The following is a 122,162-nucleotide window of genomic DNA, read 5'->3' on the forward strand; positions in this document are numbered from 1 at the left end:
CACAACAGAATCCCACAGTGTTTTGTGGCTAGACAGTTTAGACAGCCTCTCTTCACCTGCAGCATGAAGTTCAATTGCAATTTTCACCTAACAGCAGCAATTTAGAGGCGCGGTGCACCTCCAAACTGACACTGAAATGGAGGCAATTAACTCACAGTCCTGCTTATTTCACTGATACACAATATCAGTGTGGATACAGACAAATGAAACTGCCTGAAGATTTGATTTGCTCATAATGCTCCCCAATTCATTTACTATTGATGCATCAGGAACGGGTTCCAGTGTTTTACCCTGAGGTATAGTGCTATTTCCTTAAGTACCAGAGCGCACCTATGATACACGCATCCTTAAAATTTTGGCTAATTTTTGCTCATGTAACCACTATTTCTACAATGTAGAACTATAACTACCAAATGATCAAACCATTAGACCACTAGATCATTAACCAATTAGTTGGCTGTCAAAGTTAAAGCTGCTGCAACCAACTCTGGAGAAATATAGTTGATTGTTGAGTCCTATTTCCACGTCATCAAATATCAGTGTATTGGGTTGGTGGCTGGACCTGAAACACAGACCCAAATTATTTGTACTATGTTTCTCCAGAATTGCTTGTAGTGGCTTTAATTCACTACTACTTACGACTAAGTATACTATAATTGCTTAATTATTAAGTCATTCATCAAGCAGAAATGATAAGGAAAGATGCAAGTCACTGTTCTCTGTTGTACATCACTGTAATTTGAATTTCTTCGACTTTGGGACTGTTGGTCAGACAGAACAAGCTCTCAATAGAACTGTGTTGGCCATTTTCCATCATTTCCTGGCATTTTAAAGGTTAAAAGAAATATTTGCAGCTTCAGCTTTGTTATGAATTGTGTTTTGTCTTCGTCCATTCAAGTACAGCAATTAGCTGAATGGTCCTGTGACAGTCATGAAATGCTACACTCTACACGCTCCAAACAAGGAGGTTTCTTCTTTACAACCACCAAGAAAGGCCTTGTGCGGCAATGCTGAGCTCCGAGTCTGACCCAGGATGCAGGAGTTAAAAGGCTGACCTCTGTATGAACTCCAAATAAATAAAAGTGCAGCAGTTTACTGCTAATTTAACATCAAAGGGACATACAATCACAAAACAAGGGCGAGGAGACGAGAATCTCAATCAGAGGCATGCAAATAACCTTTGGCAAACCGAATGAACAACAGTGAGTTAGTGCTGTGCGCTCTCGACGCGGGAGATACTTTCCTGCAGCGTGTGCCTCTGAACTGTCATGGGAGCTGTCAATGACTTATCAGACCAATGATCATGGGGGCATTTTGAAAGAATCTGTGGCCATGCTTGGTTTAACACACATTACAAGGGAAGCACATGTACACACTCTTTGCCTCACATACATATACACACAGGCCCTGTATAAACTTTACAAAGAACAGAGTCAACTCTGTTCCACCTGTTGTGTACTTTAGAAACGCCCAGTGGATTAACCTATCTGCTCAAATCAGATAAAAACCATTTCCCGTTCCAAGTCCTCCATCAAAAACGTAAATAAAACTTTCTTCACCAGGATCCATAGCATCAGGAAGTGACCTAACATGCTAGCCTGCGAGGTGTTCTTCGCTTTCTGGCTTCAACCTTACACTCAAAGTATTTTTCTCACCGTGCTTGTGCAAGGGAACACCTCCACCTTTATTTGTATGGGAGCGGATTTAGCTCGAAGGCCTGCAATTACATCATCATTCAGTTTTGCAGCGCCGCATATCAGGGCCGGCATTACTCAGAGAGGCCTTTGAAGAGTTTGGCCCAGCCCTCACGCTCTCTCTTCTTCCCTCCTCCCCCCTCCACCACCCCCCCTACAGCACTGCCTTTGATGTTAGCGCGTGGAGCTGCGCCGAGCGTCGCGGCCTCCCAGGCCTCCCCGCCTCGCCTGATCCTATCTGCTCAGGCGGCACATTCATGTGGTTTACACCCGCAGCACGATTCCCCAGCAGCTATTCACCCGGCCCCGCAGGCCCCTCCCTGATCAGGGTCCAGGGGCTGGAGAGGGACGCAGCATGGACTGAGCTGCCGACAGGGGTCAAGGGGAAGGACAGGAGGAATTGTGGAGGCTTTATCAAAGCCCATGGCTACACTACGGAGCTTTTATTGGCATGGTATGTTAGTGAAGGCACTGTATTTGTAGAGCCATGAAAGTAAATGTTACACCTGAGTAGGGCTGAATAATATGATTAAAAATAAATAAATAAATCAAATTATATTGCAGTTATTTTGGGCCGCTATAAGAATATGACTTATGATTTACAGAAACAATCATTTTTGCATCACAATTTTAATTTTCAATGGTAAAAAAAAACAACTATGAAACCATGATGATGTTAATTTTGTTGGGATCTGTGCCAAACATGTTTTCTTCTATGTCAATAACAAGATTTGTAGGACAGGACATTTCTGCAGCACTACAATACTTAATTATAGTGCTGTTTTGTCACGTTTTTCCTTTATCAAAAAATTGCAGCTTCAATTGCACTTGGCCATTTTGGGATTTTGATAATATTTTGATTAATTGTGCAGCCTGATCCTTGGGGACTGCTCCCTAAGAGCTGGATCAGAACGCAGTGGTGAAGTTCTTACTTCTACCACTACAGAACTGAAGAAGCAGCAACTGCATTGCACAAAATGAGCTATCCTTCAAAAATAAATATTCAACTTTGAGAGAGTTCTCTTTTGGCAAAAACAGACAGCAAACATAAAATAGAAACCCTTGTGTCCCAAATATCATCAGTATACCCATGATACAGGGACGACATAAAAAGAAAGCCAATTTTTCATTTCAAAAATCTAGGGCGCATCTTTAGCAACAGGAAGAGGAGGAGGAGGTGGGAAGATGCAGTGATATATTTTCACTGTGGAGCTGGAAGACATGTAGCACTATGCCAGACAAAAAAAAAATGTGGAGATAACCCAGCTTGTTCTCATCTGACCAAGCAAGCCCAATCCATCATACCTCTGGCCCCATTGTGTTTTCAGCCTGGGTCTTCCTCATTACTGGAACAACTACTCGAGCCTCTAGAAACCAGTGTAGGATGGGAGGGTTAGGGGCAGAGATGAACATGGTGGGGTCGCCGTGTCTACCTGAAACTGATTTGTCCCCATCTGGCACCCCTGTATATGACCTCTGCCACGGTTGTGTTGGAATCCATTAAAGGAAACAAAAGGGGGGAAATGAAAAATGGCAGGGTTTCTGACAGAGGACCTGTCAGCAGAACCCTCACAACATTAAAGTGATGCATTAGGCTGAGAGTGATCATGTGCACAAAACCAGTAATGGCCTCTCTGAACAATAACCAGAGAAAATGCTACTACACTCTTTGAAATAAGGGTTCTTCCTGAAGTGCTGAAGTTCTACCCAGAACCATTTGCCTCTGAAGAACCCTTTGTTGAAGTAAGTGTTTGTCAAGGGTTGTTTATGAGACTAAGGTTTCCATTAAGAACTCTTTACATCCAAAGAACCCTTTTTGGGGGAAAAAAAGTGTTCTACAAAGCTTTCTGAAATCCTCTTTCATCAGGGGGTTGTCAAAGGTTCTTTGTACCATTATATAAAACAGTTCTCAGTAAAACCCCGTGGGTGGGTTCAAGGTAACAACAACAACCTGTAAAATGTCCACTTTGGTTCACAAGGAAAACCTGCTGTTTGTTGGTCCCAGCTGGGAGCCAATTTTTCAGATTCTGAGCCAGTTCATTTTTGGTGGAAATGCTCAGAGCGCTTTGGCATCCTAACAGAAACCAAAAAGGGTTCTCCTATGGGGACAAGCCAAAGAAGCCTTTACAGTTCTAGTTAACACCCTTATTTCTAAGAGTGTAGGTCTAAAACATATTAGAGGGCAGGATCTTCTTCCATTAAAAGTGACAATATGTTTTTAGGCATGCAAGACTGATAATTATATAATGATGTACACAAAAGAAAGAACTTTGAACCCTGTCTTCTTGAACTTGGTGGGACAGATCTTTGATAAGACCTCTCCTTTCATGAACATAGCAAGTACTAAGAGGACTGAGGGCACAGAGATCTAAGTGTATTAAGGAGGCAGGTGGAGTGCAGTTCTCAGAATGAAATAGACTCCCTGTGCAGCTACCTTCCTAGTCTATTGGCAAAAAGCATACAACAAAAGGGGAGGCTGGCGTTGTGGCCTTCCACGGTTAGTCAGCACATTCCTGGCTGACAACAAAGCATGCCTCTGCCTGGATGAGCCACTGTGAGCATTGTCATTTCATAACCCTCGACCCCTTAGCCTTTGTTTTGCAGACCCTCTGTGTCAGTGGATAAAAATATGGGCTGAGGGGATGGACTGGGCCTTTCAGCGCCGTTTCATCAAACACAGACAGGCACACCAGGGGCCAGTCGGAAAGCAAAAAGAACCCCACTCCGGACTCCTTTTCATGTTTGACTCGTTACAAATGTGTTTCAAAAATAACCCGAGTGAAGACAGGCGGTGTGAAAAATCACTTTTTCACCTGTCAAAGTGCAACATTCTCTTATGGTGCATTTCCCAGCACTCATCAGAGAAAAATCACAGCCTCGGGGCGAAGCTGAATTAACATTTCCTCATCACTAGAGTGTAACGCAGAGGACAAACTCAAGACGTTCATACAAATGGATGCGGACACATAATCAATAGCAGATCAGGAGATAGTGACATGGGGGAATAGGGTTCCCCTGGGGGAGGCCTGGATACTGGAGAGAAAGCAGCAGCGAGCACCAGCGCTGACTGCTAATCTCTCCTGGAGTGGAACATCAAAAGATCAGCTCAGCCACTCAGCCCAGAGGAAACTAACATAGCTACTGGGGCCACCAGTACCAACATGCACTTGTTCCAGGTGGAGCTGTGCAGTGAGTGGGAAAGAGAGAGAAGAAGACAGAGGAGAAAATGCAGGAGAGGAACAACAGGGGCTACTGGTTTGGGAGATAGTGTGGCCAATTAAAAGAAGTCTGGACAAGTATGATCCAACAGGTTTTAACCACGTTCACTTAACGATCACTGTCGGCAATTGGTGTGTTCAGTTTAATGCTAAAAATAGAAGTGTTTCTATTTTTAGGATTTCACATATCTATTGAGATTTTCATAAAATTAGTTGCTGAAAAATATAGGAAATGAGGGGAGAGGGGTGGGAAATGATGCACAAGAAAGTTCCAGGGATTGCTGTGTTGTGACTCATGGTCGGCGGCAGGGATAGGAATCGAGAACCGGTTCTGAATGGTCTGAATGAACCGCCTCTGAGCTTAGTGATTCCTTTTATCAATGCCGGCATGTTTTATTGAGAGTTGTGCATTGCAACACAATTACATCAAACTCATAATAACATTTGTATTGAGGCTAAAAGCTTCTATGAGTAAGCCAACTTTTTTCCACACCAAGAACGGATCAAGATGCATTAAGGGAAACCGAAACGATAATGGCAGTGGTATCAATAAAATCTCATCACTTCCCATCCCTAGCAGCGCCCTAAACCCCTAGGAAATTAAGTCTTAACAATTCATTAGTACACACTGGTTAAAAAAAACTGGTGAAACTCTCACTGGAAGTCATTCACATGCAGCATAGGACGCATGACAAATTCTGGCTGCATCAAAAAGAGCAGACTGATGGTGGGGGGTGAGTGTGTGTGTGGGAGGGGGGTGTTAAGCAAGAGAAAGAGAAAAACAGTTTAGTCTGTTCTATTCCGAAAAGGGGAGAAACGCAGCCTCAAATTACTTTGGCTGGGACATGAAAGTGAAACAGGGTGGCGGTTAAGAGACGATAGCACTTAAAATACAGCTGCGACCGCCAAGCCAATAAATGGAAAAAAGTAGGGAGCAGCACTTTTAACCTTTTAAACCAGCGTTTGTGTACTGCTACTGTTGCTTTGGCGCTGGGAGTGGCCCGGTCCCTGGCACCTCCCGTCTGGGACCGGCCCATTATGGCCTCTTGGGGTTTCCAGCCTGTGGTGAGAAAGCGCGCTGGATGCCTTAAACCACTAAAGCTCTCATTATAGTCTAAATGCAGCGCGACACAACTCTTGCCAGCTCCAAGGTAGGAGCTCCAGTATTTAGGCTCATCGTTGTCTTAGCTCAAAACCGCCACTTTCCCCCTGCACATCCAGGCAGAAAAAAAACTGCCACTTTCAAAGAACCACATCATGAAGTCTCCCAGCTGTAGTTACTGGCACTTTCATGTGCATGGAGATGGAGTTCAAAGGTGAAGCAGCTCATGGGTGTTGGGAAACTATAGCCTCTTCTTCCTGATGCTGGATTCAGGGGATGTCCCCTGTCTCTGTGTCCCTTCTGAGAGGAAGTAGGCAAAAGCCACATTATTCCCTCTGGTTCTGGCCGACGACACTGCGAGTTCCATCTGGTCCTCTCGGTGCCCCTGCCACGTCCCTGCCTCAGCTCCTCACTCACATGCTGACAGCACGGGCTGGCCCGCTGGAAATCAGAGGCAGATGTGCGCTCATGCAGTGCATCGCAGCTCATCTCGCTACAGGAAAGACGATTTGGCGTCAGGGAGACAATAGTGAATGATGAGCAGCAGATGGTGTTTCCCTTCGCATCAAATGCGTAATAATCAGGAGAGCTGCAAGTGCGCCGTCAACAATGATGGGAAAAATGTGGCGGCTAGCAGATCTGACTGAGCATCCTGCTCTGCAAAGCCATTCCAGAAATTAGATTACATCTGGAGGCAGAGCGCTTTCAGTGTCAACTGGCTTTGTCAACCCCTGTCAATCTAGGCATCAACTGGGTGACTCAATCGGGGGACAGTTTGGTCATGCCATCATTTCCCTGCTCAAAGGGATAGCTCTGATTATTCAAAGTGGAGTTACATGAGGTACTTATCAATAGTCAGAAGATGGTCAGCATGCTACCAGCTAGAAGAAGCAGAGAGAAGTACCAGCATGGAAGCTAAGCAAAAAATGTCTGGTCAGGGACAGCTAAAAGGTGTTTTAAACATTTAAAAAAGGTCCATCTAAGAAAAAAAAAAAAAAAAAAAAAAAAAAAATCAGTATCAGTTTAGGTGTGCACTACATTTAGAATATTCTGACCACTTACTTCACTGTCAGACAGCCTTTTCTGACGTGATGGGTTTACACTCACCAAAGCTGCACAATAACACAAACAAACCATTAGATCAGGGCAGTAGTAGACCAACACCTCCCCTGTTCCATGAGGTAGAATTTCTGATTTCATCCGTGGAGTTTGGTTGATTTGGAGAGAGCAATATTTGGCTAATACAACGGTGCTACACTTAAACTGACCTCTCTTAAGTGACTAAATAAGTTTTGCTGCAGAACCTGTCCAATTCAGTTCATTGCTTAGCTTTGTCCTAGTACTCCTCTCTGTTTCTAGAGATGGGGGTGTGTCGGTATCTACAGAAGATAATACACTGATGAGGGATAAGTCCCTCATAAAACCCCACATTAAATGATAACTATCCCTTTAATAGGCTCGACTTAAGTCAAAACTGCATCTAGTCTGTGGAAAGGTAAAGCAGGACAACCATAATTTTTAAGCACTGTAAAATATGAAGCCAAAGCATTGTGTGGTCTACATCCGAGTCCTCTAAATCAGGGTTTCTTTATTTAATCAATTTCCACAGAGTCCACAGCACTGCTGTTTTTTCATTCTGCCAGGCCATGTTCATTGTAGCAGTCTAATCAGGAAGCATTTAAATCTGGGACAAGAGGCGAAAGAATTAACTACCTGGCAGGACAGACAACCCGCAGCAGTCTTGTCGCCAAGAATCAGAGTTAAGAGCCACTGCTGTAAATACACTCTTAAAGGCATCTCAAGGAAATGCTGTTTGATGCACACACACACAGTCTCATGTCTTGACAGAGTGATTTAAGGAGACATTGATTACTTTACTATTACAGAGTTGAACTGTAGCAATCAGGGACCTGGCTTAGGAAGCCTGGGGTTTGGCACTGTGGCCAGATCTGCGTCATCATGCTTCCCCCCTTAGAGCAGAGCGAGAAGCAAATTAACTTAATTTATTATTTTTGGCCCCGGCAGCGTTTGCCACTTTTCGCACTCTTCAGCCAGAGCTGAGCGGGTGTTAGCTTTAGGGAATTAGCAAAGGCAAGTTGGGGAGAACATAAGCGGTGGTCGTGGTCGGGTCTTTGCTCAGGAACGTTGCCAAGGCCTCCCTTTCCCCTGTGTTTGAACCCATACCTGCTGAGGTCTGGCCATCAGTGTGCACACAAGGCAACGCAAACCCCTCAGGGCTCTGTTCAAACAGCAGAAGAGGACGAGAAGGCCCCATAAACCTCAGGCAGACCAAATCAAGAGCCCTATTCAGTGAACATAAGAAGTCTCGAACCTTGAAAGCAAAAAGTAGACAAGTGCAACGGTCGGAGAGGTCACTGCGGACAACTAAACGCACTACCTAAATATTTGTCTTCAAACCAATTCCAGTGTAAGACTATATCCATTACAACACCACAGCAATTTCCCAACACGTTGCTGCAATGTTATTTCACAAGTATAGAATTTGCAAGTGGGGAATTTGATACCAGTTTAAAATTATACTCTTCAGGTTGTATGGTTGTCATTCATTGTCAGTTTCATCTTTCATAAATCTTTCGTAGAATATATGCTGCAAGAAATTCAAGACAGTGCGCCGGGCTGGACAAACTGCCCCTCATTATAGCCTGACAAAATATAAGCTGCCTCTAAGTGGTCAGAAACTAGCAAAGAAAGCAAACCTAAATAGATGTGGTTTGCAATGTAAAGCTGAGGTCCGACATTTCTGTGTGGTTACGAGTGGCGCCAAATGGCCATCACTGTGCATAAACAGGGGCCATTTTTGTGCCGAGTATCCCCTACTTTGATCCCCACACATCATCTTTTTTTTCAAACTAAGAGTCTACATTTTTGGAGGAAAACAAGAATGCAAATGTGCACTAAAAAGATGCAGTGGAGCTGCTGATACGGACATTGTTACGGAGTTGTAAGGGATGAAGTAGGGATGCTGTTAAATGTGCATATCAACAGAAATACACACGTGCAAGTGAATCACTGTCGTGCTGCAGAAATTTTCCAACACAGCTGAAGTTTCTTGTGATGCAGCCCATCAGTCCACATGACACAACATGATGATGTACTTGATTAAATTCAAATATGTGTTTGCAGAAGTTAACCCCCCCTCAACTCTCGCTCTCCACAGGCTGCACTGTAACCTGGCCTCCCACCACAGACCAGTGATCTCACAGAGCTCAATGCTTTCTTCAGACTGAGGTCACACTTCAGCAGCTACTGGCAACAAATGAAAACAGATAACTCAAGCATCATCGCTGCTGTCGCTTGTGGGGTATTGTTTGTGCGCTGACAGCTTAGCTTTCATCCCCAGGTGATCCAATATTTATCAGAAAAACACTTCAGAGTGTGGACTTGTTAGCAACTATTAACACCAAATTAATCATCCAAATAGATCTGTTTTGGAATAGATCAGGGCTTTCCAAACTATTTCATGTCAAGGACCCCCACAATAGGTGCACATTAGACCACTTACTAGCAATTTGAGAGAATTTTGTCCCAAGGAATCCCTTTGAAGTATATATTTTTAGATTTTAGGTTTGAAGATAATTAAATCTGTGTAGTCAATCAATAATAGTCGCTCAGTTATAGCAAAAACTCTATTTCTTCCCATCCTATTTCAACTTTCAAAACTTTGATAAATGTTAAAATATTATATTCTCTTTCAACCCTCTCAATGAGCCATGTTGTTCCCAGCACTTCAGTTTAACATTCACTGGTATAAACAGCTCCGAATAAATTGATAACACTTCAAAGGGTGGATACAGGTCACACAAAAACTGCTGCACATTCAAGAGGCTTCCAAAGAGCTTTTGGTCCCTCATCACAAACACCAGTAACACAGTGGGGCATGTTAGAGGTCAGCAAATAAAACATGAAACATCAAATCTCTGGCACATGACTGGATCCCAAACTCTCAGCAGCCAAGCAGATTAAGGCAGAATTATAAAACTTCAAGTAAACACTTGGCTACAGACAAAGGCTTCATATTTTAGTGACTTCTACTCGATCAAAGTCGGGATGGTTGATCCAAGCATAACCAGCTCCAGCCAAGTGCACTTATCATGTGTTGGGGCCAGGAAATCAAATGTGTAACAAAGAGGCTTCTGCTGTGATTACTCAATTCTTTTTTATATGCATCTCAAAAAGCCTTAAACAGATACAAGTAAGCCTAAACCAAAAACATGCGATTTCAAAGGCAGCTTTGATAATTACTATAGCAACAGTGACACACATACGGGTTAGTTTACCTCAGAACTTATAAACATAAGTTCCTCTAACTTGAACACCTTTAACTTGAAATGATGAGTTTAATGAACTTACTGTACAGAGTTCAATCCACTCATTAAAACAAGCTTATAGAGAAACACAATTAGTATATAAGCAGACTTCACAGCATGCACTGTTTACAAGTAAAAACTCTCCTGACACCCTGAAGTAAACATATAATGCAAACTCGGTGTTTACAACTTGATTTGTACACTTTAAAATCATAGAGTCATACAGTCATAGTTGCTTGTTTTTGCAATAATGAAAACATTGCAAACTGATTTTTCAAACTGAGCAAATGTAAAAAGATATCAACTCCGTAACGTTCAGTGTGACTGAATGACTGTTGGTTCAACATAACATCTTAAGCTTATAGAACATGTTTTCTCAAGGACAACTGAACTAATATAAAGTTAACTAGAAAAAAAACGAGTCTTGAATCAGAACTCCAACTTGTCTTTTCAAATTAAGTCAATTTAAACCTTCAAGCCAGCCCGGATGCTAACTTTTTTAACAACAAACAAATAGTTTACAGTGTGATACTTTAATACTTCTTTGGAATCACATTCATCTTTTTTCTATCCAACAGTCACGCGTACTGACTTAAATTCAATGTATAGGGCTTGGAAATAAAACGTGGAACACTAGGCTTCTTCTATGATTACTCAGCTCTTCTTTAAATGCGTTTCAAAAGCTTTATAATAGTTACAAGTGCGTCCAAACCAAAAACATGCGACTTGAAAGGCAGCGTTGATGACGGCTACATAGTAACTGGCTACAGGCGGCGGGACGTGCGGGTTAGTTTACACACTGGTACGGAGGGTCAATAAAAACAAACATATCCCACTATTAAAACTTCACTTTTCGGACTTCAAAGCACATACTGGACTAAAACTCACCGCTGAAACGCGTAAGTGGTCAAACTAAGCACAAATAGCAGTCTCGTAGCCTTGCTGCCCCTGAGAAACGCGTTCAGCCAGGTCGGTAAAAGTTTGCAAACTTTTTGGAAGCGGCGGAGGATTTGTAACTTTTTAAGGAAACGGTTCCCAAACGTGCATGTCTCCGGATAACAACAATTAAGTGTAACGAGCTCTCAAGTGAGCTCCAGACATCAACAAAATAACCTGCAAGAGCATGTTTTCCCTGTGAATGAATTCCACAAGATAGGAGCCATCTTGTGACCGCATATGCTTGCAAGCTTAGTACCATCCTCACACTGCCTGCACACACACGCATTCATACACACGCCATACATACACAACTCTTGTCAACCCCCCTTCAGCCCCTGTGGAAAAAGTTTTAAGAAGGGCAGCTTGGTGAAATTACACCCCGTGCCCCGGCGCTGTTGCTCGGCGCTGCCGCTTGTCATCCCCCCCTCTCTCCTGGTAAGAAAAGACACTTTCCACGTACTTGAACGATCTCCCCCTCCGCGCTGATAGTGGCTCCTGCTTTGGAGAACCGTCCCTGCAAGCCAGTCGTGTAAGTAGTATAATCTCCATTGGGACTGGACTCGAACAGAACCACTTCCACAAAGGCAGTATCCTTGGCGAAAACGGTACCAAGAGAAGCGGCAACCACGAAGATCGCCAGGACCACCGAGTCGGGCACACGATCTGAGCCTCTCCTTGGTAAAATCATCATCTTGCCGGCTGGGTCTGCGCCGATCGGGACATAATTTCACACGGATTAATTAAATCGGGTGAAGGTAATTGAAATCAGGTCTACGCGCGCTGCGGGCGATGCGTCCAAAGAGTCTGAATTGTGCAATAAAAAGATGAGAGCCTGGGCTGAAGCGTGTTTATTTCACCACTGCAAGCCTTGTCAATTACATTGCCTGCAAACGCTCCCTCTCTCTTCTCCCTCCCTCCCTCTCTCTCCCTCTTTCTTTCTCACCCCCCTCCTCCTTCCCCTCTACAAAGCGGATCTCCTTTGATCTCCAAACACGTGATTTTTTTTTTTTTTTTTAGTTTTTTTTCTCTCTCTCCCAAAAGGGTTATATCCCCACCCACCAATCTTTCTGACCCTCTCCTCTACACTCCCCACTCTGAAGTGCCAGCACTCTGTTAAGGAGGCACCGCGGACCGAGCCGCTCAACAAAACCGGAGACTTATTGTTTGAAAACATGTTGAAGTTGCGCGTTAAAGTTTTAGTTAATTCAGTTTCTTGGGTTGATCGACGAGCAGAAGGCGTGTTTTCAGCCGGTGCTGCAGTCCCGGGCTGCCCGGTAGCGTTTTCCTGAGTTTGACACGTTTTTGGCTGTCGTACCACCTTAAAATAAACACTACCCTCCTCAGGACGCTTCAAACGGGCTAATTTTTCAATCTGATTCAGATTTGATCACCTACAGGTTACTAATGTAGTTACCTCTTTGCTTGAGTTTGACACATCTCATTATTACGTTTCTCATTTGTTTTTGCTCTTACAGTAATAATAAACTTTAGACTAACTAAAGTTTTCCAATAGCAAAATCAATGTTTATAACATTCCTAATTAAACAACAAGATGTTTCTCACGTTATAACTAGAAAAACTCATCATATTATAACATTAAACTTTTTATTATAACACTACTATTTATCTTGTTATGACATGAAAAGTTTTATCCTGTAATGTGATAACTTAGAATTTGCAGTAACATGTTACAATAATAAATGGCATGGTTTCTGTTTATGTGATAACAACACGTTATAACATTAAACTTTTCACGTTGCAACAAGATAAATAGTAAACTGTTAAAAAAACAAAAGTTTCTTGTGATAACGTGGTAAGTTTGTGTTGGAAATATCTTAGTATAACGTGAAAAATATTTTTCTCGTAAACAGGTATTACACTTTATATCAGGGGTTTCCAAACTTTTTCATCTCAAGGAGTCAATCTGTGATTTAATCAATGATTAAACTAAGTTACTATAAATTACAATCAATCAAAACAGCCAACTCTCTTTCTGCCCATGTTGATACAACTCCCAAAATATGTGTGATAAAAGTTAAAATAATATATTCCTCCTTTCACTGGGGACCCCCTATAACCCCTTCAAGGACCACATTTCAAAAAAATCACTGCAGTTAACAGTTTACTTAAGTTTGAGACATTCTTGGCTCTTTTAGCTTCATGATTTTTCAATCTGACTCAAATTTCATCACCCAGATTGCAGTGTAGTGCAAAGTTTGACCAAGTCTCTTCTCTTTGTTCTTTTTTTGTTCTAACACAAATAAGGAACTTAAATCAAAGTTTTAATGTGGAAATCAACTTGTACAAGTGTCCCTGCACAATACATTGATTTGCACTTTTACACCCCTTTGGAATCACTGTAGCGCCACACTCATCTATCTGTCTTTTCTCAGGTACAATGCACATTGATAACATCACTGTAAGAATGCCAGTGTTAACCAAAAGGCCAATTAAATCTATTTCTATAATTTTCAGTACTTGAGGAGATCTTTTTTGATCATCTTCTCGTCCAACACCATTTAGTCGTGAGTTGTTGTATTGCACATGAATTAAAGGCAGATCAATCGCACATATAATTGCCCACCAGTCTTTAGACAGATGGATCTCCAATTAACCATCTCCTTTCATCTTCAAAGTGGATGTCGTCATCAAGACAGGCCTGACAAGCTAATCATAGATCATTTCAAGCATTTTACAAACCTCTAAATGTTTCAATGTAATTTGACATAATTTCTATCTGCTGAAAGTCAAATTAGTAGCTGGATGGAAACGTTATAATTGTCGGGAGCGAGTTTGTGATTCATCATGCATTTATTGATAAACATCTGTTCTTCAGAATATTCAGGGATGTCCTGCATTTCTCTTTTAAAAATTGCTGCTGTTATTTACTGCAGAAGAAGACAATTATTTCCCAATCATTCTCTGTGCAGAATAAAGAGTCTATTGTGAAACTTCCATTCCTGGAGAACATCTTCTGCCTGGTGCCTTTTCTTTCAGCGTGTCAGACTGTTCATTATGTGCAAAGAAGCGCACTGTGTCTTGAAAAGGACACTGAAAGAATAGATAAACACACGCTATCTTTTCATTCCTACAAAAGAAGATGATTTGAATCTTTGTCTAGCTGAACAATTCATGAAAAGAGCTCACAGTACCATGCAAGTGATGATGGTACTGTATGCAATGTTCTGTCTTTAATGTAGCTTACAAGACTTAAAGGGATAGTTTGGATTATTTAAAGTGGGGTTATATGAGGTACTTCTCCATAGTCAGTGTATTACCTGCAGTAGACGGTGGTCGGTACGCCCCAGTTTGGAGAGGGAATAGGAATACTAGTGTAGGAAACTAGAAAATACATTTTAGCCACCGAAAAAAGGTCCACCCAAAAATCAGTTTCATTTTAAGTCTTTGCTATATTATATTATATAGTATATTTTCACCACTTCACCTTGCCATCAGACAGCTTTTCTGATGGGAATCTGCCATTACATAAGCCAAACATCGCTCTCTCCAAACCAGCAGAACTCCAAAGGCGAAACCAGTAATTTTACTTTGCAGGACACAGGAGTTGCTGGTCTAGTACAACCTCGATCTGTTTATTTCTTTGTGTTATTGTGTGATTTCAGGGAGCCCAAACTAACCCTTTAACACACCAAAGTCACACAATAACACAAACAAGCTAACAGATCAAGGCAGCAGTAGACCAGCAACTCATGTGTTCTGCAAGGTAAACTTACTGATTTCACCAGTGGAGTTTGGTTGGTTTGGAGAGAGCGATACTTGCTTTGTGCAGCAGCAGCTTCCCGTCAGAAGAGTCTGTCTGAGGCAAAGTAAAGGGGTGAAAATATTCTAAATATGGGGCGCCCCTGTAGCTCAGTTGGCAGAGCATGCGCCCCATGTACTGAGGCTGTCAAACCTCTGCAGCAGCCGCTGATTCAACTCCTGCCTGCGGCCCTTTAGCTGTGTGTCGTCCCCACTCTCTCTCTCTATCCCCTTTACTGTCATATGTTCAGCTGTCGCTATCAAAAATAAATGCAAAAATGATCCCCTCTCCTGAAAAAAACATTAAAAAGAAAAAATTCTAAATTTGGCGTATACTTAGACTGATAGGGATTTTTTTTAGGTGGACCAGTTTTAAGTTTCTATTATACCTTTTTTTTGCCGACCCTGTCCACAGCAGTACATTGCCTAGCTTCCACACTGGTGCCCCCCTCCACAGTGACTATCGACTGACTGAATAATCCAAACTAACCCTTTAATGCAGGTTACAAGACTTAAAGTTGAGTGTATAATGCCAAGTACAATCTCTCAGTTGAATTTAAAAACAGACTTTTCTCAAACTATTACAGTAATGCATTGTAATTGAATAATGCCACTTTGGAAAGTCCTGTTTCCAATAATTCCACCAGAGTGGCCTCTTGCAAAGAAAACACTTGAAGCTCTGCAATGAAGGGGCGAGCTCTGCACAGTGATAGATGTCCAAAAAACAAGGTCTCATCTTGCTGTCAGCTGTGTGGCAGTGTGATTATGAAAACCAACTGTGAGGACGTTTTAGGTCAAGAATGCAGACGCCTCTGGAAGAAAAGCGTGATGGTCAACATGTGTTCGGACTCAAAAAAGAGGGGGGTGGGCGGAAAACAATTCAAAGCCGAAACTTAAGAAGTTCTTCAGCGCCTCCAGCATGACAATAATTTACAGATCACATTGGACGTCACTCTGTTTTATGAAGCCTGATCCACTCCACATGTCCCGTATCTGCCTTGTGTCACACTTTCTGTTTCTCTCGCTCACACACACATGAAATACAGATACATTATGAATAAATCCATATGAGATGGGTTAATGCCCGCAGGCTTAATGATGAAATTAAATTAGATTTACGTTATCAGCTTACTAATGGACCACAAAATGCATTAGGGCAACAAGTTTTAGTGATCCAATTACTCGCTCTAGGTCCTGTCCCTCTTTTATTGCAAGCCTGCCCTCTGCTGGTTGCTGCAAGTTTTCAATGCATAGCAGAACTTAAACTCCACTTTTGTGGTTTTCTTTAACTTGCTTGAATTACATAGTTTACTTTCCAGATTATTTAAAGGTGACTTATTGGTGACCATTTGGCCCTTTTAAGTTTTTAAAAAGACATTACAATTACAAAAATATGGCCTGTTTTCTCACATCTCTCCTGACAAATTGTCTGCCCTTCCATCCATATATGTGGTTTTCACTCGACAGCAGCTGTGGATCCTCTCCTGACGCTCAGGCCTCTCTACTCCAGTGTCTAAACTCAGGCCACCCTGACAAGAATCAGCTGTCCATTTGTTTAGGGTCCAGAGAGTGCTGAGGATGACGATGACTTTGAGAGATGATGGTTGGCTCAGCTCTGTGCAGTAATGCGACATCTGTCCCAACAGACAGACGCAAGTTGTTCTTTTTCTAGTTTCTTTACTTTTCAAGTGATATTAAAATTCTGCACAGCTCCTCGGCTCTTTATCTCTTCTCTTTCAGTGAAATACTTCTCCTCTGACTCTGTCGTGTAAACCTTGCCAGAGCTGAAACAAACGATCTAATAATCTACTAGATAATCGTCAAAACAAACAAAAAATAAACCAAGTGGAAACTTTTGATAACGATTAAATGTTTGAGTCATTCTTTATGCTCCCAGCTATGTAATTATGAGGATATTTTGGACTGTGAGTTGGACAGATCATGCTTTCGACAGAGGTATGGACTCAAGTTACATATTTGATGATTTTAGACCTGATCAAAAATCAAAATAAGACTTGCAACTCTACTTGGGCTTTAACACCATTGACTCGTGACTTCACTTGAACTTGAAACTGCTTGATACCTCTAAGCCCAAAGATTACAAAGTATGTATTTATAGTTTTTCTCGTTTGCTTTGGCTCAATTCTCAAATGATAATTACAATTTTCAAAGCAGGCAGTTCAAATCTCTGAACAATTAGTATGTTGTTCACAACAGAGTGGAATTTCTCATTCATTCAAACAATTTGCACATGTTCAAAAGAGTAAGTATAATTGTCAGCAAATTTGCACAACTGCCACTTGCATATGGCTGCTGATCAAAACCACAGTGAAACTGTCAGACTCTTCACAACCACCAAAAATTCTTTCATCATTTGAGCCATCACATGTAAAATGATCCACTGAATTATCAAAACCTGTCAGACATGTATATTCAACAAATACCTACAGACAAATGACCTCCCAGTTGACAGTAATGAACTAGGAATCACCACCCCTGCATGTAATTAATTCTATGCATCCAACTTTTAACTATGAGGGGTTTCTTCTTGAGATTACACAATCCAAAGACATCAACTCATTTTTTGTATTTTCTGGCTTTTTTTTGTTTAACTAAACACTTACATTAATTCAAAAAAATGCTCAAATTAGTCAATAATCTTAAAAAAAAAAACTAGTTTACTCAATGTATTTGTAACAAACACTAGATTTAACCGGATTTTATCCAAGGATCAGTGGATATTAACTTTTAGGAGACAAATTAATCTTGTGAGAGGTTGTATCAAGCAGAGAATCTAATTTATGAGGACTGGGGTTTTCAGGGGAAATAAAAGTGGTGTTAGCTAATTTTCCGCTGCAGATCTAAATGTAATATTTCCTTTAATGGTTCTCTTGTTCTGCAAACATATCTGTGGTGCTGTTTACTGTGTCCAAGCCCTCACATCTGTCTATATGTCATTACCATATAACTGCACTGATACTTATTGTTTGTACAAATCCTCCTTCCAGCTGGTCACTGTGAATAAGACGTTGTCCTTAATTGACTTGCTTGGATACATAAATAAATAAATATGAAATAAACACAAGAACATGGGTTGCTAATAATACCCAAAGGGAACATTTGAATGTGTTTGATGAGTTCTTCAGTGCAGCACTATGCGTACCAAGCGAGCTCTCAGCCTCTGTGAATTGGCCTTTTGTTGGCATGGTGCTGACGTTATGTTTTAATGAAGAAAGGAGATGATGAGGAGGGGGGGCATTTACATTCATGGCTCCCAGAAGAGCGCATCACTGCAGCATATTATTACATAAAGCAATTAGGGGGCCCCACAGCCCCCATATTATGGGGGATGCTTTCCCCATGATGACACAGTACGGTGATGACTATTGACTCCAGCCGACTCAGAGTATGTTGCATGTTTGCAATGATGTCACTGCACAAACCCCAGTGGGAAACTCTCATGAAATGTTCTGCAATGAATTATAAGTTGAGAGGACAGAGGGGAAAAATAGCATGCAGCACTGAGGGAGGGATGCTGAAGAGTCCTTTAATAATAGTAATAAAAACTTTATTTATGGAGTGTCTTACAAACAAATTGCTCTCATGAAGATGTGACGTTAAAGAGGCTATAATCAATATTAATATTAATATAATAATGCATCAAATGGACAGTGTGAAAACCGCAGAAATGTGAAAAGGGTCACTTGTACAGAATTATCACTGCTGGCTGATGCTAACCGCTCTGGTCGCTGCAGGTGGCTGTTTTAAGCAAAAGAAAAAAAAAGGTTCAGTCGTTTAGTCAGAACCAGATATTTCCTTGGGAATATGGCTGAGACCAAACTCAACTTTAAGGACAGCGATTTATACTCTCCAAGTTGCCAGAAACAACCCCAAATTAATAATAATATTGCTGCCCCCGAGTGAACAAAAGAAAGCTGATGTAGATTTTAAGGAAAAGTCGGCACTTTTCATTTGGATGTCTAGTCAATGTTGATGAAAAATATGTTGAACTAAAGTAATAAATTCCTCAGGGTGTGCTATGCTGACAAAGACAGTTGAATTCTCCTGCTGCAAAATCTGTTGTTCTTCCTGCATCCAGTGATGTCACACTGACATAGTTGGTGTTAAGGAAGAACTACAGGCTATTTCATCTTGGATTTCTAGTCTCCACCTCAGTTGAGTATTTTTACACTATGTTCTGTCCAACAAAGTAGTTACAGGCTAACGTGATGCTACACAGCAACATGGGCGTGGGAGTCAAGTTTGTGAGCAATGCATCCTGGTACATGTAGGCACTGCTGCACGGCTTCGCAAGCAAAAGAGCTTAGCTTTCTTGGTCTATGCGGATTTATTTTTTTAATTGACTACATTTGCCACCAACACTGACTGGGTATCCACACAAAAAATGTTCCTTTAAAGTAAGACTATGTAACTCTTGCCCCCCTTCAGATGTTGACAAAAGTTCAAGCCCTGCCCACCCCACAATTATTATCAATCATTAACAATAACTGCAATTTCATCTGTAATAAAAAAAAAAAAAAAGGACAAAATAACCCTGCTACAGCCCTGTTTGGTCTGATATGACCAGTACCTTACTCAAACTTGATATTGATTTTGATATAGATATCATCATCTAACCTACATTTCTATATCAGTTTGCTGATGTTAGGGTTGTTTTTTCTCTACTCGTGCCTCTGTGACACAACATTGACACTCAGTAACTTTGCCTCATAATAATATCTTTAATAGAACTGACTACAAAATGGAGGGAAGTGACAGAAAATTCAATGTGTCATTAACCCGTAGGCACCACTGGTGGCCACAGTAGCTGCTCTTCAGGAAAATTTAAATAACCTCACTTAAAGCGAGAATTTACAACTTGAAAGAAGAAAACTGCCACCTTGTACAAATTCTGCACAACACTGTTCATCTAACAAATAAAAAGCTGAATTAAAAGCAATAAAATGCACTCTTGCTAAGTCTAATACATTCAGGAGCTCTGGCGCTACAGCCATACAATTACTATTTTATTTTATATTATTCTTACTTCTTCTATTGTTTTAACTCATGCATCTTATAACTTTTTATTGGTCAACTGTTGCTCTTTATTATTATGTTTTATTTTTTTAATTCACATGCTTTTTTTTACTTTTACTGGTCAGTTGGTGGTCTTTAAATATTTTATGTTTTTATTCCTTTATATTCAACTCACATGTATTATTTATTTGTTTGTTTTCATTGCATTATGTCTAATGTTATCTACTTACACCATCTACCGAGTGTTTATCGCTGCAATTTCTGTGGTTGCTCACACTCCTTGCAGCACATTGTGTTGTACTTAATATTAGCTTATGGTGGTTAATGTAAGATAACATTAGCTATATTAATAGCTGTATGCTTAGGAATACTAAGATGCAGTTGAAAACTCGTAAAAAGCAAGTAAGTGGACACTGAGTAATATCTTTTGTTTGGTCAAAATTTTACCAGGTATTATTGATAATAGTTCTCATCAACCAAAACTATAAACTTTACAGATTTTTGTTCCAAGAGTCTACAAACATTTGTCACATCTTCACTTTGTCAACATTTGTATCACTATCATTAAAAAATATACTCCTCCCATTTCACCGTGTAGAAGATAATCAAATCAAACAATCTGAAAATAAACAGAAAACACAAACGTGTCTTCTACTTCTCTCTATCTTTAAAGTTCATTTATCTGTCCTTTATAAAAGTAATTATATCTGACCAAAGCTTTGGTCAGCAATTATAATTACAGTATCAACTTTACAGTGGACAAACGATAACATCAATCACCTACTTTTTAAAAAGTGCTCTCCAATTTTCAAACAGCTCATAACTAAACGTTACAGGCTTTGAAGTCCTAACTATTCAGGGGCTGGGCCCTTTCCTGGTCGGACCGCCCCCTCGGATCTGGCTCGAGGGTGAAAGTCGACTTTGAAGTGCAGACTAGACCAGGGGGAGGTATTTCAATAGGCCTCTGGTTCAGTCGAGGGGTAAAGTTGCAGCCGTGAGAGGGGGAGGGAGAAAATGAGAGAGGAAAAAGGAGCGAGAGGAGAGAAAGATAGGAGGGCTGGAGTCTTTTGAAATGAGGCACCTGTACGTTTGAGGCTTGCAAGAACAGGTATGTTCCCAGGGGTTAGGGGCTTTGGAGAATTCAAAGTCATTTCAGTCAGCTCCAACACTCATAATCTGTTCTGAGAAGTGAGGAGGATAGGGGGGATATGATGTTGATACACTCACACAGGCGTGAACATGTTCTCAAAGGACTGTATGGATGGATGGAATCTGTGCTCACACATACACATGCACAAACACACACACACACACACACACACACACACACACACACACACACACACACACACCATAAAACAAAAATTTGGTGACTTACTTTGCTTCCCTCTGTGAAAAAAAAAACACATCTCTTACACCTGACTGGAGCTGAAAACTACTGAAAACTGTCGAAACAATATGTAGGTCACCTTTATTCTGAAAAAATGGAAACACAATATATCACCAAGAGAAAAAAAAACAGGGTTGGTGGCTGATGTCCTCATCACTGATCAAAGAGGAAAAGAGTGAGCAATGTTTGCCTCATGGCGACATGACGGGAAAGTGGATGAGGAAACAAGACTGGAAACAGGAGATAGATGACGACCCCTCAGGACAGTGTGTGTGTGTGTGTGTGTGTGTGTGTGTGTGTGTGTGTGTGTGTGTGTGTGTACATAGCAAGTATGTTTCTATGTTTGGTAATGTCTCCTCTGTGCTAAAGCAGCATTGGGCAAGATTTTTATCTAAATATAAGGTGACCAGATTTTCAGATTTGGGCACATTTTCAGGTCAGCTGTCAGTATGTCGTTAAAACGTCCAATGATAGTATCAGGCTTGGGGAGTAACAGACTACATGTAACAGGATACAAACAAGGTAACTGTAATACATTAACTAACATTAGCTACAAAGACCAACTGCTAATGTTAGCAACACAGGAATCCAGTTAGCTTGTTAACCCGTCAATACAACTAACTACCACTGACAAATATTTTGGGACTGTAGGTGTTGATGCTATTGACCAGGACGGTGTGTAACAAAGTACACTGACTCAGTTTTTTCTATCAGCAAGGCAGAGAGAATTATTACTCTCGCTCTGAGTTACCTTCAGCGCCAGTGAGATTTTTAGCCTCTCGAAGCCCATCGTCCTCTCACCAACCTTGTCACCACCAGCAGCTGTTTTCAATGAAAAAAAAAACATAATCTTGTTAAACCAAGTGTACGCTGCCCACGTACCATAAAAGAAGACAGAGCTTACAGATATCTGGTGAGCAAAGTGATGCATCTTGCAGCTAAAGAGCCGGATAATTGGTGGAGACCAAAACAGAGAGTAAAGACTTGTATCTGTCAGGAGGCCAGAACCACCACCACTACACTAATGTTAATGATGCTGAATACAGCAACTGTTTGTTAACCTCCTACCCATAACAAGTTTATCAGATATGTATTTAAAGTATGTTGTGTCAAAAAAATCTGTTCGTTTTCTTTCTTAGTATCTAAGAGTAAGTCTGATATTCCTCATTTCATAAGTACAATCATTTACAATGATGTTGAGTACACAACGATTTTAAGATACAGAATAAAAAACAAGATAAAAATAATAAAAGATACAAGGTAAAAGAAAACAATTTGAAACAAACACGAATAGTGTTCAAAAAGATACAACATACTAAAACAGTTGCAAACAGAGGCAGCATGGTTATTGGCTGGTAGTTGCAGTAAAGTTCACCTAAGGATACCAGAATATTGATTTTTCAGGGTGTTTTTGTAAAGATATGGTGGGGGCACAGAAACTAAATGCAGATCTTCCCAGGTCAGTAAAAATGCAGTGGACTTTTACAGAAAGTCATGTAACTGTGTTAGTTAGGACAAAACTAACAAAGATGAGATGTATGGTGGCAATAATATATAAGATGCAATGGTGAATATTATAACCGTCACCAGTAATAAACCTGAGAGGGAAATGATTAACAGCATCCAGGGGCTTATGAGTCGAGGCAAGGGCCTGCCTATAAATCACATCCACATAACCCATAATAGAGAAAAACAGCTGAAATAATCCTTTTTCCTGCAAAACACAGTTATATAAGAAACCAGTTGTTTGTCGTTCTATTGAATAACTTGAAAAGAGCATTATAAAGTTGATACACTCATACAAATATAACCTTTTTGTGTGTCTCTGATGTACAATTAACAATTTTATTTGGTCTTTTGTTTAGTATGAATGTAAGTATGTGTATTCATTTCTTTTAGCATTACCCATGTGTGAACAGATTGTAACATAGCTTTAAAAATAACACCTTCCCAGACTTTATTTCTGCCTGTGGGCAATGGACTTGGGACAGTTTTTCAGCAAAATTTAAGGATGTAATATTCAGTGCACTCCCAAGTGCCTTGCAACTCACAAACCTACTTATTACTTACAACTTACACTTATTTCCTGCTAATTTACATATTACAATATAACTTTATTCATTCATTAATTGTCTTACTTCTGAAACATGGTTCTTCCTTGTGCTTGGAAATGTACTTTGACACAACATTACAGAGTTGTTGCTGGCAATCAGTGTTGTTGTTGTTAGACTTTTGGTTCTTGGCAGCTTGTTTAAAATTAATCTGAAACTGTTTTCAGAGCAACAAATCTTGACATCCAAACCTGCAAAAGTGCAGGTGCTTTGACAGGCAGCTGGATCATGACCAAGATGTTCCAACGTTAGCTACAGGTGTCTCAGATTTATTATGACAGACTATTGATAGAATTATCAGAGGAGAACATGAAGGTTATTGAGAAATGACGATGATCTGTTGGTGTAATTATCACAATTAGATTGTCATAATGTTACATTGATAAGTTGAGCCAGTTGCTTCTGAAGAACCCTTTTTTGAGGAAAGGGTGTAGAGGGTTCTTTGTAAGACTTGGGATCCATTAAAAACCCTTTTCATCCAAAGAAGGAGACAGAGTTCTTCAAGGATTGTTGGAATAACTCAGCAAGGGTTCATCAAGGGTTCTTTGTACCATAATATAAATAGAGTTTTTGGTAGAACCCCCTGTGTGGGTTCTACATAAATCTCTTGAAATATAAAAAGGTTCTCGATAGAACCTCCGTGATGAGTTCATGTTAGCACTCTTAGTGAGGGTTTGTGGTGGAAGCATTACACAATAATCTTTGAGGAACCCTTTCATCAAGGGTTCTTTGTACCATAATATAAAACAGGTCTTTGTTGAACCCCCTGGGTGGGTTCTAGATAAAACCCTTGGAATATAAAAGGGTTCTCTGTAGAACCTCCTGAGTGGGTTCTAGATGGTAAAAGGGTAATTGTTAGAGTCCCCTGGATGAGTTCTAGATGTAACCGTGCAAATATAAAAAGTTTCTCAATAGAACAACCTGGATGGGTTCTTGTTAGCACCCTTAAAGGTGGAATGATTTTGGAGAGGTTTCTTGGTGGAACCGCTTCTCCATACGAGGGTTTTCCTATAGAACCTCTCATAGGTGGTTCTGGGTGAAAACCAACTGCAGGCGGTTCTAGATATAACTCTTTATGTTGGGTTCAAGGTAGGACACTCTGAAAGCGTTCTCTATAAAAGGTTCTACCAAGAACCAAAGAGGGTTTTCCTATGGGGACAAGCCAAAGAACCCTTCATAATTGTAGTTATTATCTTTATTTTTAAGGATGTACAGCATTAAAATATGAATTTGTCATTTAAACAACAAGACTTCAGCTCACTTTCCCACTAACTAGTTGTCTCTCGAGTCTCTCTAAGACTTTCACTCGCTCTTTCTCATTTTCACTCATCTCCTCTTGTCTCCGTCTCTCCTCACCCTCCTCCCCCACCCACCTCCCCATCACCCTCTCTGAAGGTTCAACATCTTCCGGAGCCTCTCATTCGACTGCAGGCACAGATCATCGCTCTGAGGTGGAAAACAATGCGTCAGAGCACTGAATCTCAAACATCTAAATCCCCAAATGAAAAGCTGCTCTGCACATCACACGTGCTGCTCTCAAAGAAGGGATCTTTGGTTTGCGTGAGAGGACATGCTGACAAAGTACAACACTTTGCCACATGTGCCACCCAGTGGTTGGGTGGCAGTAGAGATGTAAGGACAGGGGGGTTGGAGTGAGGGATGACTGGAAAACTGGTTGGGGGAAAATGTGAAATGTGGCTCACCATGACTGAAAACAGATCATCTTCCCTCCTGGGTCTCTTTGATGTCTGAGAGACTTATTTTGTTTTCTGCTGATTTTGTGGTAATGGGCGCACACAGTCAAAGACTCACACACACACACACACACACACACACAGTCAAAGACTCTCTCACACACACACACAAAACAGCGTAGGATTCAGTTGAAGGAGACATCAAAGGGACTTCAGTTCAAACTAGTAGCCGGTAGACACAAATTCAATTTCCCCTGAGAATCAGATCTTTGTATGAAGCACCAGCTCATTGACTCATTACTTTACTGTTATTTTCAACTCAGGCGTGGGCCAAACCTCTGAAGTCCTGCAAGACAAAGACTTGTTTTCATTCCCACGTCCGTGAACGGCATTAGTTGTGATGAAAACTTCATCCTCGACCAGCACTTAACAAAACCACAAGGTCTATTCAGTAGCTGTTCTGGAGCTTTTGATGGTATTTTACATGATCTTCTTCAGCAGACGGAGATTATCAGTTGCTCCAAACACCTTGTGTTGAAGTAGTCTGTGAGTTACATTTTCCTTCATAAGTCACAGACTACTTGAAATATACTACTCATCTTTTGGTTTAAGAAACATGCAAGAAGTGGAAGTGGACTAGTGGAAGCAATTGTAATAGTCACTGGGGACAATGGTAACACTGACAAAAATACATCATATTAACCCACTGTGTCTCAAATAAAAGCACACCTCAAAGTAATCACATTACTGCTGTAGTATCTATTAATTCTATTTTTTTTTAGTTTTTAACTGGTTATGAAATTGTCTCAATTTAATACTAATGACTCTATAATGACCTACATAAGTATATGAGACGATCCACCAGAGGATTGTCTGTTCCTGTATAGTCATTCCTGCCACCATGTCAGAATCTTCTTGAAATCAGATGAAACAGTCCTGTGTTTACATTTCACCAAGCATTTGGTGAAATTACACCATGAGTTGTGTTAGATAAACAAAAGTGAAGCTGCTGCTGTGGAGTCTTTTCCTATTTTAGTCTTGAAAGCAAATATAAATGGAGGATGAATGTAAAATGCTCTACTACACCATCTGGAGTTTTGCAGAGTGAAATATCTGAGGCACCTCACCTTTCTTTTGCAATTTCACTTAGGTTTAACAGCACAAGGAAACATTATATCACGTGTATTTTTAGTATATTAACATGATCTTTCTATGTACAACTGTGATAATACATGGAGACCTGGGATAACAGATTAGATACGTTGGATTAAGCTTGCTGGATGTGGAGAAGTTGTTCTTCAGTTCACCACAACGAGGCAGAAATGAGCTGTTGATCATTCGACAACATCTTAGTTTTACCAGTTTGAATGTGACATCAACTACTAACTTCAAAATCAGGTAACAGGTTTTCTGCAGGTTTCTAGAAGTTAAATTTAAGACTTTTTAAGACCTTTCAAAGACAGTTATGGCAATTATTACATGTGATGAATCATTAACATCATAATTCAATCATTTATACATGTCATAGATGAAATAATCATTTTTAATACTGATTAAAACACTTTCCAAACAAAAGGAACCGACAGAGAGAGAATGAAATATCAGGTTTTGTTTTTTGAGTGTAATTTGCCATTGCAAACACCAGAGGGCAGTAGGACACATGACTTCTGCATGGGCAGTACATGCCAGACTTTAATCAGACAGGAGCAGGATTAAGTCAAGTAAAGGTTCATGCCTCATAACACTCTTATTGTAGGCTGTTATGGTCCACACATATCTGACTTTGACTTGCATTAAAGGAAGAGGAAGTGACAGGCGTGAAGGAACATGCAGGTTTTGATGAACATGAGATTAACGTGATGTTTCATCATTTCGAGGTCAGATGTCTTCCTTCACTGGGTTGCATCAGATCAATGTTGCATCATTGTGCAGCCGATCAGATCTGTCCAAGTGAAGACCAATGTTGATTCAATAATATCACATTAAAAAGGCTCAACGAATGAGAGAGGGAGGGAGACAGAGGGCTACAGAGAGATTTAAGAGAGGAAGCAGGGTTAGCGAGAACAATGCAGTTAATTAGGGAAATAACGTATTATTTTCTGATCATTTCACGGCAATTATGTTCTAAAGCAGTGGCTCTCAACCTGGGGGTCAAGGCCCCATAAAATATTGTGGTAAGGAGTATAAAAAATAAGCAAATATAACAGTTAAAACTATAAACCAGAACAAAATGACCAACATAAACCAAAATGTTCTGAACAGACACAAACATTAAGATAAACTACTACTCAGTTCAACACTAGGCATGATGAGAAATAAGGGCAGAACAGCTTTTATTGAGGGTGTTTGTGAGAGTCAAAGTGTGCACGAACATGAGGTTAGACTGGACACAGCTCTCTCTGCAGCTCTCACAGATGGAGAGCAGAGGAGGGAGACAGTAGCTGATTTTTATCTCAACCAAAACCAAAAACTTGCATAGTGTGCATTTTAATTACATATATTAAGACACTACAGTCTTGACATGAATTGAGCACAACAGCATCAACTATTTATTACAAGGCTGCTTGACATTCTTGCCTTCCTGTATCTGGACATTACAGTGTTGTCTCTGGCAAATAGTGTTGTTGTTAGTCTGCCAGTACAGTGAGAGCAAATGTGGCCCATCAAAACAAAAAGAGCGCTATGTCAGCTCTCTGTACTAACAAAGCATGGCTTATCTGGGTGAACAAAGTGCTTGTAGAGACCCTAAGACAATTACAGAGAGGACGGACAACAGGAGCCGTTCCACTGGCTGGATTTAGGTTAATTTATACTGAAAGATCTATTTGGCTTGATTGTTTTATTTCCCATGATGTCTCTCAATTAAAGGCAGAAATGTCGTTTAGTGCAGAAACTGTATGATGGATGGATTAATTAAAGAAATTTGTGATGCATCAAAGACAAAGAGAATTTTTTTGATGCAACAGCGGGGAGATTTATGTGCTACTATGAGCCGTTAGTGTCTCTCTCATCTGTTTTACTGCTCACTTACACAGAAAATGCATGCAAAGTGGTGGATACCTTATCTGCACATTGGCTTACACATGAGTACACGCACGCACACACACACACACACACACACACACACACACACACACACACACACACACACACACACACACACACACACACACACACACACACACACACACACACAGATAAAGAACGACTGATTGTAGAGTAACTGGTGCACACATGTCACAGAGCTGAATTACTGAATGAGTTACTGCAGTATCAAGCTCCAGTGTTGTGGTGCAACAAGTCAGACACTGCAGCAAGTCAACAGTGCTGCTTTAGCAGGGCTACAAAGGTGTTCACGCCTACACACAGCCCTGCAATGTGGAAATCATACAGTACAACCCTTAGAAATAAAAGTTCCAAAAAGGTTCTTCCCAGAACCATTTGTTTCTGAAATTAAGGTTTCATTTTAAGACCCTTTTAATTTAAAGAACACTTTTTGAAAGAAAGAGCTCCTCAAGGATGTTCAAGTCCTTGAAAATCTCAAAAACAAAACTTTTGTCAAGCATTCGTGAAGGGCTCTTTATGCTATAATATATAACGGTTCTTGGAAGAACTATCTGCACCTTGGAATATAAAAAGGTTCTCAGTTCTCAGTGAAAAACTTCTTTCCCCTTGGTGAGAATATAAAAAGACTCTTGGTAGATCCCCACTTGGGTTCTAGCTAAAACCTTGGAAGAACCCCCCGCATGTGTTCTAGATAAAACCCTTGGAATATAAAAGGTTCCGGGTAGACCCCTGTGTGGAATCTAGATAAAACTCGGAATAGAAAAAGGGTCTTGGCAGAACACCCTGAGTGAGTTCTAGATAAAATATTTGAAATATAAAATGGTTTTTGGTTGAACCCCCTGGATGGGTTCTTGTTAGCTACGTAAGAAGGATTAGGAAGGGTTCTGGAAAGAACCACTAGAGATGATTCTGGGTTGAACCATTACACTATAGAAAGGTTTGCTGTAGCACCTCTCATGGGGGGTCTGGGTAAAACCTTTCACAGATGGTTCTAGGTATAATGCATGTGATATAATCTCTCTCTCTCTCTGAAAAGGTTCCAAGTAGAACATTTATAAAAGGTTCAACCAGGAGCCAATAAGTAAGGAACGAGCCGCAGAATCCTTTATGGTTCATGAGTGTGTAAATAATTCCTTGATGTGAACAAGGGGAGAGAAAAAAAAGCATCTTTCAACATTTACGATAATAAAAGCATGTAGCAAGCAGTGACATCACGATATGCAGAAATTGTCACCGGAGAAATAACAAAAAAGAAACACTGAGAAAAATGTGATGGAAGAAGATACAGAGGTCGAGGGTGTGGGAAGGCTCCAGGCCAAACAAACACCCCAGTGGATCGTGGGTAGATGGGGAGGAGGAGGTATAGGCAAACACATCGACCAGCCACCCCCTGCAGCTGGCTGCTGTCCCAGGGTGTGACCCCGCTAACCCCCCATTGTCCAGCCCAGCTCTGCCCTCTAACACCAGCGTTTACACCGGTGCCCGCCCCGGTGAGCACACACGGGCGTTACTGTTTACCCTGCATGCCATGCCTTCACTGTAGAAACCATGAAAAAAAAACAAGCCACGGTAGGTTGACAGCAGCCTCTAATTAAACTCGCACGAGTATTTTGTTTGTAATTACAACATGAGTGCTGGAGCCGAGACATGCTGCAATCTAATAATACTGTGTTTGTGTAAGGTTATAATTAAGAGAGAATTCTGTGGAGTGCAGTGTAAGATACCCAGTTGATGTTGCACCAACCGAGCCGCCAATATTATTATGTTTTATGCCAATATGCAAATATCTTTAATTTAGCTGTTTTCAAGCCAAAAAACAGACTGTCAGGACTTTATCCACAGAATATTTAAATAGAATTAATGTAGATTAACTATCCGTTAATTCAAAATTAATAAATTCCAAAAAAAAAAAATTAGAGTTACTAAATGGTCCTATGATTTCTGTCACCAAAGAGAGCTGATGGATCTCCCTCGGAGTACCATGAATTTGCAAAATACCAGTATTGATGATAACTAATGAAATATTGATATCATCTTAATAATAAACATATCATAATATCATCTAAATAATCCATAACCTCTTAAAAACTCTGTATACTCTTAAATCCTTTCTGTTTGCACTTTTGTACACTGATAGCATTATTATTATTTCTATTATTATTACTTGTAAATTCTTTCGGCCATGATAATCATGTAGTGAAAATCTGATATTGTAACAGCCCAGAGTCTTTAAGTGTCTCAATTTAATACTGATGCTTTTATATGACCCATATAAGCGGTCATGACCAACATTGGATATTTCTTTAAACCTGTTCTTGTTCATGAAATGAGCCTGTGTTTACATTTTCCCACCCCAAATCATGGAGAGCAGTTTTTTTAGCCAGTTAAAATGTTACATTTGTGGTAGAAACTCTACCAATTTCCAGAACAATCACAACATTAAAGTTACTTGTGATAGCTTTAGTTAAAAGAAAACTGCATTACGCAACATTTCCACATTAAAATGACTAAAACGCAAGACATATGTTATGTATTTTGTTGAGATTGTGTACGTACATGATCCCAAATGTTTCCAACAATCGTCAACACCAAAAAATCTGTAATTTATTCAAGGTGCAACAGTGCAATTCATGCTAGATTGTTGCTATAACTTCCAGGAAAACAGGGTACATCAGAGAGTTAGGAAGGGGGTCAGTGGACGTGACTGAACGTAACGTGAATAAAGGTAATGCTGCCTTCAAATGGGGTCACCTGTGTTTACGAGAAAAGTCCATGTGAACGCCCCTCTCATGTGGTATTCACAGCATTGTAAGTGGAAATTTTCTGAATGCTCTGACTTCACAAGTCACGTACACGACTTCCTATGTCATAATCACAAGGGAACGAGTTCCATTTGAAGGCTGCATATTATTATCTCGTCTATGAACATGATTTCTGAGTCATGTCAGATACATTTTCATCAGAAATGGTGGTTGTTTAACGATGAAGATAACAGCTCCCATGATCCCACACTGCTTCACAACATCATCAAACTACATCTTTTGTTAAATGTCAGAGAGACCCCTAGTTGCAGAATTTACATGTTGTGTGTTTAAAGAAAAGCCTAACCAAATGCATAAAAACACACAAATGAAATAACATTTAATTGCAGGTTTTAAAAGCTGCTTTTATAGCAGGGAAATACAGCATTAAGAAAATATTTAATGTCAACCAGTCATGTCATTTGGTGGTGACGTGATTCATTAAACCATTAAAAGTGTCATTATTAGAGGGCTGTTTGGACAGGTAAACATCATACTCACAGTATGATGTTCATTAAGATTTTATCATGTTGTGCACCTCATCCACAACATACTGAATTTATTATTTTTACAGCTAGTGCAGCAAATCTTAATTACCGTCCTCATGCCTTGAGGTTAAATCCCTCACAGGGTGAACTGCGAGAAAGTTAAATATAAAAATGATCAAATAAATATATTACAAGAGGGAAACTGCTGGCATAGCTTGAAACTTAATTAACTCAATAGTATTAAATTAATCCAGGCTTGTCAGACTTGGCAAAGAAAAGAGCACTGAGACAAACATAAAAGTTGCAGACAAATGGCATAACATAATGTACTGAGACAGAATAATGCGTCCTCCCACAGGGCGCAGGTTTAATCTGGAGGGTCTGGTTGCATCTTACATCACAATTATGTCACCATCTGGAAGAATTAACAAGATTTTTACGCTCTGAGATGTTCTTTCTTTTGATGCTCTTGGGATTGGCCCATTTTGAATTGTGGTTTTGAGGATCCACCCACCTTAATCACAGGCTCCAGGGATGATCCCCACTTCTACATAGCGAGCGTATCTGTGTTTGAGTGTTTGAGCGCGTGTGGGTGTGTGTGTCTAAGTACTGGTTGAGCCGAGTCTAGCAGCCAGAGCGAACTATACTTAGGTTTAGCTGTGCACACGGTTCCTCTCAGAGCCTCCAAGGAAGATTATCTGAATCCAGGATGTGTAAACAATGATTCAGTGCTGACACTGCAATGTTAGCTTGTCTCATGTTACAAAATATTACTTACTCTTAAAACACAATAATTAATCACTCCTGCCAACTTGACTGAACTGTGAGTAACTTTATCTCAGCAAAGAAATGACTGTGGCTTTTACTTCCGGCACCAAGCCTCCACTTAGGGGCTGGGTCCCCCATAGTGTTTTTTTTTTTCAGCTGAAAATGCCAGGCACTCTTCTGAAAATGGTTAGCTAGAAGTGTTTGAGAATGATTTGGAGGCGTGGCATCATCAAATGATATCTTTTGTTATTGTTTTAAAGTGTGAGACACCCCTAGTGGCAGAATGTACATATTATGCACTTAAGTACCTATTTAGTTTTAATATTGATATCATGACATCACCTCTTCTCCATTATTGTTGGTAAGCATGTAGGATGTGATGGTAGTTATTTATCTTGCCTCTCCTTCACTGTGATTGGATGGCTGGGTAAAAAAATGACAGTGATGAGTGCAACTTTTTATCCAAAGCTGAACATTTTTCAACCCTCTGTGACCAGAAAAAAAAGCACTGCCAGCTGCTGGCGTTTGCAGCATAGTATGAATACACTGTGCTTACATTGCAAACAATTGAGAAATACAGGAAAAACTCCTTGATGCCGCAGCCCCTTAAAGTTTGTCTCACTAACAGTAGCCATCATAAGTAACTGGTCACACTGGACCAAGAACGGCTCAGCCAGCAAAACCACAGTGTACTAAACTGAGGCAGGGTGACTTTCATTGTCAATGAATTCCACATTTCATTTGTAAGAGGAAGAATTTGTTTTTCTCTCTTTACTGTCGGTGTCAGTATATTTGGTGTCTGAAAGAATTTCTTATTTTAAAGCTCCTGAAAACTTGGGTTTCCGATATTCAGCTGTTTCTGTGAATTAATGGCAAAATAAGTTTTTAAGTTTTCCACTTAAAAACGAATTTACCCTCCTTTTTCAGGAATGCATGCATGTGGTTTAATCAGATTGATTTGGTCATCACACCGGGGCAGTATCATGCATAAATTTAATATGCATCACCAGCCTTTAATCAAGCTTTGCGCTATTGACTCCAATCATGTTGGGTTGAAGCATAAGACAAACGTCATTAAGAATGACAGACCAGCTGGAGTCCTCTTTGGAGAGAATTTTATAAGAGTTCGTATACTGGGCTATTTGTTGGATTTGAGCAGGATTTAACCAACAAGATATAACATGATAATTTGTAATCTTTAGAAATCCTGATCAGCGATTTTTTTTGTTACAGATGGACAGAGCCCAGCGAACTGTTTCCCCCTGCTGCTCTCACCGCTGAGGGACATAAAACACTCTGTGAATGTAGACACTTGTTGAAGATGTTGATATGGAACAGTTGCTCTAAATGAATAAGGAGTTTCAAGAAGCTCCAGGGCTCTCCTCAAGGCAAAATCTTGTCATTGCATGCGTGGTTCAAGGTCTAGTTCAAGTATTCTCCAAATGCACTCTACCTCTCCTGAGCCAATCAGGCAGCAAAGACCTTTTAAGTTAAAGAATGTCTTGAATTTCTTTGTCTCTCACTGTATTCAATTAGTGTTATTTGTGCTCACATTGTGTTGTTACACCCATGTAAGCATATCACGTATTAAGAGGATTTTCATTAAGCACTTACAGAGTATTAGGTTAATACACACTGTTCTATAGGTATATACAGTGATATGAGCTCACTGAGACATTTTACTATGACGCACTGTGGACTGAGCACGTGATTTGCATTTTAAATGTACAGAATTTGCAGAACAGAACCAATCATTTGACTGTTGGCTCCCATCCTGCACATTTTCTCACAGTTTGATTGATGACGGATACCCTCAGGACAGAATGTAGTGAGACGCAAGTATGACAGTGACACACAAAAGAAAGAAAGCCCCGCTGGCTATTTGACAGAAGGTTTTGAATTCTCCAGAGTTGTTACACCTCGATTTACATAACTTACTGTACATATGATATAACAAATATCAGTGGCAGTAGTGGAAAAAGTACTTAAGTAGCAATACCACAGTGTAGAAACACTTAATTACAAGTAAAAGCTATGCATTAAATATTCTACTTTAAGTAAAAGTATTGGCATAAAAATATGTACTAAAAGTAAAAGTTCATATGACATGAACATCATTTCCCCCCCTTATCAATAAAGTCTTATTTAATAATAATACATCATAATTTATCTGTTGATTACATTTGGTATTTTTTTTTATCTCAATTCAAAAGTAGTAACTTAAGCAGGTCTGTCCAAAGGGGGGCTCATGGCCCAAAGTTGGCCCGCTATAAGGTTAGATTTGGCCCAGCAGATGTTTCTAGAAAATAAATAAAATTTTAAAAATGCAATTTAAATATTTAATAATTATAATATTTATTTAATAATCGGCGGGCAGGGTGACACTTTGCACAGGAAGTTAGAGAACTTGGGATTCGAGTATCATTTTATCATTTTCATCTTAACAGTACAATACAACAGATGTTTGCTTTTGGCCCATGGCCCTCCACTGAGTTTCAGTTTTGGCCCTCCAAAAAAAGGAAGGAAAGCATTTGGAAGTTTGTTGTGGACATATAAAGTAGCAGAAAATGAAAATACTCAAGTAATATACAGTACCTATACATTGTACGATACAGTACTTGAGTAAATGTACGTTGTTACTTCCCACCACTGAGAGGAGGTCACTTCTCTGGTGGTAAATGTGACACTTGTCTCACCCTTGATGGGGGAGATCCCCGACTGAAGTCAAAAATAACCAACTGTGTTTCATCTTGAAGCAAGAGGGTAGGGTAGGGTAGGCTATCTGTCCCCGTTCTTTCTCTCGAGTGACATATAGAAACTTAAAAATGGGAAATGTTCATTGGGAAGTCCAGAGCCTCACCTATTTAAATATTTGTTTTAAGGCTTGTGGCAAATTAGTGTGAACTTTCATGCATGTGGCCACAGGAGTTTTTACGTATTTGCAACATGGCTGAAAAATAAAGGAGATCCTGTATTCAAATAGTTTCTTCCATACACTATGACACACACACACACACACACACCCCACCACCATAAAGAACTGCTCTTACTTTCTCAGATGTTGATTCTGTTGTGCTGGTAAACCTCCACAAACAGGCCGGTGTTTGTTCTAGCTGCTGTAGGGGCTAAAGGCTACAAGCTGTAAACAATAACGGCGGTCAGATCCTGCAAAAATGTGAATTCCTGTTTGAGGACAAATACGAGTTTCAGGAAGAGAGCGTACTTGTGAACTTGTTTCTTCTTAACAGTTTCTAACTGAGGCACGTTTACTTTATCTGAAACAATGGCTGGCAGTTTGTTGACAGAATGCTCAAAGCACCCTGAGAAGCTTTATTGTGACGGCATACATCTCTACACACAGTGTTGTAGTACAAAGTTTCATTATCAATGTTGTACGCTCTCATGTTTTTTCCACCTACGAGGCTCTCGCTTCAATACATGTGGTAAACCAAACAGCTCACCTCCTGTTTTGTTCAAAGTTTAGCCACTGTGTTTGTACTGAACTGATCTCTTCACCACATCCGGGTGTTTTTGTGTTATTCTACAGATCTACTCTTGTTGTTTTGTGTTAGTTGTAAGTCTTTTGTGGGACAAGCAAACCACAGCTTCATTTGAGATCCTTTAGACCTACTTTACGTGACTATTCGGTGTTATTGAAATCTGAACTGTTTTTTCAAATAATAATTTAAGTTTTCATTGGTTTGAAAGGCTCGGTACATGGCAAACATATATTATTTTCCGGGCATACAAGAATACAAGGGCTTACTCCAATACATAAATAAAATTAGCATATAAGTCTAGAAGGAAAGAGAAGAAGACAAACTAACAAACAAAAAACATGTCCTCATACATTACTCTACAGGGTCATATAACCACAGAGCAAGTTCATAATCATGTGGGCCTATCTTCCATTTTGATGCAAGTCCATAACCGGTTCCAAGGAGATGCTCCTTTCTCCTGACGGTTATTAGACACACAATAATAACAGAAAATGCACACTTGGATACATTTGGTATTTGCGACCGGTCCCCTAGAAAACAAAACATTGGACTTAAAGAGATTTCTGAACCGAACCAACTATTTAAAATATCTAATACGCTAATCCAGAGTTGTCTGACCACACTACATTCCCATATACAGTGCAGGAAAGTTTCTATTTCAGTTTTACATTTCCAACAGCTATTGTTATTTAAAAGCTTCATTCTGTAGAGTCACAACGGTGTATGATAATATCGATGCAGTATGTTATATTGTGAGAGCTTCCCCCTCACTTCTTAGATATATCTACCACATCCTGACACAATTTTAGACGATCTGTAACCATCAATTTCTTCCCAGAGGTTCCTTTGCCCAATCAATGTCACATTAAGACACATCACACAAGAGGGAGTTAGTTACTATCAGAAATTCACAGTGAAAACCTGTTTGTGACACTGTAACGCAATTCCTGTTGCTCTAATTTAAAGGTCTGTTGATCTTTAAATTATGCAAACCATTGTGCACCGATAATAACATGATGCTAATAATGCTACTGAAAATCATTTCTAAAATGTGTGAAAACCCCCTTCTGCAGAAAAAGAAATAAAAGGGTTCATCTGACAGACAAGAAACGTGCAAATACTTTCTCTAACATTCTGACAGGCTAGTCCTTTACAAGAAGTAGGAAATGAATATTTCAGGGAAAGCCATCGGAGTGGTAAAGCTTGTTTGATTTGTTTGTTTCGCTCTTTCAAGGAAGGAATGAGGATACTGTACTGTACAAGACAAAGAGCAATGATCAAATGATTCAAAGAAGCCAACTAACAGCATCTTAGAAAATTTGAACAAAGGTTGTTTTCATCAAATTTCAAGAACAGTAACTTTGCAGAAAAGTCCATTTTTCTTGTAGATGGGACTTGTTTGCTTATGCAGGTCATATAGAGGCACCAGTATAAAACTGAGACTGTTTTGAAACCAATTAAACACTCCCTGTAGTAGCTTTAACATCAACTTAATCTAAAACATCACTGTGACCTTCAGCCTTTATAACATAAAGTACTCAGTGCTGTTTGTTTTTACTGGATAGGAAGGTTGTAAATGCCACGCATAACTGGAATAGGAAACGATGGATCCAGGAAACTCCAAATCTGTGTCACAACTACATGATCAATACAGTGAAAGTACTTTGGGTTTATAGTGTATTGCTGTCTGCTGTGGACTGAGCAAGTCTGTGTGGGTAAAATCTGATGCAACCCCTGGAAACAGTGATCTTTGTCAACACCGAAATGCCAGTTTACTCGATCCAACTTTTTCAATGACACAAAATTGGACCTAATGGTTAATGTTTTGCTTCTTGCATTTTTCAACTATAAGATTAAGTTTATAAGTAGCCCACCCATCTTCACATGCTACTGTAATGAAATTAAGCTTAATACCAAGTCCAATCAATCCATATTATAAAAATGACCTCAATAGTTGAATGCCTTCATCTGTATTTTTTTCTTTTTAATTATTTTTGAATAGTTACTTTATGATTTACTCTGATTAAAGCTGCAGCAAGACGTTTTTAACTGGTTATGAAACTGTCTAAATTTAATACTGATACCTCTATATATAGATATACATTCTATTGTCTCTGTGTCTCTTATGTAATGTCTGTTCTTGATATATTATTTAAGTGTTACAAGTTTAATAATTGCCTTACAGTTTGTAAGCTTTTAAGTTCACAATAAATAATGTAAATATAAATGTAATATAGAACGATATAATGATAATACTTAAAGTTGTAAAGAAGTCTAGTCTGGCATAAGATGAAGGAAGAGAACAGAATAAGATGCCTGAAAGGAGATATTGTTGGCCTGAAACGCACATTCGCACAGTCTCTTGACGGGAAATAACACTTGCAAGGAACTCGAGGTAATTTTACTCTGCAAGCAGAGTGAAACTTAAAATGCAAATTGCATCAGCACAGCGACCAATCACAGGCCGTAAAGTGATTGCATCAGAGCCGCTGGGAGCCTATCAGCTTCCACCACGATAGTAGAAAAAGATCGCAGGCGCAGCCTCTGTAGTTCAACACTTGAGACTTACCGGAGACCGGGCGACCAGGGGAAACCTTAAGGTTTCTACCGAATTTAACGATAATACCCGGCTATTTCTGATTTCACGCAGCGCCAGTAGGATTTACCAACATGGTGGTGGTGGCAGCAGGGACCGGGGGAGCCCACAAAGTGCTCCTGATATCCGGGAAACAGAACGGCTCGTCCGGCGGCTCACAGGCAGGCTTCGGCCGGCCCATCTCTGTCGTTTTACCGTCAGCGGCCAGCCAGGCGTCGTCGGATTCAGACTCAAACTCCTCTGCGGGGCCGCCGATACGGAAAAGACAGAGGCTCACACACCTTAGTCCAGAGGAGAAAGCACTGCGAAGGTTAGTCTCACTGAAATATCACTTATGTACCATCATATCAGGGGGATTAAACCGTGTTATTAAAGCGCAAACCCGGCCATTGTTCAGGAGGGTACCAGGCGGACACACCCAAAGATATTGATCCATGTGTAGAACAATAGCGAAACGAATTAACGTTTAAATCACAGCTAAGAGGAACTGAGCTAATATTGCATCATGCTCTATTATAATCACGCCGTCTAAAAATGCTTAACGGAGCATTTAAACAATTTAAATGTCTTCACTGTATCACCTTCGGACTTTGAACCGGCTTGTCAAACTGCTATCAGAGTGATTGGACGGTCAGTGGACCCGCCCGGCTCAGAGAAGGACACCGATATCCTGCTATGCCACCGTGGCAGGCAGGAACATGGCCGGTGATTGCGCAGTACTGTGAACCCGTGTCATGTCATGCAGGGGCTTAGTCAGCACCAATGGAAAGAATGTGTTAAATATCTTTTTTTTTTTAAACCCCTTCTTCTGTGTTTTTTTTTTTCCAGGAAACTCAAGAACAGAGTCGCAGCTCAGACAGCCAGAGACAGGAAAAAGGCCAAAATGGGGGAGCTGGAACAGCAAGTCCTAGAGTTGGAGCTGGAGGTATTTTTTTTTTTCCTCTTCAGGCAGGGGTGTAGCTTGGAATGCAGGGTTCATCATACAAGGAGTTGCTATGATTAATGCCCATGACACCTTCGTCCATTTTCCTTATGTCATCAATATGTCATCTGACGTACAACTCAAACATTTTTTTTATCTTTACTTAGTATATTTGTAAATTAACCATTTCACACTATAATAATGACAGCCAAGTATAATTATATTAAATGCCCTGTACTACAAAAGTATAAGTGAATTAATTCTTCAAAAGAGTGGGAGGCTAATTAGCCCATTGATTATGTGTGTTAATGTAGACACTTTTGAAAACTTTTGAAACTCCTTAAATTAAACGTAACATGTCATGCACGGGAAATGTAAATGTCTTGGTACTTCACTTTTTTCCAAATCAAACTAGGATACATTATTTCCCTATTTGGTGCAGTTTCATTTCTAGTTGTGGTTTGTTTCACCCAGGATAATTCATGCATCACTTCCTAAGAAACGGTTGCAAGTTTCAAGTACAAACATCTGTTCGTTTTTCTTCCCGCAGAATCAGAAACTTCACATTGAAAACAGGCTGCTTCGGGAAAAGACGAGCGGCCTACTGACAGAAAATGAGGAACTGAGACAGAGACTTGGGTTGGACACCCTCGACTCAAAGGAGAAGGTGAGATTGTGATGCAGGCTGTGGCGAGGAATCGGAATGGCTTCGTCGTGCAGTGATTATCAGTCTTTTGAGTGGAGTAACTTAAATTCAACACTTTTTCGTTACAGGTTCAGGGTCTGTTGTCCAACGGGAATGAAGCAGGTTTGGGGATCGGGTCTTCTGAGTCCGCAGCACTCAGGCTATGTGTGCCTCCGCAGCAGGTGCAGGCCCAGCAGTCCCTAAATCTGAAGACTTCTCAATGGATACAGGCAATCCTGACACTACAGACAATGAGGTAAGTCTGACAAAGATGGAAAGACGTGTCTCTGTTTAAATCCTGTTTCTAAGAAAGCTCTGTAATAACACCCGAGTCGGGTCATGGGTTACTGGGCTAATCTCTTGTTCTCTCCCCCTCCTCACTAGTCTGATTTGCTGCTGGGCATTCTGGACATCCTTGACCCAGAGCTGTTCCTCAAGTCTTGTGAACAGGAGTGCCAGGAGCCGCAGGTGCAGCTGGTCGGAGGGGGGAACCCAGTACCTGCCGCCGCACTTGCGACTCTGGGGTCCCCATCAGTTAAGCTGGAGGCCCTTAATGAACTGATCCACTTTGACCACATCTACACCAAGCCCGTGGAGGAGGTGAGCAGCGGGCAGTGCAGCGACTTGGAGAGCGACGCAGAGGAGAAGATCGACGAGGCTAGCTTCCCCATCACCGAGGTGGTGGTCGAGGAGGAGACGGTCTGCATCAAAGACGAGCCGGAGGAAGTGGTCATCCCCAGCTGTAACAGCCACAGTCAGGTGGATGACTTTTTCTCTGGAACTTCCTCCCCTGCCCTCAGCGGTCTGGATAAGGAAGCCTGCCTGGCGGACACCTACAGTGACTCCGGATACGAAGGGTCCCCTTCCCCTTTCAGCGACATGTCCTCTCCCCTGTGCGCGGAGAGCTCCTGGGAGGACATGTTTGCTAACGAACTCTTCCCCCAGCTTATCAGTGTCTGAATCCATCCCCTAACGTATAACTTATAATATATCTATACACGTAAGAGCTAATGTGTAGTGTTCAGTAACAACAGTCAATGCAGCACATAATGCTTCATAGTAACATAGAACACCACTGAACCCGCTCGTATATATTGGCTAAAGTTAAGCTCATAATCTCCTTTTTATTACAGCAGGTCTGTACCACTGGTGATACTGCATTGACTTGTGGGAGATGGAGTTCATGCCGGCTTATTTTGGCATCATGTAATTAACTGCAGAGGATTTAAGATTGATTACAAATCTTTTCACTCGCTGTTCACGATGGAAACGTGGGTGGAATTCAGTATTTCTGTAAATTAATAGGGGGACGGGGACCGATCATTTAAATATTTTATTTATTTGTGTATTCTGCTTCGGAGTCATTGTATGTGCACATGTAAAAACGCTTTCTTCTAATTTGTCGACGCTCTCTATGTAGTCTAATTACTGCATTAAAAAAATTTTTTTGCATTGCATCTCATCTTTGTTTCAGTCATTGCAGCTGCTGACATAGAAGTGTACAGATTTAAGGAGGAGTTACTTTACAAGATGTAGGAATATTGAGGAGCAACGCTCATTTTTTTTAAATTAAAGGAATAGATTCTATCCATGAACTTTGCTTTAGACAAAGTTCATTGGCAATTGTTGGTCATTTATCAAGTCAAGTTGCCAAACATTTCCTTGTTCCAGCTTGTTCCCTTTACTGCTCCACATTCTTGTAAACCAAATATATGTGGATTTTAGACTGATGGTGGCACAGAACCAGCAATCGAAAGTGTCAAACTGACCCTTGGGAAGTTGAGATGGGTGTTTTCCACTACTTTATAGAAAACGTCAGTGGTTTCCAGCCTGGGTGGGACTGTCCAAGAAGTCCCAGGACAACTGTGGTGTCGCAACAAAACTTATTACACAAAATTATATTTATTCTGTATGACATTTACAAGAAAAATCAATTGGAAGCTGAACTGCAAATAACGTCACACTATGCCCATAACCTGTGATGAGAGACTGCAAGTACATATGGCTTCATGTAAAGGGGGTCACAAACCAAAAAAACAACTACTCAGAAACTAGTATTTGACATCTTAATCAACACTGAAAATAAATGATGGTTGCAGCTTGAGGTGTCACAATTTCAACATTAAATCAAAAATTGAACAAAATTGGCTTTCAATTTCAGTAATTGAAATCAAAGGCCGAATCCGCTATACTAACAGCATTTCTTTCCTTCCCCTGTCCAGCGCATGAAGAAATAAACAACACTTCAAAGACAACAGTAAATAAAACCAATAAATCAAGACTTGATATTCTAGAAATGGCACCGCTGTCAGGGCAAAAAAATCTTTTTTTTAAGAAAATCAAAACAAATTCTGGATCTGCAGAACCTATCCATAATGGAAACATATTCCCGCATGAAAACATCTTTCTGTCTGCACAGAGGTATCATTAAAAAAAACAAACACTGACTTGCGCAGTTTAGTGAAATGCCTCCTAAGAATCATGTGCTTGTAGCTTGTATTATCTTACAAATTAAATCACATCATCAGTGGAGTCAGTTTCACCTCCACACATGCTGGAGACATCAGGAGTGAGGGTTAATCAGGTTGCTGAATGTTGACTGAGCTCTTAGTTCAGTTTGTAGGGTCAAAGGTTAGAGTGTTAAAAAACATTTATCAAACTAACAAATGTTATTTATGCTATATTAAAATCTCTAACATGAGCAATCATCATGCATAACTTAATCATACTCTTGAATGACATTGTCAAAAATGTAATTTCACAGATCAATCCATAAAGTGTAATCTTTTCACAGTTACGGCTCCGACTCTCCTGTCCTCATCGATGAAATAATCTCACACATGTGCCGACTCAGTGTTTATACTCCCTATCTCTCATGTGGCAGTACGACCTTACTTTTCTGAGAAGGGGGCCTGCTTGTGTTACATAACACTTCTAATGTAACTGGGAGTTTCCTGGGAGTCTAACCTGAGACAGTTTTTAGTCTTTACTTCCCAGCAGAATTGGGTCAGTCGAAGTATTGTTGGTGTTTTAGCATGGCGTGAGGAGAATAGGGCGAGTGGGGAACACACCTTTCCCCTCAGGCCTCCAATCTAATCACAATGGGGTCTCATTCTGTATGTTAGGAGGAGACAGTTGCCCCTTTTAAGTTCCCGAGGCTGTGATTGCTCAGACCCACCCACCAAACAAAAGCCCCCTGGAGTCCCTGTTGTTGTATGAGCTGATTAGATCGTGTTTTGAGATGCAACATGATGTAACTGATCTTCACTCTTCAGGGCCTGGATGCCTGTTTCCATCAGTTTTCCCGATCACTGATTAAAAAGCTTTGTATCAGTGATGTCATCTATTTCGTTTCTTCTTGTAGGTGCGCACATCAGCGAGTTATCTGGAAGCGGTAGGAGGAGCAAAACAAAAATGTGCAGCTCAGCTATTTCATCATAATTTGATCTCCATTTTGTGTTCTTGTGGTGGGTCAAAGGAAACCACAGCAGCCTTTGACGTAACTTCGCTTCAGCTACCCCAAAAGAGTGTGGTGAGAAATTCACAGTTTCCTGCTTCGTAGGTAAAAACCACAGCAAAGACTGAATCAGCTGTACAGCTGTTGAGCTGAAACTGAGAAATATCTGCTGGAGCAGATCTTTCGATTTCAGGCTGTAGATTCTGGTTTATTTAAGGACAACTGACTCATTTCTGTTTCTACTTGGTGTATGTGTGCTACAGTTACGGTTTTAGTTTTTTTTTACCCATTTGTCAAAAGATATCTGGACCTTTAATCCTTATAGATACTCAACTGCCATTTGTCTTCTCCCCCTTCCAGTAACATCCTCTCAAAAGTGATTTCTGATAAAACAAAGTTCTTGCCAATATTCCTGAGCATATGCAGGTGCTATAACACAATCAAGATGTGAACTGTATCATCTGTGCACATCTTGCATCAGCTGGCATAAACTACAACTTGTTATTGGCCAAATTTGGCTCCTTTAACCAAGAAAAAATTCGAGCATGTTCACATTCAGCACATTCCAGGTGAGGTGAGGTGAGAACAGGAGCACTTGTCAATGCTCTCACAGCAGGGACGTGAGGACACGCAGATCCTTCAAACTCCATGTCTTTCAACAGAAGGATACACAGCTTCTCCTTTCCCGTTTCCTGTACTTAAATATGCTATGTGCTAGGCTCTTCTATACTGAAAAGAAAACCAAATTCTGAAGCTTGTTCAAAGATGTTGCTGCAAGACCTGTGAAAGTGACTTACATAGACACATCTTAAGTTAGCTAATGTTAGCAAAATGGTGGCAAACTAAAAAACTAAGCTACAATATCAATCTATCAATCCGCTAGTGTTTTACTAACTTTAGCTAGAGTTTTGCTAACATTAGCCAATTTAAGAGGTTATTATAGGTCGCTTTCACAGGAAATGTTGCCCAAAGTACCAAGCTTGCTTATCTGTTATTAGAGCACAGAGCAAAAAGGGGCAGGGCTTAGGAAGGGGCAATCTTTTGTGTAATTATTTGGCGACTGGCACCTGGAAACACTGACTTCTGTCATCAGTGTGCCTTGTTTTTTATCTGTGTGAACAGGGCTTGAATAATCCCAACATTTATTGGTCCTTTTCCTGCTGTTCTCAAAACTGACATATGAGATGTTTTGTGAGCTAAAGATTACATTTCTCCTTGATCATTGTTGGCTAAGACTTGATAAAGGCATGCTCCAGGTCAGTGTGTTCCTCTAAACAAGTATGAAACCAACCTGATTCTGGATGTCAAAGTTCAGGCTTAAATTAGAGCCAGTCTGTCGTGCTAATATGACACTGTCGTCACCTATGCATGGATTGGGATAAACCTTACTGCAGGCCTTGAGTTACTGCACTCAGCTGTATTATAAAGAGGATTGCTAAACCTACACTAGCAGCTGCCACTTCACTGTAAATACAGGTTTAACAGTAGGAACTTTCAAGCTCAAGACTAAACTGTAAATGTGTATGGAAAATGTACATTTCAGTGAAGAGCAACAGAGTAAATCTACTCAAACACCATACAGAAATACTGTACAGTATATAAAATATAGAAATAAGTGTTAAATTAGCTTAACTTGGCTTTACAGCAAGGATTCTGAGAAATAAACAAGCAAGCACCAGCTGATCAAACAAGGATTTAAAGGCAGAGTTAGTCAACTGTAAAGCAAACAAGAGGTCAAGGCAGCCAGAAGTGCATAACGTGGCTCATGTGACAGTTTTCTCATGTGAGAGGTAATGGTAATGGTGTTGCCAGTTGGGGGTGAGCTGGGGTCACACTCTGAGCAGCCGCCGAGCCTCAAAGGCTCAGTCACCTGACCCAAATGAGAGATGAAAATCGCTCAAACGACCCCCTTTTGGCCTTCTTTCTTTACTAAAAAGCTAATGAATGGCTGATTCCAAGCTGTGAAGGGGAGGGGGGCATAGCCTTGGCATTTAGGGCACTTTATGAATGATTCAGCCGGGGACAAATGAGTCATCGTTCCCGTCACTGCCAACAAACAACATCTGTCCATCTCTGTACGTGGACATGGAGGAACACGATTCCCCAGCATGTTTAAAAGGCAAACTGCCGAACTCAATCACCTGCTAATGTTTCAGAAAAAAAAGGCTTGGTAACCTTGTCTGTCTGCTTTGCAAGGTGTGTTTCTATTCTTATTTCTTCATGCCTGGCTTGTTTTTCCAGACTCCAGATGATCAATTAACAGGCACTAAATAACAATAAAAAAAAGCCATCAATCATCTTTCATCTGCATCATCCTGTTTGAGCTGTTCTTTTCCTTTGCAAGAAAAAGCAGCCAAAAGAAATACATCACCAACTTGACAATGCCGTCCTGTCAGGAACAAGTCAACCGTTTCTTGAACGTGTGTGCAAACAAGACGTTGCAGACGCATGCGGCCAGTGACGCACACATACCAGCATGCTCTCGCATACGGAAGCACGCTTCACTCTTGTGCTCACCCAAGGTAGCTCAGTCTCTGGCTGTGAGAGAGATCATTATCCTCAGTTACCAGTGGCAACAGAGGAAGGTCAGTCAAGTATGTTAATGCATGTCTGGTTTCACGGCACAGAGCCAAAGCCCAGTGAGGGAACAGTAAGGTTCCTTATGGGAGTTTAATGTGTTCCTGAAAGTCAGAGCCTCAAGGCATCAAGTTTCCACATCACACTTGTGTAAGCTGCCGTTTGGACTGCAAACAGCTCCAAACTAGTTGAGATGTTACAAACTCCTGCACATAGCCTGCATACATGTCTTGAGCTCAAAGGAAAGGGGACTTGAAATATTTATAAAGCTAACATTTCTGCACGATTACATTAGTTGTAATCATAATCATCACTTCAAAGTGGCAAAACTAAGTTCCCAAACAAGACTTTTGTTTTTTGCACTTGGGAATTATACATCATGTGTCCAAAGTATATTCAAGCGGCAGTGTGTAAAAATGGCTACTTGTTGAAGGTAACTCCAAACAAATAGGGGACAGCATGTCACCAAAGTAACCACTAACTCTAAATGTTAGATATTCTTATACAGATCGAACCCTCCGTCTGTACTCTACATTCAATTTATTCATATTTCTGCATGTTTTCTGTAAGCTTAAAATAAAACCAGATAAAATAGAGCAGTACCAATTGTAGTCATAGGGGCAGTATAACAATGTAGCCAATAGTTTAAGTGAGACACCACCAAAGGATACAACAAAGTTTTTAAAATATGAAAATGCTGGAAATTTTGTTTGTCGTTATTTTCAACCAAACTAGAGTTGGTGATTGCTGAACAGTGGAAAGACAAACTAAGATGTTTGGTTTTTTTTGACGAGTTTCATTTTGTTTCTTCAAGTTTAATGTGTGTTTTAGAAATAAACTCATCAAAATTTGGTAAGTGAGAGAACCTTGAATTCTGGAGCTGTAGATTTACTACACACAATAGTTGTAACAATATTTCCTTCCTTGGTATTTTGTGAGCTTATCCTGTTCATGTATTAGACTAAAAAAAGTTCAGAGAGCTTGTGAGACACAAAGTGGTATTACTAGACAGGACAGACTGGGGCTAGCTGGTGAGCATTAGTTGATAATGTTTGTTAATTTTTTAAATATTTTAAATTAAAATTCTTAAACATTGCATCTTGATGAATAGCCACACAGAAATCTTCATCTTACAAGACAGACTACATAACCATCTTTTGCTTTAAATAGTTACAACAACAACATATGTTTTGTAACAAAATCTAAGGTCAGGAAAGGGGGAAGAACGGAGGCCATGAGACATTTTGTACAATGAATGACGGCAGGCTAACCGAGGCTTCCTGGAGTGATATTTAATAGGCACAAGGTAATGCAAGCTGCGGATGAACTGGCGTTGCACATACACAAGGCTCTATTGCCATGGTTTCACTTCCTGTACTCGTGGCAGGTCTGCGAGAGGCAGCCTGTCTGCTGGAAGAAAACATTAATCACTTGGATTCCTCCTACACAGCGTGGCAGATTCTCCCTTTGAAGCTCTCTCAAAGGCAGCAAACCCACGTAACACAGATTCAGAGTGGATCAAGGGGATTTCAACTGCATCAAGAATATCTTTTGATATAATCTAAATGGCTTCTGCTCTCATAACCTTGACACAGCTTTGCATTTTACCAGATCTGCAATCTTATTCAAATTCTCAGGTCCTAACTTTCAAAGATAGTTTCCCTTCAGCAACTTTTTAGAGTAGGGCTGCAGTTACACCACAAAGAAGAACTTTCGGATGGCCTTTCACTGCTCGCTCAAACCAGACCCCTGAGGTTAAAGGCTCATGCGTCAGCCAGAAATTACAGAGTCTGCTTCAACATGATCACAGAGCACAGACAGACAGGCATGCACACACACATACGCAAGCCAAATACAGTAATTCCTTTATGGCAATTCATCTTCCATGATGTGTCTTCATCAGGACCACCTACGCTTAATAAACAATACACATCCCCTGGCTGTCACAACTTGTGTCTGATGTAATTTTGAACACCCCTGCAGTGACCAGGTGTAAGAGTCATAGATCAACAGAGCCATACTAAATCCATACTACACTACTACTACAGCCATACTAAAAACTATCTGAGAATGTACACAGGCACAGTGGTGTTTTAAGCTACAGTGCTAATGTTAGCATGCTAACATGCTCACAATGACAATGCTAACAAGCAGATGCTTAGCAAGTCTGTTTATCATGGAATGGTCAAAATCTTAGCTTAGTGCATGGATGTATTAAGGAGAACATGGATACGGCGTCAGTGCTATGCGGTAACCTTGCACGCTGAAAAATGACGCAGAAGAGCCACAAACTGCAGTTTCTCGACAGTTGACCCCTAGAGGTTGTATATTTTTACACTTCCAAGAAAAGCTATTTAAAAGTCTGTGATGTCATCTCAATGGAAAGTCTCTGAGCTGAGTGGGAACTTGTGAAAGTCAATTCGGAAGCTGGAAAACTTTTTTTTGTGTATATGCCAGGCGAGCAATTCTCATTGGAGTCAATAGGCACTATCTTTTTGTCTGGTATCCAGCAGTCCTTAATGCATCCATGGTTTAGTGTGCTAGCATGCTAACGTTTGCTTTCAGCGCCAAAGTACAACTGAAGGTGATGGGAATGTCATTGAAAATTTGACCTGACATTAATATTGAACAAAAAGTCATTAGGATCCACTTTGTGATAACCATGAATGTCCCTATGAATGTATGTAATCCATCTAGTAGGTGTTTAAATATTTCAGTCTGGACCAAGACTGATAGACAGTCGCAGAGCTACACTATTAGCGGAGTAAAGATCTAACAATATGTTTGTCTATGGGCAGAGAACATTCTCTGACCAAATCTCCAATAGTGTAATCAATCAATCAACTCACCACAATCAGAGCCACTGGGGTTTTACACAGGAACAACTAAAAGGATCCTTTTGCCTTAGTCATAAAATGAACTGTAAACAGAGATGCAGAAGTTCTATTTCTACAGCAAAAAGGAAACTGATTCAGAATACAGGGAACGACTACATTTACTTCATATTCCAAGAAAGATAATGAGTTAATGAGAAAAAAGCTTAGTGGACACACTGTTCAGTCATGGTCAGTTTAAATACCAACACTAGAGCTGGGTACTTTCACCCACAACAGGTGGTTTCCCTCAGTGTCCTCAGCTATAAAAGTTTCATATGTGTGTACTTTAAGCTAATGCTACACAGCTATTTTGGTCAGTAGTGACGACAGCCTTCAGCCCAGCTTGTGTGACAGTGTAACAAGTCACTCTGAACTTGGGCTTAATGACATTTGTCACAGCGACAGGAAACTCCCATGAATCACTAGTTTTTGTCCTGATCTCTGGACCTGTGGACACAATATTTGTGTAGACAAGCGTGTCCGTGACTTTGAGAACAGCGTAGGCACCCTTTAATTGTTTGAGCAGTGATAAGAGAGTGTCTACATGTGCAAAGAGTCCGCTGCGGGGTAAAATTATCAGCAGGACAAAGGGCTGAACAAGGGAACATGCAGGAGGAGGAAGACACAATAAAGGAACTGATAAAAGCGTGTCATGTTGCCATTACAGTTTTTACAGTTGATATTTCAGGAAGTCTGCTATCACATCACAGTCAGTGCAACTAAAATACAACATTCATGTCCTGTTTTGCAACAAGCAACAAGGATTACCTAGAGCAAACGATCATGTGAAGTTGTTTGAATGTGAAATTACAGGAGCACTACTGAAAAAGTACTGTATGACCTGAATTTCACAACCCCTAATGTGTCAGTTTAAGGTTGATTTCACTACAGCTCAGCTTTTTTACGTAATCATTTCAAGTTCCAGCTTTTAGGTTGCACAACGTTTTCTACTATGTAAACACTTCTTCTCTGTTCCTTTACATGCAGCCAAATTCACTTTCATAACTACAGAGGCATGGAGAGCCTGCTGCTGCTGGTAAACGGGAGAGTAAATATTGAATTTTCCTGCAGGCGGCTCAGCCAATGTGCTTTTGATAGGATGTGCTGGAAAGAACACAGAGTTTTAAGATCAGGAAACCTATATGACCTCATCTGAATCTGAATCCAGAAGAAGAAAACAGCGTGCTCTTTTTAATTAAACATATTTTATTGTATTTTATTGGAAACGATTTAAGCAGACGCCCTTACTTCTGTTACTGCTTGTAATGCTGGCAAGTTTAAGCCTGCTCAGAATTCATAGCTTTCACCAAAATGATACGTAGACAACCTCCTTTATATTCGATTGTTATATGCAGAATATGCACGTTCTGCCACTAATTAGACAAAAGTCATGAAGAAATGTAGGATGTTGGGAGTTTTTTTTTTCCATTTTTTTAAATAACCATCATTGCTGATGAAACTCTGGTATGACTCATGTTCAGGGACAAGGTAATATTTATGTTTTATTCATGTTATGTTTAATCACATTTGCAAACTTCCATCCTCACTTTCTAACAAATCTGACGTACGTACTTCAAGTATGACATGAACCATTACCTTGAATAAATTATGGATTTCTCTGGGTTTGACAATTGTTGGAAACTTTTGGGATCATGTAAGTACACAACTCAACAAAAGCTATAACACAGGTCAAGTGTTTTTACACATTTTAATGAAGAAATATCACGTATTAAAGCTTTAATTTCTAATCTTGTGTTGTTTTGTCTTTTTTCATTTCTTCCTTCCACATTTAATTTTTACTTCCTCTTTAATAGTAGTATTTTCTGTTACTTGCACTTCTTAAATTCATTTCTTCATTGTATTTTTCACTTCTTCACTTCTATTGTACTCTTCTCTACTTTTAGATTAAGATCCAAAAAACTAGGGGGCTTTACTGTTCGTTTCCCTGATTCTTCTCTGTCTACTTTTACAATCATGTCCACTTCTAAGACACTAATGCAAATACTATCACAATCAGAGAAAAACGTTTCAGATTCTTGACTCCACAGCAGCCAGACTTCAGACATACAGTCTGTCTGGGATGGACCACACCACAGTCACAGCCGCACTCTACTGTGCCACCAGCAGACCAGCTTTGCAACAGCAGCTGTTTTTTTTGACAAAATCCTCCCACACAGTGAACTCATTGTCTGCCCAGTGTTTGCCTACATCTTGCATCATTTATAATTGTTTTACCCTCAGCACATGAAATCTGATTATACCTGATAGTAAAGATGCACAAGCAGAAACAGAGGGGAGTCATTTCTAAATAATAAATACTGAATTTAGTATTGAACAGCTGTACATCCATACGGTTGGGGGGTCCAGTGTGTAAGATTTAGGGGGACCTACTGGCAGAATATGGCAGGAATGGAATATAATATTCATATGTAAGTTTTCATTAGTGTATAATAACCTGAAATTAGAATCGTTGTGTTATTGTTACCTTTGAATAAGCCGTTTGTGTCTACTGTGGGTGTGGGTCCTCTTCCATCCAGTTTGTAACCAAGATTTGTTAAAAAATTCAAACCAAACCTGAGATCACATCTGATCACATCACATGACCATCGAGCAGCTGTAGTTATATCCACTTTGAGGATAAAAACATACCAGATAACCAAATGGTGAGATTATAGTATGCAACTTTAAAGGAATATTATACAGGATTTTCCAAAAAACCTACTGCATACACTCATATAAACATAATCCCTCTAAATCATCACTTATGACCCACGAGAAGGGTGTGGTGGTGTCTGTATCTGCAGAGACCCCACCCTGTGCCTGTATTTTCTTACTTTCTCACTATTTTTCTGTGCTCAGGACGTTACTGGGCATCAACCTTTCAGCAGTGGTGTTTAGCCCCCAGCCAACACACCGTGCAGGTTGTGAGGTCAGAACTCTATAAAACTGAAGTCATCAGTGGTTACATGTCATTTTCTGCTCTCTGTCTGTGAGAGCTGCAGAAAGAGACACACACATACACCCACGTGGGCAGAGCAGACTGAGGATCACTTCAGCTGTATTCACACAAAATCTGGCGTTGCGCAGAGGCATCGGCTCGTTCATTCGTGTTTTAGAATGTAAAAACAATCAGAATATAATGTTTTATTTTGTCTCATTCACTGCTTTGTTCTCGCTAACACCACTCTGTCTAATTCATTCTCAGTGTTTCTCATCCTGTCTCTTGTTCTTTGAGTGTGGAGGAGGAAAGGCCCATGTCGAATGGTGCATTTACAAACAATTCTGGATATTGTACCTTTAAACCTTTGGCTACTAACTCGTAATCAAAACCTGTTTGTAATTAAACATCTGTTTTGGTACAGAAACATTGTCATTTTAACCACAGCTTCTATTTACAGCAGCAAGCTAATCCTCCCTGACTCTTTTTCAGCTGATATTATGCGCATAATTAGACCAGTTTAAATCCACTGACTTGCAGCTATATATATTATTAGCACTTTTGTTTGGTGTCTTCCATTTATTTTGGTCTAGACTTTACGCCCTGAGGCATAAGCTCTAAAACCTGAGTGTTAGGTTGAAATGAAAGAAAGCTTGTGTCCCTTCATGTTTTCCTCTGCTGCCCTGCACCCCACCATCCCCGCTGCCCAGGGCTAAGCCAGAGGTGTGGGGGTGGGCTGAGCTGAGCTCCCAGACTGTATGGCATTCCTGAAATGAGTGCTAGCTCAGTGCTGAACCCGTTCCCAAATCCCACCCCCTCCTCTTCCAGGCAAGAAACGTTTCCCTTTCACTCCACCACACACACACAGACTGAAGCAGAGTTGCCCTGCCCCATCTCACATGGAAATAAAAACAGTACATGTTATCATAAATAGATAAGGAGGACCAGAAGTTCCTACAAGTTCAACAGCAGCAGTTAAAATAACATAACAGAAAAGCTCTGCTTCTTTTAATCACACATGATATGTATTATTTGACAATTATTAGTTTTAATGTCTCAAAGGGGATTTCAACCACATCACGTTTAATCGCTCACAGTCACAAGACACAAAATCAATCAATCAATACTCGCTTTCAATTTCTCCAAAATGCTGATTGAGGCAATGATAAGTGAGGTTATCTTATCTTATGAACAGGCAGAGTTCAGCCTCTTTTATTTGTGACCCGATCAGAAGGTGAGGTGGGTTAAAGGTGGGCTGGGATCAACAACACAAGAGTGTCAAACAGCACATTGGAGCATCAGAATATGTGGTTGTTTTTCCATCATCACACTAGCTTGTTTATGTCTTTTGTGGCTCGTACTTTAGCAGTAAAACAGATATATTTCAAACAGGGGTCTGCTATACTTTCATGTAAATGTCTGTTATACTTCTCTCTACAGACAGTTGATTCAACCAAACCACCTCTGTTTCTGCAGAGATTGCTGGTCCAAACACCGAGTCAAGTACGTCTTTCCAGGAAAAATGCTCTCACAAACAGGAAGAGGTGGGATTTACTGTTTCACATTTGGCAACAAGTACTGTAATTTGTTTAGAATACATAACAGAGAGGAGACGTACAATGGGGTGTTTAGTGCAAAAATAAATCCACATTCAAAATTAGCCACAAAGCACTAAACAACTACAGGTTCTAGCACATTTTAACATGTAATGTTGTGAGTTATGAGACTTAAAGTGAAATGTGTTAGAAAAACAGAACTCTGGCATCCAGGAAGGCATTTGGTTGCTCTTTGTTACCACTGATGACAGATTCTATTGATAAAAGTGAAGAAATGAAAGGTATGCACCAGGACTACTTCCTACTTCCCCCTTATTGTCTTTGTGTTTATCACTACCTGTGCACATGTGTGACCACGTGCTTATTAGGGTAAAAACTCTTGCACCTTTAATCTAATTGTTCCTTTTCTTTGGGCACTTTTATTTAATAATAATGATTTCGTCTTCTAACTTTCAGTTGCTGAGTTTCTTCTTTTTTTTGTTACTAGGGAAACTCCTTTGCTGAAAGTCTAATTTACATATTTTCTGATAACTCAAAATGCCTTTGAGCAACCCTGACTGAACTAACTGGAGACATCTCTTGAACATCCACAATGAATTTTGTTCCAATTCAGTAAAGGGGGGGACAAATGGTGGAAGTCTGAGTGTGCAAAAGGTGCAGGCTTTGTGATGATGAACCCTTGTGCTGCCTTTAAATTTTGGCTTTCTGAGCTGCTTCCTTCTGTTGACCACAAGACGGTTTGAATCCGCAAATTGCAGCTTGTGGCTATGACTTCTCACTTACTGCTGCCTAGGTGATATGTCAAGTGACCAGAATGAAATGCAAAGGAAGTACGCCTACTTACCACCTTGACTCATCATTTTCCCCTCATTACTTTTAAGACTAATTTAGGCTATTTCAGCCTTGAGCTCACATTTAATATACGACCCTGATGTGCCTGTGTTCCCTTTACCTCCAGGTCTCAGTGAGTGTGGTTTACCTGGTGTTTGAGGGGCACGGTGACACTGTGGGGGCAGAGTGACCTTTGAACACAGCCAGTCATTGTACTCCTCCCTGGGCATGTGGACCACACGCTCTGTGGTAATCTGAAGAAGAAGAGACATGGAGGGACAGTTTAAATAAAGGCAGTTAGAAAGCGACAGATGGAAATGTATGTCAGTATCTCATATAGTCAAAAGTAAGAAATTAAACACAAAAATACAACTGAAACTTATGATCGGAGTCAACCAATTATTAGTCTGGCTGCTTATCGGCATAGACATTCAGCATTTTTACAGTCTCTGAATCTTTTTTTTAATCTCATTGCTAATAAAAGAAATTAATGGAAAACAGATACTATGGCTGTGATGCAGCCGCTTCCCTCTGTCTGTAGTCCACTCTGTATTTTTGCTCATTGTCCCACCCACAGCACTACCTGAATGTTAGGCTACTTTATGTACTATTGTATAGCTTGATCTATCATAATTTATAATATTTGTTCATAGTAGTTCATTTATGCTGCGTATTCACCTAAATCTGCAAACAAACTTTCTAAACTTATCAAATAAATGTAGCCTAGTGGAGTGAAAAGTACATTATTCACCTCCAAAATGTCTTGGCAGTACAGAGTAGCACATCATATCAGTCGATCTGTTGATGAAAATCATATTATTATCTATGTTGGCTTTGTAAATATAAACAAAGAATCCCCTGGGAGCCACACCAAATTATACGTTGGTGCCTCCAACCCTGGCTAAACTTTCCCCTAAAGACACTCACACAACAGCAATTCCAGACATCCCACACCCCGGCCCACCCTGATGTCCTCCTGCCGAGCCAGAAATGGAAACCAAGGCGAGTCGTCTGTGGTCTGTTTGATTCAGTTCAGAGCTGCAGAGAGGGACGCTGCCACAGGGAGAGAAAACGGCCAGTGACCGACCCTCCCCGCTGACCTTCTAAATCAGCGAGCCAACTTTACTGTCCTCCGGTGTCATTTATCAGGCCGCTTCCTGTCATTACACCTTCAGCTATCTGCTCTGGGGGTCTGAGAAGGATATATTGCCCCTCATTTTTGACCGGTAGGGGCGTGTTCAGAGGGTCTGGAGTCAGTTAGTCCTGGAGTGAGACTCATCCCTAATTGATGGTTTGCTGGGAATGACCAAGAGTTTACTGTCGGGCTTTAAGTCTGGGGGAAGATCAGAGGAGTTAAAGAAAACCCTGCTATCTCTCATTAGCACAGAGGCCCTGTGGAAATACATCATTAAAATATTTATGGTGGGAACAAACATGAGAGGTATAAATATGATGCTCAACTGCAAAAATATGCTATTACACTTTGTACAATTGCCTCCATTCAGATTTATATTGTTCCTAGCTCAGTGGAGAGGTTCTGTGTTTTTTACTAACTTGCCACAAATCTTGGAAATCAGCCCTGATGACCCAATCAGTAAACTTAGCTGGGTTTTATATCAGGCAGTGCTGTGCTGGCTGTATTTCTGGTGATGTGGAGACCCGCCAGTATACAAGTACATGTGCATCAAGCGCTGGAGGAAACATTAAAACATCCTCTCACAGCTCTACATAACGCATTCATAAACTCTGTGGGGAAATTTTGTCAACGCAGACACAGACATGGCCATTTTCAAAGGGGTCCCTTGACCTCTCACCTCAAGATATCTGAATGAAAATGGGTTTTATGGGAACCCAAGAGTCTCTTTAAAGAAATACAAATGTTATGTTAATCCCAAGCATTTTTGGGGCAGAAACCATGAAATTTCTTGAATACAGGCACCACAAAAGCAATTACGTATGAGGTGTTTTGTGTACCTGGATGGCCACACACAGCTCAGGCAGACCACGGCTCCAGACCCCCCACCACCTTCAGGAGGCGCTGAGGTTGAACCCTGAGCGTCTGCTGCTCTACAAAACCCCTCAGCTTCTCCAGCACCTGGCTCAACGCTCAGTCCCTGCACACCTCCTCTGGCAGGCTCCTCAGCAGAGCAGACAGCCTGGAAGAGAATGACACGAGTGTCAGGTCGACTGATAAAACCATCATATAACACATATGGTTTTTATTAGCTCTAATGTTAACGCATGTGTATACCACATGTGCATGCAGATGTCAGATGTGTCTGACCCCCACCACAATAAACTCCCTCATGCCCCCCTGATTCCACATTCTTCACAGATAATGTCTTCACCAGGCTGCATACCACATATTGTTGCTGTGCTTGTTTTTATTGCTCTTGTTTGGAGCCTCCGTCTCCTGGGACATGCGGGTCACATGATGAGGAAGGCCGAGGGGTTTGGTCATGTGACAGCCGGCTCGATACCTTTGGAGACCACTGTTCAGCTTCTCCCTGGATGGGAGAAGAAAACTGAAAAGTGAACGAAAGGAAAGGACTCATTATCTTACGCTCACTGCCTGACTCACTTACTACATGACTGTATTTGACTTGCATTTAAATGTGTGACTGATAAAAGAGAGCAAACATGGTTGTTAAGTTGCAGTACCGGTCTGAGGGATGTTAAAGATGTTTACCCTCAGAGTCAAAGTAAAGCAAAGAGAGTAAGAGAGAGTAAGTTCAACGTATCAACTGACACATGATTCAATTCTTCTGACACATTGATGTCAAAACATACAGAAGAATTTACAGGAATTTAAACACCATCAGCTCTGATAATTAATAAAGAAAGAAAGAATAACTGGTATAATCTATTGTAGCAGAACAAATTCTGACTGTTTCAATGAACCAGCCTGAGCTCCTAGAAAGAAATATTCCAGAAACTAAAGGGAATAACTTGATATTTTGAGAAGATAAGAGGGTACCTCTCTCTGAATGATAAATATGGAAACCTGTTAGCTTATCTTAGCTTAAACACTGGAAGCAGGGGAAAACAGACCCAGTTAAATTGGCTTGTATGAATTAAATACTCAGTATGTTAATTCTGCCACCAGGAGTCTCTCTCACATTAACATAGTGTATAATAACGTATATAATAGTAAAACATAACTTTTGAGAATCTATTCATCCCCTGAAGTTTAAACTTTTGAGAAAAAAGAGTTTTTGATTGTGAGCTGTGCAGCATTCACTTGCAGGTACTCATCCTGCTGATACACGAGTGACAGTTTGAGAAGTGTGAATTTGTGAGGACTAGATGTTTGCCAGACCTGGCTTCGAGCGCCAAGACATCAACGTAGCTCTGAGCCATCTCCTCAGCTCTTTCGTCAAAGGCAGCTTTCAGCTCCCGTGGCGTGCTGGCCTTGTTGTTTATCAGATGGTTGATGGCTAACGGGGCTTGGCAGGACAGCTGGAAGTGAGAAATATGAAGACAAATAATATTTTTTGCTGTGTTCATGTGATTATGCTATATAGTGTGTTTTTGTTTCAGCATTTGAAAAAAATCAGTCACAAGCACTAAGTGTCTAATAAGAAGATTCATTGTATTTTAAAACTTTCTTTGTCTCGATATTAAGGATTAATGTTTAGTGGTACTGTGTTAAAACTGAGGGACTGACTGTTACATTGGTCAGCCATTATGGATGTGAACATACTCAAATACATTTCAAGCTGAAAAATCATCACTTTAAAGGCATAGTATGCAGGATGTTACTTAAACGCAACATATAGAAAAATATCTAAAAAATAGTCCCTGTCAATCAGCCCTTGAGTTCCACTAGAAGTGTGTGTTGGTGTCAGGACTCTATAAAAATGTAGCAGCCAGGTTACACTGTTGTCTCTGTGTCTGTCCTCTGCTCTCTGTCTGTGAGAGCTGCAAAGAGAGACGCACACACAGGCAGAGCAGACTGAGGACACAGCTACAGGATGAGGGTTTGCTTTGACTGCGGGGTACGGAAGTACAGGGTGTTTATTTGTGCTTTAGAACATAACCGCTGTGAAACAATCAGGAAATAACATCTAATTTCTCAGACTCACTGCATTGTTCTTGCTTAACGCCACTCCCTCACTTCATTCAGCTCTCTCAAGTATTACTGTTGTCTCTCTCCCTCTCTAGTTTGTTGGGCCGGGGACGACTTTGAGTGGTGTGTTTACAAACAGCAACCGACAAACCTGCATACTTTTACCTATTTTTTAAAAATTTAACTACAGAAACAACACAACAAGCATCAAGACTCAAATATGGATTGCACTATATTTATGAACTATCTGTATATAGACAATAAAAACTGTCTTATCATCATTATTGAACATTATTGAATCTGTGCATTTTGAGCAAAACATTACAACAAAATCAATAAACCAGGTTTCCTGTAGGTTAATAAGTGATTGGGGTTATTTTTTTGTCCATATGAATTATGGGTGCGGCCGCAGTCGCACCTTTTGGGCCACAAACTCTTTGCGGCTTTAGAACTGGTTTGGTTGTCCGTCTTCTGGTGTGAAGTTTGTGTTTTGGACTCATGAGCTGCTGTCAAACTGGAACAGAGGACGGTTATAACAAGTAAAACTTGTTTATAGAACAGAAAGTTAAATTAGGGATAGGTCAAATGGGGTAAATGCGTCATGCCTATTAAAACTGAGCCGCGACTGGATATAACAGTACGTCACCTGAGATATTTCCGTCAGATACAAAATAAACTCTGGTTCCTGTTTCCCAAAAGCACCTCATGGCTAAAATAATCTCAATGAAACTGTAAGTCTACAGGCTGAGATCATATTAGCTTCGGCAAAATGGGGCCATTGTTTTGTTGCCTTTCAGGAAGAGTGGTTTAAACGAGGCCATTTGTTGTTGGTTTTCAGTTTAAAGGTAAGTTCTGCTACTAGTGGTCTCTCTCACATTACAGCAACAACAAAAGACAGTTTGATGACATTGTTAAATAGTGTGGGATCATAAGATTTTCTTATATTTTCTGATCTATTAAACATGACTCGGCCAAAGTCATGTTAAAGTTTTTTGCACATTATGTTTAGTCACATTCATTGGCTACCTCCCACTTTGCATTCGTGCTTTGTTGTGCTGTTTATTTTGATAATTTATTTTATTTATTATGTTATTTTTCTGTTGTATTTTATGTACATTTTCTGTGTATAATTGTTTATATCAAATTGGCTGCATGAAGACAACTTTATGGAATACAACTGAAATGCAAATATTTTGGGAGTGTTAAGCTTTAGCAGATCAACTATTCAAAGTAAAATGCTGACGCAAAACATGTTGACTCCTCCCTGAAAGGCATAATTCCTACAGGAGAGAAAAAAGAGAAAATAGTCCTGCTTTACATGCAATCAGTCAGTGAATGGTGGTAATCATGCTGCCAAACTTTAAACAGGCAAGGTAAATATCAGGTAATAGAAAGCACCGATGAAATGTCCCTGATAACAGTTTACAACATGCCCTTTTGTCCCCTCATCCATGATAAAGTTCCACTGACGCTCTACAGCAAATTCCTGACATAGTCTTTCAGATCACTGCCTTTGAAACTGTGAACGGGACAGAGGACGAATGAAGATGAGGGGGTCTAAAAATAGAAACACAAATTGAAGGGCTGTCACCACAGATGAGAAAAGTACAGGTTAAGCTGCCACTGTAGATTTCTTTTCCCAGCTCTTCTTCTCTATACACGATCACTCCTGGGTCACAGGAACATTGCCCCGGCCATGATAGCTTGGACTTTTGGACTTTACGCTACGCTGCTAGTGATCAAGGAAATAAAAGCCACTGCTACTGTTACAGTTATTGCAACTCCCTACATCATAATGCGAGTGCAATCCTGAGGAACAACAGCAGTCAGGGGTAGAATTAAAGGATTTATGACAGGAGACTGGTAATGACACTGGGTTATAATCTTTATGCCATGTTTATCTTACAGGCTGCAAGTCATGAGATGGGCAGCTGCTAAAATGTAGATCCTTGCAAGCTGAACTTGCCTGCTAAGATGCTGGTTTGTGGGCTCTCTTTTTTGACTTTCTGATTGAAATCTGAGACTTTGTGAAAACATAAGAGACAAGAAAAAGTTTACTGGACTTTTCCTCTGCACCACCTCTCCTTTTCTCTTGCATCAGTGCATTTTATTATAGATGTTACTCTCTCCAGCTCCAGTTTTATAATTGTTTGTGGATAGACAGATTTGCACAACTCAAGACATTATTACCTCCACCAAGGAGGGTTTATTTTTCGATACTATTTGTTTGTCTATTTGTCTGCAGCATTACGGAAAAAGTAGCGGCCTGATTTTCATGATACTTGGAGGAAAGGTGTAGCACAGAACTTTTAACTTCACAAGCACAAACAATAATATTGACTGTGAAGTTTATGCTTGCTGATATGCATATCGTAGTATTATGGACTGTTAGCCTTGGCGAAGGTCTGCGCTCTCTGAGTGTCCTTCTAGTTTTCCATGCAATGTGGAGTTGAAAGCAAAGTATGGCTTCTGGGCCAGGAGTGACATCAAGTCCAGTTTATATGCTATGATTCAGGATTTTTCCAATGTACTCCCTCCATACGTAGCATTTCTCTGTCATTCAAATGTAATCCCACACTCTTTAATGCAGCTGCAAGCTACTGCGTTTTACCCTGCATCAATAAACAAATCAATATAATATATTTGTCAATGTGTAACAGTAATGGGTGACCACTCAGGTGACCTAATTACCTGCTGTACCAAAGGTCAGTTCATAAAGTTGCTTTTGTTTTTATGCTGCTAGTTCCTTACCTGATGACTTTAGATGTGCTCAGATTCTTATTTCTATTAAAAGGAGATTTAAAACTTTTTTCTGTTGCCTTTTATAATAAAAATCGCATCCTTTGAATAATTTATGTGCCTTCCTGTGTGCTTGTTGTGATTGGCCGTTATTATTTTCTCTTCTTTTTTCTTTCCTTTACAATTTTAATCTAAAGCACCTTGAGTATCCTGCTATGTATGAAAATATGCTATATAAATAACACTTGCCTGACTTGATTTCATGTCCTGTGCCGTCACAAAGGGGTTCAAAGAAAAAATCTAAGAGGTAACAAGATAACAAATGAAAGAAAAAGGACAAAAAATATTCTTTTACACAAAATTAAGTAGATTTTTTTTCCTGAGTTGTCTATATGTTTCACATTTTTTATTATGAAATATTCAATACTTTCACCAATTTAGGCTTCAAAAAAACCTTCAAATGAAAAAAAACACAATTGTTCACAACTGTGACAAAGTTAAATAGACACTGCTTCATTTTTAAGGGATCATGAGCCAAAAAGTTTGGGAGCAGAGCTCATCCTAGAATAGTGATATGTAAGAAGTTTTAGAGATATAATTGTGCAAAAAATAGATCAGATCTTGCTCAAGTATTAGAGCAATGCATGTATTTCTACAAACTAAGACAAAGTGAAACTGTCTCACTGTCCATGCTGTTTTCATGTATAAGCTCATAGCTCCACCTGCTGCTCACATGTTGTTACTACACCATGAACTCAAATAAGAAAAGTTTGCCCTAATATGTAATCCCACTGAAGCAGTTTATACATAGATGTCACACACTGTGATGAAAGAAGAAATCTTCATGAAGCTTGCAGAGAGCATAAAGCATTCATTAAAATGTTAAATACCAGCCTAAATGATTCTACTTCTCTATGGGCTGTGACAAAATTAATCACAGTGTGGCAAATCAGGCAGATGAGGCGCTTATTAAAATGTATAGCACGATTTCTCACGAGGAACAGCTATAAAAACCTGCAGCCAAAACTGTAATAGCCAATAACTTTTGCAAATTGGCTGGCTTTAGATTGAATAAATAGAGTTCTCATTTTTAATTATCCCAAATGAATGCAGCGGATTAACTATCTGTACAGCTTAAAAAAAAATAGTGGGGGAGAAGCATTGAAATGCAAAGATAAACCTCCTAATTATTCAAAGTTTTACAATTCCTTTTTTCATCAAAGAGTTTGAAAAACTAGTTTTTTTTTCTCAAAGTAAAGAACTCCTCTTTTAACTTCATTTATGAGGCAAAACAATGTAGTGTGGGCAGAGCCGCACATCTCCAGTGGCCAATTTCTGGATTTGAGACATAACTCCGGGGATTAGCCTGAACAGCAGTTAATTGCTTTAAACCAATGACGCTGAATTAATCCTTTGATTTTTGGACTCTTTTTATGATTAGGGAGGGAGCGCTGGTGGGGGGGAGGAGGAGGCGAGAAAAAATGTGAGAAGAGAGTAATGGAGAGGAAAAGAGAAGAAACAACAACCTGACAATGACTCAGGCAGCGACAGCAAGCTGAACAGTCTTTCATCAGGAGGTAATGATATGAAACCTGTAATCTACAGGAGGCGGGGGTGGCGGGAGAGATCAGATGACTAATTATATCGTGCTCTGAAGCCTGACGCAGTGCACTCTGGGAAGCGGCGTGGGGCATAGGAGGGCACAGCCCTGGCACAAAGGCTCTGATCACCCAGCTGAGTGGTGTATCGAACAGACCCAACTCTTATTTTGGTTTCCATTTCAGACTCAGCAGGTGGTGGGTAAGTGTGAGTGCGTGTGTGTGTGTGCGTGTGTGTGTGTGTGTGTGTGTGTGTGCGTGTGTGTGTGTGTGTGTGTGTGAGTGTGTGTGAGAGTGTGTGTGTGTGTGTGTGGTTGGACAGGGAGTTGTTTTTTCTTTTTTTTGTAAAGCTGTCTCTATCCCTATCCGCAGGAATAAAGTGACTTTTTAAGGCTTTGTGATCATTAGTTCATGTCAAACAGCTGTTTCTATGACAACGGTGCTCAGTTTTCTGTGAGTGTGTGTGTTTCTGCGAACAATTCTTTTTCCATCTTCACAGTGAGGGTGTTTTTGTGAAGTGAGATTGTTTTGGCTGGTTCTTTTATTGCTTCAGGTCCAATTTGGATTCTTATTGGGCGGGTGTGGGGTTCTTTAAATGGAGGTCATGACATTGTGTTTTTTATGAAAAGTCGACTCTCGACTCTTGTTATATTTTCATAAACATTATAAGCCTCCTAATTATTTAAACAATCATGAACTCTATCTTAAATAGTGGACATAACTTAAGGGATTGAACAGTAAAGACAATATAAAAGTGCATTAAAGGGACAGTTCACTCCAAAATCGAACATGCAGATTTTTCAGACATATGAGAAAAAGCAATATCTGTTTCCAAAACTCATGGCCCATTTACTCAAGAGAATCCACAGACATTACCGTGAGCAATTTCATGTTGGACCTATTTCTTTCTACTGTACAATCTACCAGAATTACTTTCTAGTTTCTGGTGTTGAATTTTTCATAAAAAAAAACATTTGTTTGCTTTGAGCACCACAAGATGAGTGTTATTTAGTCCCAATATTTTCAAGAGAAGGCAGATATCTCTCTGGCCAATATCTCCAAAACTCAGCATCTCACACCAAAACAATTTACATGTATAAATAGCACTGAAGGTTAGAGGGAAAATGTGTATTTTGGTATTGGGGTGAACTGGGGTGAACCAATTTTTGGTACCCTTATGGCAAAACTTCAATCTTTCGGAAACATCGTATGTCACAACTTATGACCCTAAGAGCTTTCAGAAAACTTACATCAGTCAGTTTTTCTTATGATTATAATTTGCAGGAAGTGATTCTGGAAAAACATAGTTGATTGTTGAGTCTAATTTGCAAGTCGTCACATACTTATGTTTTGGGAATGAGACTCAACAATCTTATCTTACTGACCTGTAAATGGCCATAGTCTCCCACGACGGGCTAGATTTTCTAAAGTCTGAAAACAGAGCCAAGAGGAGGAGCAGAAGTCTAGTTGAAATACATTATGCTTAAAGGTTATTATGGAACTTTTGCCCAGTGACTCCACAAATAACCTGCCTACCCCCAGCTTTAATGGTCCAACAAATAAGGGTAAGGATCAGAATAAGAATTAGTCTGGTCTAAGCAGGATTAAGATTAGGCTTTTAGAGGTGAGGGTACAGGTTGGTCTTTGCATTTAGGTAATGAATATCATCCTTATGAGCTCAGAAGGACAAACATCGGCACGAATGTGCAGTTTTTGTGTCTTTTTTGTGGCTCATGACTCAGCAGCGTGACGGTTGTTGATGGGAGAGGGACAGGGTCGAGTCTGCGCCATGCATTCTAACATCAGGAAGGAGATGAGCGACTGCTACTGCATGTGGACCCCCCCCACCCCTGTTTACCATAAAGAAGTGACTCAAAGACCTCCATTTACATTTGGCATTGATATGTCTCATATTCAGACTCTGGACGTTAACATTTGTTGCCAATACGCAAACTAAAATCTGATTTCTGTCTTACATATCCTCCATTTATATGCATGTTTAGAGACTAATTTTGATAATTATGATATTCTTAAATAAGATCATACAATGTCAAATCATTCACTTCTTCTTATTTCAGAAATAACTGTGGCTTTTGACTCAACCTACGAAACTATTCCTTTGCAATTCTGACAGCTTACTCTCTAAAGGAGGTCTGTCTGTCTCCTCAGGTGTTCCTGGAGACCTGCAGTCCTCTTCAGCGCCTGGAACCAGAGAAGACACACTGCCGCTCACAGTGGTGGAGATGAGGGTCGTAAAGGAAGACTTCCTGTGGTTGCGGAGTCCAGCAGAGGAGCTGCGAGGGCGCCTGAGATGAGCTCTGTGAGACTTTTGGAGGGAGAAAAGGGAAGGAGATTGAAGGTAGTTCACAAGTGAACATTTTTTACCATCGGCAGTCTATAAAGCACAGTTTGTTTTAATATTGACAGGTTTCATTTATTGTTTTGGGAAACACAAAACCCCCACTGAATGACAGAAAGTGCTTCTTCTGGATACATATTGGATCGAATGAATAAAACAGCAGCAAAGTTTAAATAAGTCTGGGATCATTTCTGCTTTTACACTGAGGGTTCACTATATTAAAATACATATGAGTACATCTGTAGAAAGTTTTAGGTGTTGTAACTGACAGGTTTGTTTTGTTTTGTGTTTGGTTCTGTTTTCCCTCTTTTTGGAAAAGTTGACATTTCAATATTGATAACATACGACATTTAGTCACATGATAAAAAGAAATTTTAATAAAACCTTAAACTGCAAGTGAACATTCATAAAGGACATAATTTGTTTAGTTTATCCCCAACACACAGAATGCACACACACACGCAGGGTGGACAAACCAGTGTTTGTTGTGGTCACAAGTATAACAGATTTCAGACTTTCAACCCATAGAGGTCAGTGCAACAAAGCTTTTCTGCCATATAAGATTACTGTGGAGTTCATTCTTTAATCCTAACCTAACAATCCAGTCCTGTTCTTTAAACTGGCTCCTAATCGACATTTTAATGATAAATCCACCCTTCAATAATATAATAATGTAAGATCATTTTATGTTAAATTTATACTCTAGACTCATTACAGAAAAAAAATCCTAACTGCTTTTCCTAGCTCACTTAAGTTTCAAAGATAAGAAAAATTCTATCTTCCTATTACAGAAGCGCATCCTAAACTCATGGCTGTGTCCTCTCTCAGACATTATATCTCATCTTAATTTAAAAAATCCTAACCATAGCTGTAAACCTGATTCTCCAATTGTTACTGTTCCTGTCATGCCTGTATCTGTGTTTAGACTGTACCTGAGACTGCCTGGATCCTTGACAATGGCTGTCTCACTTCGCTTGTCACTGGCTAGCTAGTTTGCTATAATGGACAAGAAGGAGGCGTTAATTGTGATGTTTTTTTTTTCAATTATTGGCCCAGGATAAATATTTTAACGGACACAGCGCATTGATAAAATTCTAAATTAATCATCTTCGGCAGTCGATTTATACCCATTAACACATGATGAGGGGAGTTTTTCCAGCGATAATATTTCAGCGTTAATGGTGTTCCCCATCTTCATTGTCAGCGCCATACAGACAGTAACAGACAGTACCTATCAATAGTGGTGCTGCCATTTTTGCCAGTTATTTTAAATTTAGGACAGGGTCTGTGCCATTCTGACTTCAGTTCTGTAAATTCCTATCCCAAGAAAAGATGGTATTTCTTCCTAAAAGCAAGGAGGAAACATATTTCTGTAATAGCGAAAATCGTAAATGTCTTCCTAATTTGAGATCAGATAGGATTTCAGGCTTATGAAGTTTTTGTGGCTGAAGTAAGGTTGTTATTTCAATATTTTTCATGGCAGCCATATTGATATGAAATGGTAGGGTAAACTCAGTTGTTAGCAATGATATAATTTGGGTCTTGTTCCATTTAGTGTAGCAGCGCCTTTCAGTGAGCCAACATGTTTAGCTGAATGGAACTGAACCTTAATTAGTATCATTGAAAACACCTGTGTTTACACAACTATTTCATGTCAAAACGGCTGCTGTTAAAAAGATCTACTATATTTTTATGGACTGAATGTCAAATGAATTTAAAAAACTAAATAGTGCATTCTGGGGGTTTTTAAACATCTATGAGAATGGGCTACTTTCAGTCAAAAATATACTTTAATCATATGAGAACAGTATATCTACCCACACGAACATGAGTTAGGAAAGGCTTCCACACCCCTCATTCAAAACATAACATCTGTAATGGCTTTCTTATATTTTGACCTGCACAATGTAGTGTTACGTACCCATTTTAGGAGCTGCACGTCTCTATACTTCCTGTTAAAGTTATATTGACGTTAACTTTGCCAACAAACTAAAGTAATTTCTTCACTCTTCGCTGTCAGTTTGCTCCACATTGTTAATGGTATTTTATTTGGATAACTGATAGCAATGTTAACTAGCAAATGAGCATCACTAGTTTTTTTAGTACTGATACTAAACTGATACTTTTAAAATGGTACTAGTGCCTAAACAGGGCCGGACTGATACTTTAAATAATATAATCAAAAAACAATGCCCTACAACATTTAAGGGCTTTTTCCATGGCTAACTGAACTTGAAAATGAACAGTACAATATATTGGCTGTTAACAGCTTAAAGAATAGCCTACTTGTATCCCATGTGTTGCCAGATGCTTCCCCCCTTTGCATGCAATTGTTTTTAAACATCTGTTGCACATCCTGCTTGGTGTTGGGCTTTTTTCGAGTGAAATACAGCCATAATTTAGACAGTTAAGACTGTCCTTTTAACGATAGGCTACCTGCTGCCAGAACCTTGAATAGAGAACGCTGCTGTAATGTTAACTAGCGATGGCATGTACTGTGATGCTTCTGTTGCCTGTAATGTCTGTACCAGAAGGCAGCTATTTCAATAGAAAACTAAAGCATTTAAGGAACACCAAAATGAGGCAGTGAAATCTGTAATGCAATTTGGTCCAGTAGGTGCTGGTTGAACAGGTACCGGTGCCATATTAGCATCAGCTTTCAGTGCCCAACGCTAACAATCACCAACTCCGATTTGGTCGAAATAAGCTTGTAACAACTCACAGTTGTTAAAATATTACTGAAAGAGGAACGATAGGGAAGTCGGACATCAGAGAAGCAGCAGGGAGAAACAGTGTGCACAGCCCTCAGCCTAATTAATTCACATCTAACACAGTAAATTAATGGTTTATGTCAACTGAGCTAGACAAGACGTTTTTTGAGAGTTTCATTGTGTTGCTGATGTACTGTACATCACACTATTGTCAACGGATAATCTAATTGGCTGTATTGGCCTCTTTTCTCCGTGCATAACTGTTGAATGTCAGCACACGATGGAGGCTCCTGGTATTAGTTCTGAAGGACTGACCAAACCCTGGCAGTGACTACTAATGGTTTAGATCTGTGAAAATTTTGTCTTTGCATCAAGCTCCACTTTCGCCATGCGAGAAAATATCTCAGTGTGATGTCTAGCCATCTGCGTTTGGCCGGATATTCATAGGAAGTAAAAGTAAAGCAGGCCAATAAACAACCAAAAACAGCAGAAATGGTGAAAGATTCCTACAATAATAGCTGTTTTTAAATGAGGAGCCTAAAGGAGAAATAAGTGCAGAAATATGCAAACACACACAGACAACCTGACAGGCAGCAGCTTGGCACACACACACACACACACACACACACACACACACACACACACACACACACACACACACACACACACACACACAGGTAGACCCATCTCTCAAGTCAGGACGACATATGAGCAACAGAAAGGAGCCAGACACGTCTCACCCTCCCTCCCTCCCTCCTCTCTCCCCTCTATGCCCTTCCCTCTCTCCCGCCTGTCTGTCAGAGCAGACCAGGGCCTTAAGTGTGTGTGACGCTCCCATCAGCCTAATTATCAGGGTGGAAGGAAGCACAACACTTCAGCAACAGCAGCAACAGCTCTCCAAATGTCCTCTACTGCCACACACTGCCAGCCCCTGAGGAGTAAGTGTGTGTCTGTGTGTGTGTGTGTGTGTGAAGATGCTTTTTGCTTGAGTGTAATCATGCATGTTTGACTGTTTAAGTAAGCGCGCCTGTGTGCATCAAGATTTAAGGTGTAGAGTCTATTAAGTATAGTGCTCGAGCATGAGTGAGTAAATGCACCGACTTTTCCTTTTTCTTCTGTGTGTGTGTGTGTGTGTGTTTGTGTGTGTGCGAGTGCATGTGTGTGTGACTGTAGGTGTCACAGTGCAGGATTTCTCTCTTTCTGCAGAGCGTGGCAGGTAGAGGACTTTGAAGATAAGTTCTGGGCAAACTCCAACCGTCTGCTGAGATCAGAGTTTGTGCAGAACTCACGGGGACAGGTGGAGAAAATTAATACCTTGCGTGGCCAAAAGTGTGTCGATGCCTGAACATTACAACCATCTGTGATTGCTGAACATTTTATTCCACAACCATAAACATTAAAAGGATAGGATTTTTGCAGTGAGGATGCATGAGAGACTCATCAGTAGTCAGCGCGGTAGACAGCAGTCGACACGCCTCTAGTTTGGAGAAGCAAAGAGGAGTACCAGCATGGAAGCCAAGCAATGTAGAGCTGTGGACAGGATCAGCAGCAAAATGTATTTGGATTCATCCATGATTTATTTGGAGAAACATTTCTTTTTGGACTTCACTTTGCATTAACATGTTGAAACAGGAAAGGTCCTTCGCCAAATCTTTGCAATAAGGTTGGAGACACTTTGGGTTTGCAGCATCTCAGTGCACCGGTGAGCCGCTTAACAAATAACAGCCGGAAAAAATGTTTAAATGGAGTGTTTAAGTGGAGTGTATCCAAAATGTCTGAATCATGCTCAGGCCTAATGGAGTGTAACCTGTCAGCCAGCTGTATCAACTATGTATTTGTCAGCTGAAAAAAACAAACAATGTCAGCTTACAGGGCAAAACGCCACAGTGGCTTTCCTAGTCGACAAATAATGTCCAGCATGGACAGTAATGTTCACAATATAATTTGATTTTATTGAATAAAAATGTTCCATGACTTGTTTGCTGGTGATGTTTTTGCAGCAACAGTGCATCACTCCCTCTCTGTGAGTGGCACTCAGCCCAAGCTGATTGGACGATGCAAGTAACAGTCACAAATATATACTCGTCTTTTTGTTCTTTTGGTTTGTTTGTTTTTTTTCAGTAGCAGGACTGTGAATGTGGGATAGACCTAAAATTAACTGCAGTGCCTGTGTTCATGGTAACGAAAGGAAAAGTCACAGGGGTGAAACAGCGTGACCCATGGATGTGTTTTAATAGTTTTTGTACAACAATTGATCGCTTTTTATTTAGTAGGACATTGTGGTATTTTTTGGCAGACTGCATTTGACATACTACGCATTGCAACAATAATATTGTTTTTTTTTTGTGTGTGTGGTGTTTATTGACACAACATCAGCACACCAAAGTGCACAGAAGTATGCAGACAGGGGTGTCCACATACTTTTGGCTATATAATGTAAAACATAAATAAAATGTAAAAAAAAGTATGTCACTGATTAAATAAAATAAAACAAAATAAAATAAGAGTAAATAAGAGTGAGGGATACCTTAGTTGAAGCAAACTGCTCCCATTTGTTCTCGATGGCTCTCTCTTTTTTCAGCGTCTTTATCGTGGTCCTGCCTCGGCCAGGGTCTCTGCCAATGGAAAATAATAGCCGCTGTTGTGATACATTCATCACCGCGGTGACCTTCTGCGACTCACCACAAGTCGAAAACCGCCCTTTGAGGCAGAGACAGCTCGAGAGTCGCTCCGGCCATTATCAAAATCATAATTCATCTTATCGTAAAAACTGTGCAGTGTTTCTAGATTGATGCCCAACATCAGAGCTGCCCGCCCGGTGGAGGGCCCAGCAGTGTCGTAACCTTGTGATAATGTTTCATTTCATCCTCTCCTTGTCTTCCTGTACAGTAATACCTCAGCTGGATCATTTGGCCCATAAAGCTTAAGACTTTCTGGGAAATTGGATTTGAAGCTGAGCGAAGGCCCTGGAGGCTGTAACATGATGACGTTGGGGTACAAAAAAAAATGTCTTTGTAGCTCTTTTCCTCCCTTCCCCCCCCCATTCTTTTCTTTTTCCTTTTTATTCTTCTATCAATTATTCAAGGCTTACAGTGGTGTGCAATAATATGCCTGTACTACATTTTACATGGAACCACCGTTACCGAGCGCAGTGCAGTCGCCTTTAAACTTTATGAATTCATCTATTCTCACAGTCCAGGTCTCCTCTGACACCTGGAGAGAGACCATAAACATCATCACAGATCAATATAAAGGCAACCAAAGAATGAATAACTAGAATTACCACCTAGTAGTTGTATGCCTCCACTGACCAGTCAAGTTGCAGTTTACATCCATGTCTGTTCAAACTCATTTATGTGGTGAAGATGCAATTTAATAAAAATGTATTAAGTGTATTTTTTGGGTAAAATGGAAGCTATCATTCTATTGACTATGTATGATTCCAGTGAGAAACATGCTGCCTTCACTTAGAGACTATTTTTACAGAAGCATGAAGAAGACCGACAGAGAGCTTAACGTTATGATGTGACAGTGAAGTTGACCTTTGACCTTTTGCCTCCAAATTATAATCAGTTCATTTTCAAGTCCAAGAGGACATTTGTACCAAACTTTCCTTCTAGGTATTCATGGTTATAGTGATCTTCCAAAATCTGATCAGTTCATCTTTGAGTCCAAGTGGATTTTTGTGCTAAATTTGAACAACTTCAGTCAGATATCGTGTTTACAAGAACTGGACGTACGGACAGGCCAAAAACAGGCTAATTAAAAAAATTTATGTACAGAATGAACCTCGGAAATAACTGCCTTTGAGTATTTAAAGCAGACTATAGATGTATAGTCCTGTGGGTTAAACATATGAGTTTAAGCACCACACAGCTGCTGCTTCTGCACTTTCTCTCTATTTCCTCATTCTGGACCCCCTGTGGTAGGTCAATATCATGGGAGCAGAAACCTGGAGGGGTGTGCGGCGGGGGGACGAAGATGGAAGAATGCAATCTCCGCGCTAAGCCTGGACCCCCTCCGGAGCTTTGGACTTTATATTTCATCCAGCACTGTCAGCTCACGCCTGCAGCCCCCTGATCACCACCACCCTTCATCACCGGCTCTCTACAGTACAGATACAGCGTCTCTTCAGGTGGCTCGCTTAAAAACAGTGTGGATTTGACAGAAGTTAGTCATCGGCCAGCGTGCAGAGGTCAGTGCGGTAATGAGCTGATCCCTAATGGATATGTCACTCATGACGCTGTGTTTTAGCCTCTGGACCGGGGCTCCAGGCAGTGGAATCACTCTTTAATAAATGACAGTTAATGTATTATGCATGGAGCTTTTTGAGAGTAAGAGTTAGGAAGTCATAATTTAAATGCTCTGTGTGCTTTTGTGTCTCATTGTTCAACATGAATGCACTGTTATTCTGTCAAGTAACCGAAGGCTCATGAATTCATAAAAACATAAACTACAAAGGTCAGATTTTAAAGGGAAAGTTCAGATTATTTGAAGCGGGGTTGTATGAGGTATTAGTCAGTGTATTTTTTTTTATTTTATTTTCTACAGTAGATTTGGAGTCTGGAGAAGCAGAGAAGAGTACCAGCACATGAGCTAAACATATTTCAGCAACCTAAAAAAGGTAATCTGAAAAAAAATCAATAACAGTTTAGATTCACTGAGGTCACACAACACAAACAAACTAACAGCTGGCGGCATCAGTAGACCTATGTTCTGCAAGGTAATATTATTGATTTTAGCTATGAAGTTTGGTTGAGCAAGAAGAGAGCGATATCTGGATTACAGTGGCTTTCCATTGGAAAAGGCTGTCTGATGGAAAGGTAAAGTGGTGAAAAGATTTTAAATATAGCGTACACTCAAACTAATATTTTTGTTTTCAGGTGGCTAAAATACATTTTGATTCTGGTTCTTAGAAAAACATTTCAGATGCACCACTGTGGCCTTAAAGGGGCATGTTACCCCAAAACCGAAAATACATATTTTCCCCCTGGCCTGTGGGGATAATTCATAAATCTTTTTTTTTTTTTTTGGTGGGAGTTGCAGAGTTTTAGTATAAGACTCTCTAGTAGAAAGAAAGTAGCGCTGGCCGATTCCACTGCAGAAAGAAAGTAGTTCTTCCAGTAGGGTTCGGCGACTGAAGGAATGTCTGACCTTTTGGCCTTCGGAGCTCGACTCGTTGTACTTTACAGATTTATTTTGAGGATTTCGTCAGTTGCTGATGGATGGGCTGATGGTGATCAGCTGGAAAATTTTAACAAATCGCCCAACCCTATCCTACATTAAACTGCTCACAAAGAGATACTGGTTTTGAATTTATCAAATGTATTTGTTTTGCGCTTCAAGCATCACAAGTGTTAATTTAGTCCCATGATATTGAAGAGAAGATAAACATCTCTATGGCTGATATCTCTAAAACTCTGCAACTCACAAAAACTCTAGATGAATAAACAGCACTACAGGACAAGGGGAAAATATGCATTTTTGATTTTAATGTGAATTGTCCCTCAAGACAAACTGTTTTACAGCAGGTGAATTTGGAACAATTCCACCAATGTCAATTTAAAAAAAAAAAAAGTTACATCATATGTGGGAAGTTGGGGCAAATCAGTCTTACAGCTGCTAAACAGGAGGCTTGGCTGATGAGGAGTATTTTTAGATAGAGATCTCGCCTGAGGTAGCTTAAAAACGTCAACTTCTTATTCTTGTAATTGTTTTAACTGACCACTGGATAGTTGTGTGTGGGTGGTGAGAACCTTTGACCCCTGAATAACTTACTCAAGGTCCCAGCGGGCGGTGAGGGGGCCGACTCTGCCGGAGCGATCCACAGTCAAGGCCTTCAGCAGCCAATTCAGACGGCAGAGCTGGCAGTGGATGACCTTCCTGCAGCAGCACATAAAGACGTGAACTTAAACATATGCAGTTTCTGTTTCTTTGTCCAAACAATCCATAAATATGCTTTTATTATAGATCCGACACCACAGGCAAGAAAAACACTTATGGCAAATCATCCTACTGATATTTCCACTATAATATTTCACCTTTTTATCAATGAGGGCAACAACCATGATCCCACGGTACTTCAGATGTCATCAAACTACATCTTTTAGAGAATTAAATACATTAAAATATGGATGTATTAAACATCTTCTTTTTCAGAATAAACATGACAGTTTGAAAATGAAGAGACATGTGTCATGTTGTATGCAAGACTTGGATCATCAGGGTTTCTGCAGGTTTCAACAAGGCCATTGTAAATAAAATCCAAGGCCATAGTAGCAAAATTTCAAAGGATATGAAGGAAAATCAGGGTCCCAAAATTGCAAAATTCAACTGAATATGACTACACAAAAGTAATAGTAGCAGTGGTGGTCATCATTTGCATGTTAGTTTTGTTTTGTGGTTGTTACAGTGTGATTAATACACATCTTTCCCGAATACACACTTAAAAGTGAGTCTGAAGTTAATGCATCTTTATAAAAATATTCTTAACATCATAATCCAATATATTTTGAAGACCTGTCAAAATGTATTTAAGACATTTTAAGACGATTGGATTTTAGACTTTTTAAGGATCCATAGAAACCTTGATCACAAAAATGCAGGATCTGGGTTCAGCTGGAAAAAAAAATCCAGTTATAAAATGCATTCAAAGTAACTTCTTTTCAAAGATTCGCAGATTCAAAGATTTACTAACATTTAACCCCAGCATTGCCAAATCAGGTGAAGAGTCAACCTGTAGCATGTGAATTATTAAACACTGTAGCCAAAAAAATAACATAGGCAAGTATTTAGTGTATTTATGATGCACACGTGTTGCTTGGACCACAACAACACACAAGGAAAGGGTACGACGAAGCATGACAACAAAGTTCACTTGTAAGAACCAGTAAATTATTGATTATAATAATCATTCTACTGCTGGAAGCTCTGCAGTTAAAGCAACAGATGAGAAAGGCAAAAGTCTCTTTTTTGTTGTCACAGCATCTCAGCAGAACTACGGCAGTAGTTTGAAAAATGTAACACACTAAAAAGAACTATCTGATAACTTTAATTCCAAGCTTCACATTCAGTTTCTATTCTCACTCCTAATCAATGCGAGAGCACCGCTGTGGCCTCAAGCTTCAGGGCCAAGAAATCATGAAATGTGATATTTTGGAAATGGTTTCACAGCAGGTGCACTGAGAATATTTCTACCACTTTCTTCCTTTAGGCAAAATTAGTTAACATTACTGTCTCATACGACATTTTTTAAATATTCTTTTCTAATAATTATAAAGTGCTCTTTTGTACTAAGGGTTCAATGTCAAACTTTATTTTTCTTTTGAAGAACTCAAATTAGACCAAATTCTATTTTAAAGCAATATACAGACGCTGGATGAATTCTTTTATCTTTTCCCACGATTTTTTATTACATTTTTGTAACTACACGTTTGGGCGCCTGTCTGATGCCTTATGGTTATATTTCCTTGTATGCTGGTTGTGTAGTTGTGTGGTAGGTTTGAGATTTTTATACTTTTATACCCTAACCCTAACTTAAAAACTAGGTGTGAAAGAACAAAAACTAACTGAAATGATATTGATGTAAGTCTTTAGTCAAATTTGTCAACACAACAAATATTTCTAAAATCTTCTCCCTGATAACATAATAAAATTTAAGTATAATAATAATAAAATATAATACTAATAGTAAAATGAGTAAGACTGAAACCATTTTCAAATAACAAAAACCAAAGCAACAAACAAACACAAGAGTGAACTGAAAACAAAAATTTAGATGAAATAAAGATAAAAAGCAATAAAACATACACTACATACTCCGATAAATCTGGTGAGGTCTGAATATAAAAGCTTATGTTGTTATTTTTCTTTATCTCTTGAAAACAGATCTTGATCACCAATGAAACTACCTAAATAAATAAAGTTACAGTGACCTTTTACATTGGATGTGAAGTCCTTTTAAGTCCTCTGCACAAATGCCACCAGACAAAGTTGTGTTTTTTTCCCCACATCAGAAGGTAAACAGCACGACATTAATTAAGCAATAGTGTAGTGCCCTCTCCAATGGGCAAAAATAGCAGCTGAAAATATAATAATCATATTAAAAACCCTTCATTTACAGTCAAGTCTTCATATGTAGGTCAAATAAGCGGATGAAAACATCGACGAGAGAGGCCCAACTGCTCAATACAAGAGCTGCTGTGATGGGAACAATGCAAAACATGGCATCTCTCTAAAAGCTTGGTTACAGTGTCACCGGCAGTCAAGTGGTGCCGTCCGTCACCCCGACACTTTCACGCTTCGAGGCTTTATGACCACATCCATTCCCATGATCTCTCCTAACACATCAAACAACACAATATGAGTTCTGCCTCCCTCTCTGCCTCGCTCCATTCCCACCCCCCCCCCCCCCTCGCCCACAAATGCTGCTGCCCCGGGTCGCTCCGAGCTCTTTTCATTATCGACCAGGCCGTTTGTCTGCCAGGCAGATCGTCTGCTAGATTAGGATCTGTCAGATGTCAGGTAACAGCCTTTGAACGGGGTTGTTATTTTCCAGAGGTCTCGCCAGAAAACAAGGCTGTGTTCTGGCGGTGGCAATAATGCGGTGTCACAGGAAATGCATGTTGAGTTGGAGGTGATGTATCATAAACACAGGCTGTAGATCTGTCCCCGTGGAACAGAGCACAGACAAATGTAAAACACGGAGGACTCTGTGTCCATAAAGGTGAGGGAGCAGACCTGAAAAAACACCTGGGCAGGAACTTTTCTGTTTACCATTTATTATCAGCACGTTATCAACAAATGGTTTATTACAGACTATATAATTATGCTTTTTTCAGCGCACTCAAGGCTATTCGTAGTTACAGGAGGGGAAAAATGAGCTATTTTATTAATAGGTAATAATTATTAGGTCATAATTAGGTCCTAATTGACTACTAAAGTAATTGCCAACTATCTACAATATGATGGATCATTTGGAGTCATTTCTGGACTGAAAAAAAAAGTCAAAATTCTCTGAATATTTTTGAGTTGTGGACAAAATAAGATATTTGTGCACGTCACCTTGACTTTGAGGAAACAGGGACATTTTTCATCATTTTGTGAGAAGTTATGGACCAAACAACTTATCGATCACTCATGAAAATAACTGACAGATTAACTGATAATGATTATAATCAATAGTTGCAGCCCTATTTAAGCTGCAAAAACAAGACTCCCTCAAGTTTTGACTTTGATTTGAAAACACAAAACATTCAAGTCTCACATTCTGATCTGGTAAAATCTGAGTACATAAAAAACTAAATAAGAAAACACAACTTTGAAAGGAAAATGTTAACATGTTGTGCCATTTTCATGATCAGCAGTATTAAGATTAAAACTTGCAATTAACTCGCAGTTTGCAATTTATGACTTAACTTTAACTTGAAACAAGATAGTCGACCAGCTCTGCTTCATTATGCTGAAAAAGTGTTGGAGAACATATAAAATGTTAATGCATCAGTTACACACACTCATTAGGAGTTTGGCTCGTTTGTGACAATATTCTTTAAGTGAATTTTATTAGAATTAGTTTGTTTGTATTGATTTTAATGTTGTACTGTGTTGTAATTTTTTTTAAATAATGTACTCATTGACCATTCAGTTATCATTGATAATTTATATAAATAGCTTTAAATGTTTCATTGTTTTATAGAAATCATTTATGAGAGCCGCTCTAAGGAACTTTCAGATTTTGTTGATTTTGGAGGCCCCTGTAGACAAAAGTGGCGGCGTTTCCACTGTAATAACCACAAAATACATCAATGACTTAAAAACAAGGCATTATTTTGACCTACTAATTCATTATTTTGAGATAGGGGAGACCGGGAGCAATTGTAACACTTTTAAATATTTTCATCCATAACATAAAACCTAAAAATGTAAATGTTGGCAGGTATGTATTAAATGCTCATTTATGTGTGTTAAACAAATGTTACCAGTTTCTGTAACAGAAGTGCAAACATTTAGCAAATTACTGGTAAAACAGATATCTCCTAGTTTGAGGGCTAAAATGTTCCTGCTTTCCATTTAATCATTTTCAACCACATTACATTTGTCACAACATAATGTACGACATAAACTCTGTTGCTGTATTTTGTTCAAAAGCTAGTACCTGTGAATTGTAGGCAGCACTGAGATCAAATCCACTGTATAACACGTGCAGAGCAGAAGCCACTAAATATTGCTTTTGTGAATCCGAGTTCTGCGCGCGTCTATTGTCAGCCAACACCCGAGTTTCTAACAAGGCAGATTTGTCAGAGAAAACTTTTTCTGACACGTTTTTCAGAAAGGTTAGCTCTGGTTCACGCAGCATCAAAGGAGTCAGCCGTATGAAAGAAATACAAAATGAAAGCATCAGGAGTATCTTTCACTGTCAGATGTTCGACATTAAATATTCAGCAATCTGCCTGTTTGCTTTTCTTTGTTTGATGTTCGCTGAGGTGTAGTAACACATCTGTTTGACATGAATCAAACGGATGAGCGCTGACTGATGGTGGAGGGTGGAATAAGTGCAGTGATTCCTTAAAATCTAATCTTTCAAACATCTCACCTGTTTCTTTACTGGAGCACGAGGTGTGGTGATTCTTTTGAAAAATAAATTGAAACCCATGCCCTCATTTAAACAAGGAGTGAATATATCCGATCCTCTTGGCTCTGATGTCTAAATGTATATTTATTTTATGCTTCCTCTGATTCCAAAAACAACTCGTTTTGAAGCTGAAAGCCTTGAACGGTCTCTTCTGGCTCCTCTGAAGACCTTCCTGTATGGAGTTATTTGAAAAAACACAAACAGTAGACTGTGTGTACACTGCAGCAACCTACTATACAAACTGCATATGGCGAACCCAACACTGTATGAGCATTGTATATCTGAAGGTGATAAATGAAAGTGACAGGCAGAAGGATAAAGTCTAGCAGCTGTGGTTCTCACGTCTCTTTCACTGGAAGTAACAAGTGTGCTGCTGCTTTCTAGCTGCTGCTGCTGGGGTGGAGGGTGCAGAGTAACCCTAACTCGAGCTCCATCTGTTAACACAGAAGCAGCTTGCTAAAAACAATGTTTTTCTCACAGTCGCTCAATAAAATATTAAAATTCAAGCACTGACCTATGCTTCTGCCTACAAGTCGAGTTGGAGTCTGTCCAGACTCATATAATGTACGTGTTGAAGGCTTCGAAGGAATTTAATAAAAGATAAAGCGATGACACGTTGAAGTCGACCTTTCACCTTCTGGATATAAAATAGCATCACTTCATCATTTTCTCCTATTAGATATTTGTTTGTATTTTTGTCATAATTAGGACACGAATTCCTGAGTTAAACTTGTTTGTGAGGCTACAATGACCTTTAACTTCCAAATTCTAATCAGTTCATCCTTCGGTCCACATGGACGTTTGTACCAAATTTTAAGAAAATCCATCCAAGTGTTTCTGAGACACACCATCTTGAATACTGTTAAAGGAATAGGCTGTACAGTATACAGTGACCTTACCTCGTGCTTCACTCAGCAGAGGGGAGGTCAGGGAGTCATGGACGGGAGTGAAAGGCTGTGCTGACTGGCTCTTCTTCCTACGTGGCCTTGCTTCATTTGCACCTGACCGGCTGGTTCCTGCAGGCAGAGGCCACCTGAACACAGCAGAGACACAGCGTTGTTAGCTTTTATTAACATATGAGAATAAGGATGATGTGATTAGCAGGGACTTTAAGGTTGAGTGGTAGCATTGACAAAGAATCGTGCACTGCATATCTCAGCTGTATTAGCTTTTGCATGTAGGTTTAACAAAGAGTTCAATATCTGAATGTCATGAAAGTTGATAGACTTTTATGCAAGTCTCGAATTTGTGTGTCTTTGGTGTGTGTGTGGCTTTTATTATTTTAATCTGTTACATCGTGAATGAGGTCTCTACTTCAATGTTTTTCACATTTTTACACATCCAGCAGATACAGAGCAACCTTAGTCTTCATTTGGACTCATGCTTGTGGCGACCTGATCAATGTGATTCGCTCTCCTTTTAGTTCTGTTTTGGTCTCCACCAGCCCCTGAGGGAAACATCTGGCTCTGCAGCTGCTAAATGCTCCATTTTGTTCACTGGCTACTTGCTAACGTTGTCTGTTTGCTGTTTGGACCTGGTCAGGTAGTGTATATTGGGTTTATCAGGGCTTTCTTGCTAAAAAGAGCTGGTGGAAACTGGGTTGGTATGAGCTGAGAAGGTGAAACAAAAACAGTCAAGACTCGGTCTGTGAAACTAAAACAAAATCCTCTGTAGAGGAGAGCAGAGATCATTTTGTTTGTTTGGTGTTTGTCATGAGGAGCAACACTCCACTATCTGTAATTATTATTACTGAGCTTTAAGGAGTCTTCTTTTGTTTAAATGTAAAAGTGAAGACCTTAGTTATGGTCCATTCTATGGTCCAACCATAGAATTGGTTAAAAGCAAAATATGCATTTAGAGTATAAATTATACATCATACATGCCATGCATCCAGGCTGAAAAACTACACCAAAGAGGAAATGAAACTGAGCTGATGTGACTTGCTGTCTCACCTCTCTGAATTGCTGTCTGAGTCAGAGGAGAAACTGGGAGGTCGAGGCTCTGTTCTCAGCTGCTCCTCCCTCCTCATCCGCTGCCTCTCCTCCGCCTCCAGCTCCTCCTGTTCCTCTTTCTGCAGGAGGCGGAAGTGGCTCTGGCCCCGCTTAATTGCTGACGCCTAACGCCTGCAAAGCAGAGAGAGACACAAGCGGAAAGCCATAAATACCGTGGCATCAGCAGTGTGCTTTAACAATGATATATGTTCACTTTCCAATGACGCAAATGACAGAAAAGAAAAAAAAACAAAACGCACATAAACCACAAATGTCAAGCCTGCACATTAATCTCCTGTCTTTGTCAGACACACACAAAAACCATCAAAGCAGATGAGTTACAGTCAAAAGTGCTCATGTGTCATTACAATAATCCCTCAAAACCATGCACACACACACACAAACACACAAGTGCACTGTAAATCATCCAAATCAGAGCACACCAAAGCAGCAGGCAGGCACAAATGACACCTAACTAGAGCATTATGGGAGAAACGTGTTACGTCTGGCCAGATTAATGACTTAATTATGGTGGTTTAGCTTCCAACCATAACCTTTCCTCAAATACTGTTTGCTTGTTTTTCTCATACTGCACGCGTAATTACCTTTGCATTAATGCCGCGGTGGAAAATTAAAAGACGCGCGCACAGAAGCAACTGTCGGGGTGACTTTGCCAAGAGACCGGCCGAGGTAGCACACCTCCGTGTTCCTTAATCATTTCACACGAGTAGTTTGCCTTCTTGTGAGTGAAGGAGGCAGAGAAAAGCAGGTCAGAGTGCAGGCTGCTAAGAAGAAGCTCGTTATAGTGAGCTAGAATGGAGAGTCATGGTGGCGCACGCCGCCTCGGCTGTGTGATCCTTTGTTGTTGCAATCGACTGGGATTCAAAAGAAATATTACAGGGCTGTATGTGCTTTAAAATGAAATGAAGGCTGTGCTTCAGCTTGTATGGATGCTTTTGCGACTGGAGGAAGCTCAGCAGTCATCAGGAGTTTCAATAAGACTGTGACTCTGAGATAAGCAAAGGCAATATCTAAACAATAACTTTGGGTTGGCAACAATTCAATGTTATTGTTTATATACTTACAGTGAAACTATATTGAGATGATGTGAACAGTGTTATTTTTTTACAATATTCTGCTGCCCGTTGCCCAATCCAACGTTTTCGAGGTAACTGTAATTAGAAACAATTACCTCACAACAATATGAGTGATTTAAAGGTTCCATGTAGAGTTTTTAAGCATTTTGTGATGAATGGGTCCCTGTTTTTGTTTTTGTACATCATGCTATACGAGCAAACAGAGCAAACACATATATTTGAGCAAACAGCACTAGTGGCAGGATTCAGTCAAGAAGCATAGTATAAAGACGTATAATAGAAAACCTGGAGAAGGCTTTGCCGTTCATTCTTGCTTCAAATTTTTTCCAGTGGCCACTCGCAATATTGCAGTGAAAAATTCCTCTGTAGCCCAAAAAGTATTTTCACTATACGCCACCATTATAAAAGACAGGACACCTAAAACTGCAAACAAATTCAATCCTGACTTTTTCTATGCAGACGTGTTTGATCCATGGAGGTTTAATATTTGTAAAACTTTACATGAGATGAGAAAACATTTAAAAATCTGAGGGGGGAAAACAAATCACTTCAACCATAGATTGTATATTAAACAGGGTTTCAAAACGTTTAACCACCTACGGCTCCAGTTCTCTATTTGGACTGCAGTATTCATTTTTGACCACAAGGGTCTTACAAATCGATCCTTTAATCCATGAGGTTTTTATCATTTTAAAACTTAATCATCACTTAGAAAAGTGTGACGTCATCTAAATGAAAACTCTGTGGGCTGAGTGGGAAGTGGGCAGGTGGAGCCAGAAGGACACTGATGCGTTTCTCCCACTAATGAACGTGCAGTGGGCTGCACAAAACGAACAAGTCTCTAATGTGCATTCCTTCAACTGGTTCGACCAGAGGACACTGGTGCTGATGCTTTATGAGCCCAATAACACAGAAGCCTGAGCACGCTTGAGAAACGTTTTCTCTATGTGCTCAGTGAACAACTGAGTGGGGAAACACGGCATCTCTTCATAGCACATGCTCAAAATCTCAGATTCGCAAATGTTTCATGAGGAGCAAAACGCATTCATTTGGTTTGTTAGACATCATTTGGTTAACTCAGCAACTCGCAGTGACTGCAACAAGAAGCAGCTTCAATTTCCTGATTACAAACATGACAAGCAAACCAAGAGGAAGAGGTGGCCAGTGACCTTACAATAATCTTGTGACCTTTCCTTTACAGGCGAACTAGATTTTTGTGCAAGGGTGAAAGCAGACAAGCAAAGGCACAAACGCCTGCATATGTTCCAACCCTCTGCTGCTCCAGTTCTTATTTGTTATCTAGCGAGCAGCTGGCTGGTAATATTTCGCCCACAAGTGGAGCCAAGCACTTCAGCCTAGGAGGGGGGCACCGAGCACTTGTGTTCCAGCATGCTAATTTGGCTCCGTTCGGCGATACAACGAGTGCACCAGTTTAGCTCGGAGGCATGTCTGTTCTATTTGCATACCACCACACCCCTGATATTACTTATTAATCTTCAGATGTGACATCTAAGTCCAAAATGCAGCAGTCTTAATTAAAGTGTGTTTCTATCAGCATCGCTAATGACTCGTAGCTTCAAATTGTGCAAAAAGTTTTTCCCTGGAGTAGCTGCTGGCTGCCAAGAGTGTGGGAGGTGGCATAGTGACCTTGCCTCAGACGTGACTAATTTTGTGAGCTCTTTGAGCTAAAGTGACTCTTTCACTTTAGTTCAGCTGATGTTTTTTTTTTAAATTGATTAATATCTTCTAACTGGCAGGCAAATGGGTGCCTTTCTGCTCATGTTTGATGCACCACATGTACAAATGTTTGTGACAACAGCACCGGTTGTGTCGGAGTGTAACATGAAAGCCGAACAATAATACGCTGAAGGGAAAAGGGAGGGGAAGAGAGAGAAAGAAGGCAACAGAAGAAAAAAGCTGCCGAGTCAATGACAGGCTGCAGTGTTTGGTGTGACAAGAAAATAAAAGGCATTGAGAAGAAGCAATGTATCATCAATACGCAAACACACAATGAAACTTTTGTGTTTGAAAGCCAAGAAGCTCTGAAGTGAAACCCCATTATGCCTTTTCTCATCACCACCGTCTGTCCTTCCAGTCAATAACAAGTTATCCTTTCTTTGTGAGGGCGAATCATGACCACAAATCAGAGACCGGTTTGAAAAGCTTATTAAAGTTGACAATGCTTGGAAGGAGGACTTGATAGGTGGTTAAAAATTGATTGCAATGTAAAAAATTTAGACATTTGTTCATAAGGGGAGGGTGGCGGTGGATGGGGATAGCTTTTTAACAGATCAGATCGTGGGAGCCCTTGGGTGGCAGCTTGTTGCCAGGCAACAAAAGAGATGGGGATCGTGGTAGGTGAGGAATCTTTACAGCGATTACACCGACTAAAACGTCTAGTCTTAATCTACTCATCGGCTCAACTCTCATAGCGTTATAAATTCCTACATGGGACTTTTTGTGCAAGTCCAGATTTTGGGAGCAATGCGTAGCAACTGCAAAAATTATTACAGCAGTCCAAATAGCACATTGGAACCATAAACTGTATATAAAACAGATTGAAATCGGTTGAAGCGAGTTGTTTCCATCCGTCCCCTCTGCCCCGTAATCAGGGAAGCTTGGGCTGGCTGCAGTAACGCTGTAAGACCACAAATTGACAATAACAACCAACGACAAGTCCTGATGATTTCTTATAACTCATATAATTGGAACTCTAATTAACTTGAAACAGGCACAAAAACAAAACAGGCATTCCCACCCAGAACAGAAATTTCAAAAGACGCCTTGATCACTGATGACATATGATAGTCATTTTATGATTTATCACAACAAATATATTACAGATTTCTCCTTTAAAACTTGGTGGGGTTTTTTAGATTATGACACAGAAAGCACTGCAACATGACATAAAAAAAGTTCAAACACATTTCACAATTAGATCCTAATTATAAATCTAGCAGAAAAACGTTAGTTGGGAAGCATTATCTGTCAGCTACAACGCGACGAGGAACAGGGCTCACAGTGGTGTTGACAAGACAGCATGGGATGTTTCATGTCAACATCGCCAGAGACAAATGGCAGACTGCGACAACACAAGCTGGCGCAGTCATAAATGACAGAGCGCCACAGACGAGGGTAAGAGCCAAAACTCTGTTTGGGCTTTGTTGTGTCTTCTGAGGGAAAACAGGAAGGAAACAGCAGGATATAGGAAATCAAACTGGACACTCGTGATATCTACACACTAGAAAATGTCTTGGACCATCGCAGTTGGATGGTAAAATTTGTAAAATCAGTGCCAGGGTGCAAATACAAAAACTGTCTTATGTACACATGCAAAGAACATGACTGTTGTGGTGCAATTCCAGTGAACATCTTTAAATTTGTGTCCTAATTTCTATCTCATCTTAAAATGGAAGAAAAGGAGAATTATTCCCGCTGTGTCTGTGTTTTTGGGATTACCTAAATTATGTGACAAATCCCCGTCCCACAGAGGATTAGGGCCATTTGAAATACATTATTTGACATTATGTAATATTATCATCCCATTTTCTGATATTTCTGCGCTTTTATCTAAGAATTGTTATCTTTTTTTCCTCAGTTCAGACTTTAATCAAAGAACTCCAGTGATTTTTTTTCACTCTCCTCTAAGGAAGAGACAAGTGAAATTCTTGTCAGTTGTCCTTTAAGATGTGTTTGTTGGCATTCAGTTTAACATCATTATTCTGCAGGTATTATTACTATGGTTTTCTGGAGTGATTTGATGGTTTGACTGTTCACCTAAATACATGTGAGGTCTTAATATATAACTCATAACATAACTTTCACTAGCCAGCCAATCAACAATAAATATAAAAACTGATGCCACACACAACAACACGTTTGATTATTTTAATTAGGGATGCACGGATACCGATACCAGCATCGGGTATCGGTCTGATATTGTCCTCACATCGTACTCATAAAACTACTCTGATACCCACACTCGATACCACGTCACGAAAAGTAGCCGCTCGATACAAGTAAACATCTAAAGAACCGCCATGATGCAGCGTTCAAGGCGTTGCTTACCTTCTTTTTTTGGCCGCGTCGTCATCATCCTCAACATCATCATCCTCAACATCATCCACTAACGACCGCAGACTTTGGAAACTGTCCGTAAAAGTCCATGTAAGTCCATGTAAAACGGAAATAAATACACAGAGTGCCGCTGTCCAATAAGTCCCGGCGGGTGTAAAACTATCTGAATGCCTCAGCAAATTAATCCGAAGACGAAGAAAAAACACGGGTGCTCCTTTCTGCGTGATAAACCGCTAAAATTTCTCTTTGTGTACATATTCTTCACCAAAGAGACACGCAACTTCACTCTGCGTGGTTCACGGCAGGGTCAACAAAACTGTTGCACACATGGCACCACACTCATACCTGTCCCCCCCTAAACAATGACAGGTAGGAACTAATTAGCTCTTAGACAAGAGGGACATGAAGAAGAAACTTAAATACTGCACATGTAAATGTTAATAAAAATACTAGTTAAAATGCTGTAAATGATAATGAAATAATTATCATATATAACATCATTTATAATAGTAAACTCAATTCTGCAAGTCCATAATAATGTTGTGAAATTATTATACTGAAATATACACAGTAAACTGCACAGCTTAATAAGGAGCACAAAATCAGTTAAGTAACTTACTACAAATAACCTGAAAATGTAATGTGTACAGTAACTCTGGTTACACTTGTAGCACAAAACAGCAACAATGATTTATTACATTTAGAAAGTGACCATCTAATGAAAGTACTTGTTCTTGCACTCGGTCTGAAAAAAAAAGTGGTCTTGGTGCATCCCTAATTTTAATAAAACAAAGTGATGCATTGCAGCAAATCATTTGCATGTGGTTTTCTATGAAAAGTAAAGTTGCATGGGTTAGTTGTCATATATACAGTTGGATGTCAGCAGGGGTGGAAGTAATGCCTTACAATTACTCACATTACTGTAATTAAGTCATTTTTGGGTACTTGCACTCATGAAAGTATGCATTACACTATCTAATCCCCTTTGCTTGATACTTTTAAAATCATTATTTGCCACTGAGTAGGACAACAATTTTAATTAATATCCAAACCTTTCATTTACATTCTTGTAGCCCTTAGGGCTATCCGAACACAAACAGGCCCATGCAAACCATGACATATGGACAGAAAGAAACAATAAACAAACAAACAAAAAGGCCCTGCAGGCACAGGTTTGAAGAGGTAAAGTTTGGGAATAATTAAGACAGAAGATTTCGAGAAACAGAAACCCCATTCGAAGGGGTAGAAATACCTAATAGTGTGAGTCGTTTTTGAGAAGAATACTTTGTACTGGAATATATATATTTTTTACACCTGTAATTTTATGTGTAGTTGAGTCATATTTCAGTGATTTAGCAGTACTTCTGCTTGAATACAGATTTTTAGCACCTCCATCAGTGGATGTCAGAGGGAGTTAGAATGAAACTACCTCCAGCCCGATGCAACAGAAGTAAATTTGATCTGATAAATTATTGAGTAGCATATACTTAATGAAGTGAGTGTGACTATGCTCCTTAAACCATTGGAAAGTACATATGAGAAACTCAAGAGCAATGTGTCTCACCAAAAACAATGTCCTGGTTACTGTAGATAATAGAGATAATTTAATACCTCAAAGCAAAACCTGAATTCAGAATGTTTATGGTTGTGCTTTTCTGTCTGATAAGGAAAATAGGTGTAATAATTCCTTTCCTGATATTTTGCGAGTTTAATACATAGCGAACATTCTTCACGTCTCTCCATCAGGTGCGATTGTGGAGCCAGGAAGCAGATAAACATAAAAACTAGAGGGGTGCCACAGCTGCTGCTCCAGCGTTAAAAGATACTGCAACCTCCACCTATAAAGCTCACTAATTGGCATGTAGTATTGCTTTTGTTATATCAGTACACAAACAGAAATAAAAATGACAAGATATGGTTTAACAGGGAATCACATGCTTTAATTAATTCTTGGTGGCTTCCTGTCCAGGCTAACTGACTCCTGGCTCCAGCTTCAGGACAGACATTAGAGTGATATCAATCTTCTTGTCTCACTGTCAGCAATTAAAAAAAATAACTATAATTCCCAAAATGTGAACTATGCCTTTAAAGAAAATGGTCTGTCAATTATTCACAGTAACAAGGACATTGTTTCAGGAACGAGTGGACTGGACAAATATATCAGCTATCAGCAATTGGCTGAATCCATTTTTAGACAATTTCTGTCATTTTATTTATTTAGTTAATTTAATGGTTTGAACAAGAACGAGTGGGAGGAAAACAGCCTGTAGAGCCAGAATATTTTCACATCTTGGTGAATTTAGAATCAGTTTCAACCAAACCAGAGTTGGTCATTGTTGGAACAGGGGAAAGGCTAACCAAAACAGTTCTGCTGAGTTTTATTTGCTTGTCTTAGTTCAGTTAAAGTGAGAACCTTGAAACGAGAAGGTGTATGGTTGCATTTATCTTTTTAATAAGGTGCATGTTCAAAAAATATATAGTATCTTGACCTCTTGTATATTTATTTGGTTATTTATAGGGCAAAGTGAATTCAATGTAGTGTACTTAACATTGCATACTTACATGGCTGAAAGGGACAAACACACACACACAGACACACACACCTGCACAAACATATCCCAGTCGCTGGTTGTTGGATTTTAATATATCACTCAACTATAGTAAATAAAGTAAAACTATCAGCATGGCTGTGTACCACTATGGGTTAGTGCAAAAAAGGGTTTTTGTGTGATTTGGATGAACTGATTTTTTAGGGTGACATCTGTGGTGAGAGGAGATAATGGTAATAATCAGATGGATCATGTGTCCATTAAGACGTCCATTAAGGATTGTGGTATCGCTGGAAAACAGACCACCACATGTCTAATGTTTCCACCTAACTGCCCGAGCTGAAAAACAAAACCAGGCTGATTAAGTTCAAGAGGTTTTTGAACTGGCCAGAGAAGCAGTGAGATGTATGAGCTTTCGAGCTGACAGAGAATGGGCTGCCATTTGGCCTAAAAGGCACTGCAGCCCCAAATCATTACTACTGTATTCACTTGCAGGGATAAACAGCCACAATTCATCTGGGGGTTAGTTTCTCCTGTGAAAATGGCAACCTTTCCCCATAACACCTGTATGAATAATTCAACACTCTGGGCTCTATCAGAGGCTGTCAGAAATGTCAGCCGGTTGGAAGTACCCTTGGCTGCCCCCAGAGGATGTTGTCTCTACACCCTGTGGTGGGGTTAGGGGGTTGCACACACACTCCCAACACACACACACTGGACCAAATGCCACAGCTTTTTCAGTGCCAGAACTCCACTGCCCGCAGGACACAGAACCACTGAAAGCTGAGAATACCTGCAGTGAGCAAACAGTTGCCGTTTTCCCTTTTTTTTTTTTTTGCATGAGCTGTGTTATTGTTAATGTGACTTTTTCCATACATTCATCTGCTTCAAGGGAAGTAGCGGTTAAACAGCACACATTTATATCAACAGAAGAGATTCATTCTTTCCACAGATGTGATTCTCACCTGGCGTGGAATAGATGCCTCCTCGGGGAAACGATATCTGTTCTTTTTCCAGCCTGCATACGACAAACTGGCAAACTCTGAAGAGAAAGTACATAAAAACAAAGGCATTAAAACAAAAGGACAAGCAGCTATTACCTTTTTTTTTTTTGTCGTCTGAGTGGCTCGGGAGCTCAGAGCACTTCTTCATCCATGAAAGACTCTGTCGCATCCCTGTGTGACCTCTGCAGAGGGAAATTGGGCAGCAGGCCAAGAGTAAAAATTGTGTCTCTAATGTGACATCGCTTATGGAAATGACAGATAATCAGGCAATTAATCTCTACATAATTAACTGCATTGAGTAAAAAAGAGCTCCTTATGCAAGATAAACTGATGTTTTCTACAGTATAAATTAGATAACATGGTGTGAGGGGAGTATAAATGTGGACTTAACGATTAACAGTCACACCTTGCTTCCTCTTGCGGAATCTGGAGGCTTGCTGCTAATGGACCAGTCAACTATCTGTGGAGGGTCATCTGCAGACTTCGCCTCTGAATAGATCATCAGAGGGGGGGCAAAGGGGCATTAGCTTGGTCTGGATATTCAAGAGGATTTTTTTTGCTGCCATTTTTATTTATTTAGGCATAAACATATAATTTAATGCAGGGGATAACCATTGACACCCACAGAGATGGACAAAATGACATCTCCCCAAAAGTGAAGTCAAAACATCTCAATCGTCCTCTGGTGGTGCATTGCAGTATGGGTCATAAATTCTACCCCTTCCATGTTAGCAGATGGGACATGGGTTAAACTACAACATCATTGTTCACTTGAATAAGCAGGTTTCATGTTATGATTGACAGCTGCGCCCTGCTGGCGATTGAGTCGGCCAGCCGTGTGGGCGGGACCTCAATACCTCGTCTACAACCCCGACTCTACTGTGCAGACTTCGGCTCCAAATGAAATCACCAGCAGAAGATGGCAGGGCTGATATACAGGACATTTTGGCTTCATTTTTGTATAGTTGGAGGAAGAGGAGTTGCATCATCTATCTTTATTTATGTCAATGTGGATAATGTCTTAAAGTGCCAACGCTTATTTTGGTCTCAAGCTGTTAAAAACAAAATTTCAAAATTTAGCCCTGTTCATGAGTAGCACATCCGCTGTGTATTATTTCCTCTCTGTGTGCGAGCTAATCCTTGATGCTGTCAGAGTTTAGGCTACTGTCAGCAGCTCTGTCCTGATCTTGCATTTGGGAAAGCTTACACTCAGGAAACCTCAGCCAACATTACCTCAGATAACATTTGGTTTGCCACAATAGTTCATAATTCATACCTCATTTTACTGTGTCTCTCTGGCCATCAAGGGCACATTTAAGACATCTTCTACTAGACTGTTTTAAAACATGTCAGCTGTAAACATTAAAAACTAGAGAGCGCTTTCAACCAAACTTATGGAGCTTGTGTTAGCTTAACTAGCTAGCTAGGTTAAGTCATAGTACACTTCAGTAGAGCTGGCAAAATTAAGAATTGCTGACTAGGAAGGAGAATCTTATATTTACATCTGTTGCAGGTCAAAGACACATTTTGTCAAAAATCATTCAGAATTACAGGAAATCTTCATCTGTTATCTTGATGTGCCATGCGAGAATGTAAAGCTGGATGGTAAGTATGGGAGTATGTATAGTTCACAATCCAATTTGTTTTCTGAATACAAATTAATCTAGAAAGTGTAATTTAATTTGCAATGTAAAAACTATTTTTTATGGTTGAGTGACTCCACTAAAGTATAAAGTACTGGCAAGTTATTAAAATGCTTCTGTCTTTGCAGCATTTACTGTTCCATCACCAAGAATGCTATTTCAACTTTAAAAATTGTAATGTCTACCTCTGATAACAGCTGGCACAACTTTTAATCAAGCCACCGTCAAACTCTGAGCACAGATCAATGATTAAGAAACGAGCCAGAGATTATCTACTGTTCCCAATCAGTCCTCTGTCTGCTTCATTTTGTTCAGGCCTCCACACAAGAATCACTTTTCAGTTCCAGAAACAGTTTTATTGTTGCTGACCAGTAGCATTCACAGCTCTGATTACTGGTTCAAAACGTCTTTGTAGCCACGCAAAACGAACCCATTAAACTCCCTTTGGTAGGTCAGCTGGGACAAAGTCATACTGCAGCCAAATGCTGTTCAAACTCACAGAAGTTTATTTGAAATCCTTAAAGAGACCCCAAAGTTTCCAGACACTATGGCTGAATTTAAGGGGAGCCCTCTGTAGATATAAATGGCTCATTCTAAGGTAACAAAATCACCCGAACACTCAGCCATGTTGAGATATTGGGATGTAAACAGTAGAATTGATGTTCTGAATATTAAATCTAAGCCGAAAATGTGTGGAAGCTGCTAGAACTTGCAGAGAAGGACCTGGTCAGCAGGAAAGGGTTGTAGTATTTTGAGAAACTAAGATTAATAGGTGGTGAAGATCTGTCCGTGCTGGCTCCTTTTTTGCCTTCTACTTCCCATCTCGACATTGAGAGCTACCTTGTTTTTCCGCCAAGCTCATACACAGCTGAACACGGCCTTAAATGTTCTGAAGGTTTGGAAACCTACAACCAAAAGGTGAGAGTATCAGCTCATCAAAGACGTTTTAAGATGTTTTGGATGTTCAGTCTAATGCTCTAATAGTACAGATTCCTTGAACAAAACACTTATCTGTTATAAACATATATACAATTAAAACATCCCTCTTTAACTGATTAACAGATGAGAAACTATTATTAGTTATTTGCACAAGATAATCTGGAACAGTTCAATTGCACGGTTTACATTCAGTGCCTCCAACATGGCCAACCTCTGGATTGATGACGTGCCATGAAAACCCTCTATGAAAATATACTTATGAATATTTTCCATTTCTGCCATATTGTGTTAATAAATCCCCATAAATCTTATATAACGGATGTTGGTGCAGCCATAAAAACAGAGTGTTGGTTTTGAATATTTCAGTCAGTGCAAACATGATATATTTTCAGTGGAGAGTTGGAACAAACTGATAATATATATGTGTGTGTGCCTATATATATATAAGTAAGTATAAAATGGTTAAACACAATTAAATTCCAGAGAGTAAATGCTGAATAGCTGGTGCTTGATGCAGTTAAAAATGTTACTCCTGTAAATGTCATGACTTTTTTATGTTTATGGCAAAGCTACAGATGAACTGGACAAGGACCAAGCTGTGCTCAAGTCTTGTACCCGCATCATCCAAAGGACAAGAGAACGTGCCGGAGAGCATGGAAATGCCACGGCCGTCATATTTCACTGCGAGGCTTCTCTCTGAGCAGTCCTGCCTCTGCTCTGCCCCTGCTCCGCCCCTCCGTCTCTCTTCATCTTCCTCCTCACCCTCCTTCTCCTCATCATCCCCTTGTCCCCACATGCTTCTGCTGATGGATGAGCTCATTTGCTGCAAATTTCTGTCGAGTCAAACCAGGACACTGTTGTTGCCTCTCTGCGACTCCAGTGGACACGGAGGATAGAGACCTCAGCGTATGAATACTGTATGTGCACACACAGAAAGTGCATGTTCCAGTACACACATGAAATGGGAAAACTTCTTTTAGAAATGGCCTTTAAAGCGGCCTTTTAGCCTGTGTATTTCCATCAGTAGCCAGGAGAAGCACACATACACCAAACAATGTTGTTAGTATTGCATTTGTCTTAACAGCACCACAGAGAGCTGAATCAAAAGCATTGTAAATGCAATAACACAAAACAGGAAACTGCACTAGATGAGATTGCCTTGTTTTCCCTCCTTGGTGATTTACAGCATATATGGGGCTATTCCTGTTCACTGTAGTCATAGAGACAATGGATTGGCAACAGGGATGGCTAAACCAATTCAGCGAATGAATTTCTTCAACCAGTAGCATCGTTTTATGTTAGATCGAGGTTCAGGCATCACTCTGCGTTATTTCTGACTCAATACTGGCCGCAATAACTTGTAAAACGGCTTTCCGAAAATATATTTCCATAGATAAGCCGCGCCATTCTGATGTGTCACTTTTGATACGTACCACGTCTCTCTATTCGCCGGCCAGTCAGCCTGCCTCAGCGACTGAGCCAGCCTCACAATAACTATGATGAATGCAGTGTCCACAGGGACAAACCAGCCATTTGACACTTCATCCTCCTTGATGCATTAGCTGCTAATATCCCGTGGATTCGTGGCGGGCTGTTTGAAGCCTCGTGATTCGCTGTGACCGGCCTCTGCTGAGCCCTCCCCTGAGCATAGGTGACTGTAATCATCTTACAAATGGCAACGTCTTACTTCAAATGCATTTGTTAGTGGGAACAGGCTTGGGGGGATCAGACGCAGCATCTGTGTCGCTGATTAGGAAAACTGACTCGGCAGAGCCCGCCGGGCCTTCAAAACTACCTCTGAAGATCCTCTCCAACTCAAATTGCACTGAGGAGAGTTAAAGTAAACTGGGTCATGGGTGTGTTTCCCATCCTTTGACACCAAGTCCGAAATGTGTTTTCATCTGGGCTAGAAAATTTGATTTGCGACACACTTGATGTGCTTGAGCGCAGAAGAGGGTCAGTGTCCATTCAAAGTAGATGAAGCGGCCGGTCTTGGATGGGGCTGCTCCGTGTAGCCCAGGGGGGGCTGCTGGGGTTACTGATGAATGAGAGATAGAAACCCTGCCATGAAATGAAAGGGATCACACACACATACATAGAAAGATATGAAAATATCACTTGAGAAGGGCATTAGCAGTTCAAAGGAGGAAATGCAGGATGGTCCATGAAGACTGTCTGATCTTTGGCAGCTGCCAGATGGGATGGGATGAATCAAAAAAATCGGGGAAAAAAAGATAGCAGAAAAAGAGAGAAAGAGATGGAGTTTGCGTTCCTTCAAATGAGCATTTTTTCATTTTGAGTGAGATGAATAAACTGCCAGAGATCTTTGAAGTTAATCCTGATTCAAGACATCAAAATGATTTGGTGATGATGTGTTTACAGAGGGGTGGGGAAAGCCATCTGAGAGAAGATAATAAAGTCTCTCTTTCTCCTTCACACACACACAAAGACAAACAAAACAGACTGTAGTTTACTGTATTAAAGGGGCAGGTCGGATTATTTGAAGTGAGGTTGTGTGAGGCACTGACTGATAGTCACTGCATTACAGGGATCAACCCAGGGTCCAGAACCCAAACATATTCAGTTTAATTTGATGATGAATGAAGGCTGAAACCCTTCATTCAAAATGATTTAATAGTTTAATTCTGCTTTGGTCAGTTAGCTTGTTTGTGTTAGTCTGTAACATTGGTTAATCAGAACTGTCCTTTTGAAACAGAGGTCACACAACAACACAAACAAACTCCCAGATTGAGGCAGTGGTCAACCAGCAACTCCCATGTTCTGTGAGATAAAACTGCAGGTTTCACCTATAGAGTTTGGTTGGTTTGGAGAGAGTGATATTGGCTTGTAGTTGTAACTGTGGTTTCCCATTAGAAAAGGCTGTCTGACAGCAAAGTAAGGGGGGTTAATATTCAAAATATAGCGTACTATACCTTTTTCTGCTGACCCTGTCCGCAGCAGTAATCTACATTGCTTAGAAATCATGCAGTTTATGTAGGCCAATAACTGAGATACCTTTCCCACATGTTGTTGTTCTATATCCTCCAGGACCACTGGCTAGGTCTCCAGATGTGAGGGCAGTCCAAGTCCTTCACTTGGTCTCCAGGATGCTTCCTGGCGGCTCTGCAGGCTCAGCTGCAGCTTTCGGCGTTCATGATTCACCTGGCAAGTCCATCCAGTCCTACTAAGTTTCTGTTCACAAAGCAAGACAGACTTTAATGTACGAGTCCAGCGTAGAATTTTGATTAGTAATGATGAGTTTGGAAATTACAAAGGAGACAATAGTTGTGCAGAGATGGTGGCATGCCACTGCAAAGATGTGTAATAAAAACAGTTGCCAAACTTTGGCTCCACACCTTTTTGCCATGCAAACTCTGTTTCCCATGGCAACGGTAAAGTAAGCTCAGCCCACCAGGAAGTGGCCAAAAGTATGTAGACAGTCCTGCATACCTCTGTGTACAGTGAGAAGCCCAAAATTAGCCGAAATTTCCTGCCCCATCGAGCTATTAACATTTGAAGCCCTTGTCTGGTTCATTAGAATAAAATAGATTGCTATATGGGCAGAAATATGTATGCAAGGAAGTATAAGGCAACCTATGACAAAAATGTTATTATGTTTAAGGCTTTTGCATTGAGAATGAATAATACAAAGATGTACATATAAAATTGATGATAGTCACTAAGCCATGAAGTCAGAGCTAGTTGATATAAATTCCACTGATAATAGATGTCGTTTAAATATAGCCCAGCCCTTTTGTCACAGTACTACTTTGGCTCTTCATGGCAGGAAAAGCAAAAGTACAATTAGCCTAATAGCAATAATAATTTATGATGGCTCTGTTCAATTAAGTGTCTGAGTAAGCCTCACCAATGAGACAGCAGGCAAGACCCTGAATGTGACCCTAATTGGAATTGCCTAATTAATGGTCTGTGTTTTCCTACTATGACAACTCAACATAAGGCCATAGTAGGAGATGAACAGGTTTTACTGAGACAACAATGGCTGTGTTCTATTCAAGTGCATCAGTAAGCCCTGAGAGTGTGACAGTAAACCATCCTACCACTAATTATGTTATTTACATCTTTGCTTTTCTTCTGGCATTTCATAATTACATTATTCATAACATTGAGTGACATGGGCAGTGAATGCATTTGCTTGGCTTCTCCTTCTGCTCATTGATGTTATGAAACCATCAGTCACACTTTGGTAGCCGAAGTGAACCGAAGCTTTTGTGATAGTTGGTTTTGTCAAAATCATCGCCCAGTGCCAGACTGCATGCAATCAATCCAAATTAATAAATCAAGATAATGTTGCAGAATCAATAATAATTTTCCCTCAGTCTATTAATATACTTTTTCACGCTTCGTCTCTTCAGCACTGTTTAAATCCATGCAGCTCTGAAATCAACCTGGCAAACTCTCAACCTACTAATTGTAAAATTTACACTCTAATCACCCTGTGACCAATTATCTATTTCACTACAGAGACAAAGAAAAAAAGTGTTGGAAAACAGGCACAATGAGCTTTCTTTGTTGAAATGGATTGATTCAACCCTTTGCCACTAATTAACAAGCAAAGAAGAGCAACTAATCAGTGAACTCAGCTGCTGAAAACCTTTTTAAACATGCATGTGTGGGGCAAAGTGTTTAAATGTTGTGTTCTGTTACTTACAACAGCAATCTAATTTTAAAATCCAGTTTTATAGTTTAATCATTCAGGCCACGAGCTTTCCATGTATCATGAGGTGGAATAACATCTTTTTGCAGCTGGAATGACTCCATGTTTTAGTTACCTTTCCATAAAATGTTGAGGCTTGATTTTAAAATGTCTGGCCATAGTTTGTTTAAAATTGGTAAAAAAAAAACAAAAAAACTGTAAAATAATCGGAGGTGGCAAAAGTATTCACAGTGTGTACTCAGGAAGAAGTGCAGATAGTTAAAGAAGATCTCTGGTAAATTTAGTGATTCAACTTTTTTATCCAAGTAAAGGTGAAAAAGTACAGGCTCTGAAATGTACTCAAAGTATAAAAGTAAAAAGTAGTACTCTGAAGGACACTTCTACCAGCTGGTTAGGTGCAAAGCTAACTGAACTTTACTTTTTCTCTATGGTTGAGTCTCCTGCTCTTGTCTTTTTTGTCTTGTTGCGTCTTTTTGTTGTTTTTTGTCGATCATGTTTCAGGCACTGATGGATACACCAAAGCAATCACAGATGTGTTATTGTCCAATACGTTTTGGCTGAAATCAGTCTTGATGTTGGGAAGGTGGCATCAAATGAGACAAAATGATAATAATCAATAATTTCCCACAAAAAATGCATTTAAACTAAAGCAATGAGCCTCTTTTAAAAAAGTAATGAGGAGAAAGTACAGCTGTTTGTGTTCAAATGTAGGGAATACAAGTAAAAGAGAAAATAAATGAAAAGTAAAGATACCTGAAAACTCTACTAAGATATAGTAACAAAGTACTTTGTTACTTCCCACTGAAAATAATAGCCTTATTTAAATGCAAAATATGTGAATTCCACCACTACAAAACAATAACAAAAGACATAGTTTGATCGTGTTATGAAGCAGCATGGGATCAGCCACCATAACTGATTAAATCTATCAGACCTGGGGCAGAAATCAAGTTCATGGACAAGGTAATATATTTTAAGTTTTATTCATGTTTAGTCATGTTTGCTGTCTTCCTTCCTTACTTGCTGGTGTATTTGACACATCCAACATATGTCTTCCTGAAAATTATAGCAATTAGCATCTAGCTAGCAATGATTAGATGGAGATGCACCGTTATTTGGAATAACTTGTGGATTTCTCTGGGTTTGAACATTGCTATACACATTTGGAATAGACTAATGTAAGTACACAACTTAATATAATATGTGTCTGGTGTTTTTAGACATTATAACGTGGACATGTTACATATTATAGCTTTAAATGCATTTTTTGAGCTGTAAACTAAATAATGTTACTGTATGATGATGAAACATATTAATGCTGGTGTTAATAATTGAGTCAATTCAGTGTGGAAATGGTGAAATTGATAAAAATCACATATTTGAGAAAACTGATGTAACTTAAAATATTGGGAAACTAAGTTTGCAATCCAAACTAGTTTTGAAGAATAGCATGATCATTTTGTTGCACCGTGGGCACATGTGTCTTTAATGTGAACAGGATGGAAGTCTCTACTGATGGCTGAAACAGAGGAACCAATTTTTCAGGCAACTCGAGCGGCAGCAGAGAATCCCAATTTAACCTCTCACAGCATATCCTACAGACAGAATCTGTGGGTGAGGCATCACATAAAGTGTCAGAAACATCTGTTCAATCTGTTTTGTGCTCCAGTGGACAGTACGCCAACATCTCAGGGCACACGGCTCTAAAAATGAAACACTGACAAGTCTGTCACACTTGATAAAAGAGGGAACAATAATAATCCTGTTGAAACTGCAGAGCGGACGAAAAAATGGAGTGGAAGTGAGCTTTGGCACTCAATACACACGCGTGCCACTGAAACATTTCAGATAACACACAAAAAAAATAGCATTTTGTGTCCTTCCCGGACTCCAGTCGAGGTATTTCATGCTCCAGACAAACTGTGTGTCCTCTGAGGAGTGAAACACAGGGGGTGAAGACGCTATCACTGGCTCATGACGAGACCGAGGAGCCCAGTCACTGCTGACAGAATAGAGTTCACTGGGATGTGAGAGGAACGGCCTTCGGGCAACAAATGCAACAGTTCAAACACAAACTATTGCCTTGGCCAGCTGCTCGCTATTTGCCATTGCGCCCTTAAAAGTTATAAATACAACTAATTAGTCTGCAGCCTTCTTCAGGCCAGCGAGAGGTAACGGCCTCCCCTCCACACCCATCACCCCATGCCCACACATCCCTCTCATGGGATTGGCATGAGTGCTTAATAAGTGCTAAAACAGACAGGAGCACTATATAAAGCCCCTCTGAGACTTCTCCGTCTCACCACCCTTAGCTTTCTTTTATCGTTCGCTCACTCATTAAGGAGGTTTTAATTGGTGAAATTCCAGTAAGCCAACCCCAAGAGTCCATAAGTTACTTTATCAAAAAAAGGGAGCTGCCATTTTTCATCTTCTCCTTTTTTTTCCTGTGTCATTTTATTCCTTGAAAACATGAGCGAACAGGCCAAAACAGAGCTGTCATGTGGTGAGGAGTACGGTGGCAGGGCCGTCCCCTGGTACCCCCTGAGAAAATGGTGGCAGTCCAGCCGGCTTTTCAATCAGGATGTTGGCCTGCCGCCTTTCCTGGAGCCGGGGGACCCTCGGTGGATGGATGTGGACTGGCTCCAGAGGAGTTTGGCAGCCTTCTCCTGGCCAGGGTACACACCCGCTCCGCTGTTTGTGCCCTACATCTCTGGGTCGATGCATCATCCCGGCCAGAAGATTAGCACGGAGCAGTACAAGTGGAGGGTCAGGCTGGATGTGGCTCACTTCTCCCCCTCTGAGATTTCTCTCAGCGTCAGAGACGGATTCCTGGAGGTCGGAGGTACAGAACATTGCCTTACCATTCTGTTAATTAAACAGCTCTAAAAGTTCACTTTATTATACAGTGCTAATTACTTTTACACACAGGATGGTTTCTACTCCTAATGAAGTATTAATAATCTTATCTATCTAATATTATTATCTCAGAGAGTAACAGAGTTATCTAAATAGACTTCTCTCACAGTTCATAGAATAAAGCCCTTAAAACGAAACGAGGACGGAAAGGAAGCTGAATGTAACAAAATTAGAAAGCTGCTTTAATAATGTGCTTGGGGAAATCACAGCTCTGTGGCAGAAATTAATTTCTGTGTTGAGTGGTTACTCCGTGTTGCTTGATTCCTCTGCGTGTCCTCACATTCTTCTCCATAAACGGTAATCCATCCCCAGGGAAACACGAGGAGAGGCCAGATGAGCATGGATTTATTGCCAGATGTTTTACAAGGAAGTACAGGTATGCATAGTAAACACTGATATTAAGCTGAAACATACACAGCTTAAAGACAGTATCCAATGTCTAAAATGCTCACTGAGCTGAAAAATGAGATATTATGTACATCAGTTTCAGTATTAGAAAACAATGGCACACTGCATGTAAACACCATTCTGTCATTTTCAGGCTCCCAGCTGAGATTGATGCTACCAAGATCGTATCCACGCTTTCTGTCGATGGTATCTTGACTGTGGAAGCTCCAGTTCCTGAAACCTCTGTTCCTGCTGCCATCATCATTCCCATAAAGGTGATCACCCAAATAACTGTTAATGTTTAAATTCCACGCTGTCATGAACAAGAACCTTTCTTTCATGAGTAGATGTGTGTAATTTGGTTAGTTTGGTAGAATATGAATCTTGTCATGGGTCAACAAGGGGTCTGGAACTTCTAGCAGGACCTCAAAGTTAATGCAGCAGGTCCCCCCAAATTATTGTTCCATAACTTTTTGATTTTTTCTTTCAAAAGTTAATTGTCTTAGAGTACACATTAAAATGAAGAAAATGAAAAAAAATGTACAGAACATTGACAAAAGGCTACTCATGACTCACTGTGCAGCACCTATCCAGAATTAATTAGCTAAGTATTACTGAAGCATATTGGCCAATGAGCTGTTTGTAAAGGCTAACATGAGGGTGAGGCTAACATTAGCTATGCTACAACTTAGCAGCTACAGGTAGTGAGCAAAGACCTGAAAATATTCAATGCAGAAAATGCAGTAGGGGATCCTTGCTCTGTCTTTCAATCAGCAAAGAGGTATATGACCTGAAAAACATTGAATACCCCTGATCTAGATGGATATTTTTGGCTACAAGTAGAAGGAACAACATTTATTTTTTGTTTTGGTGGTGAACTGTACCTTTAAAGGATGAATTTGACATTACAGTGCATGTGATTATTTGCTTTACTGCATAGAGTTAGATGAAAAGATTGATACCACTTAAACATGTCAATATGTCTACAGCCCGCAGCCGGTTAGCTTGGCTTAGCATAAAGACTGGAAACAGGTGGAAACAGCAAACCTGGCTCTGTCTGAAGGAAAGAAAAACTCTCAGCTAACAAATTTACAGATTATATCTCTGTTGTTTAATCCACACAAGAAACAGTGTGGTTATAGTTGTGATGGCTGCTCTTGGCCAAGAAATAGTCCAGCACATGAAATACTATTTTGTATTAGTTTTTGAAGAAACATACACATTATAAATGGTTAATTAGTGAGCTTTAGGGTTAAATTTTGTTACAATTGGAAAGAGCCAGACCAGCTGTTTTCCTTTGTTTCCAGACACTATGATAAACTAAGCTAACCAGCAGCTGGCTGCAGCCTCATACAGTATTTACCAGACATATATAAGAGTGTTATCAATGTTTTCATCTCTCAGCAAAAAAGCACATTTCTCAAAATGTCAAACCATTCCCTTAAACTGATTTTCAAGACACGTTCTGAACAATATCTGCTGATTGCATCCAATTCAATATCCCTCTTGAGTTTCCACTTATGAAAGGACTGGCATACAAATTCAGGATTGAGGTGGGGCATGAGAGTGGAGCTAGCGAACCTTTAATCATAACTGTTCATTTCATTTCACTGCTGACATTTTCAACATGTTTATGCACGAATGCAGGTGGAGATGGAGGCGACAGAAGAGAAACAGGAGAAAGAAGAAACCCCTGACACAGACCCAGAGAGCAGCCGAGCACCACAGACCCCAGATTTTCCATCTGCAGAGGGTGAGGGGGAAGAGTCTCCACCAGGGGTCCATGGTGATGAGGCCCACCCTGGCAGCGCCGCAGCTGGGCTTCAGCAGCATGAAGAGAGGAGGGAACAGGAGGAGGAGACCAGTGAAAAGCCAGCTGGAGAGGCCCTCCCTTCAGCGCCTGCAGATGGCGAAGGCACCGAGAGTCTTCAAGATTCTTCAAAGCACCAGGAAACCCTGGAAAGCCAAGAAAGCCCAGACACAGACACATCCAAACAGCCGGAACACAAAGAACCAGCCGTGGATGGAGAGACCCAGGTAATGGCAGGCTCAGGGGAGGCTGCTGAGGAGATCACCCAGCCCGAGGAGCCAGAGCTGGGCAAGAGTCCACCGAGTGAGGTCCCGAGCCAGGAGCTGGAGCATCCTGACATAAAGCAAGAACACACTGAGTAGAAACACAAACATCGCCAAAATGCTGCTCACTTACATCTTGATAAAATACTCAAACGGCCTGCATACATCGCCTTGCACCAGTTCTACATACGCACTTTAGTCGATAGACACAATAGCCATATAACCATGCTGTTTTTGGAGCTCCAATAAAGCAAAAGCATGTGAAAATGTTAAATATTGTGTTGGAGTTTCTCATTATTGCTACATGTTTTCACTTCCTGAAAAAATGAACTGTGGTTGACCTAAGTGTGAATTTTGCTCTTTCTGAATAACTCACCAAGCACCCAGCAACATTTGAACCTTGCAGGGATTTCACAGACTAGTTGACTAGTGGACTATCAAAACCATTAGTTGACACTGTTCATTGTAAACTATGATTCATCTGTGGCCATCCATATTAAATAGACAGAATTTGATGTCTTTAGAGACAGAGAGACTCCTGCTATCTGTGCAAGAAAGCAGTCTGTTTGTTACTGCAGTCAAACCCAGACAAGCTTGCTGAGGGTTTAGTCCAATTAGATCACAGATTGTAAACAGACTCTCAGAGCCAGTCAAGGACTCTGCTATTTCACCTACCCCCAGGCTCGTCCCTCCTACATTTGTTAACCCCGTACTGATTGTGAGACCTTTTTGACAAGAACTCATCATTGTTATTGGGAGAAAAAATATGATATATCTCTCTCAACGACTTCTTTTTGGGAGTAGTTGATGACTAAGAAAGTCATGAATGCCCTAGAACATTTCATCTTTTGGGCTAAATGTGGTCAGCTTGTTGGTCTTTATTATAATTTTAGTCAAAAATAGAAGTTGAAAATTGAGCTGTGTTCAGTCTGTCTGATTTGGTCCAAATTCAGCCCAAAATTAGAAGTTGAAAATTGGAATGTTTATTCTGTTGATTCTGTGTAAATGTAGCTCAAAGACAGACGTTGAAAATTGGTTTCTCCAGTCTGCCTGCCATGAAAATAAGATCACATTGCAGCAAACGGGGAACCCTATATCAGTGAAGACGCCACAGCTGGGCTACATGTGTGTTGTGTACCATAGACTTCCACACAAATGAGTGTTTCTGAATGTTTTTGAATTTAATCTCCTCTGTTCAAAAACGTAAATATAGATATATAAATATAAAATGTTAAATAATCCATACAAATAACTTGTGATGTTACTACTCTTTAATATACATTTTTTTACTTCTTCATGACACAGACACACGACCACAGATATTTCTAGTAATAGCAGTAATGTTACAGTGATCACGTTCGTGAGCAACATATTTACCTCTGAAACTCTGTGTGCAAAATTAAAAAAGAGATTAATTATGATGATGTTTCAGCTAAGAGGTTTTGACATTAATCAGACACTATACGTTTGCACAGCTGTGCATTAGTCACTTCTACATGAGTAACTTGCCCAAGTGGAGACTGGCGTGATTCCAATTATGCTGTTGCCATGGCAGCACAAGTCCACACATTTCATCTAATACCAATAATACAACAGTTTATGTGAGCTGGCATATCACACAAAGCGGCGCCTTTGCACGGCCCAAACCGTGGAGGCCTTTTTGTTGTTTCCACAGTGTCGCTCCAGTTTGGAAACTTTTTGCATTCAAACTGATCATCCCTCTTGATTCCAATACACAGAGAAGATTACATTATTTTGCATCACACAACATGCAATGGAACTGCCCCAATTTTTTGCACTTGCATACAAAAGCTCTGGCAGTACTGCCTCCGTGCGTTCGGCCCATTCTGCAGCGCACAGCCGTGCCAATCTCACCCAGCACTAAGCCCTCTGCTAATCTGCTGCCCAATTCCTTCTGTTATCCAACAATAACACCACAGGCTCCCTGGATCCCTGGAACCAGGCCTGTGAGTGGCACGGTTCTCAATAAAAGACACAGATGTTAAGACACACTGGGAGATTGGCTGGACATTTTTATTGCATCAGCCAATACAAAGACATCAACAGAAAAGAAGGCAGGAAACAAACGTCTTTGGCATACGAGTCAGTCTGTCTGCTCCAACAATCATGCGGCCATCTTTCTGAATGCTCAAATAGAAAAGAAAAAATGCAAACCATATTGCAAAACCTGGAACACTTCAGATTAATATTTATAATGAATTGGCACATATTAAAGTATATTTACAATACACTTTGGTAGAATACAGTATTAATGCACACAATTCACCCTCTAATAAAGCCAGAAAAGGTAACTTGCTTTCGTTTCTTGTCAGTTTAAGTGACATTCATTAACTCAAAAGATAAACAACTGTGGAACAGAAGGAAGTCAAGGCACTCAAGAAAATAAAGGCCCATTTGTCATTTCTTTAAAACCTAATAAATCACATACAATAGACTGTTCGGCTAAATTAACTGCATGTTAATATAAATACAAATACAACTTTGACCTTGAGAAGTTCACACACAGTGTCATATTAACTTACTGGTTATTGAGAATGCTATGACTTGTCATGTATTAGTGGCCCAACAGCTCGTACATAACCTCAACCAAATTATTAAAGCTGCACAAGACAAGTTAATTCTGAATATTTTAATCACTTTATTCCGCAGTCCGACAGGCTTCTCCGATGGAAAACTGCCAAATACTGCTCTCTTCAACCCAGCCAAACTCCATAAGCAAAATTAATTATTTTACTTCACAGAACAAAAGAGTTGCTGGTCTACTTCTGCCGTGATCCGTTAGTTTGTTTTTCATTGTGTGACTTTAAGTGACAGTAACACAATAACACAAATGAACTAAGAGACTGAAGTAGCAGTAGACCAGCAACTCCCATGTTGTTGCTGCGAAGTAAAGTGACCGATTTCACCTACGGAGTTTGGTTGGTTTGGAGGCGGCAACGTATGGCTTGTATAACGGTGGTTTCTAAATATAATCTTCATTTAAATAGATACACATTTCTTAGGTGTATCTTTGTTTTAAGTGGCGAATATCTTTTGGCTCTGACCCCTTCCACAGCTTAGCATCAGTGCTGGTACTCTGCTTTTCAAAACTGAGGATGTGCCGACAAGCATCTACTGTAGCTAATTCATTATTTGTGGATAAGTACCTCATACAAGCCCACTTAAAACCTGAAGCATCCCTTTCAGTTTGGCTCAACTTGTACAAATTAAGACGATGTGTGATTTATGGCAACCATCTTTGTTTGGATTAGGAAGTTGCAACAAGGGGAAAAGGTTAAAAATGTTTTTTTTTTTATCATGCATTTATTTTTCATAAAATCAGATGCTTGACTCAATTTTGCCTTGTGCAGCTTTAATAAGGATATCAAACAGGACTATTTTCCTTGCATACTTTACATCATTTTTTAAAAACTCCTAACAACATAAAGCTGAAGGCCACACATTCCATATCAAACTTTTAATCAGTTGTGCAGGATGATTTGTTCTGTCAGTCAAAAGATGGGGCTTTAGACCATAGGGGCCTCTTGAGGCTTGGGGGCTTCCACCTCCAGTGTCTCACCACCCTGGCAGCCCTCGTTGCTGAACAGGTAATATGGAGGCGTCTGCCGAGCTTCGATGATGAGGACGCCCTCAGGGGACAAGGAGGCGAAAACGGTCAGGGGGTCCACATCTATCGGGATCCTGATGAAAGAGAGGTGAGAAAGAGGATGTGGTTGGAAGTTTTCTAGGCAAGAAAAGAAGTTTAGATGTTAAGAGCAGCAGAAGTTTAGTCGGTGGAAATTCTGTAAGCTGCGTGCGTTCAGAATGTTTAAAAGCCTGAGTGGGAGGAACAAAATAAGGAGAGCGGTGAGCAGAAACAGCCTAGAGAAACGGTTCAGCTCCTGCATGGAGGTCATGCAAAACTCGGTGACATTTTTCCCCATAACAGCTGCTGTAAAACATTTTTAAATGCTCGGATTTTTTTTATTGACACTTTGTCAATACCCATAAACAGCCTGCAGTTGGATGATTTTACCACTGTATGTCTTCTACAGGGGAGAAAAAAAATAAAAAACTTGGCTCAGGATTTGGACTGTTATTAAAACTTTCACCCTGTCCTCCTTGGAGCATTCATTCTAGACTCACAAAAACTATCTCACACCTCAGAGAGGAACTGAAAGCCATCGGGAGTTTTCATTAAGAATCCTTCAGCTCTGCAACAAAGAGGAGGGAGAGAAAACACACGGTGGAGTCAGGTGTAGGCAGAAATGAAACCTCATTCCAATTAATGAGAGTGCTTGTCTGCAGAGGTTAACACCTGTAAATTTCCATCGGTGTATACTTTCCTAACCTGGTGCTAACATCTGTCATATAGGTAACAGCTAATTTCAAGCCAGGCAGTTTTTTTTTGCCTCCTCTTTGACACTTCTCATGGTGAAAATATTATATTTTCCACAGCAGACTGGCATAATTGGCTTCCAAAACTTGCAGGAAGGTACAAAGTGTTGATGTAAAAGCCAGAGCTGTAGTATGAAAGGGTCTGTAACTGTATAAATAAAATTAAACTGATTGGTATTATGTTAATGTCAAGTTTATTTTCATATACAAACCTCAGTTGAATACAGTACAAAGACAAGACATTTAACATTAAAATTTATTAACTTTATTGTTTTTTGTAAAAATACAATCATTCTGAATTTGATGCCTACAACACGTTTAAAAAAAAGTTGGGACAACAGCAACAAAAGACTGGGAAAGTTGTGTAATGCTCAAAAAACACCTGTTCCAAACATTTCACAGGTAAACTGGTTAACTGGAAACAGGTGAGTATTATGAATGGGTGTTAAAGGGGCATCCTAAAAAGGAACAGTCGTTCAGAAGCATGGACGGGTCAGGTTCACCACTTTGTGGGAAAACTGCAGTCCAACAGTTTAAAAACAGTGTTTTCCAACACACGATTGTCAGGAATTTAATTAATTTAATTTTGTACTAGACAGGCCTGCCTGTGGTCCAGACCTATCTTCTATTAAAAATGTGTTTACAACACGCTCTCTTTAGAATTAGCAAAAGGAAGAATACAGGGCATGAAGGCCGAGGCCCCGGATGCTATCTCTGTTGTAATGGAAAAAGTGACATCATAGTTCAAGATTAAATTAATGATCAATGGCAGTCCGGATGGAGGTTTGAATTTCATTTTGTTGTTTTATATCATTTTTGTTTTTCTTCTCCTTTTTTGCTGTTATTTTAATAAGTGATTTCAATTCTGTTTAAATGCACTGACACATCAATGTCCTTATTTTGGGTCTTATCCGGAATAAACAGTTATATCTACCATTTATTTTTACTTACTAATTTATTTTGGGGATTTCACTTCATTTCACCACAATAGGTGAATGAAAAGCAATGAACAGAAGGTTTATGGGGTTACCCATTGAATAGATTTTGTTATGGCACTGCAGACAGACAAAAAGAGAATTTTGCTCTTAAAACTTCAACAACGAGTGCTGTTTAAAGAAAAGATGATGTAACACAGTGTTAAACATGTCCCTGTCCAAACTTTATTGGAGTGGGTTGCAGGTATCAAATTCAGAATATTATAGTCAGTTAACAAAAACAACACAATAGTTCATCACTTTAAAAAATAAATATCTTGTCTTTGTACTGTATTCAAGTGAATATAGGTCGCATTTGCAGATCATTGCATTATGTTTTTAATTCTGTTTTACAAAATATCCCAACTGTCTTGGATCTGAGGTTTGTAAATCATGTCACTTTGGAATGAAAGTCTTCCAAAACCTGCCGTGGAGGCAAACATGCAGAGATCCAAGCAAACTCTGGTCTTTGTCAGACAGTGTGGCCAAATATGGGTATTGTAGGTTTTCTGTGAGAGCAGCCAAGTGTCTGGGAGTTAATATAAACATCAGGCTGGCCTGTTCAGTGGAGGAGACCATTTAATTAGAGAGGACCCTCCACTGGCTTCCCACTCCACTGAGAAATACAAGTCAGAGGGGATTGAAAACTTCATCTCACAGGCGGTGAGACAGACAGACAGTCAGGTCTATTTGTGTAGCCAAATATCACAAACAGCGTCTCATGGAGGTTCACTTGAACAACAACCTCCAGACCCAGCCCGAGTTCACAAAGAAGATAATGAAAAAAACTAAGGAACACAAGCAAAAGCAGAAATTGGGTAAAAAAAACAAACAAACTAGAGAGCCCCCCCTCCTCAAATGGCAAAGGATGCAATAGAAGCTGCAAGTGGGAAAAAGGCAATTACAGAAAAATAAAAAGAACGTTGCAACAATAATAGAAACACAGAGTCCAACAGTAGGATTACAGTAAATCCAATTAAGATAGAACAAGACCAATGCAATGTGTCCGGAGAGATAAGTTGCAGGAAATAGGTCCCTGAAAATGTCTTCACATTGTTTGAGGCCAAGGGCAGTCAGGTGAGTGTGATTATGGGTGGAGGAAGGGTGGCTTGATAGATGGAGGCTTGAAGACGGACACTCATGTAGATCTCATATAAAATACTGAATGTGTTCTGGACAACAACATCAATGTCACCCGTTTTTCTAAAAAAATAGTGCAAGTTTTGTCATCAACGTCTAATATAATCTTCATCTTTCATTCTCTGAATGAGGTCTTGGGGTCTGGCTGTTACTCTCTGCTAGTTTTCTGACAATTTCATTTTACTGTCAGCTCATTATACTTTAGGAAAAACATTTGCAAATGTTAATATAAAAAATGGCATTTAATTAACTGTGCAATGTGGCATATTTTCAACCCAAATATTAAAAAAAACAGAATCTACAGCCGTGATAGCTGATGTTTATCCAGAGTAATCCTGCTGCTGGGCTCTGTATTTCTATCATTATTATTGCAACTTTGTTTTTATTTTCAAGTCTCACTGCAGTTTGTGAAATAATCACCAGATTTGGGTAGATTTAGGCACAAGAAATACTGAGTGTGGTTTGGTCTCCCGTGCGAAGTTCACCCATCCACCCCAACTTCCTCTCTATGCAGACTTTCTCGCTCTTTACATTACATTATTATTACTTTGAAAGTCGTGCTCACTCAATTTATTCTGACACAGCCTACATGCAACTTTATTTTAATTTTCTAGATCAAATTTCTGTCAGACTGCACTGGTTTTAGGAGAAGTGAGTAAGTTTGATCTGACGGTGGCAGTTATTACAATTAATCCTGTAGGAAACATCCAATATTTTAGTATCGATTTCAGATGTTTCATTCAAAACCACCGTTGTCAAGCTCAATGTCGAGGGATCACCAAAATCATTAGGATTCACCCTGTGGGGACCCTGAATGTTTGTTAATAATTTCATGGCAATCCATTCATGCCATGTTGAGAGAGCAACGACACACAATATTCTGGCGAGTTCAATAAAGACTCTCAAGATACTGGAGAAAAATAAATTTAAAGTTAGTATTTGAGGTTGGTGTAAGCCAGCATTTATGGTAAATGTTTTTTTTTTATCACTTCCCCTCGAGCCACACACACACATGGGCCTACACATGTGTCAGTATCTCTGCCCCCCCCCCACCTTCCTTCAAGGAGCCAATTGCTGTGAAGCAAAGTTGCCCCTTCTGACAAAGTCAAATCACTCAGCCAGCCCATTACGTGGGTCTCGGGCAGAAACCTTATCTGTCCAGCTCGGGGAGTTTATTTACCTCTGGCAAGCGCATGTTTTATCTCACACATTGATTTTGTACAGCTGCCAAAAAGCTGTCCAATATGCTTTTCCCCTGCAGAGACAGTGAGGCAGAGAGAGACATGACAGTGAGACCGGACAAGGTGAGTATGTGTTCACGGAGTGTGTGTGGTGTGTAAAACATATAAACCATTTGCTCCGTCCCACACAGCCAGACGCAGTGCGCATGCGTCAGTCCAGCAGCATCATGTGACTCATGAAGACACAAACAAAAGATTCCTAAAAAATAAAAAACTCGCGCTGTGGACATTCGCATACAAACAGATGGGTGTTGCCGTTGGGGTCTTCAAGCCACCTTTGTCCTCAGAACTGATTCAGCAGCAACATATTGGGTTAATAACTGACATATTTCTCACTTGTTTGAAAGTTTAACAGAAAATTTCACCCTTGGACCCTGTTGCACTTGTTTGCTGCACATCACCAGTGCACTCTATAAATGATTTCTGGTACTAGTACTTTTTCAGAGCATCTGTGGTCACATAAGCCCCTTTTCTATACACACGTGGGAGCTTGATCCAGTTTGACTCTGTGTGTCAGGCCAGCATGGCCATTTAAAAATGTGATGATTCTCCAGGAAGTTCTGGAGTTATGAGGTGCATCTGTTTTATGGCCTTCAAAAAGGAAGGGGTTAAAAAAGAAACTGAACAGAAAATTAAATCAGTAACACTGTGTCAGAGCCATATCACTGCAAGAAAGTGATAATTTTATCATTATTGTAGACTTTTGCACTAGGTGGTCCAAACCCTGAGCCACACCTGCTGTAAAATATTAGAAAATAAAGCTTATTAGTGGCGCCCTGATAACTCAGAGCGTGTGCCACACGTTCTAAGGCTGTAGCAGTTATTCAATTACAGCCTGTGCCCCTTTGCCGCATGTTGTTTCCTCTTTCTCACCTTTCCTGTCTATCTTTGTCTGTCCTGTCTAATAAAGGTAAAAGGTCAAGAAAAATATGCAGGTTATTAAATGTCAAGTTGACATCTACAAACTGCTTGTTTCTGCCTGACATGCCTGAGTATTTTAACACTGTAGTATTGCCACTTTTACATGAGAAAATGATCTGAGTACTTCCTCTACCACAGTGTACATGTAAACACAGGAGGTAATAATGGTAGTTTTATTCAGAAGAGTCAACGGCCCTTTCAGTTCAACATGTGCCGTGGCTGCACTGCATCCACTAATGTTGTTAAAATTACCATCTTATCTGACGGATTAAAGTTTCACATGTGTCTGCCTTTATCTTGTCTTTACACGTGTCTGGCAGATGGTAAGTGTGTGATGTTTCTTCTAATCTTTAAAGCACTTTGTTGCCCTTTTCAAACTGTAATACAAGCACAGTTTATTGCTCTTATTACCATAAGAAACAAAATGGAAAAGTAGCAGAGCTTCAATTAAAAGTAAATTCCCAGCCACGGAAACTATATGACTTCTGCTATCTCTCTCTTTCATATAACCAGCGGATTTGGGTATCGAGGTCAGTTATTTATATATGAACCCCCCCCCCCCCCCTCCTGTCCCTCCACCACCTCCACCCCTCTCTATATATTCAGTGTGTCATTGGTTTTAGGTTTTGCTTCACTGAGGAGCACAGGCCTGATCTGGGGGGCTTTCCAATTAAAGCGATTGTGATATGAACAGTGTGAGGCTAGCACAACTGCTTACTAATTAGCCAACAGGAAATTAGCAGAACCGGAGTGACGCGCCAGCGAGATGGCGATTCGCACCAGCGATTAGCGCTGCTGTTTGAAGTCTTCCCACTACCCAATTAAACAAGCAGAGGCGGCGGAGAGCCGGGCAGGCAGGTTGTGGAAACTTCTGTGGCCTGTTTGGCTTGGATGAGTTACAGTATGATAAGTCTGCAATATGCAAGACATCTGTGCTGCGCTGAGCTGCACACCAACACTTCTCGGCGTAGTGCCTGCTTCAGTATTCTAGTGTTAGTAAGTGGTGTTTTTGTCAGACAGAGTTTAGACCTGACGAGTTCTGATTGGAGAGTTGTTTGTCCACTCAAAGCTGATATGACTGTGGAGCAGCTGTCCAAAACTTTTTTTTTTTTTTAAGTCAGAGGCGAGGCGTGGACTTGAATGTGACACAGTATTGACTTCTACATTTCTTCAGAGATAAACAGAGAGCAGGATGCTGTCATGTTGTTTAACAAGAAAATATTCTATCTGTTTTATTAGTTTGGCACAAAAAGTCCAAGGCCTGCCTTTCTTCCAGCTTAGCTTCTGATCAGCTAGCATTTAGTGTATCTTGGGTTTCAAGGCTTTATTGTCATATACAGAAATGATTGATACAATAAAATTCTTGGTTCCCTGTGTCTCTCTACCTGTTGCTGTCAATTACCAATGTAAAAATAAACTAATAGTTAAAATGAATAAATAAGAAGGTAAGTACTAAGTACTTTGGCTCTCTGTTTTTGACGCTTTATCTGAAGACAGGTCAACTTGTTTACTTTGAGAAAGAAAGTGTTTTTAGAGAGGGGAGTTTTTTCTTATTTTCTGCTCTAGTATTCATGTGGCATGCCCTAAGATCCATTTCATCTTGTGAGGATCCTCAGTCCTGACCAGTTGTAGCTTTATGGAGCAATGTTTTACCCATTTTGGTTGTCTCACCCACCACCCTCCCACCCACGCACCAACGGAGGCAGCGAAGAAGAAGCTGGCTAGCAAGTAAACATGGATGTGAACAATGCAGGGTTCTAACTTTTACGGAAAAATTGGCTTTGCAAATGTTTTATGATGAAGGAAATGCCTTCAACATGTAAAGAGAAACTTTGTTTACTAGAAAACTCCCCAAGGACCAGTGTGTAGGGTTTAGTGGCATCTAGTGGTGAACTTGCAGGTTGCTAAAACCTCATCTCTCCCTCCCCTTCCAGGTGAGTTAAAGAACTGACAGTGGCCATAAAACTCACAAAAAACATGAAAGGCTGAATCTAGAGCCAGTGTTTAATTTGTCTCTTCTGGGCTACTTATGCTGTCAGTTTAATTTTACATTACCTCTATAAAATTCAAAACTCTGGCAAAATTTATTTTAGCCCACAGCTATTAGAGATCATTTTCAGTTGTAATGTCAGATCAAAGGGTGGAAAAACAACTCAACAATATTTGACTTATGTGCGACTAAACTCATTTGGAAAGATATGTTGATAAATACAATGAAAGTTGGATTCCTTTGTGCCTGTTATGTGCAGAAAGACAGTGGGGAAAACAAAAAGTGTGGGTGCAGAGAGTGCAGAAGTGATGCAGAGCTCCCTGCAATGATACTCACTGTATCTTCTTTGTGAAATTCTTTGTCACTATGCCTCCTTCCTCCTGTTTCTCTTCATGTTTCCCTGTTAGAAAAACAAAAACACCAGCAGATAAGTGAGTGAGTCCACTAACCTTAAATAACTTATTAAGTTCAACATCATGCCATAGTTCAATCAGGTAATGGATCATAAATGAGTGTCCTTATCACCGGTTCAATGGGACACTCATCATGTAAACATATCACGACTCTTCAAACCTTCAAATGTATTCGTGAGTTTCAGTATGGATGTAAATCAGAAAGGTGTTGATGACACTGAGATGAAACCATGTTTCATTTGGCGCACACACTTTTCCATTGCTCAATCCCAGCAGTGTTTTTGCTCTGGGACCTCTGGGTGGGTTGCAATGAACATGTTGAAATGATGAAACACCCTTTTTATTCTCTTTACTTTCTTCCAAGAATGATTCTCCTGACACGTTGAAGTTGGGGAGAACAGCCTGGAAAGCCCCCTCCCCTCCTCCACTTTCTCCTCTGAGCTCTCTTTATGGCTGTTCTATCTCTCGGGCTCGCTAGCAGCTGCTCCGGGGCTGCTAAATATCACTGCCGCCACCAGCAGTGTGGTCTGCCCCACCCCTCAACCCCCGCCTGCACTCCAGGCTTGACTATGCGTTACCTTATACCCCCGCAGTGACGTCTCTGCCTGCCGAAAGTGCTGGACTCCACCAGAGATCGAGTGCGGACTAAAACTCCAGAGAGAACTTAGCTACGATCACCGGTGAAGTCATGAGATTATTATTTAAACCTCGTCATGACTTAAGACGTAAAACTGGTCCCCTGGTCGTCTCTGTGACATATTTCATGAATAATGAAGGTCTGGTCGGAGAGTAAGTCCAACAAGGCGCTGCCTCTCAGGACAAAGATGCCAAATTCCAGATGCTCTGTGTAAGACTGTATGTTCTGGGAGGAGATCTCGTGATGGATAGTGTAATAAAATGTTTCTCTGCCTGCGCTGGTATCAAGGACAAGACTGCAGCCATGAGCAGAGGTGGAAATTATGAATCACTTTTCTGTTCAGTTCAAAGAATCACTGACTACGTCATTTTTTTTTTTTTTTAAGAAACTGCATTCATCAGTATTTTCAATGTACAGAAAATCATCACTAAATTTCCCTCAGCTGTCAGAAACATTTTAGCATCTTCCATTTCACTTTTGTTTTGGTTAACTCCAGCTGTATGCAATACGCCCTGCATTAAAACTGCAGACAGACAAAGTTAATAGCTAGCTGGTAAACATAATGAAGCATTTAGCAGCTAGTTTCATATAAACTACATCTGCTGCACAACTTCTTCCTATGTAACATGTTGCTGCAGCCATAGAAAAGTTCACTCTATGAGAGGTAGTTTAACATACTACAACTGGTTATGAAGCAGTTTCAATTTAATGCTCATGCCTTTATATGACCTACATAAGCAAACTGCACCCTCAGCAAGAAAACTGTCTGTTTCTATACCGTCTTAATGCCTGCCATCAAGTCGGCATGCAAAAAAAAAATACTGGAGGAATTGCTGAACCTGCTTTAAAAGCTCATTCTGATTGATTTTTGACTTAAAATGAAAACTGTGACACTCTCAGCTGCAGTATTATAGTGGAGATTGTGACTGTTATCGTTTCAGTCATAAGCTGTGCTTCCACCAAGCAGTTTCAGTCCAGTTCAGTCCATTACACATTAGAAGTTGTTTCTGCGTTTCAGTTGGCAAAAGTTGTAAATGATACCAATTGATCCAGTACATTTTGTCACATTTTCTTGCTACCCCTCTATTGAGCAAGCTGAGCTGATGCTAAAATGTGGTATTAAAACACTGCAGATCACTGATTGGTCAGAGAGAATCAGAGCAACCAGAGTCATATCGCGGTCTGATGTAGAATTACACGTCTTTTTTCTCACTGCCTGCAGCCTTTTCTCATACAAAGATTGTAATAAATGCAATAAACAACCACATACTAAAAACAAAGAACACAAAGCATGTCTGCATAGCAAATGTATGGTTGAGCGACTGAAAGAGAGCGAGCAGCAGAGAAATTACAGTGAATGTGAACAAAACAGAGGAAAAGTTTAGTCGTTAATATGGCAGTAACTGTACAATATCGTTTAAGTTATAGTGTGGCAGTGAGTAAATGCTGCATCATCTCATCACCAAGACAAGTCTCATCTGTTATTCGCCAACTGCTGGAAAAGTGAAACTGAAAAAGCCACGATAACATTTAACATTTAAGAAAACAGTGGAAACGCAAAGCAGATCGAGGGCTTGAATTTGGGCTGAACAATTCATCGAAATTTTATCGAAATCTCCATATGGTCTACTACAGTTTTCAAATCGCAGGATGCACAGTATTTGTTAACGGTGAAAAAAAAAACACACACACCATAATCGTTTTACTGTGTTTTTCAAAGAAAATGGGAATAATGATGTGAAAATGATCCTTTCTTCTAATATCGCAAATCCTATTGCAATTGCAATATCAGTCAAAATAACTGCAATTAGATATTTCTTCAAAATCATCATGAAGGTAAGGATTTCAACGGTACTACACAGCACGTGTTTGGTGGAAATGCTTCTAATGTAAGTTTTAGCCTGTTGCTTGTTTAGCTCAGTCTAGTAGAAAAATAGGACTATAAAATATTTATTGTATTAACAGTGCAGCGACGATGTGTTTTGATTGTTTTTTCGTTAAAATCTAACCTCTGGCAAAACTGAAGTTTTGTTAAAATCCTCCAGTAAGATTTTAATAAACTAAAAATCAACTGAATTGAACTGAGCTGTTCTCTCGCTGTTTTTTACCAGAAGAAAGAAGAAGCTCGTGGCACCACTCAGGTGCACAAAGCGCCTTAATTCAGTCAGTTACAACAATGATTAACATGAAACATTTGTCTGTTCATGTACCGAACATCTCGAACATGCTTGTATCACACTCCCTGTCACACTTTTAGAACGGGGTCGAGTCACAGCGGCAGGCGGGCCCAACATGGCGCTGATTGAATGACCCAACTGGCATACCAACAATGTGTTTATAAAAAACTCTGGGTTGGGGGGCCGGCTGTCCTCTGTGCCCCCTTCAGCCCCGGGTATCCCTGGCATTCATTTGTCTTTCGAAGCGCTGACATGAGGCAGCAATTTCTACAACTCACTCCCATAAAGAGTGACTGCGCTACAGCGTGACACCGGCAGAGACAAAACCTGCACGAGGACTGCTGGGGAGAAGTGTGATCCTATTTCCAGAACATTCTCTCCGATGTTTAATGGCAGCGAGCGGCTTGTCTTATTGTAAACAGAGACTGTTGTCACGGGCCTTGCCTTGCTTTAAATCTAAATTGAGCTCATGGGTGACTGAGGGAGCGATTCTCCAGGAATCTGAAACAGGTGTGTCTAAGCTTGAGGATCTGCCTGCCAACGCGCAACTCCCAGTCCCCAAAATCTGTCGAGCTCTTCCACATCAAGACTCATTAATGCTGAGACCATGTTACACCGCTGAGGCTTTCATTGTGCAGCTTAAAATCTGCTGCCAGAGTGAAAGAGCTGAGATTTCTTGGCCAGGTTAGAGTGAGGATCCTAAGAGATACTCAGCGAGGCGATGTTCACGCTTTCTTTCATTAAGATCTGCATAATTCAGGCTTTTGATTACTTTTGATCCAGATTTTTGATTACTTAACTTTTTAATTAATGTAGAGATGTTGTCTTGTCTATAACTGGTGAAAGGTTCGTCAAAGGATCAATGCGTAGGACCGGCACAAAATGAGAAATGTCGTCTACAGGGCCAGTTTTTTTTTTGGTTTGTCCATTCTGGGACTACTGTAGAAACAGAGGGGTGCAACATGGTGGACTTCATGGAAGAGGACCCACACCCTGTATAGATAGAAATGGCTCATTCTAAGATAATGAAAACACAAAAATTCTTTTTTTCAGGTTACACTAATGAAAGATGACAATGATGAAGAGGATAATGAAGATCATAAGCAGGGCCATAATGAGAGGTTTTATAAATATTTAAGCCAGGAGTCCAGATAGTTCCCTCAGTGAAATCCCAAACTACGAAGAAAAAGTTTGACAAGCCATCAAAAAAGCTTGTCAGATTATTTAGTTATTTTGTTAAACGCACAATATGTAGGCTACGTTCTGCCACTAAGGCGCTCTCTTACATTAAAGATGTATTTGATAATGTCATGAAGTAGTGTGGGATCATGGGAGTTGTTTTCTTCATAGCTGAACAACCACCATAGCTGATGAAAATCTATCTGACGTGACTCAGGCAGAAATCATGTTCACAGACATGGTAATACATGAAAGATTTTGTTAACGCTACTTTTGTCGACTTCCTTCCTCACTCTCCGACATATCTGATGAATCCTGTGTTTTCATGGACGTTATAGATTCTGGCAGCTAACAGGAAACGCACCGTTACCGTGAATAAATTACAGATTCCTCTGTGTTTGTCTATCAGTGAAATTGCTGGGAACATTTAGGATAATGTAAGTATACAACTCAACAAAATATATAACATAGGTCTATACTGTTTAAGACATTTTAATGCAAAAATAATACATATTATAGCTTTAAAATATATTCTAATTTTTCAACTATATTTTCTTTCAACTTTTACCTCCCTAGACATTTAGGTCTAAATTCTGTTGTGTGTTTTCAAGTTTTCCACACAGCCAGAGATATATTTCTGCTCGGAAAACAATATACTTTCACTTATTTTATTTTTTAAATCTAAAAACTTTACAACTTTACTACATTATCGAATGTAAAACTTAAAGTTCTCACAAGAAATACTGAGGATTTGATTTTAGTGTTTTCCAAAAGCAGGTGAGCTGTTTGCCCCATTAATTTAGTTTATATTCATTTTAATGTGTTTGCAGTATGTCTTGAATTTAACTTATTTGATGCATCCAACCCCAGTTAGTTAACAGTATTAATTGTATTTAATTGTGCTCTATAAATTAGAACAGCTGTTTCTAATATCAGTGTGAACTGGTTGTCACACTTTGACCTCCAGTAACTGATCATAATTAGAGTCAGGCAGATATCAGTCGGCTCAATATTGGCCTAAAACAGCTGTATTGGTCCATGTCAGTATCACTGTTTATGTTATCCAATATTTTTTTACATAACATATTTCTAATATATTTAATTTTCTAGGCAGCATTTTATGTATATTTGATCTTTTTTCTGAATGTCAGTGAAAATTTAGTGTTTCAGTGCTGTAATATTTGAAGTTCACGCGCGCGCGCGCATATATATACATATATAGAAGCGGAGCATGGAGACGTACACAGGTTTCCTTCCATTAAAGGCCCTTACCCTCCATGAACTTGATAAAGTTTTGTGTCTTCCTGAAACAGTGCTTAAATGTAGGTGACTCCTGTGCAACAGCCTCCCAAACACTCACCTGACACTTCTACAAACCCGTCTCTCGTTTTGACGTTTAATTCCTCTGGTTTGAAGCTGTGGACGTTCACACAAACTTTCCAGGGCTCCCCCCCGGTGGTGGTGGGTGAGCTCCGGGAGGAGGGCTCCCCGTACCGGCTGGTGTACAGCGCGGGGCCTCCCGTGGACTGACGCTGGGGGAACCCTGTGCGTAAACCGCTGCTGAAGGGCGACGTGCTGAGGCGCGTGCTGAGCCGACCCGGCCGAGCCCAGCCCGGCCAGTCCATCGCCAGATCATCTGGGAAAGGCATCCCAAAGTCATCGTCCATAAACCGAGAGGCGAGCTGATCCCTGAAGGGGGACTGATCCCTAAAGGGTGACTCTCCAAACGGGTCCCTGGGAAACCTCTGTCGGTTCCCCATCGTGTAGAAGTCTCCCTCTGCCATGTCCCGCTCAGTCAAAACCAGTCAAAGTTCTGCTGTTTGTGCCAAACAACCCTGAAACTAAACCCTTTCTTTAAAAAAAACTTCCCACAACAACTACTTATAACTTTGTGTTGTAAAACTTTATCTCTTTTGGATTAGGCGCATCACCGTTACGCAATCACTCCAATCAGATCCAACATCAACCTCTTGAGCGTGCGCTGTCTTTCCTAAAACCTTCAGTTAATTCCTCCTGGCTGTGGGTTTTATACCGGGCAGAGATTTCCCAGACGTGAGTCTGCACAGAGCAAGTGTCGGGAAAGTGCTGGGAGGATCTGGAAGGGACCACACTGCAAAAAATATCTATCTAACAAGGTCTTCAAATCTTTAAAGTAAAGAAACGTTGATAAAACAATGGCTGGCTCTCATTCAAATCAACAGTTTCAGCTCTTTAATGGGGTGAAAAAAATAGATAAGACCAAGTTTTTTATGTGTTTGTTAAATTTTACATCTTTTTTTCGTTTATTTGTTTGTGTTTTCAATTCTGTTTATAGTTTCAGTTAGTTTAAAGAGTTGGTTTTCCTATTTCAGTTTACTTTCTATTAGTTTCAGTATTAGTTTTAGTTTTTTTAAATTATAATATGGGAGACATTTGTCTTCTGAGAAGATTTAAGAAGTTTGGTGTGGGTATTACAACACAAACACAACACATTGTGAAGGTACTTGACTCACAGTCACTTCAGTACCAATAAAAATATGCACCACTGCCTCTTCACAGTTGCTGTGTTGACAAACAAATTGACAAACTAAAACTAAAAGATATTTCCTGTATCTTTTTAATTGATTGATTTAGCATCGTTTCAGGTAGCTTTTATTTTTATTCCAGTTAATCAAAATGTTTTTTTCATACCTATTTTTTTTGTTTTTAGTTCAGTTTTAATTAACTGTAATAACTTTGGTTAAGGCTTGACTTAAAGTTAAATAACTCGCAGATGTGGACATTTTTTGCAGTGCAGGGCGCAACAGCTGACCGAAGACCAGCCTCCCTCTGACCAAATTAAGTTACTGTCCACATGTCACTCACACAGAGCTGGAAGTCACTCCTCTGGTGACTCACCGGCTTTTTAATAGAAAATAACGCAGAGCTTCAGGTCAAACGCTGATGTCACACCACGGATAAAACGAAACAGCTAAGAAGTCAGCTTTGTGAAGATGGCCTGTGTTTATACCGAGTTATTATTGTTTTGTATATGTCATTAGTTTTTCATTTTTCCTCTTTTAAATGTATTTTTTCTTTTTACTTTTCAGTGCAGTTCAGGTGTAGACAGTTTCCAGAGTGGGTTTGCGTGTTTCAGTTTGGATATTATTGTTCAAAAGATTCAGATTCAGATTCAGATTCAGCATTATTTATATATATATATTTTATAATATGAGGGGTAGTTGTCAGGGGCACGATTTAAGAGGTTCAGAGTTTAGGTACAGGTAAACTCTGTCTCAATAAATATATTCAAGTAATCTGTGAAAACAGATACACAACATTGCTTCAGTTTGTTTTCTTCAGTTAGTTTTGTTAGTTTTCATATTTATTTTCAGTTTTGCCCACCTAGCTTTAGTGTTTAGTTTAGTTTTAGTTAGCTTAGTGAATATGTGTGTTTTCATCCATGCTGAGAACATAAAACAAGACTGCAGAGGCGTTTTTATTCAGAACATGATTTTTATATATCTTATTCTAAACACGCAGTGAAAGGGAGAGTTGATTTCATGAGGGGGACGATTCAGTTTCCAGGTGACGTATTATTACAATGTGGAGTTCACACTGACACAAGATAAAATGTGACAGTATGAAAAACATATGCTTTTGCAGATGCTCGTTCATATGGAAAACAGGGAGAGTATGCATAATTTAACACTGAAACACTGGATCACTATTGCTATATGACCTTGTTATTGGGAATTTTTAAAATAACAAAAGACATGATCAGATCTTCAGCACAAAGACATCTAGAGTTCATTGACTGATGCCCGACTGGCATATTGTCTTCTTTTCCTCTGTCACTGGTCAATGCATCATATCCATACTGTACATTTTAACATCCAACAAGGCCCAAATCACATTCTAGAAATCAAATAATCACACCTTCTGTATAATTTATACAATGCAGATGCATATTTACACCACAGTAAATTACATATTCAAAGTTATTTTGCACAAGAACTGATGTAAACTTTACATTGTGAGACGGGGAGAGGGCCGTTGGCCCGGAGGCCCATCTAGAGAGTTAATCAGCGCGACTGCACAAATCTTCCCCTGGCACCAAGTCAACACTGGTTGACACGAGTCATCATCAGTTTAGAGTTTATGAATGACTTTTGTGCCAAGTTCCTTCCTCTTCCAGCATCATATTTCCCTCATTCGTCCAATTTAGTTGACATTCAGGGAAATAAGCTGAGTATTGAGTGCATAGAGAGCAGTCTGTCAGGCCTGGAGCAGTTGCACAGACACGATGATGGATTTGAAATGATTGAGAAATATAAGTCTTAATTATATGGAAAGGCAGTTTCAAACTTTGGAGTCAAAGCAGCCAAAAATAATGGAATAGTTTGACATTTTTGAAAAATATGCTTATTTGTTATTCTGCTGAGAGTCAGATTTGAAGATTGATGCCTCTGTGTGATAAATTTGGAGTTGTGATCTGAAGCTAGTTAGCTTAGCTTAGCATAAAGACAGGAAACGGGGAAACAGCTGGTCTGGTCCTGTCAAAAGGTTAAATAAAATCCATCTACCGGCACCTCTAAAGCTCACTATTTAGCTTGTTACATCTTGTTTGTTCCACATAAAAAAAGTGTAAAAGTGTAACTACAAAAATTTGTGGTTTTATAGGATGTTAACTGTCGGACTATTTCCTGGCTGCCTGCCATGACTGTGGGGTTTCTGGGCAAAAAGGGAAGATTTGAGGATTTCCTTGTGTCTGGCCAAGAACGCTATGCAAGACTACGTACCGCCAAAGAGTCATGGGGTGTGTGCAGACATAAAAATGAGTATTCTGTTGTTCACTATATCACCATGAAGGCAGTGGGTGGTTTTATCTAAACCGAGGCTAAGTTGGCCAAACCAATCTAGCTTTGACAAAGAGCTACAATTATATTACTACTTGTGTGTACTTTATGTTAGTATTATTTTATTTGGCTGCGGACGTCAGCTACAGTTGTTAAGGGTCAAAGTGAGGGATTTGTGATAGACCTGACAAGTAAAAATGTAATAATTACAGAACCTTCTTTGCCTTATTTTTGTTCAAAATAAGGAGAAGATCTACAGACCAAACAAAGATTAAAGTAAGCACTCTGGGCGAATATTTTTCCTTGTAAAATGTGTGATGTAACCGGTAGCCAGTTTATTAACTGGTGTTAGTATTTCCAGATCATGGTATCCTTAATTTCCAGTCTTTATGCTAAGCTAAATCAGCTATCTGCTAGCAGTAGCTTCATATTCAGCAGACAGATGCAATAGATATCAATTTTCTCATATAAATTCTCAACAA

General features: G+C 40.0%; 4 protein-coding genes and 1 pseudogene across 5 annotated transcripts in view; 2 read left to right on the top strand and 3 right to left on the bottom strand.

Moving 5' to 3' along the window:
- The window catches only part of znrf3 (zinc and ring finger 3), an 84,390-nt gene extending 71,583 nt beyond the window's left edge, over positions 1-12,807 (bottom strand). For both annotated transcript variants that reach the window (XM_084728355.1, XM_084728354.1), the window contains exon 1: positions 11,742-12,807. In XM_084728355.1, the coding sequence (XP_084584481.1) occupies positions 11,742-11,972 (231 nt within the window). In that variant the 5' untranslated portion in view covers positions 11,973-12,807. The remainder of the gene's footprint in view (positions 1-11,741) is intronic.
- A 25,628-nt stretch (positions 12,808-38,435) lies between these two features.
- xbp1 (X-box binding protein 1) lies at positions 38,436-40,805 on the top strand. The gene is made up of 5 exons (XM_084728357.1): positions 38,436-38,801; positions 39,320-39,416; positions 39,964-40,080; positions 40,188-40,354; positions 40,483-40,805. The coding sequence occupies exons 1-5, from the start codon at positions 38,566-38,568 to the stop codon at positions 40,658-40,660; spliced, it is 795 nt and encodes a 264-aa protein (XP_084584483.1). The 5' UTR covers positions 38,436-38,565; the 3' UTR covers positions 40,661-40,805.
- Positions 40,806-54,058: 13,253 nt separating this feature from the next.
- On the bottom strand, positions 54,059-98,526 carry LOC146320173 (coiled-coil domain-containing protein 60-like; annotated as a pseudogene).
- LOC146320174 (uncharacterized) lies at positions 97,335-102,067 on the top strand. Its single transcript, XM_084729489.1, has 4 exons — positions 97,335-99,259; positions 99,646-99,709; positions 99,875-99,995; positions 101,368-102,067. Exons 1-4 carry the CDS (start codon positions 98,887-98,889, stop codon positions 101,890-101,892), a joined length of 1,083 nt encoding a protein of 360 aa, XP_084585615.1. The 5' UTR covers positions 97,335-98,886; the 3' UTR covers positions 101,893-102,067.
- A 1,739-nt stretch (positions 102,068-103,806) lies between these two features.
- hspb8 (heat shock protein family B (small) member 8) lies at positions 103,807-118,900 on the bottom strand. The gene is made up of 3 exons (XM_084728358.1): positions 118,224-118,900; positions 112,794-112,857; positions 103,807-105,495 (listed from the first exon to the last, which is right to left on the bottom strand). Exons 1-3 carry the CDS (start codon positions 118,645-118,647, stop codon positions 105,321-105,323), a joined length of 663 nt encoding a protein of 220 aa, XP_084584484.1. The 5' UTR covers positions 118,648-118,900; the 3' UTR covers positions 103,807-105,320.
- Between the last annotated feature and the right edge of the window lie 3,262 nt (positions 118,901-122,162).

This window comes from Lutjanus erythropterus, chromosome 10 (assembly GCF_056507025.1).
Source record: "Lutjanus erythropterus isolate fLutEry1 chromosome 10, fLutEry1.hap2, whole genome shotgun sequence".
In the NCBI taxonomy this organism is placed as follows: domain Eukaryota; kingdom Metazoa; phylum Chordata; class Actinopteri; order Lutjaniformes; family Lutjanidae; genus Lutjanus; species Lutjanus erythropterus.

Bases quoted from the DNA above. Each gene is read 5' to 3' on its own strand.
- LOC146320174 (XM_084729489.1), top strand. From the start codon at position 98,887: ATGAGCGAACAGGCCAAAACAGAGCTGTCATGTGGTGAGGAGTACGGT. The intron at 99,260-99,645 runs GTACAGAACATT...ATCCATCCCCAG, and splicing joins CGGATTCCTGGAGGTCGGAG to GGAAACACGAGGAGAGGCCA. The intron at 99,710-99,874 runs GTATGCATAGTA...TGTCATTTTCAG, and splicing joins TGTTTTACAAGGAAGTACAG to GCTCCCAGCTGAGATTGATG.
- hspb8 (XM_084728358.1), bottom strand. From the start codon at position 118,647: ATGGCAGAGGGAGACTTCTACACGATGGGGAACCGACAGAGGTTTCCC. The intron at 112,858-118,223 runs GTGAGTGTTTGG...TTTTTCTAACAG, and splicing joins CGGGTTTGTAGAAGTGTCAG to GGAAACATGAAGAGAAACAG. The intron at 105,496-112,793 runs GTGAGTATCATT...CTCTTTCATCAG, and splicing joins AATTTCACAAAGAAGATACA to GATCCCGATAGATGTGGACC.
- xbp1 (XM_084728357.1), top strand. From the start codon at position 38,566: ATGGTGGTGGTGGCAGCAGGGACCGGGGGAGCCCACAAAGTGCTCCTG. The intron at 39,417-39,963 runs GTATTTTTTTTT...TTCTTCCCGCAG, and splicing joins TCCTAGAGTTGGAGCTGGAG to AATCAGAAACTTCACATTGA. The intron at 40,355-40,482 runs GTAAGTCTGACA...CCTCCTCACTAG, and splicing joins CTGACACTACAGACAATGAG to TCTGATTTGCTGCTGGGCAT.